The sequence below is a fragment of the Chelonia mydas genome, chromosome 22 (genome assembly GCF_015237465.2).
Source record: "Chelonia mydas isolate rCheMyd1 chromosome 22, rCheMyd1.pri.v2, whole genome shotgun sequence".
NCBI classification, from domain to species: Eukaryota; Metazoa; Chordata; order Testudines; family Cheloniidae; genus Chelonia; species Chelonia mydas.
Genome location: NC_051262.2, coordinates 12,938,191 through 13,060,086, shown reverse-complemented (window position 1 = coordinate 13,060,086; position 121,896 = coordinate 12,938,191). Strand labels below are relative to the sequence as shown.

Below are 121,896 nucleotides of genomic sequence, written 5' to 3'. Positions count from 1 at the left end.
GCGCAGCCCTCCCCGACCAGAAGTCTGCTGGAGTGATAGCTAAGACGAGAATGCACTCAGAATGTGACAGACCTACAGACAGAGGGGTAGCCAGGGCGGCACAGAAGACCCATAGACAGAGAGGTGGGGCAGGGCAGCACGGACAGACCTACAGACAGAGGGGTAGCCAGGGCAGCACAGAAGAAAGCTCATGCTCAAATAAATTGGTTAGTCTCTAAGGTGCCACAAGTACTCCTTTTCTTTTTGAGAAGACTCATAGACAGAGAGGTGGGGCAGGGCGGCACGGACAGACCTACAGACAGAGGGGTGGGGCAGGGCGACGCAGACAGACAGACATTCTAGGAGACCAGTTCAGCTCGAACGCCCCAAATCCCTTGCCCTAACAGAGACCCTACCAGACAGATGCCCCCATCACAACACCCCCTCCCGTGCCCCCATGCTGGCAGGCTCAGCAGAGGCAGGTGAACAAGCAGGCTGGGGAGTCAGACCCCCCTCTCAGCCCTTCCATGTCTCAGTGGAGGTATGTACGGGGTAGGGCAGAGAGCTCACGCTGCCCACGGGAGACCTGCTCTGTGGACAGAAGAATTCCCGTGCCAGGATGCCCTGTTGGGCTCCTTTCCCAGCAGTCGATTCCCTGGAGATAAACTCAAAGCAAGAGCATGAAGTGGCACTGAGCCCCCAGCCCCTGGGGAGCCCCCTGCCCAGCACGGCTGTTGCGGTGGCAAGAATGGTGTGGCTGCATTGCAGTGCTGTGGGAAAGGGAGGGCTCAGGCATTGCCCCGTCAGCTGGGGCTATGGAGCAAGGAGCCAGGCCTGCCCAAGCCACAGCATCCACCTCGGCATCTTACCTAAGCCAGCTGCCCGCTTTGCTCCCCGCACTGCTCCCCCGCCCTTGCTGCACCCCGGGCCCGCCCCGAGCTGCTGCACTCGGGCGCTCTAATGAAGCTAAAGCTAATGGAAACCCTTGGCATCCTCTCCGCTCAGCATGCAGCCATAACCCGCCACAGCCTTCCCGTCACAGGCAGCCAAGTAGTTACCGGACCAAGGTGCTGAGCTCCTCAGGGACTGAGCAAAGAGGCTGGTTCGAGTATCAGGTAACGGAGCCAGAGATTGCAGCTCGTACCCATGCCAGTAAAAATCCCCATCCCCCACTCAGCACTGCAGCCTCCTCCACCAGTCCCTGGGCTCTCCGTGGGAGTCTCCCTTGGCCCCCAGAGCAGCGATGGGTGGGGTTCAGATGTGCTGGGTTTCTGGATTCCGTGTGCGGTGCTAGCCTGCATCCAGGAGCCTTCCTGCCCATCGAAAACAAAGCTGCTTAGCTGTGGGGAAGCCATGCTCTCAACTGGGGATATAAATACCAGCCAGGAGACTGGCTTGGCCCTATAGACACTATACAGACCTCGGCCCACATTCTGCAATGAAATGCAGTCCCTTGACATTGCAGCACCCCTCCCCCTGGTTCTCACTCCAGTTCTTCCAGATTTTCAGCATGTTTCTTGCTGGACACATCAAATTTAAAACCAGTGAGAGGTGCCAGCGCCTGGGGGCCGCACTGTGTACTCTTGGCCCCTGTGGTCGTGCTGGCCTGTAACCATCTCACTTCAAAGGGAACAGAGCTAGGAAGATTGTTGGGTCTCTCACCTCCATAAAGACTATCAGTTCCCACGGGCAACAGGACTCTTTCTTTCTTTGTGCTGTGCTGCCATGTTCCACCCCAGAGCTGGCTGCATCTCGATGCTGGGGAGAGAGCCACAGAAACAAAAGATTATAAACATTTGCTGAGTAACCCTTCCAGCACAAGGGCAGGAGGAGGTAGGCAGGCTGGGGATAATGCAGAAGGAATGGATGAGGGAGAGTAGAGGACGAAGAACGGACAGACAGGAGGAAAGAGAGGAATGGCAGGGGATGAAAAGTCCATGGAGCACTCTCTCTGGAGCGGCACTGGAAGGGCCCCGTGATGAGCTGCAGTCACTGGAGCACACACAGTGGTTCCCTTTAGAAGCCAGACAACTGCTCCTCACACTTGGGTTTGCATCATCACCACCTCCCGGGTTTGCTCATCTCGACAATTGTGAGCAGAGACAAAGGCGGCATTTTACTGGGGAGAGAGATTCCCCCTGTTCCATGCCTTCCACTTGGCCAATCACCCACCCATGCCTTGGCTCAGTCCCCTGACGCCTGCCTCACGAGAGGCAGCCTGGGCCTCCCCTCCCAATCCCCTGCTCTGCCCCACAGATGTCCCCTCCTCCCAAGGGCACATTGGGCTGTGCTGGGAGGGAGAGGGATATTCCTTCCTGCCCTATGCAACAATCCACATGCCCTGAAGCATGAGATCTGATTACCTGGATAGTCTGGAGCGCCTCAGAGGTTAGTGAACATAATTACTTGTAGCCTGAACAATTATTACACTTAAAAGATTCTGTATTCAGATGAAACATGCACTTGTCACAGCTAAAAGGTTCTTTTTCTAGGTGGTTACTTCAAGTTAATTGAGAAGATGAAATGGGGTGAAACACACCCAGAAACTGTATTTAATACAGACAACTACAGTTGAAATCATAGGCAAGGCTCAATAGCCATGCCAATGAGAATAGGATAAGCACAGTGTAGCGGTTTCTTGAATTGTTCATACTTACCGTCTTGCACTGTGCATACTTACAACTTATGGAGACAGCTGGAAACAGAGATGGAAGGGAAAGTAAGTGGAGCCCATCAGAAAGGAGGTCCTGATTCAGTTTAAACCATCTGGGAAACCAGATGAATCCAAAGAAATGGGAACCATATTTAATTCTTTACCGTGATTATAGTTGTTGGGATTTCCCCCCACCGCTTTCCACTCCACTTCCCAAGAACTCAGCTTGACTCCAGACTGTCACTCAGGGTATCTTTTTTTGACATACAGCAACACTGCGCTGAATTGATCAGACTCAAACGCAGGGGGTGGATGCAAGGTACATCACAGCTCCAAGGAAACCCAGATACCCTCTTCCTTTATGTACTTTTACACACCTCATTGCATTTACTAGCCATCGCATCATACCTTTTAGGATTGGCTTGGGTATGTAGCAGGGACCAAGGCCTGTACCGCTAGCTCTGTCCACGGACTGTCTGTGATGGTCTCCCTTGTTATCTAGTTCCTAGTCAACCATTCCCTGGGTGGTTTCCTTCTTACACCTGCCTCAGATGTTGTCTTTCAAGCCTACTGACCTATTTACATAATTTGTTTAGCACAAAAGTCCAGTTTCCAATCTGCTGATTCATTGACCTCCCTAATCCTATTGTCCAAAGGATGAGGCTTCCACCCCCACGTGTTAATGACTCCCGTCAAGCCAGGCCTCAGCTACAAAAAGGCCATTAGTTGCCCTGATCCATATATGGCCTTTCGGGTTTCCATGACTAAGCATCAAGCGTTGATATTCATGATTTACATCACTTCTTTCTTAACCATCCCTACACGTAAGCACAGCCTAACCACACAGAGACAGCATAGCAACCTCGTTGCAAAAGCCCCCCCCCCCGCCGCCCCAGCCCCCGCTTTGCAGAATCCTGCCGTGTACTATTCCCGTTTGTCTCTCAAATGAAAATGCAAAATAGCTGATCTGTGGTTATCGCCTTAGGCCAACGGTGCTCAGCTAAATCCCAGCCTTTAGCCTAACTACGCCCATAAAGCCTTCACCGAATAGAACAGGCCCTTACCCACAGCAAGCTGAATAATCCTTTGACTTGTGTTCGCCTGCTTGCCCCCCATTCATGTGCCAAGCTCATTAGCAACACGCCCTTCAGTCTTATGCTCTGATAACGGCATCTGACCTCTAGCAAGCATACAATTACCCAGGAGACAGGGTCATAAAATCAGGTGGGGAACGGCGGGGGGGGGGGGAGGGGGTCAACATACTTGTCTAGCTGCCCCTGCTGTGCGGTTCTGAATCCCACCAGCCAGCCACGCACGCCATCACCTCCCTCGCCACTTTGCCGGACACCCCCTTTGCTGCAGTGGGACTTAGAAGCTACTTATTCCCTTGGTGATTCTTCCTGCTAAATAACCACAGGTGTCTAGGCCCTAAGGGAGTCTTTCAAAGTGATTGCCGGTCAGGTTTCCCCACCCACTGTGGTTTGCTCCTATAGGAGGAAGCTCTACTTGTAAGACAGGACAACTGGCCTTGTGGCTAATTACTAGGACTCCGGAAACCTGGTTTCAAACTCGAGCTCTGCCACAGATCCCCTCTGTGACTTTGTCAAGTCACATAATCCATCTGGGCATCAGTTTTCCCATCTGTAAAATGGAGAGAATCCTTCCCTACCTGCACCTCTTCTTGTCTATTTGGACTTTTTGCTCCCCAGGGCAGGGACTGTCTTTTATCATGTGTTTGTACAGCACCTGGTGCAGTTAGGCCCTGATCGTGGGTTGGTATTTCTAAATGGCACCATAATACAGAAAATCAACAAAGTTTCTTCATAGACACTTTGTCCAATCCGCTCTTGCCGTGCGCTGCCAGACTGCCATAGGTTTAACAAATAAACACAGGATTTTAACTGTTAGATGTTATTGCGGGGGCCCATTTTCTGCCTTTATGCCCGCACAAATCTGGAGTAACTGCAGGTGCTGGGCCAGAGTCCTCAGCCAGTGGTGCTATGCTGATGTGCAGCCGATGAGGATCTAGCCCAGGGGAGTAACTGCATTTACACTGGGGTAACGGAGAGCAGACTCTGGCGCCTGACTCCTGCCCCTTGCTAAGAAGCCCATTCCCCGTGGTCACTAGCCTTTCCTTAAAATCCTTCTAAGGCAGCTTCTCTTTGCATTTTAAACCTATGCCCCCTAGTTCTGCCCACGGCAATAAACCCGACCAGTGGAGAGCTGGGAGTACAACCCTGGTCTCCTGACTCCCACCCCAGTGCCTATCCAATAGGCCACACTGCCTCTCTGCAAACAGCTCAGCATGTGCATTTGCTTGTACACCTAGTTCAAACAGGCTGCAGTTGGGGAACGTTAAGAGCCATCACAGCACATCACCAGCCCCTGGCATCAGACCACATCCTGCGCTGGTGTAAATGACGTCAGTGGGGTCACACCAATTTACACCAGCTGAAGATCTGACCCCACATGCGGCTCCTGATTCTGCTCATGTCAGCCTTACCCGGGGGTAACTCCAGGAGCCTGAACAGAGCTGGAATGGCTCTCCCAGCCGCAGGGTAGAGCCTTCGATCAGGGCCTGGATCTCTGTGCGGGAAGACCCTGATGCCCCAAGTCCTTGCCTGACACTGCAGTCCTTCTGCAGCCCATGAATGTGGCTGTTCTGCAGAGTGCTCCAATGAATGAGCCTGCTCGGCACATGTCTCATTAACAGGCAGCTAATAAAATTTTCTGCGTGGCACCACAATGAAAGCTAAGTGCCAGGCAGATTCTGCTCAGGCAGGCAGTAACCACAGATTCATTATTTTAATGTATTCACTTGCAGCACTAGGACAGATAAATACCTGGCTAGGGCTTGCGGGGAGCGGAGGAAACACTCCCTCAAAGGCCCAATCCTTCTCCAGCTGGCATTGGTGAGGCCCGATTGCCCAACGCCTCACACCTTGGGGAGTTCATCCCACCATTTCTGGGCTCGCTGAGGGAATCACTGGGTGAAGTCCTCCAGCCTGTGTTATGCAGGCCAGACTAGCTGACCCGGGTGGTCCCTTCTGGCCTTAAAAATCTATGAAGCCTTTCCATCTCTGCAAAGTGAGTAGAGAACAAGACCAGGTGGTATTCACCCAAGAGTTCTGAAGGAACTCAAACATGCAATTGCAGAATTATTGACTGCTGTATGTAACCTATTGCTTAATCAGCTTCTGTACCAGATGACTGGAGGATAGCTAACGTGATGCCAATTTTTGAAAAAGGTTCCAGAGGTTATCCTGGCAATTACAGGCCAATAAGCCTAACTTCAGTACCAGGCAAACAGGTTGAAACTATAGTAAAGAACAGAATTACCTGACACATAGATGAACACAATTTGTTGGGGAAGAGTCAACAGGCCTTTTGTAAATGGAAATCATGCTTCACCAATCTATTAGAATTCTTTGAGGGGGTCAACAAACATGTGGACAAGGGAGGTCCAGTGGACATAGTGTACTCGGACTTTCAGAAAGCCCTTGACAAGGTTACACATTCAAGGCTCTTAACAAAATAAGCAGTCATGGATAAGAGGGAAGGTTCTTTCATGGGTTCTGGTCTCCCATGTTTAAGAAGGATGAATTCAAACTGGAACGGGTATGGAGAAGGGCTACTAGGATGATCTGAGGAATGGAAAACCTGTCTTATGAAAGGAGACTCAAAGACCTTAGCTTGTTTAGCCTAACCAAAAGAAGGCTGAGGGGAGATATGATTGCTCTCTATAAGTAATCAGAGGGATAAATACCAGGGAGGGAGTGGAATTATTTAAGCTCAGTACCAATATGGACACAAGTACAAATGGATATAAACTGGCCATCAGGAAGTTTAGACTTGAAATTAGACGAAGGTTTCTAACCATCAGAGAAGTGAAGTTCTGGAACAGCCTTCCAAGGGGAGCAGTGGGGGCAAAAGACATATCTGGCTCCAAGACTAAGCTTGATAAGTTTATGGAGGGGATGATATGATGGGATAGCCTAATTTTGGCAATTAATTGATCTTTGACTATTAGCGATAAATATGCCCAATGGCCTGTGATGGGATGTTAGATGGGGGGGGCGGGATCTGAGTTACTACAGAGAATTCTTTCCTGCGTGTCTGGCTGGTGAGTCTTGCCCACATGCTCAGCGTCTAGCTGATCGCCATATTTGGGGTCTGGAAGGAATTTCCCTCCAGGGCAGATTGGCAGAGGCCCTGGGGGTTCTTCATCTTCCTCTGCAGCGTGGGGCACGGGTCACTTGCTGGAGGATTCTCTGCTCCTTGAAGTCTTTAAACCACAATTTGAGGACTTCAGTAGCTCAGACAGAGGTTAGGGGTTTGTTACAGGAGTGGGTGGGTGAGATTCTGTGGCCTGTGTCGTGCAGGAGGTCAGACTAGACGACCATAGTGGTCCCTTCTGACCTTAAAGTCTATGATTCTATGGGTCAGTAACTGGTTAAAAGATAGGAAACAAAGGGTAGGAATAAATTGTCAGTTTTCACAGTGGAAAGAGGTAAATAGCGGGGTCCTCCAAGGATCTGCACTGGGACCTGTGCTATTCAACATATTCATGAATGATCTGGGAAAAGGGGTAAACAGTGAGGTGGCAAAGTTTGCAGATTATATAAAATTAGTCAAGATAATTAAGTCCAAAGCAGACTGCAAAGAGTTACAAAGGGAGCTCACAAAACTGGATGACCGGGCAACAAAATGGCAGCTGAAATTCAATGCTGAATTGTAAATGCAAAGTCATGCACATTGGAAAACACAGTCCCAACCATGCATACAAAATGATGGGGTTTAAATTAGCTGTTACCATTCAAGAAAAATCTTGGAGTCCTTGTGGAGAGTTCTCTGAAAACAGCTGCTCAATGTGCAGCAGCAGGCAAAAAAGCAAACAGAATGTTAGGAACCATTTGGAAAGGGATAGACAAAAAACCAGAAAATATCGTAATACCACTATATAAATCCTTGGTACGCCTACACCTCGAATACCGTGTGCAGTTCTGGTCACTCTACCTCAAAAAAGATATTTGAGAATTGGAGAAAATGCAGAGAAGGGCAACAAAAATGATTAAGGATACGGAACAGCTTCATCTGAGGAGAGACTAAAAAGAGTGGGACTGGTCAGCTTGGAAGAGACAGGACTGGGGGCAGGGCATATGACAGAGGTCTGTGAAATCGTGACGGGTGTGGAGCAAGTGAATAGGGAAGGGTTATTTACTCCGTCACATAACACACGAACCACGGGTCACTCCATAAAATTAATAGGCACCAGGTTTAAAACAAACCGAAGGAAGTATTTTGTCACACAGCGCACAGTCAACCTGTGGAACTCATTGCCAAGGGATGTTGTGAATGGCAGAAGTATAACTGGGCTCAAAAAGGAATTAGATAAGTTAATGGTGGATAGGTCCATCAATGGCTATTAGCTAAGACAGTCAGGGAAGCAACCCTATGCTCTGGGTGTCCCTAAACCTCTGACTAACAGAAGCTGGAACTGGATGACTCAATAATTGTTGTGTTCTGTTCCCTCCCCCTGAAGCATCTGGCATCGGCAACTGTTGGAAGACAGGATACTGGGCAAGAGGGACCACTAGTCTGACTCACCATGGCCATTCGTATGTTCTTATGTTAATACCCAAAGAATCCCACTCATTAATATAACCATACATCATAAAAGCTACCCACAAAATAATTGCTCTTACACTAAAAGGTAACATAATTAAGGCTGTGAGTTTGTTATGGAGGTCATGGATTCTGTAACTTTCCGTGACGTCTGTGACTTCTACAGTGGCTGGTGCGGCTGGCCCGGGGGCAGCTCAAGCAGCCCCTGGGCCAGCTGCACCGGCCGCTGCTGGGGAAGTCTCGGGCCACCGTGCTCCCCTCCCACAGCAGCAGCAGGAGTTTAGGTGTGGGAGGGGGCTCAGGGCTGGGGGTTGGGGCACGGGAGTGGGTGAGAGTTGGTTCTGGGCAGCGCTTACTGGTGACACTCCCTCCCTCGGCTCCTAGTGGAGGTGTGGCCAGGCGGCACTGCACGCTGCCTTTGCTCACAGGCGCTCCCCCCACAGCTCCCACTGGCCGCGATTCCTGGCCAATCGGAGCTTCAGAGTCAGCCCTTGGGGCAGAGGCAGCGTGCGGAGTCGTGTCTGGCCGTGCCTCCTCCTAGGAGCTGAGGGAGGGAGGGACATGTCGCTGCTTCCGGGAGCTGCGCGGAGCCAGGTAGGGAGCCTGCCAGCCCCGCCTACCCCAAGCACCCTCAGTGCCCCCCTCCAAGATTTAGTCAGGGGTATATAGTACAAGTCAGGAAAGGGCACAGGCCATGAATTTTTGTTTACTGCCTGTGATCTGTCCATTACTTTTACTAAAAATACCCATGACTAAAACGTAGCCTTAATCATAGAATATCAGGGTTGGAAGGGACCTCAGGAGGTCATCTAGTCCAACCCCCTGCTCAAAGCAGGACCAACCCCAACTAAATCATCCCAGCCAGTGCTTTGTCAAGCCTGACCTTAAAAACTTCTAAGGAAGGGGATTCCACCACCTCCCTAGGTAATGCATTCCAGTGTTTCACCACCCTCTTAGTGAAAAAGTTTTTCCTAATATCCAATCTAAACCTCCCCCACTGCAACTTGAGACCATTACTCCTTGTTCTGTCATCAGCTACCACTGAGAACAGTCTAGATCCATCCTCTCTGGAACCCCCTTTCGGGTAGTTGAAAGCAGCTATCAAATCCCCCCTCATTCTTCTCTTCCGCAGGCTAAACAATCCCAGTTCCCTCAGCCTCTCCCCATAAGTCATGTATTCCAGTCCCCTAATCATTTTTGTTGCCCTCCGCTGGACTCTTTCCAATTTTTCCACATCCTTCTTGTAGTGTGGGGCCCAAAACTGGACACAGTACTTCAGATAAGGCCTCACCAATGTCGAATAGAGGGGAACGATCATGTCCCTCGATCTGCTGGCAATGCCCCTATTTATACATCCCAAAATGCCATTGGCCTTCTTGGCAACAAGGGCACACTGTTGACTCATATCCAGCTTATCGTCCACTGTCACCCCTGGGTCCTTTTCTGCAGAACTGCTGCCGAGCCATTCGGTCCCTAGTCTGTAGCGTTGCATGGGGTTCTTCCGTCCTAAGTGCATCATAATAACTTACAGCCTCTATTAAGCCATGGAAAACAAAACCAGAAGAAAACAGTGTGATGAAATGGGACTGTTCTTAATGGTTCCTCTGAATAGTGTGGGTGTGCCTCAGTTTCCCCTATGCAGTTCTTAAGTATCTAGGTGGTGGGGTAAGGGTGTGTGATCATTGCAGAGCCCTAGAGGGCAGGTGTGTGCAGGGGTCTGGACACAGAGAATGGCTGACACCCTGTTTCCTGGCAACTGATGGCCTGGGCCCTTCCCCCCTGCAAGGTGAGAGCTAAAGGGTTGGAGAACAAAGGGATCAGGTGACCTCCTGGCCCGGGAAAGGGACAAAGCCCAGAGCAGGGCGAGGATGGAGGGAGTTTCAGTTTGGGGCTGGCTAGGACATGGAGTGAAGTACAGACGTGGTTGTCTGGCTCACTGCCCCTCAAAATGGACCCAGCTGAGGGGTGCCGTTCTCTGCACCTACAAGCTCTGTTTTAGACCATGTTCCTGTCGTTTAATAAACCTCTGTTTTACTGGCTGGCTGAGAGTCCCGTCTGACTGCGAAGTTGGGGGGCAGGACCCTCTGGCTTCCCCAGGACCCCGCCTGGGCGGACTCGCTGTGGGAAGCGCACGGAGGGGCAGAGGAGGCTGACTGCTCCGAGGTCAGACCCAGGAAGGTGGGAGCTGTGTGAGCTGTGTGTCCTGCAGACAGCCTGCTCACAGAAAGGAGACTGCCCCAGAGTCCTGCCTGGCTTCATGGGGAGCAGTTCCAGAGCATCGCCCGGGGACTCCATGACAGACAGTCAGTGGAGCACATCAGGAGATTGGCCCCAGTCCCGGCAAAATGTTATTCTAGACCTAGATGCACACAAGGAAGCAAGGAAATTCCAAATCTTTTCTACCCTTGGGCTGTCTGGCCGACCCAGACATAGGCAACGCCCGCCTGTCTTTTTCACTACGGATCATCCTGGCTAACTATATTTATGCTTCTAATACCTAAGCAGTTTGTCTGCAGTGTTGTTGCAGCAGCGTGGGTCCCAGGATATTCGAGAGATAAGATGGGGGAGAGAATATCTTTTCCGGACCCTGTACGGTGTGAGGCTTTTTGATTTAGTAAGCAGCAGCAGCAGCCATGAGCTAAGAAGCAGAACGTCACAGCCTCACATTCCATCTACATTGTATAAAAAACACTGGCATATCAGGCTGTTAAGAAGGCGCTCCTGTCCTAATAGGACCCACCATCACCAGATAAGTAAGGCATCTCTTTAAGACGTTTAAAGAAAACTTTGCTTGATAGCATTCTCTCTGCCAAGGGACCACTTCACAGTTGTGATTGTGAAATCTATATATCTATTGTTTTGCCTTTACGGTCCCGCACTTTTCCACTGTTTATCCGCATGGTTCCTGTCTGCTTCTTTAATTGTTTCTGCTTGTTGCATAACTATTTTTTCCCAGATTTAAATAAACTAAAGGGTGGGATATGATTGGTTAAAGAATTGTTTCGTTGTGGACTAGGATGGGTGAAAAATACTGGTGTGTAGGACTTTAGTTTAAAATGACTGGTGAAGGTACAGCTAAGCAGGACTCAAGTTTCACTATACAAACTGGGGTTCAAAAGGAATCTAACCCCAGGACGCAGCCCAAGATCGGAGCTGTCAGACCTCAACACCCTGCCAATCACACCGTGCAGGAAACTGGAGCCTTGGAGCACCTGATCCTGACTGACCACCAGGAAAAGTTCGTCTGCCTTGTTGGGAGTGGTGAGCATTGTATGCTTAGCGTATGTGTTCTGTTTTGGTGACTGTTAATAAATAGAGGTTAAGGATATAACTGTGTAAGGCTCTTTCAGTGGTAAAAGGCCCTAGAAAACCTCAGAAGATTATGCCCTGAGCCCTAGGAACTGGGTATGGGTAGGTGCCGTTTGCCTGGAGCCCTAGGAACTTGGAAAGGGTAGGGGTGCCTAAATTAACCAGGTTAAGCCTTGAGCCCATTGAAGGATAAAGGTGTCATGCCCTAGCATGTGTGGGTAACAGACCAACTTCTCTTGGTGAGAGAGAAAGCTTCCGAGCTTACATGGAGCTCTTCTTCAGGTCTGATCAGCCACCCAACACAAAAACAAAAAGTGGAACCAACTCCAACTATGCCACAACCCACAGAACACCACGCCCGGAAAAAACCATGGCACCAGTGCTTACCACATGGACGCTGCACGACACCTGGACACCAGCAACCAAACCTGAAGCAGAGTTCTGCGTACCTCAAAAGCATGTCTCTCTCACCGGCAGAAGTTGATCCAATAAAAGAGATTACCTCCCTCGCCTTGTCTAAGTAATTTGTGGCAACCCATTGTTTTTATAATTTTAAATTAATGCTTTCAAATACAGCAACGATCCCAGATCCCTCACAATTTCGTAGTTAATCGTATGTGTCCATGGGGTCTAACTGCCTAGTAACAAGACTGCAAAAAGGCGTCAGCTGCTTGCATCAAAAGAAATGTTAAAAGCCCGTGGTGTCCCTGTTAACAGCACAAATAACTGTACAAATAAATAGTACAAGCTATCACGGGAAGGCAAAAAAAAAAAAAAAAAAAAGTGACCCAGAAGCACACCTACTTTTCATCAGATATGCTAAGCACAAACAACTGTCTGTTAGGATAATATGAAGTTCGCTGAGAGAGAGAGAGAGAGAGAGAGTGTGTGTGTGTGTTTGCCTCACTTGCCCCGTGCATGTTCTGAAGCTATAATACCTTCTAGAAGTATTACCCTTTGGCAGTGTTATTACCCACCAAAGGGGGCCTAGCTATGCTGGCGGTTTAGGAAAGGGTCAGCAAGGTGTAAGATACAGCAGTCAAGCACCATTCGGGCCCAGTGTGACCGTGGAACGGGGTCATGGGATTCCTAGAGCACCTATCCCATAGCCCTCAGCTCTGGTGCAGGGAGCACTGACTTGGGAACCTGGATCCACAAGGCACGGGGGGCAGCAGAATAGCCCTTGGGGGGACTCTAGTAACTGCAGTGGAGCGAGGCTGATTTACACCAGCTGCTGGCGGGAAGGATCTGTGGGGTGGAGATGACCTGCTATTGCTCAGGGCTGCGGGGCCAGGGAGGATGTGCTGTGTCAGGGCTGGCAAAGCTGCAGGCTGCCTCGCTCAGCTGTTATTTTTCTAGGCTCTGGCTGGCATCTGGTGGCGACCAAGGAGCCCGCAGCACTGCGTCTCAGGCAGCCAAAGGACTCCCTGATTTCCTGCGGTGTGCCCTGGAAAGGTCCCAGCCTCCGCTTGGGAGGGAACGGGTCCAGAGACCACAGCCTATGCTGGAGCTTTGGGACGTGGCTCTGAATTGAAAAGCTTCTCGCCCTCCATGTAGGGGCTGAAGGGTTTAGCTCACCCTGGCCTGGGCATGAGGCAGTGGCTGGCAGGGCCTGGGAAGGAGAGAACTGCTGCCAGCAGGAAGGGGCTCCTCAGCGAGGCCAGGCTGACACCCAGTGCTCAGCTCTTGGAAGAGCAGGACTGCTCTGCTGACGGGGGCTATGATCAACCATGCAACAGCACTGAGGCCAGCATGCCCCCATGGCCTACCCAGAGTCACCTCGGTTTAACGAAGGGAGCTATTATAAACCAGCCAGGCTAAACCAGAGCAAAAGGCCATGTGGACACTCCAATTTCAGTTTAAACCAGGCATATTTCAATGCAGCCTAAATTAATTAGAAATCACTAGCCCGACTCTCCAAGCCTCCACATAGGTTTAAAAACAAAGTCAAACATTTGGTTTAAAAACAAACAGAAGTCACAACCAGTGCGACTCCCTCCTGTAGGCAAGGGCACAGAGAGAGTCCAGCGAGGGAGTGGAGGGCGGGGAGTCCGGCTGCCCCAGACACAGGCAGATGGCTCCCTCCTTATCCCACGCACCCCCTAAATGAATTGGAGGAGGGCATTTCACTCATGCTTTCACTGCTACCCCACACCCGCCTGCACAGGATCAATTTTCCCAACCTGAGGCCACTATTAGTCATAGTATTACTGCAGGAGCCCCAGTCACGGACCAGAGCCCCACGGTGCTAGGTGCTGTACAAACAAACAGAACAAAATACAGTCCCTGCCCCAAGGAGCTTAGAAGCTAAAGGAATATCCATACTGGAGCCGGGAGGGGCAATTGCAACTCAACAAGACATACCCATGCCAACTTGAGCTCAACTCCCCCCAGATCATGACAGTGGCCTAAATACCATGAGATTATTATTATTTTTATTTATTGTTATTTTTTTTTTCTTTTCTTTGCTTCTGGCTTTGGAGCCTTTAAGGGGGGTGGTGTCACATTTTTCAGCTTTTCTCTGCAACCACAAGGGCAAGATCTATCTATTTGAAGTGAAAGCTGAAACTCACAGTCCCCTGACTCCTGGAGCTGGAAGAAAAAAATACCCACAAATATCATCAGACTCATGCTAAGAAGTTAACCACACTTCATCTGCCAGTGACAAACACCCTCCAAATTTCCAAAACATCTCCCACCTCATGCTTTAGAATTATGTCTTCTCCTCCAACTCCATCATAAATCCTCTGCCCTGACAGGGCGACCCCTCCCCCCGAATGAACACACCCCAACATATCTCTTGCAGATTCTCCAAGCGTGCAGCCACTTGGCTTTGAACATGACAGACACATCCAGATGTTCAGCCTTCTTTTGCCGCCATCTGGGCTGAGGTCTATCGCTTGGGTCCAGGCGAAGAGAAGCCATCTACAGCCAAGAAGCTTTGTAGCTGCCCCACCTCAGGAAGCCCTGTGAGCTCCATCCCACAATGCAGCACCCAAATGGTTCTGCCAGGAACACAGCCCCTGTCATGGCTTCCTGCAGCTGCCTCCCCAGCTGGGACCCACACAGAACCTCCCCATGCCCAGAGACCACAGAGTGCCAAGGGGGGCAACTCATGGGGGCTGTGGGCAGGCACGAAAGAGCAGAAGGTGGAAGGACTCCTCACAGTCTTTCTCCCCATCTGTGCAGACACACATAGACTCATAGGACTGGAAGGGACCTCGAGAGGTTGTCTAGTCCAGTCCCCTGCACTCATGGCAGGGCCAAGTCTTATCTAGATCATCCCTGACAGGTGTTTGTTCAACCTGCTCTTAAAAATTTCAAATGGTGGAGATTCCACAACTTCCCTGGGCGATTTATTCCAGTGCTTAACCACCCTGACAGTTAGGAAGTTTTTCCCTAATGTCCAACCTAAACCTCCTTTCCTGCAATTTAAGCCCATTGCTTCTTGTTCTATCATCAGAGGTTAAAAAGAACAATTTTTCTCCCTTCTCCTTGTAACAACCTTTTATGTACTTGAAAACTGTTACGTCCCCTCTCAAGTCTTCTCTTCTCCAGACTAAACACACCCCTTTTTTTCTAATCTTTCCTCATAGGTCACGTTTTCTAGACCTTTCATCATTTTTGTTGCTCTTCTCTGGGCTTTCTCCAATTTGTCCACATCTTTCCTGAAATGTGGCGCCCAGAACTGGACACAATACTCCAGCTGAGGCCTAATCAGCACGGAGTAGAGCGGAAGAATTACTTCTCGTGTTTTGCTTACAGTATTCCTGCTAATACATCCCAGAAGGATGTTCGCTTGTTTTGCAACACTGGTACATTGTTAACTCATATTTAGCTTGTGATCTTTGATCAACATGTTCCTCAACGCCCTCAGCAGCAGCGGGGTAAATTCAGTCTGGCTGGGGCTTTTCCCTGTTGTGCCCTGCATCCACCCGTGCTCCTGTGGGGCGCGAGGCAAGCTGCCATTACCAGCACCGTGCCCCGTTCATGCCTGCACATGGCTTCTGAGGGCGCAGCCCAATCAGACCCTGCTAGCAATAGGGAGTGTGCGTGGGCCATACCAAAAGCAAAACCATCTGCAAAACCAGACTGGAAATAAATCAGGAAAAGCTTCATTTCACTAACCCAAGGTTTGCAAACGGGAACTAACTGAAAGTCCAGTAATTACTGCAAACTGCCTGTAATATCCTCCCCCCACATCACGTGGTGGCTGCGGGATCGCTCCTTTCATTCTCCTTAATGCTTAACTGATTTGGCTGCTGAGCCACAGAGGGAGAATTGAAACCAGCCTTGTCCAAGAGGAGTTGGAGGCAGGAGCTCTGCAAATGAGACGGGACTTTATCAGAAGGAGCCCAGCTTCCTGGAGAGCTCCCCACGCCTGCCCAGCTGGTGCAGGGACAGCCCCTCTGCTGTTTGCCAGATTTCAGCGCTAGGTCTTGCTCATGGTGACCTTGCTTTGTGGGGTGCAGTGGAGAGCCCCAGGACTGGACTCTGCTTCCAAATCCGAGCCCTGCTGATGCAATCCATAGGTGTGTTTTGCTCTATCAGGGACAGTTGGGGTCATGGGTGGGACTAGAGGCCCTGGCTCCCATCGGGGGTCCTGCCTGCCCCAGAGCAGCCATTGCACCCGCTCAGCTCCCCCCACCCAAGGTGCAGAGGCTGAGGCCAGCTGCTTCCAATGCAGTCACGGATGTTGGGGGCTTGACTTTCAGTGCCATGGGCCTGATTCCCATCCAGGCCAACCCCCACCCCCCCAGCCTCCCACTGACATCAGATGGCTCAAACTGGGCTGCCCCAAGCCACCTGCTGGGTCACACTGGCCCAGCGTCTTGCTGGATGGTAAATATGGTGCAGAGGGGAAACAAAACAAACCTGTCACCCCTTGCAGAAATTCTCCCACCTGCCCTGCCTGGCTGTTGTGGAGCCAGCCTCTCCTTCCCCAACACCCAGTTTATCTGCAGGGATCCCAAGGCACTCCGATAGCGTCCCCATTCAGGCCAGGACCCTTGTCTGACGCCCTCCCCTCCTCTCTCTCCCTCCTATCCTGTTCATTCCACTCCCTTCTGATCCCACGTCCCAATCTGGCTGCTGGTGAGAGCCCCTTCTCCTCCGCAGGGCCGGACGAGCGCAGAGCAGCTCCCCAGCATCTCTGTGCTTGCCGACTCTCCCTCCGCTCAGATCTTGTCTCTCCCTGCCCTAGCTTCTGCCTCTCACCTGCTCTCCCCCTCTGCCCTTGTGCTGCTGAGCAAAGCGCTGAGAGATAGGAGCGAGGAGCCAGCTGCATTGCCTGGCCCCAGCTGGGCCATCCAGTGGGCCCCTCTGCTAGATCTGGGGTGCCCCACAAGACCCTTCTTTTCCAGATTGGCCTCCTATTGCGAGTGCCTCATGCTTTGCCATGTCCAGCGTATGGCACCCAAAATCAGAGGCCGTCTTGGAAGAGGTGGCTGGGCATGGCTCAGGGATCCAGGCCCCTTTGCTATTCAACCTCCGCTCTCCAGAGCTTTGGGGCTCACACTCTGGTTCCTGCCATTGGTACAGATAGGCAAAGCTGCTATTTGCACCGGCGCAGTTCACCCCGGTTTCAAACAGGGCTAAGCTACTCCAGTGCAGACAGCGGATTACAGCAGACTGCCCTGTTCATACCAGGGCTTTGGCACAGTCGTGCTAGTGACCCCAGGGGCTGGAATCCGGAGCGGAGACACGGCCAGAGGCTTGCAGAGAAGAGTCTGAGACCCTGAAGACATTCCCCCCACCCCTGAATGTTTATCATTCTTTCACTGAGCCACAAGGCCAAGATGAGAGAGGGGGGTTGCATACAGGAAGAGCAGCTGGTTGAACCCACACCCCCACACACTCCCCCGCAGCATGTGGAAAGTATTAGCTAAGAACAATGAACTGCCACTGCATGCAGACACCATAATCACCAGCAAAGACTGAGACTGGATCCCTTCATTGCAGAAACAAAGGCCTCCTTTGCCGAAGTCCAAGGTAAGCTGCTGGAGTTGTTTGGGTGAGGCCAGACACTAGAAGGAACCACGACCACATGCACTGAGCCAATGTATCACACCCAAACCACTGCTCTCTCGTGCCTGGAATGGCCGACTTGCTCGAGGACCTAACGCAAACGCTGGGGCTGGGGATAGAGCTGGTCACCGCCAGGCTTTGGAAGCAGAGGGTCCGAGGTAGAGCTGAGCTACTCATTGATTTTTCAGCTGAGTGGCTGAACCAAAAACATTCAAATTCAATGAATTGGTTTTGTTTTGTTGTGGGTGTTTTTACCCTTTGATGGTTTGTTTCTTTTTTCAAACCAATCTAGCTAAGTTTTGAAACAAAAGATCGTTTCAGAACAAAGGAAAACACAACAATTTAAAAATGGCCAAAGGAAACATTTCAACGTTTTCAGAAGTTATTCTTGGTTTTTTTCCCCCAGCTCAGCACATTCCACACTGGTTCACAAACCCTTTTGATCAATTTGAAAGTGCATTTTCTGGTGAATAAACGACTTGTCTGAAAAATGCCGGCTGCTCTAGTCTGGAGTTCTTTGCTGGCATGATGCTGGCCGGGTTTAGTGCATCATAAATGACCCCAGCAAAGCATGCACAGCCAGTGAACGCCCACGAACACCAAAAGGTCACGCCTCCAAGGCAGACCTCGGGGGCTTTATAAGCTCATGTCAAGATCTAGCATGCAAGGAAGTTCTCAGCTCGACCCCATTTAACTCAAAGAGCTCCCCTGTTTCTGCTGCCTCTTCCACCTTCCCATGGAGGAGAGACCCCCACAAACACCTTGGGAAAGACACCTCAGTGCAGCTATAGTAAGGCAGCCCCTTCTGGGGCATTTTCCTGCGGCAGGCCACAGCACAGCAGATGCATCTGCCTCAGTTTCCCTTCTTCCACCCAGGAAAGGAACAGAGTCTCTCAGTGTCTGATACACAGCCCTCCTCTGGGTGTAATTTATTCCTGCACACCAGTGCAGTCGCTCCCCCAAACCCTTGTGGAAAAGCCATTCTCGACAATGCCCCAGTCAACACATAAAAGGCAAAACAGTTTTTCCATTTCCCTCTTCAGGGCAACACCTCTAGCTCACCCACCTGGGAGTCAATAGCAGCGATTCATTCCCAGTTTCTTCAGCCCTGAATCCAGGATCCTGCTCTCCAGACCTTCCTGAAAGTGACCCACCTTCTCCTGACTCCTACCACGGCCTCAACTCCCGTCTCCTGCCAGAGGGCTTCCCAGCATCTTACCCAAGCTCAGGGCACATCCCTCCACAGGCCACCCTCTTGCTTCCAGGCTCAGCGTCCCCAGACCAAGCTGCATCTTCCTCTTTTGGCTAAGGACCACTGCCCGAGCCTTCCCCACGTTGGGGTCCAGCTTCGGTCAGTTCTCACCAGGGTCCGTTCCAGCTCTTCTCAGAACTCAGCTGCCCCCCACCGGGTCTCCTGGAGCTCTCTCCCATGCCGCTGCTAAGGTGCATACCCATAGTTAGCCAGCTGTTCAGCCAGCAACCTGCAGAGGGTAGCATTGCCTTGCACTGAAACGCACTCAGAGCCGGGCTGGTGCTGCAGTCAATGTGAGCTTGGGAAAAGCAGTGGGACAGGCAGGGCTGTCCGGGTCCTTACAGGGCCCTTGTCGGGGAGGGCGGGCCCCAAAATTTAGGGCTTGGCACAGCTGTGTTGTGCTTTTACATTCAATGCAAACTCGGCTCTCTTTGGAACGGTCCCCTGCACCCGCGCTGGTTGATACCCATCTCCTCTCCAGGACCCTGCTGTTCCCAGGACACAGAGCTGCCTTGTGTAGCATGAGGGTCTGTCTACACCGCACACTAAACCCAGACTCTGACTCAGGTCTGAGCCCAAGCCCCCCTTCTATCCGCGCACTAATCAGTCTGACTCAGGTCAGCAAGCACTCAGGACCTGGATCCTAGTGTAACCCGCACACCTTCTGGGTGTGGTGTTCTGTCCCCTCTAGTGGCACCCAGACCACTGAGAGAGCGATTAATGAGTCTACTCTATAGCCTTAGCTCATGCACTAAACTCTAGAGGTCCCAGGTTCGATCCTGATGACCGGGGTCTGTCAGTGTTATACTAGGACCCTGCTAGGGGGGTGGGTCAGAGTCTGAGTCCCGCAGTGACTCAGGTCCAAACCCTCATTTTGCAATGTGGACACGGCTCGAGCTGCAGAGCTGAGGTTGAAGGTCTCCGTAGTGCAGCCTGGCGGTGTTAGCACAGCTGTGAGACCCAGGTTCAGCAACTGGAAGGCCAGGTTTACAAAGCAGGGTGGATGCTCAAGCACAAGGCTTGGAAACAGAGAGTCCACAAGTCCTGGTCCCGAAGACCTGGGTTTACAGTACAGTGGAGCCATGCCCAGCCTGGTCCCCAGACCAAACCTGACCCCAGCCCTGAGCTATGGGAGGGATGTGGATCGGAACGAAGGGAGGCTGGAACCCCCACCTCCAGCCACCAGCCCCAGACACCACCTCCCCAGCCAGCTGGCTCCACACTGGGGGCTCAGTCCCAGCTTAGCTCCTACCGAGCGGCTTCTGCAGAAACGTCTTGCAGCCACATGGCTGGAGACCGATGGGCTGCATTAAATTGCTGCAAGAGCTGCATGCACAGATCAACGAGACATGTCACATCCCCACCTGCTGCCGACTACGAGGGGCTGCTTGACACGGTGCTGCTGGTTTTCAACTGCCTGTGAGGTGCTGTGGTCCCTTCTTTGCCCCTGGCTGCTTGGGACCCAGGGAGCTGCTTATCTCAACACACCCCAGAGGCTAGAGGAATAACCTGCTAAAGGGAACAGAGGAAAGAGAATGGGTAGGGTGGGACTTGCCACTGGAATGAGACACCCGTGTCCCCGCCCCGGGGAATTATAGACCAGTCAGCCTAACATTGATACCTGGGAAGATACTGGAATAAATTATTAAACAATCAGTTTCCCAGCACCTGGAGGATAATAGTTTTATAAGGTATAGCCAGTATGGATTTTTCAAGAATAAATCACGCCAAACTGCCCTAATTTCCTTCTTTGATAGGCTAACTGTCTTAGTGGATATGAGGAAAGCAAGAAACGTGATATATATTTATATTAATAAGGCTTTTGACACAGTCTCACATGACATTCTCCTAGGCAAACTAGGGAAATGGGGTCTAGATGAAATTATTATAAGCTAGGTGCACAACTGGTTTAAAGACCGTATTCAAAGAGTAGTTATCAATGGTTCACTGTTAAACCGGGAGGGCGTATCTAGTGGGTTCCACAGGGCTAGGTCCTGGTTGTGGTACTAGTCAATATTTCCACTAATGCTTGAATAATGGAGTGGAGAGTATGCTTATAAAATGTGCCGATCACACCATGCAGGGAAAGGCAAGCACTTTGGAGGATGGGATTAGAATTCAAAATGACTTTGATAAATTGGAGAATGGCTTTGAAATCAACAAGATGAAATTTCAATAAAGACAAGCGCAAAGTACTTCATTTAGGAAGTTAAAAATCAAATGCACAATAACTGGCTCGGTGGCTGTACTGCTGAAAAGGATCTAGCGGTTAGTGGATCACAAATTGAAAATGAGTCAACAATGTGATGCAGTTGCAAAAAAGGCCAGCATCATTCTGGAGTGTGTTAACAGGAGTGTCGTGTGTAAGACACTGGAGGTCACTGTCCCACTCTGCTCAGCACTGGTGAGGCCTCAGCGGGCGTGCCGGGTCCAGCTGTGAGCCCCACACTTTAGGAAAGATGTGGACAAATTGGAGAGAGTCCAGAGGAAAGTAACAAAGAGGATAAAAGGTTTAGAAAACCTGACTCATGAGGAAAGGTTTAACTGAGCACGTTTAGTCTTGAGACTAGAAGACTGAGGAGGGACCTGATAACAGTCTTCCAATATGTTAAGGGCTGTTACAAAGAGGACAGTGATCAATTGTCCTCCAGTGTCCACTGAAGGTAGGACAAGAAATAATGGGCTTAATCTGCATCAAGGGAAATTTAGGTTAGATATTAGGGGGGAAAGACTTTATAATGATAGTTAAGCTCTGGAATAGGCTTCCAAGAGAGGCTGTGGAGTCCCCATCAGGGGAGCTTTTTAAGAACAGGTTAGACAATCACCTGTCAGGGATAGTCTAAGGTTTGGCCCTGGCTCAGCACAGGGGGCTGGACTTGATGACCTCTGGAAGTCCCTTCCAGCCTGACATTTCTATGAATCTACGATCCCAGCCAGGGTAGGGACAGGCCAGAGAGTGGAGAGGGATGTGGAGGGTGAGGGAAATGCTCACAGAGGGGTGGGGAGAATCTGGGTGTCAAGATGCAGGGCGGGTGTGTGGGATGAGGAGATGCAGGGTGTATGTGACAATGTGAGGGAAAGAGAGGGGTGGGAAGGTATGGGGTGCAGAGAGAGTGGGTAGGAGGTGGTGCGGGTGCATGAGACTGTGCACACATGCACAGCTGCCAATTCTCAAGATTCTACCATGAGTCTCACAATATTTGGTGCTTTTCTTAAAGCCCCAGCTCCTGAGTCAGGTTTTTGAGAGAACTGCAGATTTAACGCAGAGAAAAAGAGCAAGCGTCTTGCGCTCCTGGTTGCAGAGACGAAGCTGGAAAATATGACCCCCAATGGCTGAAAAACCAGTGAGCAAGTCAGAAGACCCCAGTTCAAAAAAAATCTCCTGCTTTTGAAGCCAAGCTCCTGATTTGTTGTGAAGTAGGGACTGGCAGCAGCAGCAATGAGAGAGCTGGGTCTGGGCCCACTTGGTTGGGGGGCACGCAGGCGCGACAGCACAGAGCTGAGGAGTCATGGGTGCGGAACAGTAGCCAGGGCAATTGGGGCAGGAGCAGGAGGGAAAAAGGGAACAGTGCTGCAGGTCCTGGAGAGCTGGACCATGAAGATAACAGGTGTCTGGCCTACACACCAACCAGCCTACACTTTTTCTTCTCCTCTATTCTGTTCCTCCCCCCCATGGCTCTCTCACTCCCTGGCTGCAGGGCTGCGTATGGCACATGCCCAGCCCAGTAGGGCACAGGAACAGCCCAAGCCCCTGGCCATTAGCTACTCAGTGCCTGGCCCGGGTTGTTGCTGAGCCTCTGTGCAGCCTGAGGGTGGGAGCCATGTGAAGAGAGAGCCAGGGTGCAGCGAATTTGCTCAGGGGGCTCAGAAAGCTTCACAGAGCAGAGGCGAGGGCCTCCTCCTCCTCTTGGAGCACCAGTGTCAGACTCCCCGGGACCCGCATCTACTCCTGGGGGAATTCTGCGCCACTGCGCATGTGCAGAATTTATCTCCCCTACAGATTCCTTTGCTTCCCCGCAGAAAAATGACTTTCTGATGGGGAAGCAAAGGGGAAGCCACGAGAGCGGTCATGCGACCCTCCCCAGCAGTATGTTTCGTGTGTCCAGGGCAGCTGGCAGAGAGGTAAATCACTATGGGGAAGAGGGCTGGTGGCTCCTACCCTGCACCAGGCTCAGCTGCTAGTCCCAACTGGGATGGGGAGGATGGGACTTCCTCTTCCCCTGCCTGGCATTCAGGGCCATGTCAGACCCACCCCCAGATTTCTCCCCCGGCTGTAGAGAAGCTCTTCAAAGTCCCTCCTCCCCACTCCTGCTTCTTGCACCCATCACTCCTCAGCTGCAAGGGGAGGGATCCCCCATCTGCCAAACCCCTGTGCATCCAGACCCCCTCATCAAACCTCCCCCACACCCAGAACCCGCCCCCCCGATGAGCCCCACTACCCCTGCACCTGGATCACCCCAATAAGATACCCACACCCAGATCCCTACCCTACTGAAGCCCAACCCAATGCACCTGGATCCCCACACCACTGAACACCACTCCCTCAGCATCTGGACCCCCCACTGAGCCACCCAGACCCCCCTTACAAGCTCTGTACCCCCCACACCCAGACATCCCCTGCTGAGCCCCAATCACCCTCACCTGGACCCCCCTGCAGATTACTGTTGCAGCCAGAACCATGCAACAAGCCTCTGTGCATCCAGATCCCCTTGCATCCGGATACCCCACTGAGCTGCCCGCACCCAGATTGATCAACACAGAACTCTCTCAACCCACACCTGGATCCCCCCACACACTAAGCCCCTCCACCCTTGGATCCTGCCCTGCTGAGCCTGCCTGCCCACACCTGGTGCACCTGGCATGGAGGAGCAGGGCCCTGGGGCGTTTCTGGGGCAGGCCCGGTCCTTGTGCTGTGTCAGGGTTGGGTGCAGCCTCACCGCTGAGTCCGTGTCCCCCGGGAGGCAGGGGGAGCTGCACAGTGATCTCCCACCTCTGCACAGCCAGTGGCCTGTGCTCCCCAGTGCCATGCTAGAGCCTCCGCATTTATTCGACAAATAAAATGTGCAGAATTTTGAAATATTGTGTGCAGAATTTTTAATTTTTTGGCACAGAATGCCCTCAGGAGTACCGGCATCCCAGCGCTGGAGTGTCAGTGACCGGGGCCTTGTCGCTTTCCAGGCTGTGCCTTTCCTTCGGTCCCAGCAGGTGTCCTTGCTGCTGCAGGAATGAGTGAGCCTGGAGGCTCCTTGCCTAATGCTGCAGCTCTGCAGAGCCGCTCCACTTGCTCAGTGCCTAGGTGCAGCAGGGGTCTCCAGGTGTCTTGGGACCCCATCTCCCACCTCCATGCAGAATCAATTTTCGGAAGTGCTGAGCACCCGCAGCTTCCTCTGGAATTGGCGGAGTCCCCCCACCCCCGAAATAGAGCGGCGGACACGGGACTCGATTAATAAAGAACGAAAGGAGGGTAATGCAAATCAACATGGCTTGTGGAAAATAGATCCTGTCAACCTAATGATGTCTTTTTTTATGAGCTTACAAGTTTGGTCGATAAAGGTGACAGTGTTGAGGTGATATACCTAGACTTCAGTAAGGCGTTTGACTGACATTTTGATTAAAAAGCTAGAACGAACATGGCACACATTAAAGCAGACACCTGATCACTCTCAAAATGTAACTCTGCATGGGGAGCCATCAGCAAGCAGGTGTGTTTCCTGTGGGGTCCCGCAGGGATTAGTTCTTGGCCCTGTGCTATTAACACCTATCAATGACCTGGAAGAAAGCCTAAAATCATCAGTGATTAAGTTTGCAGAGGACACATACATTGGGGGAGTGGTAAATAATGAGGACAGGCCACTGATTCAGCGTGATCTGGATTGTTTGGTAAACAGAGTGCAAGCAAACAAAGTGTGTTTGAATACAGCTAAATGTAAACGTATGCATCTGTGGACAAATAATGCAGGCCGTACTTACAGGATTGGGGACTCTATCCTGGGAAGCAGGGACTCTGAGGAAGAGTTGGGGGTCATGGTGGATAATGACCTGAACATGAGCTTCCAATGTGAATCTGTGGCCAAAAGAACAAACATGATCCTGGACGTATAAAGAGGGGAACCTTGAGTAGGAGGAGAGAGGTTATTTTACCTCTATATTTGGCAATGGTGCGACTGCTGCTGGAATAGTTTGTCCAGTTTTGGTGCCCACAATTCAAGAAGGATGTAGATAAATTGGAGAGGGTTCAGAGAAGAACCACGAGAATGATTAAAAGATGAGAAAACCTGCCTTATCGTGATAGACTGAAAGAGCTCAATCTATGTATCTTACCAGAGAAGGTTAAGGGGTGACGTGATTACTGTCTAAGTATCCACATGGGAACAAATATTTAATAACAGACTCTTTAATCTAGTAGATAAAGGTAGAACATGATCCAATGGCACTAGACAACTTCAGCCTGGAAATAAAATGTAACTTTTTAACAGTGAGAATAATTAACCGTGGGAACAATTTACCAAGTGTCATGGTGGATTCTCCATCACTGACCATTTTTCAATCAGGATGGGACGTTTTTCTAAAAGATCTGACCTAGGAATGGTTTCGGGGGCCGGTCTCTGGCCTGTGTTACGTAGGAGGTCAGGTTAGATGACCACAGCAGTCCCTTCTGGCTTTGGAATCTCTGAAAGCCAGTTTTGGTGGTGGTGGGGAAATGGGAAAGATTGATGTTCCCGTCTGTTAGAGGACTCAGAAGGCTAGGACATTCTGGAGCCATGAGCCCATTGCATGAGACAGTGGGAATGGCTTAATGGGCTAATCACCAGGCATGCCATGCCTGAAGCCCCTGGAATCACAGATTCAAATCCTAATGCAACCCACCAAACCCTGCTTGCTTCCCAGTTAGATAAACCAAGCTCTGCCGTTAACTGTGTCTTTTACAGACACGGCCTTTCAAATCCAGTCTTCTCTGCGTGGGTATTAAAGACTGTCCAGGACTTTTCATCCAAGGTGGGTTTTGCCCCAGTAATCTCAACCTCTTGTGCATTCGATTGTCATGCCCCACCCCAGAGGTGGCTGCATTTCAGCAGCGCGGCCATCTGCCAAGCAGTTTCAGGCACCGTACAAACAGAGCTCAGTCTCATCCTTTGATCCTTTGGAAATTCACCCACCTCTCTCCTAGCCCCGTCATTTCTGCGCTGTTTAACAACTCAACAGCAGTGAAATAAATGGCTCTATTGTTTGTAAAACAAAAGGAAAATAAATAACTCCTCCTGCCCTTTGATGCACAGAACCTCCTTTGCCCTGCTGCAGCCCCGGGTGATTTTCTATGCCAGGTTATAAAGCCTTAGCGCAGAGCGAGCTTTGGAATGGTGACAGGTCTTTCAGCGTAGCTGCTTTAATACCGTGCATCTCAGGGGACGGGATCAGAGGCAGGTGGACGTTTCCAGCTTTTGCGAGGTTTGCCCAGGAGCCTTTATCCTTGGGCTTGTGCAGCATCTCCTACCTGCTGCCTTTCCTCATGCAGGGGGAGGGGGAGTGAACATTCGGAAATCAACACGTTCTCCACGTACAACAAGGCAACTCCTTGCCCAGCCAGCAAGCTCAGGCAGCCAGTCCTGGTGCTGTGTGCTGGTCAGCAGCGAGCGTCTCTCACCCCAGAGGGAGCTATGCCATTCTTTGTACACAGGCTTTGGGATCCTTCATGAGTAAAGCGGAAGCATAAGGGAATTGGGCACCCAAATCCCAATGCAATTTAATGGGATTCAGGTGTCCAACTCCCATAGGCGCTTGGGAAAATAGCAGCCAAAAAGAGCTCTTTGCATCTACTTGCAGGTGCGTTTTCCAACAACGATGACTACGCATGTAGACACAGCAGGCCAAATTCATTTCCCGCACATCGTGAGCCCAATGAGCTTCCGTTTGCATAGCAAGCTTCATACCAAAGCCCCTCCCGGCCCACACATGGCTCACTTCAGTCACCATGAAAATGCAGCCACCTCTGGGGTGGAACATACCAGCTGCTTAACAGCTCACAGCAACATTAGACACAAGTTCAGCTGCCCAATCCTGCAAAACGATCAACCGACCTGGAGACCTGCTGCAGTTAATTCAACTCCAGGTAGGCGAAAGGGTCCAGTGGGGTGGATCCCTTCTCCAGCAGATACTCCAGGGGAATTAAGGGTGGCTGTGACATTCAGAGTGGCTGCAGCATGCAGTGAGTCCCACCTAGCTAGGGATTTGTCACAGCAGAGAGAAGGAGATCCACAGACCTCCATCCTTAGCTGGCATAGGCATCTCACGGAGGAGCCCAAAGCCCTGTACAGACACTGATGCATTAACCCTCCCAGTCCCCCTTGGTATTACTGCCCCCATTTTATGGCCAGGAGAAATAGAGACCCAGAAGTTTCTGAGCGAGGTCACATGCAGCCTGCTGCGGAGCTGGGAGCGTCGACAGCATGGAAGATCTAGCTGGGGTCCTGCCCTGCATAGCCAGTGCAGCTGCAGGAGAGCCAACTTTCACCTTTCCCTCCACCCACCAGCAGTATCCCCGCTGGCAGGAGCCTGGTCTGCCCCGAGTTGCCATTTCCAGCCGCCGGCTGAGTTTGTGGCATTGGCAGTTAGGAAAACACAGCCTGCTGGAACCTCCTGCTGAGGGAACTCCAGGGAGCCTTGAGCTAGATTTGACCCACTTAAGCTTTGAGCGCCGAACTGAGCACAGGGCATCCGGGGAAGCAGCTGGGCAAGGATCGCACCCGGAGCCCCACCATGCTGCCATTAGAGACACCGCTCCCACTGCCCTCCACGGCTGGAGAAGGGGATTGGAGACCCGCACTGCTGCTGGCTCCATGGCAGAGGAGGAGGAGACAGAAGGGATTTGATGGATGGAGATTTCCTGGATCCCTCAGCTCCCTCAAACCCCTTGGCTGGCTTGTTTTCTTCTCCAGCCCTCAGATCTCTCTTACCGTAAATCCTTCAGGATTTAACTTCCAGCTACCGATCCTTCTGACAGTAATGGACCATTAACTAACTCGACATAAAACGGAAAGTGTAAATCCCTCTCCCACGGGGCACTGCAAAGCAGATTTAGGATGCAGGCCATGAAGCGCAAGAGTTCATTGTAATCACAAACGAGGCCTGATTAACTCTGCCTGCCCGGCCTCCCCCAGATCCATGCCAGTGGAGGAGCAAAGTGGGAAGGAGATGCAAAGGCTGCTGCGGGCATCTGTCCAGTGGTGAATGGCGTCGGTTTGGGCTCATCTCAGGTATGGAGGGAACGGCCACAAGCCAGGCGGTGGGAGAAATGGGTTCGCAGTGGGGTTCTGCTAACCGCGTGATGGGCACCGTAGAAGCACCGGAGTTAGACTCTGGGACAGACTGGCTGCAGGCTCTGGGGAAGGAACAGAAAGCGGGGGCTGGATTTCTGGGGCCCATGGGGAACGGATGCTGGGTGAAGCCTCTGGGAGAAGGGGAACCCGGGCTCTGCTAAAGGCCAGACAACCGCAGATCCTGCTGCAAAGTCCACTGGAGCGAATGGAAAGAGTAGACTGCGGAGCAGAGCGCTCCACGTAGAGTGGTTTGATTCAGTCTTCCTCTTCTATTCCTTGAGCCAGCCCTGTCGGCCTCTCTCCCCATTGCTCCAGCTTAGCCCTGCTCTGTTCCTGCAGCCCATGCCTCCTACAGTCACTCTCCCCAGCAAGGCATCTACCGCCGTCCCTCAGCAACCTAGGATATTGCAAACTAAGGGCCCAGTCTTGCTGCCCTTCGTCACCCAAGTAGATGCGTAGGGTCTATAGCCAGGCAGTACAAGGCCCGCCCTATGGGGCTAGCTGGAAGTCCAGCACGTGGGCTCAGAGCAGGCTCCGTTTGAACAGAGCACCCGGGGCCAATGGACTGCTCAGCCCGTCAATACTGCCATCTGTGGCAGTGGAAACTGGCCAGCACAGGGCCTTGTTCGCCTGTCTTCTGAAGAAGCAGAATCTCTCTCCGGCTGTTTGGGACTGAGCAGCGTTTCCAGACCACAAAGAGATGAAAGAGACCCCAATGCCTTTGAAAAGCATTTGAGAGGACTCCGCTTCTGTGCCTTGGGAGATTGGCATGCAAAGAGAGTCTGTGGTTCCTCCGACCTCCCAGGCTCTCCGTTTTGATTAGGACACTTGGAGCCACAGAGGATGGACAGGGCGGGCAGAGTTAAATGGTTGGGAAAATTGGCCAGATTCTGATCTTGACCCTTGGCTGCTCTGGGGAACTGCCCCGCTTCAAGCCTGCAGTGTAACTGCACCCCATAGATGCACAGAATAGGCGGGCAAAGCTGCTCATCACCAGGATTTGTACCAGTGAGACTTAACCTGGTTTCAAACTGGGGTGAGCTGCACGGGCGCAAATTGTGCTGCACTCGTGAGGGTCACGGCTACACAAGGGGCTTGCATGGGTGGCTGAAGTCCAGGCCTAGCAAGGCCCCAGGGACATGACTGCAGATCCAGAGCCATCCCTTGGACATCTCTCTGGATTCACACCAGCGTGGCAGAGATGAGCTTGGCCACATGGGTGTCATTGTGATAGGCGGGGGGAGCAGGAAAAGCCAGTCACAGTAAGGACGTGCACGCAGCCCCCCTAACTTCACCGTCTCACCCCTCCTGCCTGCTGCTATGCCCCTGCTGTGCGAGCCACCCCCAGCACTGGGACTGCCACTTCCACGGCAGCCTCTGAACCAGGCCCGTGCCCTTCCGCAGGCGGTGGCATCCCTGATTGCCGTGGAGATGACTGCGATGTCATCAGCAGCAGAGGATGGGCTCATGCGATGTGGGGTTGAGGCTGTTTTGGTGCCGACATCCCCAGTGACCGAGAATGGGGAGGAACCACACGCTTGTGCGGGGAGGGGAGTGGAGCAGCTCTGGGCACCCTGGCACGGAGGGATCCTTGCTGGGCCTCTGTGGGCTCTTTGACGGGAGCGCCTCGGAGACAGGCGGAGGTGCATGCCCTCACCCCCAAAACGTCTGCGCTTCCAGGCCTGTCCTGCTGCGGGACAGCAGGGCCAGAGACCTCCCTGCTGGCTCCTTCATAGCAGCAAGGGGGAAGGCAGCTTGGCCAGCCGCGCTGGAGCTGACTTATAGCAGAAAGCCGCAGCTCAGCAAGCGAAGCAGAAAGAATCAATAGAGCCACAGTGACTGGAGGATCAACTCACCTGATGGGGGGGCGGGGAGGGAGGGAAGAATGAAGTAGCTGAGACAGAGAGAGAGAGAGAGAACGAACATGCACGGGCACACCAAAGTGAAGGAAGAATGGAAGAGAGAGACAGGGAAAGAAAGAATGAGAGAGAAAGTAAATAGCTGGACAGATGGGAGGGAAAGGAGGTGAAAGAATGAAGCTCCGGAGGGCAAAGGAAATGGACAGAGGCAAAACTCCCACAGGTGAACTTTGCCTGTACAGTAAAACCTTCTTCCCCATCAAGGCTGCTGGCACATCTCGGCCGCGAACTCGTGCATGCTCTCCCACTCCTGCCCTGCTCCCCAGCTGCATGCTTGCAGCGCTCCCCCAGCAGAACCGAGCACTCTTGCTGGAACCATTCATCCTGAAAACAGCACAAAAGCAACTCGAAAAAAAAGCGTCTAGAGGGGTCTGGAATTTGTCATCCCTGGCAGGAGCTTTTGTGTATAATAAAACAAAGTCTTTTCTCCTGCCTCCACCCCTCCCCTTTGTTATGATGATGATTATTAAGAACCTTAATGCCATCTGTCTCGCTGTTTCATAAATAACCCCCTAATCGAACCGCGCCGGGTAAATGGGCAGCCGGGCCTGTGCAATTTGTTTGACAAAATGAATCCATGAGACTATGAGACTGCAGAGAAATAGAGCAGCTTGGATAACGTGTTAAACAAGAGACAAATGGCTTGGCAGGGCGGCTGGCGCTATATTTATCCACGCAAATGGAACGCGGGGCTCATTTATGAGAAATCAAAACAGCACCCACAGCTGTCGGTAACTTGAGGGGAGGGGCAAGGAAAGAGGCAGTGTGGTGTTCAGAGAAGGCATGCTGGGATTCCCCCCCTGTGTGCTGTTCTATTCAATCATGAATACTACCTCAATACAGGGATGGGGCAGGGGCTGTGCTTATCACGGGGCTTTCATAAACCTCCACACTTCTGTGAGGTAGGAAGGGTTTTTCTAGGGATGGTTTTAAAAATTAACAAAAAGAAAAGGAGTACTTGTGGCACCTTAGAGACTAACCAATTTATTTGAGCATTTATTTAGCTCACGAAAGCTCATGCTCAAATAAATTGGTTAGTCTCTAAGGTGCCACAAGTACTCCTTTTCTTTTTGCGAATACAGACTAACACGGCCGTTACTCTGAAACCTTTTAAAAATTAAGGGGCCCAGCTCCTCAGCTGGTTTCCCTGGGCAGAGCTCCACAGGAGCCAATACCAACATGGAGGGTTTGGATTAGTGGAGGATTTAGGAGCCCCAGTCCTGGACCCGGACACCATGGTGCTAGGTGCTGTACAAACAGAACAAAAAGATGGTCCCTGCCTCTGCTGCCAATCTAAACACTAGTGTTCAGCTGGTGTCAGCCTAGTCCGTGGTACTTAGCATCCTTCTGTTCGAGGATCTCCACGTGCTTGATAAATATTAATTCAGCCGCACCACCACCCCATTGTTGCAACTCTTTTTGAGGTAAGTAGTGACAGGGTCCAAGCTGGCGCAGGGAGCCGGGGCAGAGAACCCAGCAGTCCTGATTGGGCAGCCAGGGGCTGAGCCATGCTTAACTGGCCAAAGGGAAACCCAGCGACCAAGGCCCGCGTATGCTCCTGGGGAAGCAAATGACCCGTTTCCACTTGGGGACCCCAGGCTAGCAGCACGCGTAGGGCAGGCGGCTGGACCTGGGCTGCACTGCCCAGACAGGCCGCGCAAGGCTCCAGCCTCAGGAGCTGTAAAACGTCTAGGGTCCATGGAAGCACCTGCCTCACCAGAGAGCCCCTGGCTGGATCTGGCTAGTTTTGCTCAGCTGCTTCGTGCGAGCTCCAGGTGCCAGTTACAGACATGCCAGTGACTCGCAGAACCCAGGGGAGGGGATCCAGGGCGATGCTCAGGTTTAGGCACAGGGATCTTGAGGTTTAGGTGCAGGGATCGTAACACCTACTTTCCTTCTCTTTTCTCCCCCCCATCTCTCCCACTTTTCCCAGACTGGGATGCGCCTCATTCCTCCTCCCAGACAACACTGCCTCTCCTGCACGCACAGCCCCCGGCAGCGGCTGGCTTATCAGCATCATCAGCACCTTCCCAGAGAGGTGGCAGGCAGAAGCAAAGCTCTGCCCTTTCCCCAGACCAGTTACCTGTTGTGCAGTCTCTCCCCAGCCCCAGGCGTGATCCCAGCACACTCGGCTGTGTTTGACTTTCTTCCCCATTTCCAGCAGAGGAGACAGAGAGAAATCCTGCCTGTTTGCGGATGCCGGCCTCACTGGCTCCGCTCAGCCGCCTCCTCCCAGAGCCAGGCACTCTTCACCAGCTTTCTGGGGACCTGCCCTTCCAGGTTTCTGATGTTTGCACTTCTAGAGAAAAAGCCATCCCCAGAGAACACATCCCAGGTTATATATTGTGCCTAGTGCATGCCGGGACAGGCCTTTGGGAGCCCCATGGTGGGGGGTGTCACCCTGGCCTGGTACATGCCGGGACAGGCCCTTTGGGAGCCCCACGGGGGGGGTGGGGGTGGGGTCACCCCGGCCTGTTGCATGCTGGGACAGGCCTTTGGGAGCCCTGGGGTAGCAGAGCACAAGGATCCCCCCCAGTTCTGATGCAGACATGACCAACAGTGCTCCTAGCTCTGTACCTCGCTATTGAGGGTTGGTGCTTTGATTTGAAGGAACTGCACCACTCTGGTGGTGCTCACAGCAGTAATGGGATCCCAGAGGGGGAGCAGGGCGTGAGGCGCAACCCAGCGCGTGGGGAAGAAAGAGTGGCATCTCTATGGGATGTGGCTAACTGATTGCAGAGAACTGGACCCAGGATCCAGCTAATGTTCAGCTCAAAGTTCGGTCCATGATCCTGCGGAGCTTCGGGCTGGGGACTGAGGAGACCTGGGGTGAATTTCCAGCCCTATTCGAGGCTGTGTGCGTCCACTGGCATAGCTCCATTCCGGCAAATGGAGCTGAACCCATATACACGCTGATAATCTGGCTCTCAATCTCTCTGGGCCTCAACTCCCCAGCTGTGAAATGGGGGTAATAATCCTTTCGCCCACTTTGTCCGTTCCATGTATTTTGTCTGTGAACTCTTCTGTCCCTGACCACAGGGGTGTGCAGTGCTGGGCACAACGGGGGCCCCCTAGACACTGCTATAACCCACCCTCAGGAGCAGTTGTGTCGAGATACAGCATCTGGAGCTGCTGCTGGGAAGCCTCTGTTTCCTCACAATCACTCTGTTTCCCAGCAGAGACCATGAATAAATAGCAAGCGTTTAGCACACAAATGCAAGAGCTTTTCATCGCTCTGCAAATTGATGCCCTTCCACGCTGAGCGGAGCACACAGCGTGTACCCGCGTGCATGCGGCAGCTCCTGTAATAATCTCCCTGAGACACCACAGTGCGGCTGTGTTCAAGCCATGGGGCAGATGGGAAGGGGCTGAGGGTGTGCCCCATGTGGGAGCAGCTCAGCTCATTTCTTCTTTAGAACCTAGCTGCCACTGAATCACTGCTTAAAGTGGGTAATTATCACTCTGGGACGGAGCAGCCTTCCCATAGGCTGGAAAGTACCATGGGCCAGATACAATGCTAGCACCACTGGAGATAGCCTGGCCTCACAGCCGTGCAGTCCCTTCCAGGACTGTAAAATCCAGACCAGGACTTAGAGGACGGCGTGTTAGCCTGGGAGCTAGAGAACCACAGGATCTGGCTGCGTCCAGCAGTCGCAGGGCATGTCTACTCTAGAAAGGTAAGTTGACCTATGTTAGGTCAACTTATTACTGCAGTGGTTCATGTCCACACTATGCTTCTCCTGCTTGGGTGCATGTCCTCACCAGGAGCACTTCCACCTATTTAAGAGGGGCAGGGTGTGGGGGCTGAAAGACTGGGCTGCCCCCTGGGATCTTGGCTCCCTCCTGGATTCTCAACTCCCTGCTCCCTGCCACAGCTGGGTTCCCACTTCGGGGTGAAGGCAACACAAACTGGGTTTGTTGGATAAACAGCTTTTTTTTTTTTTTATTGGGGGTGTTTATTGGTTAAAACCTAAATCAGAAGCCCTATTTCCATTACAGCATTTCCATTAGACCTGTCCCTGGTCTACTCCTGGGGGGCAGTACAGATTCCAGGCTCAGGCTGTATTTTCTATACAGACAGTAAAGAGAACTCACGGAAACACTTGACAGAACTTCTCGCTGACAGCTCTCCCTGTGCCATGTCTTACAATCATGGCCAAGTCTCCTGGAAAGTTGATTATATTAAAAAAATTTTTTGCACGCTTTTTATTTTTTGTAATGGGCCAAAATAAAAATAAATATTCCCACTGCTTGGCCTTTATACTCGCAAATATCTGAAGTGTCTGTGCTCAGACTTTGCAAACCGATCTCCCTGCAGGCCACCACGCCTGGGAAAGATTAGCCCAAGGGGTAGACGTTTTGGAAAGAGAGGAAGTGAATCAAAACAGGGCTTAGAATCAAGGTGCTGCCTCTCTCTCCCACTACCCAATTGCTCGGTGGAGCTGTGCACCAGAGGGAACTGCAGGGTGTATTTTAAACGCTCATCAGGGGAAGGAAAGTTTGTTTGCTGTAAGGCAGTCCTCCCCATCCATCTTTGCCGAGCATTCCCCTGCCCCCCCAAGCAGCTGTGTAACACCTCCGCATATACCTCCTTCCCGGCTCCTTGTGCATACGCGGTTCCTTTTTCAAGCAGCAAACTGAATATTTTAAACAAACATGGCTTAAAATCTATAATTTATGGGCCAAGCTTCAGAAGAGAAGATCAGTCGCTGTCTCTTCCAGAGCCGATCCTATTTTACCGGCTGCATCGGACCGTGCTACGCCTTCTGCATTTCTGTCTGGCTGGGGTTGGGTAACCGAACAGCTCTGGGAAGGGCAGATGCCAGTTTTCAGCTGGTACCCCAAGAAGTTCCCAACTCCCAAGGCCACTTAGATCCATGAAGTTACACTAGGGTGAGCGAGGGGAGAATCAGATGCAAGCGTCTGCTTGGGGCCCGGCCCAAGCGCCCAGAGCAGTTTGGATTCTCTGATTGGCTGTAGGCCTGGATGGACAAAGAGCTGAGCACTAGAGTGGCTCAAAAACAAGAAGTGTTGTTACGGTTGGTGTCACCAGATGGTCCCATTACACACAGTCTTCCCTTGTTCTTTTTCTTCGGGTGCAAGCAAGTTTTTAGGCTTGGAAGAAACGCTAGTGTTGTTTGTATAATCAAAAACTAAGTTCTGGGCAAAGGCAGCTATGCAAGCCACAGGAGAGCTGATGCCCTGCCTTGTTGATTCAAGTCAATTCTTGGGGCAGAGTTGCATTGGTGTTGGGCTGCGATTCCAGAAATAAGGGTCTGCCCAGCAGGCTGTTTGATCCCCACTATTCCAGGACTGGGTATGTGTGTAAATAAAGCAAGTTTAGAGTGTACCTATATGCCATGCCATTGATTTTTCCTCTCTGGGGAAGCCAACCTGTAAGGCCCTGGCCACGTGATATTGTTCGGTGGAGAGGAGACACTAGTGTCGGAAAAAGGGGTGACAGTGTTTTTCATTTAAAAAATGCTTCATTTTGTTTGAAGTGCCAAGGAGTTTTTCCAACAGAACATGGGTTTTCCATTAGGTTTCAGTTTGAACAGAAAGAGTGCTTAGCATTGTAGGGTCCCCTGGGGGTGGGGGGAGAGGGAGAGAAGGGGAGAAAAGGGAAAACCTCCCCTTAAATCCAGAGATGAAACCAATATTTCCCTTTTGAGTCATTTCACCAAGTAAAAATTATAGAAGGAAACTTGTTTTTTGGGGAGAGTGGGGGTGAGACACAAATTTAGCATCCTCAGAAAAGTCATTTTTCCACCACAGTTTGACAAGTTCTGCGAGGCTTCCACTCCAGCCACAGGACCACAAAAAAGCCCTAATTTCACCTTGTCTCCCCTCTAGTGCTTTTGCCACGACTCTCCCCAGTCCTCTTCCCTCAGGCATTCAACAAGGGCAGCCCCACCAGCCCAACTAGAACTGGTTGAGGACCAGTTTGCTGGCTGGCCACAGGGATCAGTTATCAGGTGAGGCTCTGTCCAAGGTACCTGTCACCACTGAACCTAAGCAGTCGCTCACCGACTTACAGTGAGCTCCCACTTGATGCCGCATCAGTATGGATGGGGTGAGAAGACCCTCCATGCATACGCAGCACATGTGCCCAGCCTCGGAGGAAGCTGGTAAACTCAATGTCATTAGCCTTCACGAAGGCAGCAGGCCTTGTGCGCCAGCCAGAGCTATCACGGCGAGTTGGCTATGTCTCACCCACACCTTGCACGCCCCTGGGAACAGGGGTTGTGTAGAACATTGTGAGCAATCCAGTCCCAGAGAGACTTTACAGCTGTCAAAACGCCACAAACCCCAGCTGCTCAGAACTTCATGCCAAAGGCAAGAACAAAACTCAGACCTGCCTACTGTGAAAGATCAGGCTCCTTCAATGAGGGCTGAAGGAAGAGTCTCCGTTAACCGTGTGGGCCTTAGGACACATGGCTGAGTAGTCCAGCTTCCACATATGCGCACACGTGCCAGTTCAGGGCAATACGCTGATATCTATGTTGCGAGGCAGGAGAAATGGAGGGGAGGGGAAAAATAGGAGCATATTGTAAACTAATGCAGCATATGGCTTCCAAAAAAAAATCCCACAATTTGCTTCTAGCTCACACCTGAACCCAAAATCCACGACAGATCTTTAAATGGGCACGCTCAGAAAGCGGAGATATCCACTCCTTCCATCCCCGCTTCCCTCTTAGAGACCCCCCCAACACCCAGATCAGACTGCAGGGGGGCTCTGAAGGGCTAGCTCCAGCCAGACCTCCATACAGAGGTGAACTGAACAAGAATGCTGATGGGGAATGGGGCTGGTGGTGAGGAGGCGCTGCTGGGCATGAAGCTAGAGGGAGAGGGTTTTTGAGCCTGTTTGATAGCAGGCTCAGAAGCATGTGGGAACGGAGATGGAATAGCGACAAATCCCCAGCCCACGTGAAAACACAGCCGCCTAATACCTCCTGGATTAGGGGCTAATTTAGCTCCCTGGCAAACAGACACTTGTTGTGAGGGGCACCTCCCCCGCTCTTAATTAGGGACTGCAGGAGAAGAAGGGGGGGGGGTGGGAGGATGCCGGTAGGAAAGCAAAAACAGCCTTGGAAAGGCAGGTTTTGTTTGTTACCGATTCATTATCCTCAGTACACACAGGCAGCATGCGCTGCCAGGGACCAGCTGAGTGCCATGGGAGAAGCCCTGCATAGCCAGGGCCCCTGTTCCACTGCCTTGACGAGGGGGAATTGGGAGCTTCAATCTACCCGTTCAGTGGCTGGGGTAGACTGAGGCAGAAAGGGGAAGTTGCTCCCTCTGCCACCAATCCTGCACCCAGCCACCCCCCAGGAATGGGCTAGGTTTGGCTCCTCTCTCCAAATGGGCACCTGCCTTTGGTTTTGCAGGGAGATCAGTCCCTGCAAGCTCATCAATTCCTAGCTTCCAAGGCCAGAAGGGACCATTGTGATCAGACAGTCAGGCCTCCAGCAGAACACAGGCTGCAGGGCTTCCGAAATCATGAACCCTTTTCTGCCCTGCTCGGTCCAATCGCAGACACACAGCAGCCACTTACCCAGCGTGCACGAATCCCTTCGACGCAAGAGCGGGGCCTGAGCCGGAGCCCTGGGTACCCGAGCCCCAAAATTCTGGACCCAGCTCTGAACATGCTCAAAGTTTTAGAGGTGGCGGGAAGTGGAGACCAGTGTTTGGATCCAGCCACTAGCTAAAGGCTCCAGCTGCGAACACCAATCCTAGCCTAGATCCACTTCTAGGAGTCTGTGCCGGGCCCCTTCCAGCCAGGCCAGTGCCCTCCTGACTCTCTGGACAGCAGATCCAGCCAGCACCTTGAAAAGCCCAGGCCCCGAGCCCCCTGGCCCACTCCCCAGGCTGAGCTGTACCTGGGAGGGTTTGATGCTTGTTCTTTAATGGGAGCGAAGAGGCTTTTGCTTAGATTAATTAATTTGCTGCTCTTCCCCGTTTTCTGGCCCATCTTTTATTCATGCCCAAGTGGCGTAGATGCTGCTGCTTTCACAGGGTGTTGGCATTAATATTTAATCCCGCAGCCTGCTCATATCGAGCAGAGCTGGTGTCCCATGCAGCTGCCCCCTCTCCTGCCCTGCACCCCTCCTGCTCACAATTCTCCCCGCACCTTGTTTCCAAGCTGGCATCCACCTCTTCCTGCATTCTTTCCCTTCCCTCTGCACTCCTTACAGCTGCGTCCTGTTTCCTCTCTAACCGTCCAGCTGCATTTCCAGGTGTCGGGCTCTTCCAGCTCCGGAGAGCTGCCAGGCAGGGGTGAAAAGCCCCAAAAGCCCCAGGAGTCCTCTTGCTCAGTGCAATAGCACTGGGCTGGGGCGATGGATGGAGAGGCCAGGATCCAAAGAGGAAGCAGTGGCTTCATCAAAACCTGGGGGCATCGGCCCCAGCATTTGGGCCCCATCCCTGGGGTCACTGGCCTTTGGGCCGCAGCAGTAGGAGATGCTGATTTCCCAGGGGCAAGGCTCCCGTCAACTTGCATCTCCAGCAGGACCAGCAACCCCAGCTAAGGTTAATGCAAAGCATGGCACAACGTTGGGGCGCGAGGGGCTATGGGAAGCATTGCTGTGTGATGTATTCTCCTCCCGCCGCCTGCAGGCGGGCAGGATCTTGGCAAGCTCACTCGGCAGCGCTACCCAGACCACACCCACACTGGAGAGCTGCCACTGGGCCCAGCCCTCTTTCATGACGAGCAGCGTTTGGAGAGGCACTTTACACACTGAGTGGCAATGCCATAATCCCCTTCAAATCAGGGCCATTCAGCGTCGGCACCAGGAGCACACTAAAGCTTTCGCATGCAGGCCAGTGTGACAGAAAGAATGTTTCCTAGCAGGATTGTGGAGGCTTTGTTTGTCTTAATTCCAGGCCTTGAAGGATTATGCCGTCTTCAAAGGTGCTGCTGACTCATTCCCGGCCCACTCATTAGAGCCGCCGTTCCCGTACAGCATTGTGTGCCTCGCACTGCCGGCATTCTGATCAGCTGGCTCTGATGTGTAGTTAGCACTGCTAAAGAGGCAGATTAATTGAGTTCCCATTCGCTACAGGTTCTGCTCTGGATTCGAGTGCCGTCTCCTACTTGAGAGCTGGTGGATGGGTCGGAGGTGGGCTTCTGTTCTGGCCTTGCTCTGTTCCGGGGAAGGGGTGGGCAGGAAAGGATGGGCTGGGGGCAGGGGCAAACAAGAGTCCAGGGGGGAAAAATGGGGAGGGGGATTTCAGTGCTACAGCCTATCAAGGAAAGAGCGGGTGTGAAAGACGGCTGGACCCCAAAAGATTCTGAAGATGGACGCATAAGGGAAACAGGTGCCTGATTCCTTGAGACTCTAGGCACGTGGAAGCCAGAGACGAGCTCTCACCTGCTGCCTTGCTCCAGGCAGTGCAAAGTGAAACAGGCCAGCAGCTCAAAATGGGAGAGAAGGAGATGCACAGGGAGGTGTGTGCCCTGGAGTTTCAGGCCTTCCACCCAGATCTCAGAGCACCCACGCTCTGGGATGCTTACAACGTGCCGCTTGACACAGGGCATGCCTCCCCCCCATCGAAGCGGTGACTGCAGCTCGGCGAGGCACACTGGCGCGGGCGGTCGTCTCGCCACCCACGCTCCTGCTGTTACCTGCGGTTACGAAAGGAAAGCCAGTGTCAACCTGTGCTACAGTCACACCTTGTCTTGCAGTACAGGCATCCCCAAGAGGGGCTTGTTTCAGCATGGCTTAGACCCATTCCTAATCGCTGTCAGCTAGACTGAAATAAGGGCTGGGCTGCACAGTTTTTGGACCACTAACGATATTGGTTTCGACACGGATAAGAGTTGAAGTGATTCAAGCTCCTAGCCGGGACACACGTCTCTCAGCGTAAAGGCGCTTGTGAGTCCAGTGCAAGGCGCTGTACCAATCTAAAGCACGTCTATCTCGCGACATCCACACTGGTCCTCGCCCTACTGTCGCCACACGGGCACCATGTCACGCTCTGAACCCAAACGGCGGAATTGGAACAAGAGACTGTTTGGAACAGCCCTCGGAGAATGGCTGCACTTGTGCGGCCGCTTACTTCGTTCAAATCTGGGTCCGATCACGTCCATAGCCAAACAGGGGCCGTTTCCTCATGTGGACAAGGCCTGATTCAAACTAAGGGGGTGTCTACACTGCAAAAAAGGGGTGTTCTTAGCTCAGGTTAAAAGAGCAGCGAAGATGGTGGCCACTTGGCCTTTAGCTCAGGCTAAAGCCTGTTGAGTCGTCTGGGGTTGAATTCGAGCTGCTGACCGGAGCGAAAAGCCAAGTTGCCGTGTCTTCGCTGCTCTTTTAACCTGGGTAAAGAATACACCTTCTCCCCCTCCCCCTAGGGGTGTAAATTACCAGGGCCAACTCCGCCGGCTTGCTAGAGCAGTGCAGTGTGTGAGCTCACAGGGCTCCAAGGGCAAGGGCAGTTGAGCTCTGCCTGCCTCCTGAATTGCCCCCGGCAAAGCTAGAAGTGGTGCAGGAGAGGAGGAGGAAGAAGAGAAGAGTTCTTGGCTGGCAAAAGGCAACAGCGGTGGCCCCGGGTGGAGCCACGCAAGAAGTCAGCGCCATTTGCGGTTCCGGGAGCCAGCGTGCCCCCGCAGACCCTCCCAGAGAGCGCCATGGTCAACCGCATGGGCCACGGCCACCGGAGAGCTGTGGCCTACGTCACCTGGTGCCAGCCTGGCTCGCTTCCGTCAGGCTCCCCGCTGCTTCGTAACTGTGAGCAGTGGACTCTCCGCAGCCTCCTTAAGCCCTCCTGTCCAAATTAAATGTCAGATTTGCATATTAGTTCTGTGTTTTCGGCCCCTTTAGCCAGCAGTGGGGAGGAAACGTGCGGGGATCCAGTCGGGAGATGCAGGCTTGGATGGCGCACCCTGACGGGAGGGAAGGAAACACCCATTCAGTGGTCAGTGTGCTCGGCACGGAAGGGGTCAGCGGTTGAGCGTGTGTCTGCGTGGAAATTTTGAACATGCAAGGAGCTTGGATAGCTGCACTTTGCTAAGGAAGTGCTGCTGTCTTCAGAGACTTCAAAGTGCTTTACAAGGGAGGGCACTGTCCCCTCTCAGCTGGCACAGAGACACCAGTCCTTCAGAATACCCAAGAGATACCACAGACCCCCATATTACAGATGGGGAAACTGAGGCACACAGACAGGCAGGGACTCTATCCAAGGACATTTAGGGCTGTAGTATGGAAGCACCATGGGCATGAGAGTCAGAGGTGCTGAGCCCCTGCACCTCCCAGTGACTTCAGTGAGGAGTAATGGGTGCTCAGCATCTCTGCAAAACCAGGCCTGGTATCTGAGCCTCACACAGCTGCCTCCCCCTGAATCGTACCTTGCAGGCTGCAGAGCATCACCTGGATAGAAAGGGAGCCAGAGTGAGGCAGCTAGCCCATGCTTCCTGGGGTCGATTTCTGTTCCCATTTCTGTTCCTCCGCTGGGAAGAGTAAATCCCCCACCCCCCAGATTTAGGGATGCAGGAGTGATGCAGGGAATTCATCCCTGGAGCCCCTCTCCTCCAGTACCGGCTGGGTTTCCAAGCGGCGAGTTTCCTTTAATGAACAAACTGTGGCAAGGAAAGAATTGAAGCAATTACTTGTTTGACGAGTTCCTCATTACAGCCAGTTTCTGAAGGGATTAGAGTCATGTCTTCCCCAAAGCCAGCCCAAGCCCTGCATTCAGATGAGCAGGAGAGTGCCTTGCTGACCACGGATTCAGAGCGGGGAGGGTAAAAGGCATGCAGAGCCTTCCCCTTCCCCAGCACCCTGGGCGTTGGGGCAGATGAAGCGATTGCTATGTACCGGGGGTGTGTGAGATTTTATATATAGGGGTCTGCGTCAGGATATGCCTACACTGCACCGTAAGCCCGGGTCTGTAGGTCCAAATCCATGCCTGAGCATGCATTAGAAACCTGGACTTACGGCTGGCCCTGTGCTAACACAGGCCTTCTGACTCGGCTCTGCAGCTTGAGCGGCGTTCACGCTGCAAAACGGTGCATCCAGAGGGCTCAGCACAGCCTCTGCAGAAGGCACATCCCCCTTCCCGGGCAGCAGGCGGTTTAAGGGTAACCAGGTTCCCAGAAACCCATAGAACCCAGTGCCAAGAGCCCAAGCACCCCAGGGGTGCGGCACAGCAGAGCAGCCAAGGCCGATAATGGACCCTTCAAGCCCTGGAGGTAGCTGGAGGGAAGCCACAGCTGCCCCCTCCATTCACTGAGGCTCTGAAGCTCTGTGCTGGCCAAGAGCCAGCTTAGGGGCAACTGGGATATAGGGCTGTACGGAGACAGCCCTCAGGGTGGGACTCGCGGGAACTGAAACCGGAGGTTCCCACGTCAGACCTGTCTGAGCCCAACCGTCCCAGCTTTTAGGGGGCGCTGTAAGACCCCACCTCCATTTAGGCCTTTGCCCAACAGATACTGAGCATCTCCCCAGCAATATCCCCCTGGATTTGGCCCCTCTTGCTAAGGGAGGAGACCTGTCCCCCTTTCTGGGGAGATGGTGGCATTGCTGTATTATGCAAGATACCAAGGGGGGTGGGCACATCCCTCAGCAGGGCATGAATAATGCTTAATTCGGGGGGGAGGGTGCGTGGCTCTGGCTGGCCTGAACCCTGGCAATTCTGCACCCTTGCAATGCCCCACTGGGGGCCTCTGAGCTACTGGGCAATTGGGGCAGACCCACCTTGTGCCTCCAGCACCTTCCCGCCTTTGGTCCCTGTGCCAGAGCCGTCGAAGGGCTGACTGGCTCTAGCCCATGCGCAGGGGGATCTGGGCAATATTAAAAAAAAAAAAACCAGAGGGAAGGAGAATTGAAAAGATCATCCACCCTGGAAAGATAATAAAGGGACACAGTCCCTGGCTTTTTGCAGGAGCAGCTCCTCCAGCTCAGGGCAAGGACCTGCAGCCTGGATCGCTTTCAGAGGCCACTTGTCATGGACCTATCTTAATTGGGTCTCTCCATCCTGCCCTTCTGCTGGAGCGCTCCTGTTGTCATGCCGCTCTCATGCTCGAGGGAGGGCATGACAGCAGGGACAGAGGGCAAGCGGCTGGCAGAGAGCTCCTGGGGAAGGGCAAAGCTGGGCTGGCAGCGCTGGAGGCAACCAAGGTGGGGGCATTTGTTGTGAGAGGGGAGGGGGCAAGGGCAGAAGGGGAGGAAAGTGGGCCGGGGTCTGCGCAGTATATGGGCAATACGTGGGCCTGACTCTCAGATGTCAGAGGCACTTGGAACAGGACCACGCCAACCAAGGCATGCCTGGCACGGGGTCTCTGGCGTGGATACTGGAAGATTCAGGCATACTGAGAGCTTTTATTATTCCCAGGGCAAAAATCTTTGCTGTGCTAGAGTTTGAGGTGGTTTTTCTTCTCGAGAAGCCAGGAGCACTGAGTCTGGCCACGAGGCTCCGTGTCGCAGGGAGCTATTTCTCATCCGTGGATCCCTCCTGCAGCAAGCTGCTCCCAGAGTCACGTCTCCTGGAGGGGGCAGTGTGCTGTGCTGTCCGAACGCTCCATGGGGACAGGCGATGGAAGCTGCTGGGGAACCCAGGTCTCTCTTTCCCCTCTATCCTGGCCCTGACTGGGTGGGGCACATTGCAGCGTCTCATCTCCTGCAGCTGAAGAGCAGACACCCATCTGCTGTTTCCAGGCTCCCTCCACAGACGCACATCAGATGGACACCAGATTTTTAGCTGGTGCAAATCACACTGAAATAATTGACGACAGGTTTCAGGGTAGCAGCCGTGTTAGTCTGTATCCGCAAAAAGAAAAGGAGAACTTGTGGCACCTTAGAGACTAACAAATTCACTGAATGCATCCCATGAAGTGGGCTGTAGCTCACGAAAGCTTATGCTCAAATAAATTTGTTAGTCTCTAAGGTGCCACAAGTCCTCCTGTTCTTTTTATTGAAATCATTGGAGCTCTTCCAATTTGCACCCACTAGCCCACTACCTCTTCTCATCCCTACCCCAGCTGTCATGGCAGGGTTCACAGGGGAGGGAGAGTCACACAAGGATCAAGGGCCTTGCAATTAGGGGTCACAATTGTGGGGCTCTGCAGGGCCCCCCAAATTTGTTGAAACCAGGTCCAGGTAGGAGAATAGCAGCTGTTTTCTCCCTGTCCTACTGCAAGTCCCAAGTAGGAATAAAATTGGAGAGGATTCAGAGAAGAGCCAAGAGACGGATTAAAGGATTGGAAAACCTGCCTTACATGACGGAGCTCAATCTATTTAGCTTAACAAAGAGAAGGTTGTTGACATGAGAGATGATTTGATTACAAGGGGGAACAAATATTTGATAAAGGGCTCTTCCATCTAGCATACAAAGGTCTAACATGATCTAATGGCTGGAGATGGAAGCTAGACAAATTCAGACTGGAAATAAGGTGTAAGTTTATCAGCGAGGTTAATTAGCTTTGGAACGCGTTACCAAGGGTTGTGGGGGATTTTAAAATCACAGGCAATTTTAAATTCAGGACTGGATATTTGTCAAGAAGATCTGCTCTTGGACAAAGAGGAATTATTTCAGGGCAGTTCTCTGGCCTGTATTATACAGGAAGACAGACTAGATGATCACAGTGGTTCCATCTGGCCTTGGCATTATTTAATTAAGATCAGTAACGATGCCCCTGGCCAGAGGGGCTACCCAGCATGCAGGGTCTTGCAGGTTATTTTTGTTAGGAAAGGAAATTGATTACGTGACTCATACACTTCTTTGGTGCAATCCTGTTTATTTACAAGCACCACGCACAAGTTCCTGCTTCCCTAACACCTTAGGAACAAAGAGGAGCCGTTTCCTCACTTGCAGTTTCCAAGCCTGCCTTTCCAACCAGAACTCTGCCCAAGAGAAGCTCTCTTGGCTTCCTTCCAGGGCCATGCTTCCCCTACTTTGTTCCTGGTCTACTCTTTCTGGTTCCTTTCAAACACATTCAGACAGACACCGGAACCAATCAATGCTCCAGCCGCTACATTTGCAATCAGTCTCCAGGGAAGCCCTTCAGGCCATAGGACTCAGCTTCTATTCAAGCCTTGCCATGCTGGGGCCATGCCTTGCACAGTGGCTTCTGTTGTTTCAACTATCACTAAACAAAAAGGCATTTAATCACTCTTTCCTTGAGCCTGAACAAAAGGTGGCTAAGATCTCCCACCAGCTTCAGTGGGGTCTCTGATCGTCCATGGATCAAAGATGCCACCAGCACCCTCCAGCATAACAGTAACTTTGCTCCTGAAGATGGAGCCCAAGAAAAGGAAGGAGGAGGCCTTGAACAATCTGCCCAGGCAGAGCCTGCTGCTGCACATCTGGAAAGCATGACTCATCCTTAATGGGCCAGATGCCACAGAACTGAGAGATGCTAAACATCCTTAGAGGGTCAAACCGAGGCAAGCAGAAAACCCATCCAGCGAACGCTGCTACCCTGAAGTGAAAAGGCCCCGGGAGGCAGCGGGGCCAGGAGGCATCTGAGGCAGGTGTCTCCAGGGTGGGATTCTTCGACTGCTGGGCTGGATTTTGCCAGCAGCAGTCTCTGAGGCTGATGGAAGAGGAATCTCTCAGCTGACAGGCAGCTCCCTGGGGAGGAGCAGGTGGGATATGATTCCTCCTTAGTTACCGGCGCTGACCCCACCCAGCCAAAGCTCACATGAAATACCAGCTTCCTGGGTTGAGTCCAAGCCACAGCCAGGCCCCCAGCAAAGGGACTTAGTACCTGGGGGTGGTGGGACCTGTGGCTCAGCGGCACCCTGACCTCAATAGCCATCTCCTGTTTTACCCTGGAACTGGGCTGGGGGGGAAGGGTAGAGAAGAGGGAGCTAGGTAGACAGCACTGAGATCATGACTTTCCACTGGAGCCCGGCAGATATGCTGTTCACACACGCACCATTATAAATCGCATTCAGCTTGTGACGGCCGGAGCCCCCTGGGGCTACTGCCTTCCACTGGAGCTCCTCTGTGTCTGAGCTGCGGTGCCAAATGGGAGCAAGGATGCTCTCTTGTGGTTAGCCACCCAGCCCTGCCACAGAGTCCCTGTGAGGCCTTGGGCAAGTCCCGTAGCCACCCTAAGCCTCAGTTGGTCATTTGTAAAATGGGGATAATATTGGCCTTTTCCCATCCTCTGTCTGTCTCAGCATGCTCCTGTCCAGCACCCAGCACCGCCGCACCCTGATCTCAGGTGCGGCTTCAAGACACTACAGCAACACAAATACAAGCGTGACTGAGAGCAGCAGGCCCTTAGGGACTCAGTGATGCCAAGGAAACTGCCAGGGCCGGTGAGCGAGTATTCCCACATGACATGGTGGCCACCCCGTTTGTCCCTGCGGTGCCTTGGGCCACCCCTATGGAATCTGATCTAAAACCGACTCAGCCCCTTGACCTCCCCAGTCTGGTGGGGGTTACCCCAATCGTAGCCGTGCACTGCCCAGGGCCTCCCCTGAGCCGAACTGCGGCTCACTTCCCCATCCCCGCTGGGCCCGATGGCAGGGGCAGCCGCCATCTTAGGCTCTCACTAAGCAGGAGCTGAGGAGAGCATCATTCAGAGCGAGAATGGGAGCGGAGGTCAAGATCTCGGGGCTGCGAATGGGAACAGAGCGCCTGAGTGTTCACGCACCGGCCCTTTTGCGCTCTCCTCCGTGTGTGCTGTGGAGGAAGCCGGGTTCTCTGTATCCATCTTCCTGTCAGGAAGCCCGTAGGCCCCGACAAGCCGTACTCCCCGCTCTGCGAGCTCTCCAGCACAAAGCCCAGCTAATACAGGGAGAGGAAGGAGTCTGCAGGGCTCTATTGGCAGAATGCTGCTCTGCTGCAGAGACTGGCTCCCCCTTATCGATGGGGCTCCTCTGCGGAGCTAGCCTGGGGGAGATTGGGGGACACAGGCTGCGTGGGGACTCGGAGCTCCGGGTGGGATGCAGGGAAGCCTGCCCACTGAGGGAGAGGGGGAGATGGCTGCACAGGGCATGTGGCTGGCCAGCAAGGTGGGTCCACAGCTACCAGAAAGGCCTAGCTAGGAGGGTGCCCTGCCTGCGGAGGGGATTGTGGCCGTGGTGCTCCCTGAGCAGCAGAATGGTGCAGGGTGCCTGCCGGGGAGGTAGGAGCCAAGCAGTGGTGTTATGGGACATGAATGAGAGTTTCAGAGGAAGCGCGAGGACCAGAGCACTCAGTGACCCCTCACCGATGCAAGCAGGACCCCTCAGACATAAGCACAGCCCTTGTTCCCCTTGCCCCTGCCATTGCTACAGGCACCCAGAGGCAGAGTTGTGGGCGGTGGATCTGTCCAGTTCCTACAGGGAACTCCCATGCAGAATGGTGCCGCCCACCCCACTGGGTCCCCTCACATTCGATACAGATGCCCACCCTCCACCCGCCTCTCCGACAACCTGCTATCCTGGAGGATGCATTGGACAGGAGAGGGCAGGTGAGGCAAGGTGGATGCATCCCCTCTGGGTGGCAATGAGCCAGGCCACCAGCCCACTGGGAGAGCAGCGTGCAGCAGCAGGTCCTGCAACCAGCAGCAGCTACGACCGCGCTCCTCAGGAGGATGGCTGGAGCAGAGTATCAACCATTGCAGGGCCATATTCTGGGAAGAGGGGCTCCACCCTGTGGTGGTTCCTCAAACGGCAACCAGAGATGATAGCACATGCCTTGGATTGGCTGCAGGCCCATCAGACTCTCCAGTTACAGGACTCCAAGCAGGGATTTCCCCGGCCTGTATTGTGCAGGTCAGACTCCAGCTCCCTTCCGGCCTTAAAAATATACAAATGAAGCAGCCAGCAGAAATTCTGCCAGGAACAGCGATAGGGAAAGCCCTGTGGCCATTACACACCCGGCTAGAAGGATTTATGGCTTTGGTTAGCGCAGGGACTGGTGCTTCACGTCGAGAGCCGGCGTCACAGCAGCTTGGCACCATTTCTATCCTGTGCTTTGTAAAGGAGAACGCCCACCATGAATAACCCAAACCTTGCCCCCCAGGCTGCACGCCAGCCTGCCTTGGGGACATCCCCCCGTGCCAAACTCCTAGCCAGGGCCTCAAAACCAACCCGTGAAGAGAGCGAGAGAGCGCCAGTCAGACAAGCCCCGTCTGCCAGCGATCGGCACCACACATACCCCAGTAGCCAGAGAACTGCTATAGGAACGTAGGACTGGAAGGGAGATGCTGAGCCACCGAGTCCAGGCCCCGGCTCACGTAGGCAACCCCAGTTTCCAAGCACAGAGCAGAGGAATGCCCCTTACGTTACATCCCACCCCCTCTTTGCTCCAGCACATGAATACCCCATAGGGCCACCAGCATAAAGCCCCACTAAGCACGCCCTTGTCAAACCTACTCTCATTCCATGTCACACACCACCTAGTCTAGGTTGGGTCTCTCCTGGGATCGAATATGGACCTTAGCACTATGACCCACAGCTAGCTTCATGACCTCATTCTCCTCACCGATTCATCATCTTCTCCCAAAATGAGGTTACCCCTGCGCTTCCCCCCGCCCTCCTCCACACACACAATCCCAGCCTCTGCCCTAAGGGAATTACTGGCAGCAGATCAAGGCAGGAGGCAGATAAGCAGCACACAGACGAATACTGACGAGCAGGGCAGGGGTGAGCACCAAGAGCAGCCTACTGCTGATCGGGTGTAGGAAAGGCAAAGCGCTGCAGGCCAGCAGACAGTAGGTGAGAGGCAGCGTCCAGTGCTCAGTAAATGAAACGCAGGGTTTACTCACAGGGCCTCCCCCACCACGGTGTCCTCTGTCCGAGGGGTCATGGGAGCTGTGCAGCTGGCTGCGTCTCCACACAGCTGTTGTTGCAATGAAGTGAGCGTCCTGGGCCAGCTGAAGAAAGGGTGAGCTTGCCAGGCTTGTGTCTGCATTAGACAGGGCTGGAGCAGGGCCATCTGCTCCAGCATAAAGTTCCTTAAGACACAGAAGGACACAAACCCTCCCTGCCCTAAACGCACTCCCCTCCTAATGAGCCAGAGACAGAATCCATCATCCAGACCTGGCAGCTAAGGAAGCCTTTATAGTGGGTGGGGCAGGGCCTGGTCTCTCACCTTGGGGAAGGGAATTAACCCCTTCACTGCCTCAGTGTGTGTGTGTAATTACATATACCCTGCCACAAGGAAGCCCATATAGGGGTAAGCCCCACCTAAACCCGCATGAGGGGCAGGGGCTGACCTACCTTCAGGTCACCAGCAGGCTCTGGCTTGGCTGCAGACTGGCATCTTCCTTTGGGATGGCCCCGAGGGGCGGCAGAGAGGGTGTTGATCATGGTGATTCCATAAGGGACTCCCCCATCCCTGAGAGCCCAGGAGAGTGGCCATTGTTCCCTCCAGTGACCCCGAGAGCCCGTCTCACAGCACAGTTCAGGGAGCACTCCCTGGGCTCTGGGCTCTGCTGTTCAGAGGCGCGAGCGAGTGTGTGAGGGGCACTCAAGGAGACACGTGATGACCTCCCACTTGGCCCTGGACCACCCCCCGCTCCTCACTCTGGGCGGCTGTGATTCAGAGGAAGCAGTTTCACACCAGGCAAGGGTGTCTGGCAAGAGAAGCCAGATGATTCATCACTGGGGATAACAGCACCTGTATCCAGGGCTCGCAAAGCGGGGAGACGTTGGAGGCAATAGCAGGAGGGGTGATGGCAGCACCACCCGTCCCAGGGGTTTAAAAATCACAAGTCAGGCCCCCAAAATCACAAAATGGGCTTAAAAATCATGGCAGTAACAAAATAATTCTGGGTTCTTTTTCTTGGCCTTCTGCTCTCTGAGGGAATGTCCATGGTGCAAAAATACTCTGTGACAGTGAGTCTTGTCCCAGGTCAACTAAGCAGGGCTCACGCCAGGAGGTTTAAAATAGCAGCATGGATGTTGAGCTCCCAGGGTCTGAACATTTATGCTGCTGTTTCTAGCATGCTAGCTTGAGCCCCACTAACGTTGGGCCTGTCCTCCTGGCCAGGGAAGGCTCATCCCGCAGCTGCAGACGTAGCCTAGATCAGTGGTTCTCAGCCTGGGGTATGCGTACCGCCGGGCTATGCCGAGGTCTTCCAGGAGGTCCTCAGCTCATTTAGATCTGTGATCCTCAACGTGGGGGTTGCGACACTTAGGAGGGTCACAGGAAGGGTTTAGGGGGCTCACAAGGGCCTGGCCTTCACTGGGGTGGCAAGCAGGGCAATTGCCTGGGACCCCACGCCACAGGGGCCCTGTGAAGCTAAGTTACATGCTTCAGCCCTGCCGCCTGAGGCTCCGGCTTCAGACAAGGCTCACAAGTGAAATTCAAGTATCACACTGAAATGTAAGTACAATATTTATCGTCCAATTGATTTATTTTGTAATTATATGGTAAAAATTGGAAGGTCAGCAATTTTTCAGTCCTAGTGTGCAGTGACGCGTCTGTATTTTTATGTCTGATTTTGTAAGCAAGTAGTTTTTAAATGAGGTGAAACTTGGGGCACGCAAGACAAATCAGACTCCTGAGAGGGGTACAGTAGCCTGGAAAGGTTGAGAGCCACTGCCCTAAGGTCACATTTTCAGACAGGCCTAAGCCTCTATTAAAAAAAAAAATGAAAACTGAGATACTCTCATAATCATATGAGTCCAGGAGCTGGGGCTTTAAGAGACATTCCAAATATCATAGACATACAATACAATTATAATTTGCCCATGGTCGCCTAGCAGCAGCAGGGGCACTAGAACCCAGCTCCCCTGAGTCCCAGTCCAGTGCACCATCCTGTAAGCCATAGTGCCTGCCCACAGGAGGGCCCGTATAGTCTGAGCCCTGCAGTGGTGAGTTAAATATCTCCAAAGGCAAAAATGGCTTTTCTTAGACAGCACAAGCTGTCCAAGGTGAACTCTGGTGGGAGACTGACCCTCTGAGTCTCCAGCCTGTATTCTGACACTGCCCTAACCCACAGAGAGGGAAATATTTGCCCATTCCTAGAACAGCCCCCACCAGCCCGAGTGGCAACGGTTAGACTCATTTCCCAGCAAAGGGGCGAGTCTGCATGCCCTGAATTCCCCTGCCATCCAGGACCTACATGGCAGAGAGGCCGGGAAGAACACCCTGCAATGCAGACGCTGGGAGCGGGTAGGCCCAGAGTCTGCCAGGTAGGCGAGGGATGCCCCTGGAATCCCAATAGGGGAGTGGGTCTCTGGGGCCGTTGGCAACCCCCTTTCTAGGCGTGCTTTGTATTTGGCCATCCTTTCCACCTGAGCCTTCTATTCCACTGGGCATCAACCCCCAGAGAGTTTAAAGCACTTTAGCTGGCTTTATTTATCCTCTGTACAAATGTCTCCTGCTGCTTCTCCCGCTCCCTTCCTCCTCTCTTGTTTTCCTTTGCATCCCTCTCTTCGCAACACCCTCTGTCTGCACCTCCTCCTCCTCTCCCAACTCCGAGGCACCGCAGGCATCAGCTGCAGTGCCTGCCCTCTGCCAGCCTTCCCTATGAGGGTCGCTGTTTGCGAGCTTTTGCAAGGCCCTGAGCTCAACCAGCTGTGAGAGGGGTTAATGATGCCCAGTCAGAAAACTTCCTCCCGCTCAGCACAGCTGCAGAAGTTGCCTCTCAGGTTCATGACTCAGAGGTTTGGAGAGCAGGCCTGAGGGAAGCCAGGAGCTGGGCAGGACAATTTCTCCATGCGGGAGCCTTTCTAGCCAGTGCAGCTGCAGGTGGGCTCCTTAGCAACGCAGCGAGCACAAGGAAGGGATTGTCGTGTGGACACAAACCCCTGCCGAAACCTTCTCTGCTACATGGGCAGCAAGCAGGATGCAGGCGAGATCGTAAGCCTGTGTCCCTGGTTGGGGCGGCTCCAGGGAGGTGAGCCCTCCGGCCCAGACACTGCGGGGTTCAGCAAAAGCCACCGCCTGTGTGCTAACTAGAAGGTAGAATTTATGTTTAGGAAAATACAGCAAGTTGCTGAGATGTCTGGGGCTGCTACAGGCTGGGGATGGGTGTGTGGTGGTGAAGGGGGCTGGCATTCCTGTGTTCTGTTCCTGGCTTGCTAGGCTGCCCGCTTGGTGCCTCAGTTTCCTAATCTATAAAACAGGGTGACAGTCCCATGGGCTTAGGGGAGTCTGGAGGCTGCAGGAGTGTTTGTAAAGTGCTTTGAATGTCTTGGGGAGGAGTCAGCAGTAATCCACGATTCTGCAGGCAGCAGAAATAGAGGGGCTGTTATCCTTTGTTGGCTGATACCACTAGGGGGTGACGTTGATCACAGATGCTGGAACAGCTCCATCTAGTAGAGAGAGGGGGAAGTCACAAGCTCCCAGTTCAGCTTGTATGCCAAGACAGGGAAAGGGGAAGCCTGTTACTTTAACCCCAGAGGCCCTATTCTCATTGGAATCAGTGGAAGTTACTCCTATGCTGCGGGGAGAGAGACTGGGCCCTGTTACCCACCTGCCCCTAGCCACGGTGCTGTTCCTTCTCGGCCAGGGGAGATTGGCTGAGCCCAACCCAGCGATGCCCCGAGGGGCTCAGCAGTGTGAGGGGACATTGGCACAACAGAGTAGTGCCATCCAGGTCTAGTCTGCAACCTGCATCAGCCTGGTTCCATGTCTCCCCTCATTCCAATCCCAGAAACCCTGCTCCCTCCCCGCTCCCCGGGCTCCTCAACTCCCTTCCCAGCCTGCTTAGCAGCTGTGGCAAAGCCGGTCCTGTCTGGTGTCGGTGCCATTTGCTAGCTGAGGACTAACCAGATCCTCGCTGGCGCTGCCGGGACTGTCTGCATCGACATTCCGTTAATGCCTGGAGCGCAGCCCCCAGCCCCTGCCTGGGCAGACACTCAGTGTGAGAAATGGCCCTCCACAAGCTCTGGGGCCCCCCGGCACCGGTGCACAATGTGCAGATTAACTCAGAGGAGAGGTGGGTCTGAACTGCGAGTGGGGGTGGGGAGAGTGGGACTCAAGGGTAGCCTAGGTGAGATGAGAGAGATCTCTGCACTGCTCAGCCAGGCCGTATCCCCACCATGCAGGGCTACAGGCTCCTGAGGCCACCTGAACATCTGCCTTAAAGTCGGCCCTATTACATGTGGCCCTGTGCTTAAGGCTCTGGCTGGGACCCGGGAGAACCGGCTTCTGTCCCCAGCTTTTTATTTCTCTCTTTTGACTGCCAGATGAATAATCTTTCAGGTGCACGAGTTCAACAGTTCCCGCCAGAAAGAGAGGGTGGCGTCTTCTGGCCAAGAGCCGCTGATCCTGCCACAACTCAGAGTTAGCCTGGGAGCGGCAAACCTGGTTAAAAAACAACAATAAAAGATACCAACCCTCCCGCAGTCCTCAGACTACACAGAGCGGGCCTAATGCTGCAGCCAACGCAAAGGAATGCCTTGAGCTCAGGGAGAGCTAGAGCAGAGCCAGGGGAAGAACTCCGGACTCCAGGGAAATCAGTGGGACTTTTGTCGTGGACTACGGTGGGAACAATATTTCAGGTGATGCAGATGGGCCCCTTCCATTGGCTTCACTATTTTGGCTCCTGGTTTGCACCAGTGTAAGTCAGAGGAAAATCAAGCTCATTCTAGGGGACATTTGTGCCGGCATCCAATTTAAATGTCCTGAGCAAGCGTGGCTGGGGAGGTCCATCTAGATCCACAGAAGCTCCAGCTACCAGTAGGATATCAAGTGACATCACCGGAACAAACACCCATTTGGCCAATAATACGTTGAGGGCTGGATGCCACTCACCCAACACAAGGTCTCGGCCCCGCTTGAATCCCACCAACGTAGTGTTTTGAAGCATTAAGTTGCGCCTGAGGCTAGCCCTGTGAATCACGGGTAGGTATGGGCCGGAGGGGTGGGGTGGGTGCCAGAGCTGGGAATGGTGTAAATTGGCATTCAAATCAGAGAGCATGTCAGCACTAGGGCTCAGGTTCAGATTCCCTGGCACCAAAATGGGAGAAATCTGGCAAGATCAGAAGATTCCCCACCACCTCAGGCCAAAATAATTTTCAGCCACATCTTAGCTGGAACTGGGGTAGAGGCCCCTTCCTGGGTTGGTTCTGACCTGGAACCCGATAGAGGAACCCCCAGTCTTTGCCAGCCAGTAGGGCTTATGTGATACCATTTGTGGGTCCGCAGTGACTCGGGAAGCTGGGCATGCATTTAATTGCTACCTTACCATGAGGCCAGTGAAAACCAGAATGCAAGGGAATGCACTTACCCATATTTCAGCAACCCTGGGCCGTCTCTCTTGTGGACAAAGACTGTATCATGACTGTAAGTGGAAACCACATGGAATTTGTGATTTTTTTCTTACTTTGCATCGGAGATAGTTAAGTCCAGAGCACACTGCACAGAGCTACAGTGGGATCTCAAAACTGGGTGCCTGGGCAACAAAATGGCAGATGAAATTCAATGTTGATAAGTGGAAAGTAATGCACATTGGAAAAAAAATTTCAACTATATCTGTAGTTAATTAATTAATTAGGTAGTAGGTTTAATTCAAACAAGAGGAAGTTCATACAACACACAACTAACCTGTGGAACTCATTGCCATGGGATATTGTGAGGGCCAAAAGTATAACTGAGTTCAAAAAGGAAACTGGATAAGTTAACGGAGGATAGGTTCAGCAGTGAGTATTAGCCAAGAAGGTCAGGACACAATCTCATGCTCACCTAAAGCTCTGACCACCATAGACCAGGAATGGAAGACAGGGTGAATCACTTTGGAGGTTAGACCAGATGACCCTGGCAGTCCCATCTAACTCTATGGTTCTATAGTTGCCCTGTTCTGTACATTCCCCACGAAGCTCTGGTATGGGCCACTGTCAGAGACAGGATATTGGGCAAGGTAGACCATAGTCTGACGTAGTCTGGCAGCTCTGAGGGTCTTATGTTAGAGCCAGGCAAAGCTCCAAGTTCCTCCTGGATTTTCTCTTTCAGTTTCTAGGCTCCTTCAGACCCCAAACTCTAAGGAAGCACCTATGGGAGGGTGAAGCCATGAACCCAGAGGGATCAAAAAAGTCTCACACAGGCCCTCGTGACATGAAACAGGCAAAGGTCCCAGCGCTGCCAACAGACGAAAGAATCGGGATGGAAGTGGATGAATTTTGCATTTGGCCCCTGACTTTTCTGGGCTGCAGCTTAATGTCTCTCATTGCTCACTGACTTCGCCGACTCTTCTTGTCTGAGGGTGTGTTTAATACGGAAATCCAGGCCTTCTGCTTAGCCAGCTAGGGCAGTCATTCAGAAAAGCCCCTGGTCAGTAAAGAGGAAAGATGGGCCAGAACTAGAGCCAGTCAGAATTTTCCAACAAAATACAGGGGCTGATTTGTTGAAACTGTTCACAAGAAAGGGGCAGGACCCAGCTGAATCTCCCAATTCAAACGTTTTTTTGATTTTTTTTTTTTTGAAATTGTGGGAATGTCCCATTTCACATTTTTGAAACAAAAAGTTTCATTTTTCAGTTCAAAAGGACTTACTTTGAAATTTTAGTTAATGTACCCTTTGACTAGATTAATTTTTAACAGGTCTAAATTGAAGCAAAGGGGTTCAAAACTATTGCAACACAACGTTTTCATTGATCTGATGCAATTTTTTTTTGCATTATCGCTTTCTGAAAATTTTTGAGATTTCAACTTTTTGTCCTGTTTTGGGATGGGTAAAAATTCAAAAAATCTCAAAAACCCTCCTGAGGTGAGAAAACCCTTTCCCACCCAGCTCTAGCTGGACCCAGTGCCCCCAGTTGAGCACCCACAAACTATTGGGGCGGGGGGAGTTGGAAATCCAAACATAAATCCAGAGCCAAATGGGCTGAACCTCCCAACCACCTCCGTACAGACTATTATTTCCCTTAGCTCTGCTTTTCTCTTCTGAGAGTAGGGTACCTGAGCTCTAGTTTCTGTTGCCTTCTCCCCAGATCCCCAACTCATAGCGCGCTAAAAGGATTCCAATCTGCGTTACAAAGTTCAGGCAGCAAGGGCCTGACTGTGCTTGGGCCAGGCGTTCAAAAGAATCAGACCCCTGGAAAGAAGAAAGTCAAAAGGTACATCTGTCTGACTTTTGGTCTTTAAATTTCTTATTGCTTTTCAGTGGCTGGAATTAGCCTAGGGGGACAGAAGCACTTACCTTGACCATCTCCATTAGCTCTCAGACATACGATACTCTTCTGCAGTCCAAACCTCAGGGAGATGTTAGTGGCAGGAATCTGAGCAGCACCTTTCATCGTGACATCCAGAGCGGACCCACCCCATAATAAAAGAACGAGATGGGACGTCCTGCAATGACTAGGCAGTGCAGTTATAATGGAGCAAAAGAAAGAGATTATGCAGCACTCTGTGGAATTTGCTGTGTGGCAGAGGCAAATAATTTAGCCCAATGTAAAAAGGAGGAGGATGTCGCATCATTACACAATACAGCTTGTTCCCCAATATGCAAAATAAAACACAGTTCTTGTCCGCCTCGTGCTCTCAATCTGACACCCATGATGAAGTTAATTTTAATAACGGCTTCCATGCGCATAGCGTCCAGACCTCAAGGTGTAATTGCCCAAGGGGATGTTTGTTCTGATGATGTAACTTGATTCTGTGCTGGTGGGTGGAGCTTCAGTGGATCTAGATAGACCTGAAATCCTCCCCCTCCAGCCTGCTCAAGGAGTTTAAATTGAAGAACTCGGGTGAGTTAATCTCATATTCTTTTTTCCCCCCACTCTGTTATGTTCATGGCATACACACAGAGAAGTTAGATGAAAACATCAAATGCTCTTGCTGGAAGGTTGCAGTGTAACATGACTATTTCTTAAAATTCAAAACCCTACCACACAAGAACCCAAAACAGAGTGACAAAGAAGGCTGCTCCCTATGGCAGAGCAGCACAAGTCACCCAGTTCTAGGCTGGTTCTTTCCAGGCTGACTCTGATATTGCACTTTTCCCTACAGAGCCCTCCAGTCTGCAAGCAGGACTAGGAAACTCCCTCACTCTTGAAGTGATAACTTGCAGTTCCACCACTGTCCTCAGTACACCACACAATCCATCTCTGGGCTCGTAAATGCTGTTTATTCCAAACCCAATGCTATGAACAGGAATGGCATTATGCAAGTTACACTAGACAAGAGGTTAAAAAATGAGGGCTACCAAAAGTGGGTAGCAATCGGGCATGTCATAATCTGATCACCTGCTGGGGTTAGGAGAGACGATCCCCCTCCAACGACAAGTCACAGTGCAATTAGCCAGACATCTCTGCATGGGAAGCAGTGGATGCAAGACCCTGAGCTAGCTGGACTGGGACTCAGGATTCAGCGTTCAACTCCTGGCCCTGCCATGGACTTCCTGTGTGCCCTTGGTCAAGTCACCTAGCATCTCTGTGTCTCTGTCCCCACGCTGTCCAATGTAGCACTGCCCTACTGAGCAAGGGTAAATACATTAAGGGTTGTGACCCACTCAGATACTGAGGGAATGGGGGCCAGGTAAGGACCACACACGATCTGGGCTAGTAGGGCAGTTCTACTGATGCTGGGTTTCGGACGATACAAATAGCTCCCCCGCCAACCCGAGCATCCGCATGTGGTGGGCGACGGAACAGAAAGCAAAGAGCAATTATCTCGGCGGAGCACCTTCGGGGTGAGCTGAGTCTCCTCTCCCAGTGCAGCTAGGACTCCAGCTCCTCCACGTTGCCATAGAGAGAGGGGTCGTCAACAGAGCAATGGTACAAGAGCGATGGAAACAAACCCCAAAGTTGGCACTGGTTGCCGAGCGCGAGAGACAGCCTGGGAGGCAACGTTAGAACAATCGTGCTGTTTGTGCATATCTCTGTCCTCCCTCCCTCCTCTGCCTGCCGCTTGGCATCGCTGGGAAAGGCGCCTCCGAAGGCTAAGGTACAAATGGAAGTGCATGTCCCCAGCTGTGCTTTTCGGCGACAGCAGCCATTTGTATAATGTCCCATTGTTACAGCATTTAATTAGCTGTGGTTGGTTTGCTCGGCAGACACAAACGAGGTTTTAATTTTTTTGTGTATGCTTGCGAGACGGTTTTTATTCATTGCATTACGGTTCCTCCGAGGCTTCCCTTGTCAGGAGCAGCCTCCAATGAAGGGCAGATGGATAGGAATGGGCTAGCCAGAGCCTGGATGGCACTGCAGAGGTGCAGCTGCACTGGGAGGGCTGTACTGAGTGGGGGGGGGGGGGGGGGGGGAGGGAAGAGTATTATCTGTCCAGACATACGGTAAGGGGGCGTAACTCCATTGGCGGCTAGGAGATGCCACGGCCCCATCCTGGCTGCAGCACAAAGGCCAGTGAGGCCACCGATGGGGGAGGAAGGTTTTTTCTCTCAAGCTGCGTCAGGCCCAGTTGTATTCCAGTAGTTCCAGGATCCTGCCGTATGTGGTGCTGATGGGAGCCCACATAGACCCCAGTGTCCCTTTCCGGGCCAGCCACGGGTCCCGTCACACTGTGGGATGCTGGCTGGGGGAAGTTGTGCCAGCCTCCTCGTGTCACGTTGCAATGTGCTGAAATGAGGCTTGCTGGGAAATTTATGTCTGGTTAAGAGACGGACGGGTGACAGCAGAATCCCGCCTCGGATTTACCCACCAGAGCTAGGAGCTAAGGAAAGCTCCCCGCAGCCTGGGCACACAGCGGGAGAGCTGGGGTGGAGCGGGCCGAGTCTGTGAAGTAACTTGGGATGAAGAGCACATAAACCCATTCTGTCTGTGTCCTCCAGGTCTGGACCCCACATAAGGTGGTCAACTGCAAAGCCATCCCTTGCTCTGCCGTCACCATTCTATCGGACAGCGATGCCGGCCTGAGTCAGTGCTCGGATGGGAATACAATGGAAGTGACCTGAGTGATACATGGCATGATGCACTTCCCCTGGTGTCCGTACCGACCCCAGGGCCACAGCGCAGTGCTGGGGGGCAGGGGGAGAGTGCTGTGCTGCAGTCAGTGGGGCAGGGGTCTCCAAGAGGGGCCCCCTTTTCTTCTGAGCCCATCCTGACCCAACGCTCCTGAGTGGTGCTGGGTTGCTGTGCGGCTGGACGAGATACTCAACCAAAGTCCTGACTCCATGTGCCCTGCCAGTTTTAGTGCGAGTGAGGGGAGGCTCACCCTGAGGGTCCTGGTGGTGGGGGGTGGCTTTCCCTGCATTGAACGGTGGTGCGTCCATCAGTCACAGCCTATCCGGACAGAGAGGCGCTCGGCCATGTGAGGTTGCAGCAATGGGGCAATAAGGGAGCGAGCTGGGCATCATTTGGCCAAGGGCTTTTCAGCTGGAGACACAGGAAAACAGAGAGAGGAAACTTACACACTGAAGCTGAACAAAAGCGGAGACAGTGGCTGAGCAACCGATCCCTGCAAGCCAGGCTGCTGCAAAATCCCACCTTCCACATCAAAGCCCTGTCCCCGGGGCCAGCTCAGAAGACTCCAACTCTGCTGCCCCTCTTTGCCAGCCCATACAGCTTTCCTGCCAGAGAGGCCCAGGCCCACATTTACCACCACCCCTGCCTCCAGGCCTTGCTAGCTAGACCTGGACCTGCCCTGGGGGCACCAAACCTTTGGGGGCTGAATTACAGTGTGAGCAAGGCAGCAGAGGGGAGAGAGAGGGTGTGGGACTCGGAGGAGCAAATGTCAGCTGATAGCCTGAGGACATGGTGCTGGGCCAGGAGGCTATAGCCCTGGCAGTGGGAAAGGGGATGTTAAAATACGCCCTATCTTTGCCTGTTATTGCGAGGCTGATGGCATAAATCACCTCCTACATGCCTGGGCTAACCTTTCCTCTTATGTCCCTGCATTGCTTTGCTTTGCAGAAGGGAGCCGGGCTGAGTGTTGGTCTCCGGCAGCAGATGCAGGGCCCCTGACAGACGAAGAGGAATGCAGAAACACGGATGCCAGAGACTGTGCTCCGGCCTCCTTAGAATATGCAAGACCCTCGGACTCGGGTTGGGTCTGGTTTGGGCCGACAAATAAGGCCCGAGCAGGCATGTCCTGGGGAGATGAGGGTGCTCATTCCCCAGCAGGAGGGAGCCAGCACCTGGCAGGAGCAGGCAGAGCCCAGAAGAGTGGGTCTGACTGGCTCGCCCATGGGAGTGACTCCCCTGATCTCAGAAGTGACCGCAGGGCATGTGTGGGGAGAGCACACCCATAAGCTGACTCCCCCATGGGCTGGTTTTGGCTGCTTATTTCTGCACTTTCAGAGATTTTAACTCCTACTGAGCAGTTGCCAATGCGCCCAAGGAGGCTGCACCCTTGGCAATGGGCAGATGCCGAGTGAGCACCAGATGATTATTTATCTGCATTCCAGAAGCACCAGCTGTGAGCAGAGTCCCATTGTGCCAACCACGGTGTGGACCCAGCGTAAGAGCCATGCCCTGCCTTGAACAACTTGCAATCTAAAGGACAAGACAGGGATGATTATCCCTCTTTCCCTCTATCCCGCACAGACCATGTTGCAGGGACAGCTGCTGCTCGCTGAGCACTTTTGAAAACCTGGCCCCAGCTGCGGGTGCTGAGCACTTGAAAAAATCTGGCCCTGAGCGACTCCCCGTGGCCACACAGGGCATCTGAGACTGTGCTCAGGAGTCCCACTGCAGTGCCATAACCACACAACCAGCTGAGATGCAAGCAGCTGGGGTCTGCCCAGAGGCACCTTCCCTGTGATGTGTTTGGCTGTAAAAGGTGCCAACCCAGCCAGGTCTCCTCCTGCCTCTTTCCCCTTGCTCTGGGACGACTCGGTGGCCACGGAACACGCAGCTGGAGAGGGAGATGTAATTTTTCTTGGCTTGCCAGCCATCAATCTCCAGAACAGAGCTCTTCTAATGAAATGGCAATATTATCACAGGCTGTAATGGGATGAGTGGTAGCGGCTGAGGCCAGAAAGGGGAAGAGAGAGAGCGCGCATGAGAGAGAGCATGCAGTATTTAGGATGCACATTCTGCTTCCCCAGGCCAGTGAGCAAGTTCCTCTGCCATCTCCTTTTAAAAGCAAACGGCCTAGAAACCGACATGAGTGTCTGGGACCCTTTGTGGTTCCTCCTGATGGTTCTTTAACCATTCACCCCTCCAAAGTCGTTACCGTGCTTGTACTGTACAGAGATCAGATCTTGGCACACCCTCTTTGGTGGCCTCTGGAGGCCCCGGAATGTGATGTCACAACAGATTGATGGAGGGGACCGCGCCTGGTGGTTGAAACTGCCCCCGGCTCCAGTTAGGGGTGGGAAGGGTTGAGGAGATTTAGGGTGGGGAAGTGACAGCTCAGTCTGCATTCCTGAGGTCCCAACCCAAGCCCTCTGCAGGGGCAGGGAAGGGGAATCCTGATAGTGCTAACCAAAGAACAAGTAAAGGAACTCTCACCCTGATTATTCTGGAGCTGGGGCCCCTTTCAGACTTGTTTCCATTTCAGAGCTGTTTGATTTTGGAGTGACATCTCACAAAATGCCGTGGGGGTTTTTTTTGGGAGGGTGTAAAATCGGACTATTTTGGAAAATTCTAATTGAAACACACACACCTGGGTATTTACAGGGTTTGCACACTGCTTGGTGTTTTGCACACTCACTTGGGCCCAGCTTTTCAGAGCTGTGCATGCATTGCACACCCGACTTGTGCTTTTGCATGCCTAACATGTGCAGTCTCACCCCCTGCACCACAGCTGGCCACCTGATCAGATCTGAGCAAACATACAGGCAGTGGCCCAGGGAGTGAATTTCCCTGCTCTGCAGGGGGCTAGCACAAGGCTATTCGTGACTAAATCCCACTGACCCCCTAGGCTATCCTCCCATTGTGTTAGGTGCTGTACAGAGGCAGAAACGGTCCCTGTCCCAAAGGGCTTGCAGCCTGTCTGCTCGCAGTGCAAACAGCTCACCTGTGGCACAGAGGGCCAGGCTCTGAGGTTTGAAGTGGTGCACAGGTCTCTGCACAAAGCTCAATTTCACCCTTTGCCTGCAGAAATAAGCGTGTACTTTTTCCACGCTTCATTGCACAAGAGCAGTTGTGAAAATCTGAGTCCTGGTAATTGTGTCCTTTACGTTAAGGAGCAGAGAGCCCATTGCATGCCGCATTTCACACGGAGCTCCTTTCCCCCTCCTTCCCGGCGGCTCCCATCATACAGACCAGCCCAAGAAGCCCAAGGAGACATCGCTCCTCTTTGCCTCACCCCCGAGTGGCTCTTGGCCTCCCGATGAGCTCAGCCACTTTGTGTGGTTTGTTTTTGCTCCAATTGATTAGATGCAGATTGTTGAGGCATCTTCTTTGTGAGGAGACAGGGCTGACGCCAGAGGGAACGTGCCCAGAGAACACAGGAGGTGGTAATCAAGCGGAGGTGGGGCCCCTGCTGCTCGGGCCAGTCTGTTGAGTGCGTGTCATACTCTTCTGCTTGAAAAGCAGATAGATTCCAATTAAAATCCAACCCAGATGGATGCAGCAGTGACTGTGCAGCGGGGCAGGGTGGGGAGCTAAGGGAAAGAATTTATTTTTCTTTCCAGCTCCCTTCTTCCTTGCTCGGTGCTTTGGGCTGCCCCACATGCTTGAGGCAGGGGAGCTGCGCTTTAGGGTGCATCCCACTGGGCTCGTTGCCTTGGATTGCTCTAAGAAACTAGTGAGATGCAGCCCATGGGGGATTAGAGGGGGAGACAAGGGCCGAAACCCATAACACACTGCGAAGAATGCTTGGCTAGCCAGGAGCTCACAAGCTGTAACTTAACACGAACAGCAGCCATAGACTCCAGATCCTCTAGCTGTGAAAGCTCAGGCCCCTGCCACTTAAACCCCTAGCAGTACAGGGCTTCTGACACAGTGGAGCAGTTTCGATTTCCTCCAGCAGGAGGCAGCAGAACACAGGCCTGCTAACCAGCAAGCTGGCAGCAGCTTGCATGAATATGTGGCTGAAGAGTCAGGGTGGAATTACAAACCCTAAATGGACAGGGGCCCTCCCTGGAAGACCCAGCCGTGCTAAGAAGTGCAATACTAATAATATGGAGCCGACAAGTACTCCTGTTCCCCCCTTAAAAACCCTTGTTCACACACGTGTACGAGTACCAAAAAGACAAGCCACCTCTCAAACATTTGTGCAAAAAAAACCCCTAAACCTTTGCACAGGTATTCATGAATAGTGATTAGATGTGATTGAACTGAACAGCTGTTTAGAATTGGAAGGGACACTGGTCTGCAGTTCTGGTAATCACATTCTGCCCTTCTCAATTCAATCCAGGGTTTATTGTTCTACATCCCGTGGTGGGTTATCGGTGAGGGCTGTTGTACACTGTTCACCAGTAATAACGTTCCTCCCCAGAGCTGGCGGCAGCCATTCCTCAGCAGAACAATTTGAAGTTTGGGAAGCACGCGCAGTGCTTTGGGATGAAAGGTGCTACACTGCAGAAAGGGGCAGAATTGGGCCTGAGCCGCAACTGGTGTAAATCAGCATAGTTTTATCAAGGTCAGCGGAGTGCTGCCAGTTTATACCAGCTGGCCAGTTTGTCTTAGTCTTTTGCAAATGAACTTTCCATTACCTCTTCCCCTCAGCATGCTAGAAAACTCTTTTTTTTCCCCCTCCAGTTGAACATCAAAAAAGTGCATGAAGAATGATCAGGGTATAATCTCCTGTGGTTGTTGCCGGAAGGTTTTAAATGCTCTTTTGACCAAAAAAAAAAAAAAAAAAAAAAAAGAGGACACCCAAAAACCAAGAACAAAGAAGCAATAAGGCTGGGAACCTGGAGACAGGAGAGAAAAAGCAATTTTCTCTTTAAAGTTCTTTCTGATTCTAAACTGATCCATCAGGCAGGAAATAATAATAAAAAAAAAAATAGAAGAACAATTGTGGGGAACTTCACTAAAAAAAAAAAAAAAAAGAAGAAGAAATGCAATAAAGCATAGTATATCGTGACCATATCTGCCTTCATCTCCTGTAAAACAATGTTTGTTCCAGTTAAGGAATGAAGATCACCCACTATTTATCACAGTGTCTGCTATATATATATATATATATATATATTTATATTTTCTATTTTATAGAATAGAATCTGCCCTGGATGCATTTCAGCAGCACTGAGAGCAAGACGAGCCGGGATCCTGGAGCCCTGCGTCTGGATGCATGGGAGTGGGGATGGTGGGGGGACAAGCCAAGGAGGGATGGTCAGTGCTACAAGGTGCTTGTGAGTGTCAGGGGGTGAAGTAGATTGAGCCAGGAGTGGGAGCTTTCCCCACACCTGCCAAAGAGGAGAAGGGGGATCTGGGGGAGAGCAGGCCCTGCACTGGCCAATGAGGAGAGGGGGAGCTGGGTGGGTGGGGAGAATTCTCTGCGCACCAGCCAGTGAGGAGGGGGAGCGGCGTGTGTGTGGGGGGGCATGCTGCTTACCCAAGCCAGGCAGGGAGAGAAGGTGGAGTCCCTGCTCTGCTTTGAGCTCAGGAAGGGAGCTGTGTTTCCCCTTGGACCTGTTGAGCATCTCCAGCTCCCAGTAAGGCTACTGGGAATTAAGGGTGCATGGCAGCTTGCAGGCTCAGGCCCAGTATAAGGGATAGAGGCGGGAGAGAGAGTGGAGGAAGAACAAGGCATCACTGGACAGGGGGCAGAAGAGAGGAACGTGTAAAAGAAAGTGGGGAGGGAACTGGACGAGGGGGAAAATAAGGGGGGCAGTTCTGGGTGCCTGCACCACGGCCTCCATCCCTCCCAGCACTGCTCACCCCATGTCCAACCCATAGACCATGAGATATTGGCAGAGAGCCCAACCAAGCAGCCTGGGCAAGCACAGGGGCAGCTTCCCGCAAAAGAGTCTTGGAAGTGGGGGCCCTGGCACCTCCCCTCCCTCTGGAGCTGGCGCACAGAGTGTAAGAGGCTGCCGGTGCCAAATTAGGAAGCTTAATTATTGAGAAAATGAAAGTGAAATGGTTTGGTTCACTCAGGCTCTTTGTTAATTGCTTCTGCTTGCCTTCCCCACGTGCAGACACCCATGTGCTCCAAAACGTGGCATTCCCGTGCAAATAATTGGGGCCTTTTGTTCTGTATCACAGAGCAACAAGCAGCAGCAGCTGCTGCAGCGGAGACATGCACAAAATGACTGCAGTCTGCCCACTGCGAACAGTATTGTGCAAAGATCAGCCATGCATCCCCTGCAAAAAGCAGCCGTGCAAAGTGTAGCTAATGCTGCATCCCAAGCACGGGGAGCAGCTCCAGTTCTGCACCATGCACTTGGCTTTGTAAAGTGCAGCTGGGAAGCTGCTGAATTGGAACAAGGCGGTGACATTCACTCCCCCCCGCCCCTCCCTCTGGCTGGGCTTAGGCCCAGGGTTTGTTCATGAGCTTGTTCCCACTTAGCCAGCTTTGGAAAGGATTAGCTGTGATGCTCTCTCACCCCTCTGGGCCTTGCAGCCCTCCACCAGCAGGGGAACAAGGGCCCAAGAGCAAGCTGGAGCAAATAGGAAAGGGACTCCTTGGAAGGAGAGGGAGCTGTCTGCCTGTTGGCTCTGTAGAACTAGGATTCTCCTCCAGCTGTCACAGCAGCAGCCACAGGGCTTGGTTTGGTTAGCTGAGCTCAGCTCTTCCTTCAGGGGCTGAACTGAGGGTGTGTGTCTCTGAACTGCTTGGCAAGATGCCAACTAAGAAGCTGGGAGGAGCATCTAGTTCGCAGGGGCCAGCGTCATGATGTGAAGAACAGGGTCCCTCTGGCCTGGAAGGAAGTTCTGGTGAACACAGGTCTTCACCAGTGGTTCATTTCAGCACCTCGGAGAGCTCCCAAAGTCAGCCACTACCAATGCGGATTCAGCAAAACCCTTAAGCATGGGTTTCCATGAGTCCGAGTAGATGGCCTACAATTAAGCATGAGTTTACATTCTTTGCTGAACCTGGGCAGCCAGGGGACACTGATGAATTCCCAGGATGGCAGAGCCAAGTTTTCCCAAACACCTCCATTGGACCGGATATTCACCCAACTGTCCCACCTTTAGACACCTGCTACCCTATTTGAGATGAAAGCTGCAGCTAGAGACCAGAGGGGGCTGATTTTGGCAGAGTTGGGAGTATGGCAGCCCCAGCCCTTTGACCTGTCTAGGGAACCCCACTGAAGCTCTTAGGGTTGCATGAGAGCAAAGGAAGGCAAGACTGCTCTGTATTGCTGGTGTGATGGCCAATATGTTGGTTGACACACAAGAGATCGAACTGGGGTCCTCCGAAGCTAAACAGGATTCTGTAATAAGAGCTATAAGAGATTTTCATCCTCTGTAGATCAGTCACAGAAAAGGACACACAACCAGTAGGTTATGCTCTCACTGTTAATGTCCCCTTTCTTAATACATTTCCCTTTATGTTTCAGTACATCTGGGCTCTTTACATTTCTTTGGCCATATGTATTATCCTGTCCTCTTCAGCCTGCTTTTCCCAGTCACTCACAATCATTCCTTGTTGTTAATGATCCTGCCTAGGTTTGGGGGTTTTAAATGGTTAATAAAAAAGTTTGAACACACACTGAGCAGAGGAATAATACGTTCGTTAAACATACTCTTCTCCCCAAGTCTTTGTGTGGAAATTAATTACTCTCCAGGAACCTCGACCTTCCTGTGCAGCTTTGACTGACAGCTGGAGGTTTTTTTATATAACTAGATTTGTGTGTTAATACAGTGCTGGCTTGACAGCACAAGAGAGTGAAACCCTTACTTAGCCACAGGGAATGCATTCTCACTGTCACACGGCTGGCAGTGCCCCCCATGCTGACTACCCCCATGCCTCAATCCGAAGGAGCATGCTAAGACAGGAGAGGGGATTGCTGTCTCCATGGCCTGTTCAGTCCTGCTGAGGCTGCCAGTTAATTGTGCTGGTGTTTTCTGGGACATGGACACCAGGCTATTGGGAACTGTGCTGAGGGCCACTAAACTCATTTCACCAACTATCTGTTTTAGTCACTTTCAACTCCTGTCAATGGAATGAGATACAGACACTGGCCCAAAGGAGAGCGTTCCCATAGCCCATGCTCTAAGCCCCCCAGTCCCTTTGAGCGCTGGAGAGGGAGAGATCTGACTGCAGGGGGTGGTGCTGTAGGAGATAAAACTCCTTCCCAGTGACCACTGCTGGCTCCTACTGCAACATGTGCTGTAGCCTCACCCAGCCCCAGGTGACGAGGGAGAGCATTCAGCTGCTGCCTGCTAAACTGTGGTTCCATGTATTTGTCAGCAGGCCACAGCAAAGCCTGGTGCAATCTCTGCCCATCCTCGGGTCACAGCCAGGCCATAGCTGCATAGAGGGGTGAGACAGAAAACAGGAACACGTGGGAATGGGGATCAGAAGAGGATTAGACTCTGTAACAGAAGGGCTCACCTGTCTGGAACTGATCACAGATCCGTGCCTCAGTATCCCCAGTGCTTCCACATACTCAGAGTCCACAGTGGTGCTTGGGATCCTCCAATCGACAGCCCACACCTTCCAGAGGGAAAACAAGGGGCCAGCAAAACACACACCACTGGTATCACTGAGGCAGGGTGCACCCTCCCTGGGCTAGACAGCATTTACCTCCTTTAAGTGCTGTAGCTTCTCTTAGTGCCCTTCCCAGGCTCCCCTGCTCTGCTCAGCAAGTCATTGGCCCATTGGAGAGGGGTGGGGTCCTTTGGAGCCCAAATAAGGGCAGGTGCCCATCACAGACCTCCCCCCTGCACTGCCCAGGCCTCTTCCTTCCTTCTTTCCTCACCCCTCCTCCAGGCAGCTCTGTATCCCAAACCTAGGCCTCTGGGCATCTACCAGCCACTGGGGAGAACCCCACATTTCCCCTCCACCTCAGCTCACTGCAGACTGAGCCACTGGCTCGGCTTATGTCTGGGCCCAGCACAGTCACATGACTCTCCTCTGGGACTCCAGCTCCTCTGCAGCATAAGGCTCAGATCCCCAGCTACACCTGGGCTTGCACTGGCTCTTAAAGGGCCCAGCACGCTCTGGTCCAGGCACTAAGATGAACAAGGGAGTCATCTGCAGGGCCACGAGTGACAGTAGAAATGACAAGGGCTTTCAATCCTCATCTTTCAGGGCATAGGCTGATCACCAGCCAGGGTAAGGGAGAGACTAGGGTTAAGGTGGGTTTGGGTACTACCAGAAACAGGGCACTGAACTAGATGGACCAGTAGTTAGTTCTGGTTTGATCCTGTAAACCAGTGGTGGGCAACCTGCAGCCCATCAGGGTAATCTGATTGCGGGCCCCAAGACATTTTGCTGACATTGACCATCCGCAGGCACAGGACCCCGCAGCTGTCAGTGGCCGCGGTTTGCTGTTCCTGGCCAATGGGAGCTGTGGGAAGCAGGAGGCCAGCACATCCCTGTGGCCCGCAGGTTGTCTATAACCCTGGGGTCAGAATGAGATTTTGGCACAGAATTTCACAGGTCTTGCTGTCATTTTGCACATTCTTCACCCAATTAATTCTGACAATTTTCCATTTTCGGCATGATACCCTTAGTGGTGGAGCCAGTTAAAGTTAGGGCCTGTCAAGCCTCATGCTCCAGGGCATCAGCCAATTGCTGCTGGAGTCAGGAAGGAATCTTCTCCTCATCTCAATGAACAGCACTGTGCAACTGAGCTCCGATCCAGAAAAGCAACTGCAGTTAAGCACATGCTTAACTTTAAGCACATGGCTAGTCCCACTGACTTCCATGGGACCACTCATGCTTAAGTACGTTGATGGATCAGGGTCCATGCCAGTGGGGGGTGGTCCCAAAACATCAGGCGTTGGTCATTACCGGAGACAAGCTTTCAGATTTGATGCACTAATAAGCTATACACACCTCTCAGTGTTTGCATGGGGCAGAACATTTGTAACCAGAAAAACATGGTTTGTTTGCATTTTCTGTTCATCCCTCCTTTGCCCAAGCACAAGGAGCAAAGATTCCTGGGCTTACCTGTCCCCTAGGAATCCGACCCAGGGCTTGCTCTCAGGCTGGCTGTGTGGATGAAGGTGGTACTGGCTGGTGCTCTGTAAAGGGGTTAACCCAGCTAACGGCTCCTCCTGCCTGGGCCCTACTGATGCAATTGCAGGAGAGGGCACTGCTGTGGGGGGAGACGAGGGAACGGTCCTGGGGGAGGAAGCCTCTGCTGCAATGAATTAGAACAGCATATAATGGATTGCTTTAATAAGGCCTCCTTTCCACACCCCATAGGTCGGTCTCATGTTTGCCAGCTGTTTCACTGCCCCATCCCACAGGCTGCCCTTGGTGTGCCAGCTAGCTGAACCCCACCTTCAAGGGGCCCAGAGTAAAGGTCCCCCCTGAGGCTGGGATCAAGGGTGTTGAGAAGGGATGGGATAGGAATCTTATTGAGTTGTGTGTGGGTCAGCTGGGGCGGCGAGGAAAGAGTTACAGGGAACAAATAAAGGAAGAGAGAAGGGTCTGGATGGGGAAAGATTGCTGTAGCCCCAGGTAAAGGACCGCGCAGCCAGGGCTACGTACTGAGCCCTCTGCAAAGGGGAGAGGATGGGGCACTCTGAAAACTGTGAAGTTCCAAACCAGATCTGGGTTCAGATTCTTAGCCTCCACCAGAGTTAGGGGGAGTTGGGGTGATGGCTCAGGCCCGTCTGTGCTCAGCACCCTCCGGCTTCAAGGAAGGGACAGCGGAGAGGTTTGATTTGGGCTGTAAAATCCCTCTGGCTGGGGGCAGTGCTGATTTCTGGGTCCGTACCTTTAATCTGTGGGTCCTTCTCTTGCCTGGACCAGGGCAAAGGCTAGGAGAGCAGGGCTGGGCACTCAGCGTCAGAATGCATGCTCCTCAGTGGCTATGTATAATGGCTACTGGGGTGGCCTGGTCCAAGGATGCTGTGTCTGGAGTCTTGTGAGCAGCTGGGCATCTTGACTCAGACTGGAACAGGCAGCCCTGAGATCCCACAGGGAACCCTGGCTCCTGCTGAGGGAGGGATGTTTTCTGCCACAGCTAAGCACCGAACCAAGATCTTGTTCTGGTCCACAGGCCTGTGTGGAACCTGCCCCTGGTCATGGCTGAGATGCAGCCCAGGAGCCATAGTCGCCTCCAGGCAGCTGAAGGGAAAGTCCCCTTCCCCGTGTGTTAGGCTCTTCTCAGGAGTTAGCCTCTCCTTGCACAGGCCCCGTGCTCCAGGGTCTGTGAGAGCATGGGGTGGGGGGCGGGGACTAGCCCTGCAGGCCACGAGCTTGTCCCTTGCCTCCTGGCGTGTCTGGTTCCCCCTGCTTGCCTCCATCTGACGGGTACTTCTGGGACATAAAATGCCATAGAGTCCTGTCTCCATGATCATAACACCCAGGCTGCTTCCCCTTCGAGCTGGGAAAGCGGCCAGCAGGTTGGATGGGACTCTGGGGGGAGTGCAGGGAGTGCCGAGTGACATCCTGTGTCAGCAGGGCTCCTTCCATTCAGGGAGAGCCAGAGGGGAAAGGGACTTTGTCACAGCTGGGCTGAGGCAGGTAATAGGCAACGCTCCATCAGAACCAAAGGGAGATACTCCTCATTTCCAGGCAGCTCAGACCTCTGGATTGCCAAGCGCTCAAGCGAGAACCCAGGTGCCTAAAAAGCTGGCCCAGGCCTATTTACAGAACTGCCCCCATAACCAATACCACCCAGACCAGTGCCACCCACACTGTCCCAGACCCAGTAGTATGCACACTGCCTTGCTAGACCCAGCTCTGTTTACAGAACTCTCACGGGCCTGGTCTTATTAATGTATTTATTATTATTCTGGGTGTTGAAGTAGCACCTCGAATGCCCAGTCAGAGCTGCCACTGACCAAGCACAGAGAAGAACCCAGCCCTGGAATAATTTACAAGCCATCTCAGACCCAGTATTGCTGGCAGCACCATCCCAGACCCATATCACTTACATTACCATGGTAGGATGCTTAAACACCAGTCCCAGGTCCAGAGCTGCGTGTTGCCAACTAGAGCCTAGTGCTAATGACATTTTCAGCCCAGATGCTCAGCCCCTCCTTTAAGACCTCCTGAGATCTGGGCCCTTGTCTGTGCCACTGGGTGAGAATAATGAACCTTGCAGCGGGGGAGTGCGGAGAGAAAGAAGGGAAGAAAGAGAATGAACGAGGGAGAAAAGAGAGAATGACTGCGGTTCCGGTTAATTAATAAAGGAAATGCAGAAGGCAAGGTGAAGAGACAATGGTAATTTTATGCACTGCCAGTCAGGCCCATTCATCCTGGGAGCAGCTCCACTTTCTCTCTGTACCGTTTCTTTTCTTTGGAAATGGAGCTGTGAAAGAGAAAAAAAACTGATTAAAATCAGCACCCAGACTGACAAGGAAAAAAACGTTTTAATCTCTGCAGCCGCAGATTTATTTTTTTCCAAATAAATGAAACAAGAAAGCTTTTAAAATATTAGCCAGTAATGCAGGGCAGAGCCTGGGTTCATCTTAACTTTGATGCCAATCCTATCATCTGACAACCTCAACCAAGGCCAAATTCTATCTAATCTATTTATCCCCATTCACACCCATCCATCTACCTATCCACCTATCAATCTACCTCTGAGTATATTGTCTCTCTCCCCGTACATTCTGTCTATTGGGCATACTATTTTCCTATCTGTTGGTTCATCTATCCATCCGCCTATTTCCCTACAGTTCTAAAGGGTCTGTCACTGTGTTATCATCCCTACCTTGGGTTAATGGTAAACACAATGCTAATATTGTCTCCCAACTCAAAGCTTGTTGCTAGCACTAACCTCAGCACTAACCTTACTATTACATATTAATTAAACCTGAACTATATCATCATCATGAAAGCCTAATTTTACCCTAGCCACAGCACTAACTAGAGTCTAACCTTCAATCCTAATCCTAACCTGCTGCCACTCCTGCTCTGTCTCTGTCTCACCCAGTTCTACCCCTGACCAACATAAGCAAGCCTTCTTAACTGGCCTACTGGTTTTTGATTGGTCAGTATTTCCTCCTGTCCCTTCTATACCTCTGGAGGACTGTCTTGTTGGTCGCCAGGTCTGAGTGGGTTTTCCTTGGGCTGGGAGTGTCGGGGTGCTGATGCCTCCAGGAGGGGGCAGAGAAGGCCCAATAGTCCCCATCATGTCCCCACACTAATCTTAACCCTATCCTTAATGCTTAACCATAACTTATCTATGTGGACTCATAATGCTTATCCCTAACCCTAGTTGTAGCCCTGTTGGAGAATATTACACCCTTTCTTATCAGAATCAAAAGCACAGTGTTTGGATGCCAGCACACTAGTCTCTCAGCATGTGAGAGGCCCAAGGAAAGAGAGATCAGTGTTTTAGAATACTGCTTCGGGCATTAAATCCCGGTCTAGAATTGAGGAGAGGAAAGCTATCCATTGAATATATCTGGGGAGAGGGTTTCCAAGTTAAATCCTGAGCGAAGCTAATGCAGGGGTTTTATATGGCAAGCAATGCAAGTTCATTATGAAAAGAGCAGTTTCCTCTGAAAGGCGCCAGAATGGGAACATAACTGAACAGTCCAAGTATAGCATTTCTATTGTAAAATTATTGGAAGGGGATTAGGCTGTTTAGCCACAGTCCTCTGGGCAGATGGACACATTTTCCAATCAATCCCATTTGCTTACAAATCATTCCTTGCAACTGAGTAGGTAACTGCATGCCAGATCCTCAGCCCATGCAAATCGGTGTAACCCCATCGACACAGGATGTTGTGAAGGCCAACACCATAACAGGGTTCAAAAAAAGAACTAGGTAAATTCATGGAGGAAAGGTCCATCAATGGTTATTAGCTAGGATGGGCAGGGATGGTGTCTCTAGCCTCTGTTTGCCAGAAGTTGGTAATGAGCGACAGAAGATGGATCACTTGATGATTACTGATCTGTTCATTCCCTCTGGTGCACCTGGCACTGGCCACTGTTGGAAGACAGGATACTGGGCTAGATGGACCTTTGGTCTGACCCAGTATGGCCATTCCTATGTTCTTATGTTTGATGGAGAGACTTGTACCCACATCAGCTGATGGTCTGGCCTGTGTGTGCAAATACTTCAGGGCAGGAGCTGACCTCTAACAAATGGGGTCAAGAAGAAACTTCCCCTGGGGTCAGGTTATCTCATAGTGACAGGGTTTCTTGCACGTCCCCATGAAACAGCTGGTGCTGGCCTCTGTTGGCTGGAGACAGGCTAGTAGCAGGAGGCCTGGTTTAATGCAGTATGGCTGTTCCTGTGCTTTTAGAAGAGCTTCGAGACTAGCTGTAGGCCTTGTCTTCACTGCTAAAAAAGGTGCATCTGTCAGCTCAGGGTCACCAATGCATGAGCTATCCTGAGGCAAAAAACACAGCAGAAACAAGGCACTGTAGTTATACCATGAGGTTGTGACGGGATCCCCGGGGTGTGGCCTGGGATTGTGGGACCGCTGTGCCCCCTTAACTCTCCAGCCTGGGTTGTCTCTCACAATGCTTTGCTAGTGACAAGCAGCAAACCCCTCCAGGTGCTGTGATCACTCAGCACAACCGCATGTGGAGCCTCACTCCCAACTAGGTTGCAGGTATGCTCCCAGAGCCACTCATGAATCACACAGAGAAAGGCACCAGCCCAATTCCCCCCCAGCTCCCAGCCTCGTACCTCAGGAATATACCTCAAGATGAGCAGTGCAAGTTTATTAATTGGTTCACCACTTCATCAATGGAAAGTGGATGTACACCAGCCTTTGTAAGCCTGAGCAGATTTACCACATACTTCAGGCAAACTCACTGGTAAAGACAAACAGTTAAACAAATGTATTGACTACAAAAGATAGATTTTAAGTGACTATAAGTGACAGGCAAAAAGTCAGAGTTAGTTACCAAAAGAAAAGAAAATATAAGCCCACAGTCTAAACTCTCAACCCTATTACACTGGGCAACGTCTAGATTAAGCAGTTTTTCTCACCCCACTGGACATTGCAGTTCATAGTACACAGGTTTCACCCATGAAACCTGGGCCATTCCCCTCTGTTGGAATCTTCAGTCTTCTTCTGAGTGTCTTTGTTCCTTGCAGCATAGGTGGGGCCAGGAGAAACGCCAAGCATGGGGCCTCTTTGTTCTGTTTTATACCCTTAGTCCATGTGCTTGGAGAACACAAGTCCAGGCATATCTGGTGGGCATTGCTGAGTCCCCAGGCAAGGTTAAGCAGTTCCCCTGGTGTGGCCTTATGCAGGTGAGTCATTGAATTGTAATTCCCTTGCTGGTCAATGGCTGTTGATGTCTCTTCAGCACCCACCCAGGTATTGGTTACTTCCTTTGTCATTGTCTCTGCAGAGCTAGTATCTGGGCACCTCCCAAATCCACAGCATATTTTAGTGACAACCATACAACACATTCTCATAGCTTCATATGCATTAATGATTTACATAGTTAGATAGAAAAATGACTTTCAGTCGATCATAACCTTTCCCCTGACACTTTATATGCAATATCACAACTATATATACATGAGGAATATGGGGCTTGCAGGATGCTCCCCCAAGGTATAGAGGTAAACTAGGTATGGGTACAGTGCTCACCTGCTCTAGCTACCTCACAGTAAAACTAGTGTGCCTGTCCTTCACTGGGTTTTCCCTCAGGATAGCTCACCTGTACGGGTTGCCCTGAGGCACCTATTTCAGCAGTGAAGGCAAGGCCCAGGCTGGGGACTTTCCAGCTGTGCTTTAGCTGGTTGTGTTACTAGGGAGGGTTTTGTGCAATATGCATCCCTGAAGGACCACACAGCTAATAAAGTCCGAGGCTGAGGCAATGCAGACTCCAGGGGCCTCCACCTCCAACTGGCCCCTGGTCAGGCTGTGGCTAAGTCCGGTGCACACTCCTGTTTTCTCACCTTCCTATTCTGGGTCCCCTGCTCCAGCAGCCAAGATACAATTACACGCAATTATTGAACTGTTGCGCCCAGCTTAGGGAACTTCAAGGAAACAGGAGGATGCAGCCGGGAAGGCAAAGCACTGGTGGTTTATGAAATTAGAAAGCTCAAAGGCAGTGAGTCCACATGCCAGAGAGGAGCTGAGAGAAGGGAGAAGCTTCAGCAACGCTTTATCAGCAGGTTCAGTGAGGAGATTGGAGTTGAAAGTACCGCGGTGCCTGATTTGATATCTCCTCCCCGCACCTTGGCTGCAATTTCTGCCTGTAGGGTTTCGTTAGGCGTCTTTGGTGATATTTCTGTACGCTCAGTGGTTCCTGTCTGCAGAGATCTTAGCAGGATTAGGCAAAACACACGGCTTGATAAAGCAGTTCAAGTGCCCCTACCGCAGACTCATGGCCACTGCTGGAGGGGGCGGGGCTCCTAGAACAGACTCACTAGCTCAAAGCCCCTCCCATAGACTCTCAGACTGACGGACAATGCCTGGGGGAGCGAGTGTCCCTACCACAGAACCCTCCAGCACAGACATTCCCAGAGGGTCAGGCTTGGTATCCCTAAAGCAGAACGTCATGCTATAGCTTGAGGGTATTAATGCAAGCGATGCAGACTACAGGGGCCATTGCATCTGGGCCTGAGCTGCTAAGAGAACCACTGCTGTGTCTCTAGGAGATCTGGCAACACACAGTAATGAAGCCAGAGCCAGCAGGGGTGATAGCTTGTGATCACATGGAGAAGGAACAACAATGCATTGCTCTTCTCTGGTGCATTTCATCCAAAGATCTCAGAGCACTTTCCCAGTATTAATCATGACTCAGAGCAGGCCTGGGAGGTGGGTAAAATATTATCCCCGTTATACAGAGTGCACAGAGTGACTCTAACTGGAACCATGGGACAATAAGGTCCAGGAGTCCTGGTTCTAGAGAGAGCACTCTGCAGCCCTTGCTCACATGCTCTGAAGCTGGAATACCAAAGTGTCACTGACCATCCCTCTCCCAGGGTGTTTTCTGTCTCTGTGGTTGAACCCCAAGGCCATACACTTCCGTGTGTTAGCACATCTCTTATGGAGAAGCACTGAGGATGTCTTCACAGGCCTGGGCTCCCCATAAAGGTTTTGGAGCATGGCTATTTCAGTTCGGAGTGTGAAAAAAGTCACCCCCGATCAACACAGCTGTGCTGGCAAAAGCCCGAGTGTAGCTGCAGTTAGAGCAGCAAAAATGTCCTTTTGTTTGAGGAGCTGGTATGAGTGCTGGCAAGCTGTCCTGCATGGCTCAAAAGCATGAGTACCAACCACAGAGCAGACTGTTAAGAAGCAGGGCACAACCCCCAAACAGGCTGTGAGCTCTATGCTTAGATTTCACCAACCAGTTATCAAGTGTGAACTCCTCAGGCAGCATAACAGCCAGAATACGGAGTCACAGACAATTCCCTGGGATACTCTGATCTATCTCGCCACACAGTGAGCCTATCTTTGTGGTAAATGTCTCCCTTACACCACAGCTCACGGCAGTATTCAGGTGACTCCCAGTCCCAAAGGATCAGTCACTTACCCCAGGTCAGTTGCAATTTAGATCTCACATGAAAGACAACACTTGTAGCCAATCCTATAACAAACTATTATCTAGGAAAAAGAAACCAGAGAGTTACATATGCACACAGATGAGTTACAATCTTAAATTTCAAAATGTAATAGATGCTTCTATAACAGGTAATCTCTAGATGTCCTTTAGGACTAACAGGGCAAGCACTGGGGTTCTCTTGCTTATGCCTAGAAAACCTTGCCTCTCAGACCCCAGTTCCTTCTTGTCAGGGGTTTTTATTCCTTTCCCCTCCGGCCCCATGTGCTCTGAACTGCAAACTCAGCTGATGGGAGGAATTCACTGACATGACTCATTTTCACGGGGAGAGTAAACAACAAAGTCTTTTGTCCTCTTTAATGTTCCACACTCGTCCATCTGGTGTCGATGGGCCTTCCTTGTTGGGCAGGACGTAACGCCTTCTGCTGGAGATCAGCACGCACACTAGTTAATGTCTCTCTCCTGGCTGATGATTTGCACAGTTACAGAGGCTCAGAAGGCGAACCCTCAAACATGACCTTATAACACGGGGCACAGATGTTATAAGTGGATTAATACAGGCATCGCCTGACAAGCGTTCTGTAAAGTCCGAAAGCATTCCGATTCTAATACCCGTGTTAACAAGACGAACACACAGGAGAGCCAGGCCGATTGCAGCCGTGTGTTTCCCCGTGGGCAGTTGAGGCCTGGGGACCGTGGCAGGAGCTGGGCCCCTGGTGTGCCAGCATCACTAGCTACACCAGCAGGAGCACTCGTTTTTCTGGGGTCAGGTTGGGGCTCAGCTAGCAGGGCTTGCCCCCATCATTATGGCTATCCAGCCACACTGGGAAACCCTGTCTAGTGTGGACAAGGCCTCGGGCATCTCCGGGGGCTCTGATGTAGCACAGAACCCGGCACTCGTTGCCCTTCTTTACTGATTATTCCCTGGGGGCGACGGGGGAGGCCTGCTGAGCAGAAACTATATTTCATTGTCCTCCTGAGACTGTGGTCTAATGATCAGCAGTGGGGGATGAGAAGTCAGGACTCCTGGGTTCAATTCACTGGGTGAGCTGGAGGAAAGTCCCTCCTGGCTTGATTTTCAGGTATGCCAGGAAGTCAGTGGGAGCTCTGGGTGCTCAGCAGTGCTTAAAAGCAGGTGACCAATCTCTCTGTGTCTCAGTCAGTCTCGCTGTTAATGGTCCCAGTAATCATGACCTGCTTTGCAGGGGTGTCAGAAAGGTTAATTCATTGACAGGTGCAAAGTGCTTTGCTCTCCTCTGCCGATAGGCCCTGGAGCAGGGCAGAGGGGTGTTGGAATGCCTGTTTCTCCATTACCAACAAAATGCTGCTGAACAGACCCCCTACACCCATCGGCTAGCTTGGCTTTCTCTCCAGAACCCTCAGCGAGCTCCATATGGAGGATAACCAACCCCCTCAACCCCGCAAGCAAGCCTCCTCCTTCTGGCAAATCTCCCCTTCCAGCTTGGTATGCGGGCACAAAGAGCTGCTGTTTGCTTTGAAATGTACCCAGGCTAATCGGTTCCTATTTGAAGCAGGGGCCCAGCTTGAGTTGCTGTCTTGCCACTTCAGCGCTTTTCAGGGCAGTGGAACCTTGCTGGAGCAGAAGGAGGGAGGGATGCTGCAGGGTTTCGCTCAGGTTAAATGCTGGGGCGACGACGTGGGGGAAATTATTTCACCAAAAAAGGTGTAAAAGCCAAGCTCCATTTTGGCCAGGGTGGTTTGCACAGTTGTGTGTGTCTTTCGGAGCCTGGCTGGGGAGGGAGGCCGGAATTGCAGTGCTGGGGAGAGTGCTGGGCACATCTTCAAGGGAGCAGTTCAGTAGCCCACTCTTAGCGCTCCCAGCCATCCAGCTAACGTCCGGTGTCAACCTCCCGCTCCTTTCCTTTCCCCCACGGGCGGCAGTTTTCACAGGCCCTGAAACTGCTCCACTAGGTTGTGTCTCAGCTCCGGGGCTGGACTGAGCTGTGCCTTGTTCAAGTACACTGAGTTTGCCAGCTTCCTAAGCCAGCTGCTCTGATGCAGTGACCCTTAGGAGTCCAGATGCCCTCATCTGTGTCCACTGACCAGAGGTGCTCTGCTACATGGCAGAGCTGGAACCCGGCATCCAGATGTGCTGCTCTGGAGGCACAGCCTGAGCCGTACCCCCGGAATCCAGCTGTGCTCACCTGCACTTTGTAGTCAAAGCCCAGCACCCAGATGTTCAGCTGGGCACCACAGCCAGCTGCCAGCATCCAGCTCAGGCAGAGGCTACTTCTGGCCTGCAAGAATCCAGATCTGATCAGCGCCCTATCTTCATCTTCTTTCCCTGACCATGGGGACATCTAAAGCTGGCTTCTTTTTCTAAATGCAGGACAAGGGGAGCCACTGGGCCACACATGCCCTGTATTCTTTTCCCAGCTGCTAGGCTAACCAGAGTGGAGGACCTGAAAAGGCACAGCTGTGGGTGTCCTAGCTGAATGGGTCCAGAATATTAACAGTGTTTTCTACTAGGGAACCATTCAGAGTAAACTGCACTAGTTCCCCTCCCACTTCCATTTTCCTTATCCCCATCTGGGCTTCCGCAGTGACTCTATGGTCAGCTCCATGCAAAGGGCACTGAGGGTAAGCACCCAAGTGATTTAGAAGCTCGCATCCCCCTGAAGGGCCGAATTCTAGGTGCCCAAGTCACATGGGCACTTTTGAAAACATACCCCCAGCTGAGTGCATGCACACTCTTGGGAAATCCCCATCCCCGTGTGCAGCGGGAGAGGAGCTGCTGGAAGCAGATGGGGATTAGAGCAGACGTGAACATGCAAGAGGAACCGGGAAGATTGCTTAAGTGAGTGAGTCGAATCAATTAAAGAGGCAAAGATTGTTTCCTCTCAGACACTTCAGAGCTTAGTGACATGCATAATGACGCTTCCCCACTTGTCGGAGAGAAAGTTTCCTGTGCCAGAATACAGAACTATTAAAAAACAAAAACAAGGGGTCTGTGAATTTAAGATCCATGACTTGGACAGACAGTACTGGCCGATGATAGCCATGCAGCCCTCATACTTTCCCTCCCACCTCAGTCCTGACCTGCCACGTCCCCTGCTATCCTGGTCTTGGCCCCCATACAGCTGTGCTGACTTAGGGCACACCACCATTCCAGGCCTGTGCCCTGGAACCTGTCTTCCAGGGTACCTCGAACTGAGAAGACACTGACTGACTGATCAGTGCGGTGCTTTAGTAATGCAGTTGCGAGGGATACAACCCTTTATTCTGTACCCACCTGACCCATGCCAGCTCTGATCCCAGGTAACTTGCCATGAGCACGGTGCACGGGCCTTTGACTTGCGGAGCTCCTGTCTCTCAGAATGTAGCTCTCCAGACCCCACGAAACCCACATCCCAGGTGATGTGAATCCAGCACAAAAGGGCTCAGTGCCTTTTATCATCTCTTGCTCCCTTCCCGGCTCTCCCAGGCCGACAACGTGCAGAAGCATGAGTAGCATGTTGAGTCATAGTAAGAGCTTTATGCTGAAGATGCCCCAGGAAATCCTGGATCCTGAGCCTGCAGGAAAGGCACAGTCGGAGAGAACGCTTCCCTGGTTTGCAGCAGCCGTTGGGGAATGTCGCACATCTGGACTAGCCAACAGATGTTTTCCGAGGCTGTGTTTTCCAAATACATGACTCCCTCCCTTCACATTCTGCCCCCCTTGATTCATGTCACACACACAGAGTACAGCCATATGCCAGCCCGCGCCATCTGCTCTGCCCTTTACTCCTCTCCTGGGATGCACAGTACATGTTGGCTCTGGGAGAGGTTCTGAACATGCACTGCACGAGACCCAGGGAGAGTGATTCATACCCCAGGGTGGCTCAGAGGGAGCCCGCCCTCCCTGTGTGCAGCAGAGAGAGACGGGTGAGAGCAACAGAGACAGCTGGGGGCAGAGGGACTGAGACATCACCCTACCAGCTAAGACTGAGGGACAAAGGCATCCTTGCCCTACCTTGGGGCAGAGATAGCTGCAGTCTAGGGAATACACCCTCCAAAAGCTGGAGCCCAACTGCATGGGTAGATCCTGACACACACCCCCGCTCCGACTTCCATTTTGGGGGCCAATATCTTCCCTGAAAATGAAAGCCTCGCTTCTCAATCACGGGGCCAGAAGAGAATTGGGTAGAAGGGTGCAGGGAGCATCAGGGTGGTACAGGCCTTGTAATGCCAAGGCCGATCAAAGACACTTAGCAATACAATCACGCGTTGCTGGCTGCCGCACAAAGGAAATTGGCACAGTAAAATATTTCCCTCCTCGCTGCCTCCCATTTACATGTTTATAATGGAAGTTTTTAAGCCCCTAATGAGAAGGAAGCTCATTGTGGGGAGAGGATGATTAAAGCAGCAACAGACGCGATTGCAGGCAATAACAAAGGGATGTTAATTACATCAAAGGGAACCAGGAGGGCAGTGCAGACCGCTCGGCTGCTGTTTGTGGCCCTGTGGTTGTGGCTGACCTGCCTCCCTCCCCTTCTAGTGCTGATGTGTTCACCCGCAGATTCCTAGCCTCAGTGAAAAGCAGCTTGCAAACCAGCTGGGATGCAGCTAAGGGGAAAGTTTGGCGGGTTTTTTTTAATTATTCCTCCCAGCTGCAGCCTGCAAAAGCAGGAATGAGCTAGTTTAGTGCCCCTGCTTTGGGACACTGACGAACTGCTGCCTGTCTGCTGGGTTAGAGATAGCCAGCACTGGGAAGGGCGCTGGAGAGGCAAAGGGAGGTGAAGTGCCCTGCAGATCCAGCCATCATGGTCAAAATGCTCATTCAACTAGGAGAGGCAGATAAGGCGATGGGGAAAAGATTCAGGTGCCCAAGTGGATGTGCTTCCACGGAAGGGAAGAGGCCTCTTCAGGGTTATTGGTTAGATTAGAGTTAACGCCGCCCTTGCCAGCAGCACAGGGTGAGGGAGGGTGTCTCCTCCTGCCAGTCAGGGCTCATGAAGTGCCCACCAGGTGCTTCCCAGACACGGACTGATGCAACCACTCTGCTGCAGCCATACCTCCAGAGTCTGGGGAGAAGTGTCCCCAGCGAAGAAACTGTACTGTCCTTCCCTGATGGAGAGGGGATGTGAAAGGAGTCCATCTGAGGTACTGTGAAAGGATGAGCTCTTGCATAGCAGGAGATGGCGGAGAGCAAGAACAAAAGAAAGAGTAAATAATAGAAAGACCAAAAGAAGGAAAGGAAATAATAGAATGGTCACATAACTAATAGAAAACAAGAAAGAGTAAGTAATAGAAAGAATGGATGAAAGAAAGGGCAAATAATAACAGAAAGAGAGGGCGTTAGCAATTGGAAAGCCTAATTTAAACAGAATAACCGGGATATTTTCTCTTTAAATAAATAAGGCAGCTGAGCCCTAAGTATTTGAGTTAGTCCCAGCCAAAGCTGCGGTATCAAACTTTAATCTATTCTTGATGGAGCAATTAAAGGGAGAGATATGGGCCCTGAAATGCAGCCCAAAGGATCTGACTGAATATTTAATACGGTTTCAGGCTTTGAAAGTCCCAACAAACCAGCGGAATGGGGAAGCCGATGACAGCTTTGTCTTAATAAGGAGAAAGGGGGAAAAAGCCCAAGTTCTGCAAAGAGAGAGGGCCTCATTAAAAAGGGAGGAAATGTTGCATTGGAAGCATTATTGCACTGGGCTGCGGCTGAGCATGCAGGCATTCCAAGGCCAGGAACTCCCGGAGGGCAGGGGGTGCTGGCCGGTTGGTTGTGCATTGGTGCTGCTGATGCCCGGGCTGCAGGGCTGGAGCCATTCTGGCTGGGGAAGACTAAGCCCAGATGGTGAGAATGTACTCACCTGGAGTAACACCCTATTCCCTGAGTAATCAATGGGACTGAGTACAGTGTGAACAAACAAGAGTCGCGCAGGTAAGTTTCCCTTCCACATTTCGGCCAGTGGCAGCCCTGTGCAGCTATGAGGGCTGGGTGGAAAATTATTTCTTTGAGAAAGAGCTTGAATTCATAGATACCTAGGGTCTGATTCTCTGCCTGGCTCTTTTTGGAGTCAAGTACACCTGTGCAAAGGGGCTGTGAAAGTCAAAGCTCTTCCCAGCAAGTGGCTCATCGGGCTGATGTGGTTTCAAGCACGTTAGTTTCATAGCCAACGGTACAGCCAGCATCACCTCTGACTGCCCTAACCCAATGAATCCGGTACCCACTTTGCAGCTGGGTGAACTGGAAGGGGCCTTTCAGCCTGAGATAAAGAGAGATGCAACCCCACATCCATCAGGAGTGTAGTCAAGCACACTGCACCTCCACAGAGGGGCAGCCAGGTGCTCCCAAATCAGAATGGTCTTCTCCTGTCTGCCTGATTTGCCCCCTTTCCCCTGCCCTTTGCACCGGCGCGAATGGTGACGCAAGGTGCAAGGCAAGGACGAAGCAGGCCCATAGATGTGAAGGCCAGAAGGGATCATTAGGATCCTCTAGTCTTTCTTCCGGTATAGCATAGGCTGGAGACCCTTCCCCAGTGATTCCTGCAGTGGAGGAAACAATTCTTCTAAATAACCCTGACCAGCATGGGACACAGATGACTGTGTGAGAGGCATGCTGTAAGGCTGTGGGCTATTTCCTAGAGTACCCAATTAATATTCACCAGGGTTTCTCCCTGTGAGAGGAGAGTGAATACAGCCCAACCTGCAGCAATGGTGAGCTGGCTGTCCTGACACCACAGCCCTTGTGCCAGTTTAAAATGCTGGAGCTGGGGGGCTGGATTCGTCAGTCTTTGAGGCCTCAATTTTTGGGCAGCCTTGGGTGCGGATAACAGAGAATAATAATAGGACACAGCATGGGCTTCCACTCCCCTTTAGCTAAACCACAATTTCCTTTAGGAGAGCTCCAAATGAATTAATCACTCTGGTAAATTACCATAGGACCACAGCCCCACATCGACAAGGGGCCCATGGGGCTGTGTCGGTTGCACCGGGTGATCTGTGTACCCCCTAATAGCTGGTCCAACTAAGGGTCTTGCCCACTGGATCTAAATCAAGGGAAGGGAAGCACTGCCAATTCGGATAGGGTTTTGTGAGCCTACAAATTAGTGTGAGGGATTCACACAGCCCTGAGCTCTGTGGGGGTTGCTGATCCTAGTGATCATCCTTCTGCACTTGATAGGCCTAGTGTTGAGCTTCTTACTCATGTTCTGCTCAGGCAAACTCCCTCTGAAGTCAAGGGATCAAGCCCTGAGGGTCTTGCTCAGACTTTCCCAAGGCTACACTACTATTGATGTCAGTGGGAATTTTACTAAGAACATAAGAATGGCCAGACTGGGTCAGACCAATGGTTCATCTAGCCTAGTACCCTGTCTTCTGACAGTGGACAATGCCAGGTGCTTCAGAGGGGATGAATAGAACAGGGCATTTATCGCGTGATCCATCCCCAGTCATCCAGTCCCAGCTTCTGGCAATTAGAGGCTGAGGACACCCAGAGTATGGGGTTTCATCCCTGACCATCTTGGCTAACAGCCATTGCTGGACCTATCTGCCATGAACTCATCTCATTCCTTTGTGACGGGGACTAAAGCGAGTGAGGACCCAGCCAGCTGTAATGTGTAACAATAGAGAAATAGCAAAGCTCCCAATGCCCCCAACTCTCCCCCCGCCACGGGGCTGGCTGTCATGCCCCAGCCCATGGCAGGGCAGCATAGTATCAGACTCTCTGGGGGAGGCTGAGGAAATTGCTCACCTGGGCCAGGCAACACAGTGCCCCAAGAGAGCCCGTCTGTGCCGGTGAGTAAACAGGCAGGTTAAAGCTGCAGCCAGCTCTGAAGCAACTTATTAAAGGGATTAGCCATAGCCCCTGACTGCATTTACGATGGGGGCTGCTATCAACAGATAATCCTGTCTCAAATCCTCTCCAGTGGCTTGGGGAAGGCAGAGGGGAGAGCGGGAGGAGGGAGAGAAGGAAGGAGGGGGAGAAGGAAGATGAGTGAGGAATAAAGCAGCAGGAGGAGGGGGAGGAAGTAGTGGAAGAAAAGAGCAATGGGGGGAAGGCAGAGGAATCCCAGAGGAAGAGAGCAGAAGGAAGGAGTATGCAAGATTTTGCTATCTGAAGGGCAAACCCAGTCCCTAATGCTCAGTCCAAGTAACTGGGCTGGGCTTTGGAGATCTCAGTCACAGTGCTAGGAGGGGAGAAATGGTCCCCACTGACCACAGAGGAGCCCCAGATCCACTCTGCAGCCACGGCACCAAGCTCAGGGCTGGAGAAACTTCCATAGCCCTTGGGCCCCGCTCTAGGTATGTAGGGGCAAAGGCTTTGGACCTGCACAGTGGCGCAGCCCCCTGCCTGTTCCATGTTGCCCCCAAAGAGGTACAGTGCCATGTGGGGTGGCTCTGTGGAGCGGGTTTCAGCAGAGCACAGAGCAGTGGGAAACGCTCTGCCTGACTCTTCTCAGAGATGCTGCCATGCCAAAGCAAAGCAGAGCAGACCCCAGCAGTGGTCATGATGTGGGTAAGAGGCATCTGGCTGGCTGGCAGGAGAGGTGCAGCCTGGATGGCTCAGGAAGGCATGAGCTGGGATGCTGTGAGTTTTGGGGGAGGGTCCATGACAGCAGGGCCCACATATTGCAGACCCCGGAGAACTTCCTTCGGGCCCCAGTGTTTCCTTCAGGCCCTCTTGTGGCCTCCTCCATTCTGGTTCCACAATGCCTCGGGGTGTCTGCTCTGCTGAGGACTCCATGCACTGCCGCGGGGGCTGGGAATGGTGGCGGTGGGAGCATTGCAGAGGCAGGCAGCCGGAGGGGTGCATGGGAAATTTGAACTGCTGCATGCTCAGAACCACAGCTGGGGGCACTTGGGATGCTGCCAGCCTAGTGGATCAGGAAGACGGTAGCCCTCCTTAACACAGCGTGATCTCTGCACCGCTCTAGCAGCTAGTCTAGGTGAGACATTTATGTATCTGTTCTACCTACAGCTAATGGGTTTAGGGACCAATTTTTAAAGGTATTGAAATCAATGGGAGTGAGGAGCCTGAATCCTTTTGAAAATCCCATTAGGCACCTCTCTGCAAGTTTAGGCTCCTAAAAACCTTAACAAATCTGATGCTGAAACTTTTAGCTCAAGTGAAAGAGGCTCTGGCTTTTAGATCAAAATGTCCAAAGTTTGATCCCTGCTCACGACCCACGCAGGGGCCATATATGCGTGTTCGCCCTTGTAGGAGAGTAAACCTGGCTACCATCGCTGAGGGAGGTTTGGCAGCCAAGGCCTGGCTCTGCCCAAAGGCCCCTGTTTCAGCACCACGGACAAGGCTCCAATGGAGCCTGACAAACTGGTTTTGCCCATGTTCTGTAACAAGCCTGCACTTGAAGTGGCGTAGTCAATCCTGATTAGCTCTGACACACTCACCTGTAACCTTTTCATTAGGAAATTATGTTTAATAGAAATTGTTCTGACACTTCTCAGCGGCATTTCCCCGCAATTCATTAGGAGGCGGGGGCCGGGAGCAGGAGACATGAAATCAAATGGTAACGGTTCAGGAGTTTCTTTTCGGTGGCAATATTTGTGCTAATCAGGGCATGGTGTGGAGTGAATGGGGATCAGCAGGTGGCAGCGGGGGTGGGAGTGAATGGGAACACACAGAAGAAATGTCAAGGTGAATGGCTGCCTGGAGCCCATGGGGGAGGAGAGAAGGAGAAATCAGCCAAACACACTTGGCCAGAGGTCGGGAATGAAGCTGGTGGAGCCAAGATCAGTCAGGCAGGGAGCCTAGAGTTGCCCCTGCACAAGATTTTGAGCTGACTCCACTCCAGTGTTCAGAAGCAGCCTCATCTGTTGCTCTCTTAAAAGACACCTACAGCCTAAGCAGAAGGTTCACTAAGGAGCATCTATCTATCTGTCTGCAATGTTTCCTAGAGCTGTGGGGGACCAGAATTTCTGTTTCACAGGAAATTTTACAATTTGTTTCATTCTGAATCGTAGTTAAAACAAAGAGTTTTGTAATTTCCCACAAAATGACATTATTTGGGGGGAAAATTGTTTTTTTGGGTCCATCGAAACGTTTCATTGGATTTCAACTTTTTAAATGCAAAATACCATTTTAAAATGAAAAGTTATTTCAAAATGAAAAAAACAAATCAAGACAAGATGTTTCCTTCAGAACGAGTCAAAATGAATAATTCAGCCTGATCAAAATGCTTTTTTTTCTAACAAAATGTAATCCAAATGGACACATTTACTGCAATTAATAACCTTGCAATGAATAATGGCTGAAAATGTGAGAGGATCTTATGGGGGTTTGGCATCTAAGTCCATTTCAGGCATCTTTGAATGTCTCAGCCAATAATAATAAATATTAGCATCAGTTTAAACTAAGACAAAGTCTTGTTACTAAAAACATAGCTGATTGTTTGACTACATTTGTGGTTCACTATGAAAAATGGTCCAGAGACCAAAGAACCAAACATAGCCAGTTTTAAAGTTAAAGAGAAATTAGTACAATACAAAAGGGAGACATACATACCCCTCCTTTTGGGAAGCCGTTCTCATCTTGCTGTATGTCCACTTTACATAGCAGGTGTGCTTCAAAATATACCCCCCAAACCACTGATAGCACTGGTGCCTATAAGTTAGAAAAGGCTTTATATGGCACTAAGATCCAACCCACCAGTTCATACAAGCTCTTTAACTTGTTGTTCTGTACCTTGTCTTATCTCTGTTTTGGATACTACATTTTGAATGAGTTGCCAGTAAAGGTAGCTGTACTAGGACATAAAACAAAAGTAGCTTGCTTTGGCAATCTCTGTGTTTGCTAATACCAAAAGAGAAGTTTTGCTTTGCAGAGAATTGTGGGATCTCTCTCTCTCTCGACATACAAAATGCAAAATGGACAGAACTGTAGGAAAGACATAATATAAGGCGGTTAACATAACTGCTCACATGCTAGGTATAATACAATATTAATCAGATATGCCCTACATCTAACATATACGTATTGGCTAGCAGTCCAGTATTTATTATTGATTACAAGAGACAGTGCATGGTCTAGTGCAGGGGTTCTCAAACTGGGGGTCGGGACCGCTCAGGGGGTCGTGAGGTTATTACATGAGGGGGGGGTCACAAACTGTCAGAACTCCACTCCAAACCCTGCTTTGCCTCCAGCATTTATAATAGTGTTACATAGAAAGAAGTGTTTTTAATTTACAAGGGCGGGGGTCACACTCAGAGGCTTGCTATGTGAAAGAGGTCACCAGTACAAAAGTTTGAGAACCACTGGTCTAGTGGTTAGCGCTGAGATTGATAGTCCTTAAAGAAAAAATGACCCAGCAGCCTAGTCACGACTCCTGGGTTCTATTCCAACCCCTTTGTGACCTTGGGCAAATCCACTTCTCTTCTCATTGCCTCATCTGTAAGCTGGACAAGAATACTGTGTGAAGGTGTGCAGTTTAATTATCATTTGCTAGGCTCTTTGAGAAGGGAAGGCCCCAGAGAGAAGACACAGTATTATTATAAGGGCTCTAAGTTCTTTCCAGACAGTTAAGGGATGATAAATTCCCGAGCCCAGAAGAGATCTGGTCGTTTAAGTTGCATGCAGAATGTGGTGAAGAGGGGAGAACACCGGAGAACAGGAGCTCAAGAGCTACGTGGAGCAGCAGGGGAGGGAAGACGAGCATGCGGCTGCATCTAGGTTTCTGGTTAAACACTAAGTGCAGCAGGTAGGATTGGAGAAGAGACAAGAAGAGAGGGGGGCACATTGTGGGCAGCAGTTGGGACTGGGATTTCTGCAGGGAAGTGCACTGGCTCTGGGGGCTGACCCTGGCTTCATGGAGCCCCGGGATTTGCAACGTTTGGGACTGGCAGTGAGATCAGAGGCTGAAGAAGGGAGAGGCAGCGCAGTAAGGGTGGGGAGGAGACTGGAGAATGATCCTGGGTTTCTCCCCTAGTGTACGTTGTGGCTGAAGTCAGAACTGAGCTGGGTCATTCATCTGGTTTCCCATGGCTACTAGGAGAGGGAGGGAGCGGGGGAAGGGATGAGCAGCTTGTTCCAGCCCCACCCCTTCCTGATGGGAATGTCACAGATTTTAATGTGAGGCGGGATCATTAGGTCATCCAGTCTGACCTCCTATATCACACAGGCCACTCAATGCCACCCCGTTATCCCTGTGCTGAGCCCAGCAGCTTGTCTGTGGCTAAAGCAGATCTCCCAGAAAGGGATCCAGTCCTGACTTGAAGAGCACAAGAGATGAAGAATGCACCACTTCCTTTGGTGGTTTCTTCCAAGGGTTATCCACCCTCCCTGTTAAACATGTGGGCCTTATTTTGAATTTGAATGTGTCTGGCTTCAGCTTCCAGCCATTGCCTCTTGCTCAGCCTCTCTCTTCTAGATTAAAAAGAAAGAAAGCCCTTTAGTCCCCTGTCCTTTCTCCCCACAAAGGTACTTATTCCCTGTAGTTAAATCACCTTTCAGTCTTCTTCTGGAGACGCTAAACAGATGGAACTCCTGAAATCTCTCACTGTAAGGCACTTGCTCTGATGCACCAAAATACCCACACCACTTTTTCCCCAACATCTTTTTAAATATGTGGGCACCAGAAATGGACGAAGTATTCCAGGATCCGCCTCACCAATGGCATATACAGTGGCATTGGCACCGACCCCGTGGGTGCTTCGGGGCTGGAGCACCCATGGAAAAAAATTAGTGGGTGCTCAGCCAGCTGCCCCTTTCTCCCCCAGCGCCTCCTGGCTGCTGGCGGCCCTGCCAATCAACCCCTCCCTCCCAGTGCCTACCACCCATCGCGATCAGCTGTTTTGCGGTGTGCAGGAAGCTCTGGGAGGAAGGGGGAGGAGTGGGGATGGGGTGCACTGGGAGGAGGCGTCAGAACTGGGAGGGAAGAGGTGGGTGGGAGTGGAGGCTTGGGGGAAGGGATGGGGTGGGGGCAGGGCCTGGGCATATCAGGGGCGGGAAGAGGCTGGACAGGAGTGGAGGCTTGGGGGAAGGGATGGGGTGGGGTGGGGGCAGGGCCCATGGTGAAGCAGGTGAGGAAAGAGGCAGGATGGGGTGGGGCTTGGGGGAAATGAGCGGGGCCTGGGGTGAAGCGGGGGAGGGAAGAGATGGAAGGGGGTGGGGCTTGGGGGAAGGAGGAGGGGCCTGGGGCGGAGCAGGGGGTTGAGCACCTCCCGGGCCCAGAGGAAGTCAGCGCCTATGTACAGTGGCAACATTACTTCCCTGAGACCTACTCATGTGTTTACAGATCCAAGGATCACATTAACCCCTTTAGACAGAGCATCACACTGGGAGCTCATGTTCAGCACCTTATTCACTATGATCCCTAAATCCTTTCCACAGTCACTGCTTTCCAGGGTACAGTCCTCCAGTCTGTCAGTCCGGCCTGCATTCCTTGTTCCTACATGTATCACTTTTCATCTGACTGTATTAAAATATATTGTGTGTCAATGGGGCCTGTCTTCATGGCTATTTATCACTCTGCCAATCTTTGTGTCCTCTGCAAATTTTATCTGCAGGGATTTTATATTTACTTCCAGATCATTGTTGAAAATATTGAATCCTGATCCCTGCGGAGCCCAACCAGAAACACCCTCTTTCCATGATGCTTCCTCATTGACAACAACTTTTTGAGATCTGTCAGTTAGTCAATTCTTAGCCCGTTTAATGTGTGCTCTACTGATATTGCATGGTGCTAATTTTTTAATCAGCATGCCATGTGGTACTAAGGGAAATGCTTTACAAAAGGGAAAGTACATCGCATCTATGCAGTTACCTGTAGCAACCAAACTTGTCATCGCATCTAAGAATGAAATCAGATTTGTTTGACGAAGCCTATTTTCCATAAAACCACGCGGACTGGCACAAATTATATTCCTATCCTTTAATGCTTGAGCGATTTAATCCCGTATTAGCTTTCCCATTATTTTGCCCAGGACTGAAGTCAGGCTAACTGGCCTGTAGTCTCCCAGTTTGCTTTTTCAAACGCTGGCCCGGCATTAGCACCCTTCCAGTTTTCTGGAGTTTCCCCAGTATTCCAAGACGTATCGATAATTAACTCTAGCACCGGAGAGCATAATGCCAGAGCAGAAGAGATGGAAACACGCCTGCCTGGATGTGTGGGGATGGCTGCTCAGTTATCCCCCTGGTTTGGGATCTGTTGTTGATTTCTCCTCGCTGGAGCCTTCTGTTTATTAGGCTCCGATCTCTCCTCTGTGCCAGAATTGCCAACTAGTTGCCCTGCTACCCCCAGTTGACCCAAATTGGCACACTGAGACCCGCTTAGTGTGTGCCACTCGCTACCAGTTTGCAAATGAGTTTGCACAAAGGCTTTCTGACCTGAATGTACCTCCCTGCTATTATATCCCTTTTACCGCCTCTAACGCAATTACCACTCGCCCAATACTAACATGTAATGCAATTACACCCAGCGAGCCAACCAAACGCTCAAGTGACTTCAGCTCATCTGCACTCACTAGATCTTATGAGTTATGACCAGCTTGTGAGCTGCGCCAAGCTAGAGAGCAGCTGCCCCAGTGGCATGAGACGTGGCAGAAGAGATTCACGGCCGACCCCTGGACCTGGCAGAATGAATGAGACATAGAGACTGAATTCCTCTCTTACCTCTAGGTCCTGATTGTGGTGCACTGGCAGGGGGCCGTGTGTGTGGCACACGTACCCATGCTGCTGTCCGCTGGGAGCTGTATGAGATAGGGCATCAGGTGTTTGGGCTCTATTCCTGGCTCAGTGCTAGCGTGCTGTGTGACTTTGGGGAGGTCACATTCCCTCTCGATGCCTCAGCTTCACCCCTCCTATGGATGAAAGGTGTAAATGCCGAGTGATGAGCCTTTGTCCCTTGTTCCCCAGAGTTGGCATATTTCCCCAGCATTCTATTCAAACTGAATTCACATGCATGAGCCTTGTTGTTATTAACTGGCAGTGGAGCAAACATGATTCATGCTGGATCTGCATAAGTGAAACATCATCTCTGACAAGGGGCTTTCTGCTCGAGGGCGCTGTAAGAAGTGCTCAGAAGCTGGTTCTCTGGGGGTGCAAGATCCTCATCATGCATTAATATTACTATGGTTCATGCATTATTTACCTGTGGAATTCACTGCCACTAGGTATAACTGAGGCTAAGCACTAGGCAGGATTCCTAAAAGGACTGGACATTCAGGAGGATAAAGAGAATGTCCATCGTTAGATAGATAAGTAGCTAGATCAATCTATAACCCTCATGCTTCATGACACAATATGACCACTAACTGACAGGGGTCAGGAAGGATTGTTTCTTATGAGCAGGTTAGTCCATAATTCTTGATTATGTGGTTTCTTTCATCTTCCTCTGCAGAGCCTCTGTGGGAGACAGGACTTCCTCTGATACCAGTCCCTGTGGGAGACAGGACACTGGATTAGACAGACCAGATGTCTGAGCTGGTGTGGCAGTTGCCTTTGTAGCTTTGCTCCAGCCAATCCCCAGATGTTAGAGGCAGTCACATTATTCCCCTCGCCCATCTGACAAACAGCGTTAGATTTTACCTCTGCCGATAAGAGCTAACCTAGCATTTTACAACTATATATCTGAAATTAGTAGCAGCTTAATCTCCCTCTGCTGGATCACTCAGGGTGTAATTGTGCAGAAAAAAAAGAGTATTAAAATGCAAAACACTCCATTGTACTTTTTTATGTTAAATCCGTTCCTCATTCTGTCTTTCTTTTAATTTTACAAGGGGTTTTTATTTTATTTTTTTTCCTGTGGGTACTTGCATTCGTCTATCATAAAGAGAATGAGCGGGGCATGCAGAGAGAATAATTTCAATTTTGACATGAATCTTAAAAATGAATACTTAAATACAAGCAAAAAATACATTCTTACACCTTTAATTTCCTCTCTATGAAGTCTAATGAAAAAGCCTGATTATTTTTAATTCTTCCCTTTAATAATTCAGTGGCAGAGTGATTTAAGGCTGGGGACGATAATTACCTTTTCACTTCCCTGGTAAATGGAGTTTTAATAGAAATGGGAGCTCAAATGCTGGAATTAATTCAAACAGGTCAGCGTCAGGTCATCCATAGCTTCTTCTGTATAAATCATTTATCTGTAAAACGGTCTGCTTCTCAATTTCACAGGGAACCCTACCCAGGAGCTCCATTTGAAAGGAAGACACAATGTTTATATCTTGTAAGGCAAAGGGGAAAAAAGTGCAATGCACATCATTGTGGGATTTTTTTAAAAAAATGTCAATTACCTGCAGGCTGAAGGAGATGACTATGCACTTGGGTAGATGAAGACAGTTCACACCGGTGTAACTACAATGGTAAACTACCGGGGTGGCTTTCTAAATTACTTATATTGGGCCCTGTTCTCTGAGCACCTCACAGTCTTAAATGTGTTTCTTCTCACACACCCTCTGCGAGGCAGGGCAGGGGTATTATCCCCGGGGAACTCAAGCACAGAGAAACTATGTGACTTGCCCAAGACCACAAAGGAAGTCTGTGGCAGAGAAGGGCATCGAATGTAGGTCTTGTAAGAGCTATACTACTGCCCGAACACCTGGACCATCCTTTGTCTCTAATCCCCACTTCTGCAAGCCCCTTTTTGCACTATCACCGTGTGTCTACGTTAGGTGTTTGCCTTAGTGTAGCTACACTGATGTATTCAAATTAAAATTTTAGACGACTCCCGGAGAGAATCCAGGAGGTAGGTTTCTCCTCGTGGAGATCTAGAAGTGTCACTAGGAATCATTAATTAGGATGGTTTTGTGAGTAAGGCACCGGATTGGACCTCAGGGAGGTTCAGTTCTTGCCTCTGACACAGATTTCCTCTGTGACCTTGAGCAAATCACATAATCTCCCAGTGTCTCAGTCCTCCATTTATGAGATGGGGATAATAATAATTCCCTACCCAGGAGCGGTGTGAGGATACATTTGGGGATGTATGTGTGGTGTTCAGACAGGACACTGATGGGGGACAGAGAAGTATGTTGATAGATGGGCACTTTGTACTTACATAGCACTTTTCATCCCAGAATTTCAAATGGTTCCAACCATTAACCTTTCCAGTTCTCCAGGGTGGTATTTATTTTTGTCCATCTTTGACAGATGGGGAAACCAAGGCACAGAAAAGTTAACATGATTTGTCCAAAGCCAATGGCAGAGGTGGACAAAGAACCTAGGAGTCCTGATGACTACTCCACTGCGCTCATCAATAGATTACAGCCCCTCCCTGCTTGAACTGGGGGTTGCTCATCCCAGATGAGCCGGCAGCCGTTGGGGATGGGAGGGATGAGGGTGTCACTGCATCCCCAGCATGGGCTCCTGGTGCCAGGGTGAGTGACTGCAGGGTCCCCATCACAGCAGTGATGTGTCATCTTATCCTACCTATCCCTAGCATCGGGTGATTTAAATAATTGCCCCAGCTCAGCAATAACAGAGGGCGACAAAGCAGGGACAAGTGAGATCCCAGGAGTTTCCATCAGCTGCTACCAGACCATAGGACAGCATAGGGGGTGGCCGGCAGATTCACTGCTACGTGAATGCATGTGAAAACGGATGAGAGAAGCAGGGAGAGCCCATGGGAGCTGGATGGTCACAAAGCTCACATTCTAAACGTCCAAGGCAAGTCCTGACACTTTGCAACATACCACGGGCACCAACGCCCATCCATCAACCCTTAAAGACAGACCACCTAAGCGGGAACCATTCCAGCCCCTTGGCATGGTTCCCATCAGCTCCTCATATCCCTGCTTCCCAGCAAATGGCTTGGAGAGCAGGTGCAGCATGCCCAGAAAGTCAGAAGATCAGGGCTGTGATGAGACAAGGCACAGCAAGCAAGTTCCAATGCCCAGGACCCTCCGAACGGAACCAGGGGCTGTTTGCTGAGGCTCTGTTATGACGTCACTTGGGCAGAGAGGGTGCCTCCCCAGTAGATAATCCCAGACCTTTTAATTTAATAACAGTTAGCACTTGTTTAGCTCATTCCAGCTATAGCTCTCAGAGCCCTTTGCAAAGGTGAGTCAATTGCATTGTCCCCATTCTACAGCCAGGGAAACGGAGGCACAGAGTGGGGCTATGACTTGCCCAAGGTCATCCAGGGAGTCAGTCATAGAGCGGAGAACAAAACATAGGAGTCTGGATGTCTAAGCCTGTGCTCTGCCGGCTGGATCATGGGATCCAGCGAAGAACCAATGCCTTGAGCTGTGCCATGCCTAGGGTTGCTTTGTAAAACACGGGGTCTTCCCTCTGGAAAGCATGACAGGATAAATATCATATGACATAGTAGGGCCCAAAGCATTAAGAGAGATATATTAAACTTCCTGGAAAATGAGCTCCAGAGGAACCCCATCAACTCTAATCTCTCCAATAAACCTGCCCCAGGGAAACCCCCACAGCTCCAAACTCTCTGATGAATCCAGCCCTGGAGAAACACCCTTGTGCTAACTTCATCCACTCTGTGCTACCAAGTCCAGTGCAAGGCTATTAGGTTTGTGCTGTGCAGTCAACCCCCTGACCTAGCCCTCGCCGCCTCCCCTGATTGAAAGGCTCCAGCGGGGGTGGGGGAGATTGGAAACCAGAAGAGTGTTGAAACTCAAAGGAGAGGTGGAAATTGGCGAGGCTGTGCTGGAATCGGGGAAAGCAGTTGGGGGTTACATTTGTCATGAACATTAAACACAGGCAGCCGGGTTTCTAATTAAGTGCTGGGACGGCAGAACTTTAAAGCACTCCAGATCTGATTCGCGCTGAGTGCATGTTAATGATTTCTTTTCAAATGTCAAGCAGTCCTGTTTCTATTTCCTTTCATAAATAATTTCTACCAAGCCGGCGGTGGTGACAGCGCCCATCTGACAGCAGGAGCCCCCTCAGCGTCCAGCCACACACCGGTGCCGTTAGGATGTAGTGTTTGCACTGCAGGCTGGGGCTCTGGTGGGGCAGGGGCAGGTAGCAACACGTGGGCCCTGGCCCAAAGAGGAATAAGGAGCCCACTGTACAGTGGAAGAGAAGCTGCTGGCTAGTAGGTGTAGATGAGTAGCTGGATAGCAGGTGCGCGGGGAGTGGGTAGGCCGTTGGCCGTGCTGCCCAACACACTGGTGAGCCGATGCCGGCCGGGGAGTGATCACAGCTTACATCCCCACCTGTAGCAAGGGGAAACTGAGGCCAGAGCCACAATTTGGTCCTTGGGGCAGTGCTGCTCTGGGCTGCCCCTTACTGAGGCTGGACTTCAGGGTTGTAATCCAGGCCTAAGAAGACAAGCAACATCCCAGGGGTGAGGGGCAGGGTTACACTCAGAGGGTACGCAGCCTACAGAGCAGTACACTATGCATCAGCTGTTCCCAGCAGACCCTCAAGCCAGCTGTCATTCGAGGGTGGATTTCTTATGAGTGGCATGGGGTAGAACACCCCCCACCCCCACGGGCTTAATGCAGGAATCCTGAGGTGAAGTTAACTGGCCTGGGCTATGTAGGAAGTTAGATTAGATAATCAGGTCCCTGCCTCCTGGCCTTAGACTTCCTGAGCTGTGGGATGGAGGGGAGAAAAGGCAAATGAGTGGTGGGTACATGCACGCATTTCTCTTACATGCTTATCCAGCCTCCAAAGGGAAACAGTGGAAGCCTCTGTCCTTGGGACATTGAAAATTGGAGAGAACCAGCCGTGTAGAATGTAATCTAGGGCTGCGGCTTTCAGCCTTTCCCCCTTGCGACCCCATGTTACCACAGAACAAAGCTCTGGGAATCCTCTCCCTCCCATCTTGGCATAAAGAAATGGAGGGTGGTTGTGACCCCCTGGAACCTGCATGGGACCCCCAGGCTGAGAATCTAGGCTGCAGGGGGGCAATCCTCCACTGGCTGGTTGGACAGACTGGGTCATCCAAGAGACCTTTTCTAGCTGGTCCTGAGACTTTTTGGGGGGCATGAAAAAAACTCGTCTCAGGTTGGAACCAACTGCTGAGTGGAACATCCACCCCAGGTGCTCCTCCAAACCTGGTTGTGAGTGATTAGGGCCAGCCACTAGGATGCGTTTTGCCCTTCTTAGAGCAAGTCGTTCCTCATTGTAGCTGATTGGAACCTCTGCAAGTTTACGACACACTAATATTCCTTTGCCCATTACCATTTAAGGGCAGCTATTATACACTGCTTCCTGGGGAACTCAAGCAAATGATTGCATTGCCCAAGTCACAGACTCATTTGGAAAATACAAATACGACTTCCAGACTCAGGCAATGAACCGATCATTCATCAAACTGTGGAGCTTAAAACTGATGTCTCTCTTTTGGGGACTGCAGAAATACTACATGGTCTAGGATTTGGCCTGTACTGTGTGCCATAGGTCACTATTTAGACTGATAAATACTCTGTGTCAAAGGCCCAATTTCCTCCTTCCTTTCCAGCCATCCATAGGATTTTCTATAGCATCACTGTATCCAAAAAGCACACTAACCTTTTCTAAAATATTGGTTCACCCAGAGGCGTGGAATGTGGCCAGAAGCCAAACCTGCATGCTGACTGTAAACTCAACGGAGACGCAAGTCCTGCACTTGCTGTCTCCGGAGCTGAATTTGGTTTTGGCTTTTTGAGTATTGGGGTTAGAGCTAACGACACCCCCAGCAAATGCAAAGGGAAGCCAATTAATTTCACGTGGGTGGGGCTAAAACCCCATAACCTCTCCATGGCTTCAGTGGGGCAGGGAGAGCAGTCCTGCAAAGCCCAGGTTTGCTCCAAACTCGGCCTAGGTCCAGCTCAAAGGAGCTCAGTGAAAATGGCCTGAGCTTTGGGCTCGCAATGGAATGAGGAACCAGCTGAGTTGGATCTGGGTTTGGTTTTGGTTAGAAAAGTTTTGTGCAGCTCTGGCTTGAACCTGGCGGATTCCTGACACCTGGTCTCCACTCTCCTTCCTCTTGGAGTCATTGGTATATTTAGTCAGATGAAAAAAATGAGTCTACAACAACTGTCCATATGTGCCTGCCCAGTGTTACATAGCACAGGACAGAGACCTTCACTCAGTCCTTAGCCAGGCACCTCTCCCTTGAAGAGCTTAAGCAGCAGTGCTGCCTAGTGGAATGAGTACTATGCTGGGAGCCGCGCAGGCTTGAGTTCTAATCCCAAATTGCTCGGACTCTGATCCTGATGTCACATGACACTGGGGCGAATGGAGAAACAGGCCCATGCCTCAGTTTCCCCAGCAGCAGATAAGGCACTAAGACTGGGAATCAGGAGACCTGGGTTCTATTCCCAGCTCTGACACTGACTTGCTGTGTGACCTTTGATAAGTCACTCGCCCTTCGCTGTGCCTTTTTCTCTCCCACCTCTTGTCTGTTTAGACTGTGAGCCCTTTGGAGCAGGGACTGTATCCTTACTCTTTGCCTGTACAGTGTCTGTCACAGTGGGTCCCTGATCTTGACTGGGGCATGTATGCACTATTGTAATACAAACTACTAGTAATAATGTACAAAGATAACAGCATCATCCTCTTCTGCCTCCCGGGGAAGCGGTAAGGATGAACTAGTTAATATCTGCACCATTCTTTGACTGCACAATAGTGCTATATAAATGCTAAAGACCCTGGGTCCCCTTAGACTCTATTAGATATCAGCTCTAAGACACTTGATGAGACATCGGTTGCTTTTTGTGCTGCAATATGCTGTCATTTTATTTGTAAATACATTTAATTTCCTGGTTACTAATTGTTGATAATCAGTTATGAATTATTATATCTGTATTGTTCTTTGTCAGGTTTTCATCCTTATGAGTACTGTTTTCTATTTATACATGAGCATGTTTTATCAGGGTTTTTTGTATTTAAGAAAATAAATACAAATAGTTAGCAATAATAAAAATCAATAAATGGGCTTTCCCTTGTAGCAGCCGGCAAGATAAGGGCCACTTTCCCCTCTATTAGCCTGTCTGCTAGAGAATAGCAATCTACTACTGCAGGAAGCTGATGGAGTTACTGCTTTGGGTCACGTGGCAGCGGTTTGTGCAGGCAACTCATATAGGGGGGTTGTTACCAGAACTATTTTTTTTCCAGTGGAAAATTTCTAAAAAAAAAAAAAAAAAAGAATTTGGGACAGCAAGGGACCTGCAGAAGACAGAGCCTGCATTTGCACTGCCAGATTCTATCCCCCCCGGTTGCTGTGTATGGGTCTGCCGTTGTCCTCTGTTAGGGTTGTGACCCCATCACTTGTGCCTGGAGAGAAGTGAGTCCTGGATTCTGAGCAGCAGAAGACAAGTTCTTGAGATGGGGGTGAAGAACAGGCCAATGAGACGGACTCATGCGGGACTATGTCTAAAAGGGCGAAGACGCTGATAGCCCCTGAGATGCTGGCCGGGGCGGCGGATGGGAGCTGTGTGCCCCAAGAAGGAAGCACTGGGTGGGAGCTCCCAGCACAGAACTGTCTTCCTCTGGCATGGTGAGTCCATAAGCCCCCAATCCTGCATACTCCAGAGGAGGATGTTAGGTCCCAGCCTGGGGCTGCGCTACCTGGTGCTTTGGGGAAAATCGATACGGCAGCGGCTCCCACTAAACCTCTTTCCTTCAGGAATGGGAAGAATGTTACAAAAGCAGCCGAAAGTGGCACCAGGCCATGAAATCTCACTGGGATGAGGAGAGAAGATGGAGATGGGGGAAGCTGCGTGTAGAGTTTCTGGGGTTGTATAAAATCCACATTTTATATTTGAGTACTATGAAGGCCTCCTCAGAACCACACAGCCACTGAGCCACCTTTAAGTGGAGGCTGGGGGAGAGATGCTAGATAACCCTTAGGGAACCTGGCCCTGATGATACCCCTTTGCACACACTCAGTCAGAAGGCTAGGGGACAGATGCCTTGGGATTACTGTTGTACCCTAAGCACTGACCATGTGGACTTTGCTGCTCAAGACACCAATAAAAAGCTAGTCCATGGCCCCGGGAGCTTACCATCTAAAGGAGAGACCCAGAGAAGGAATGATGGACCAGGACTGGGCTACCTAGAGCAGGCACCCTGCTACAGCTGGCTGAATGATGCCCATCAGTGTGGGTGAAGCCCTGTTGAAATTCCGGCCTGTTGCTCCTTGCCCTGCTCCCTTGTTCATGCATGTTCAGGCAAGCGGGTTTTTCGAAGTGGCCACTGATGTGTGAGACGGGGGCCTCTGTTTGCAGAGGCACCTACGAGCAGGGACACTCATATCCAAACAGCGAAGAGTTCGTGAGCATCCCACAGGCTGGGACACGTGCAGCCCACGCCACCCTGCCAGTCATTCCTGAATGACACAAACTCCTGGGACTCGGGCTTACTCCCCAGAAAACCACAAGCAGAGCAACGGCAAGAAATGCTAATTCATTTGCTGTAAATAATTCAGCCAACTCCAGTGCAGACGCTGACACTTTTAGTTGTTGTCCCTAGGGAACATCCAGGTAGTACACACGCAGTCACCGCTGTACGCTCGTTTCAGTGGGAAACTGGGGCTGGGGGGGAGATTCCTCTAGGAGATCATGTGGGGATACAGAGACCTCATCAGCCCCAGTTCTTCCCTTTAAATCTATCTAGCCATCTTTCTTTCTTACACACTGCTTTCTGTTTGGTCCTCATCACCCTAGTATTCCAGGGTTTCAGATTGAAGTCCACCCTTTATGAACTCTCTCTTTAAATGGGAAACAGAGACTGGGAATTTTGCTTTAATAAGCCTCATTCGGAAATGTAAAGCGTATTTACGTTGTTTGCATCCTATGGAGGGGAAACAAATGGCTCTGATTTGTGAGTGGCTCCCAATGTGCTGCCCATTTTCCCAGGGCGGTGCATAAATAACAGGATTTATTCAAAGGAACCCTTTCTCCTATTTACATTTATATTGAATAATTTAAAACACCTTCCCCATTTCCATAAATTATTCCCCCTAGGATGGGGAACCTGCCTGTGTCAAAGGGATCTGCTTCTGGGGGGAATGTCTAATTACCTTAACACATGCAACTACATTAAAGTGAGGGCTGACCCCAGGGAGGGGGCAGCTGTGCTGACAGGGGGAGAGGGGGATGCAGGGTTTGGGGATGCTGCGTGGCAGCTGTGAGTGGTGGGACCTGGGAGGTGTGGCAGGTGGAGCCCGAGTGTAAGGTGAAAAAAAGGGCAGAGCAGGACGGGATGTGCGGGGGGCTCAGTCCTGCATCAAAGGGAGACCACAGGGGACCTGATCCTGCATTGCTGAGGAGGATGCGAGAGCCTGATCCTGCACCAAGAGAGCACAAAACACATTAATGAGAGCGCCGCTGCACAGCTGCCCCAGTGCTCATGTCCAGGGTGAGGCCAGAGAAGGGAACGCAGAGCTGAGCATCTCCCTAAAGTGAAGAGGAACCTGTATAAGACCACGTCTCGTCAGCCCTGCTCCTGGTCCCTCTTTTACCCAGGGCTCTTGTCAGCAAGGGACTGGGTGCACAAGGGGTTTGGGACTTGCTCCCGCTCGGTGCACCGCTCAGTCCACTCATGCTCACGCCGAGACTCAACTCACAGTGCCGCTGCAGTGTCTCAACCTGTGCTTCCCGCTGGGCCCCCGGCCAGGGCATCCCGGTTCCAGGGCTAAGAGGGTTGCCCAAGGCCAGGCAGTGAGCTAGGGACAGAACTGGGTGGTACCGCGGAGCTCACTCCTGTGCCCGGGGAGCTCCATTGCTCCTGAACTTGAAAAGGGCCTTGGCAAGTGGGCATTCCTGCTCTGAGTGCCAAGGGAAGGCGCCAAGCACATTTTCAACCCCAGCAGGAAGAGAAGAAAATAATCAGCCCATCTTGGGGCTTTCCATCAGGAACTGAACTCCTCCTCCATCCCTTCCTCTGCTCTAGGCTCCATCCGCAGGACACATCACAAACACACTGGAGTAGCCTGGACGTCTCCCGCTGGGTGGCTCCATCCCTTACTGGAGGTTGCAGCAGTTTGGAGTAATTAGCAAAGGGGAATAACAGCCCTTTGTAAACAGATGTCTGCCACCGTGGCTTCCCCTGACATCAGCGGCTTCTTGCTTGGAGAGTCATTCTGGGATGGTAGCCTGGATTTTAATTTTCTTAGAAGCTGGCTTGCTGAAAGAAGGCAGGAGGGCTGTGGGTCCATCCCCACAGACAGCAGAGGATGCGAACCAACTGCGAAGGGAAGGAGGAAAACTGCAGGGTTGTGGTTCTTGGGAGTTGAATTATGACCTGATGGGGGCCCGGACCCTCCAGCACTGAAAGCAGCTGACTTATGGGTCACTGTCTGCTGGGAGAAATTTAGCAGAAGGGAAAAAGAATCACAGGGAATTTGCAAGCTAGTGTCCCTCCTCCTCTCAATGGTTTTCTCTTCTATTTTCATACTTTCCCACATAGGTCTGAGTGACTCCTGATGGCTCTCACAGAGGTGGTTCCCTAGGGAATGGCAAAGACATGGGGGAATTATAAGAGGCAAAGAGGATACAGAAGTGATGGGGCCTGGGTGGAAGGTGATGGGTTTATAGCACTTGAGACTGAAGCCCTCTGTTCATCTACAGAGTAGGTAAAGCACCAGCCGATTACGCCCATGCATCACTCCATTGTGCCATGTCCTTGACCCTTATGGAAGTTTAGTCACCATGGCCCACTGAGTCCTTGACTGCTCTGGTGAGACTGCCAAGGAAGTTGCCAGTTCATGCCAGCTGTCATGGAGGGTTCTGAGCTGTGGATCCTAGTCCACTAGGAACTGCATGAGACCCACCACACTCATTTCACACAGGACCCCAAATAGCCACCAGCTGGTTACAACCCTCAGTTGCTACCAGCCTGAGTTAGGTTTGGAACACTGACATGGCAGTGAAAGACTTTTTCTGCCTCATTACTGATCCCTGGAGTCACCCAATCCCCAGATCTCAGGAACGTTAACCTCTCGCCGGCTTTTAAGGGGTACCCAATGGACTCTTCAGCCCAAACCCTCTGTTTCAGCACATGTAGCCCCTGGAATACAGAGAACGATGCACCAGCAGAGAGATCTCATGCATTTGGGACTACCGGCCAGGGCAATGATTAACTGATCAGCTAAGGGATAGCAGCACAGACTCTTCTTGATCACATGGCCTTCTTTAAGTCCACTGAAGTCCAAGTTGCTCTCCGGGGGCCCAATTCAGACTGCCTGGTGCTCCTGGCCACCACCCAGGAAAACTTGAGGGCAAAAGTGGAGAAGAAATTATTTCCTCTGATTCTGGATCCCCACTCCCCACAAACCTTCAGATGCTACTTGGCAGGCAGAGGAGCGTCATGCAGTGGGGCATCCCAGCCCAGCCACTTGCATGCTGTATGCTAGTGACAGCAATGTGTGACTCCTCCTCTGGGGTGGGTGATCTGCATGGGGAGGAGGTGTGGGCCCCGGGAGGCCAGAATAGAGGGGCGCCCAGTCACTTTGCTTTGACAGCATTGTTATTTGTTATTGGTAGTAGCGGAGTGCCTAGGAGCCATGGTCATGGCCCAGGACCCCATAGTGCTGGGTGCCATACAACCCAGAACAAAAAAGACAGTCCCTGCCCCAGAGAGCTCACAACCTAAGTAGGAGACAAGAGACAGCATATGGCTACAGACAGACGGATGTGGGAGCACAAGGAATCATGATAGGCAGTGGTCACAACACACCAGTGGCCTAACCATGGTCAAGTCTTTTGTTGGCATCTTGGCAAAAGAGAGGATAAGGACTCAAGAAATGGCAGCTAGGGGGTGAATGAGGACCTATAAGTGTTATCTTGGTGTTATAGACACTTATGCTTGGGGGCATTTACCTGCAGAGATCCCGTACATAAACATACATGTCCAGCTCTTCAGCTGATGTAAATTGGTTTTGCTGATTGGTATCAACCGAGGATCTGGCCCTCTGGGCTGGTTCTGCTTTCACACTTGTGTAAATTAGGAGTAATTTCAGGTGAAGTCAAAGGGCCTAGCTGACTCCTGAGTAAGTCCAGTTTTAAGGCTGTGTAACTCCACTGGGCACTGGAGTAGCCCAGCACAAACCTGGAGCAGAACTGGAGTAAGCTCATGGTAATTCAGGCCCAGTGGAATAAGCCTTTAATTGAGAGTGAAATAAAGCCACCTGCATATAATACCTCCCTAGAAAATTCCTCTTTAAAGTAATCTCCCTTTTCCTGGCCACTACTAAAATTTCAGGCTTAGAAATTAATTATCATTTTAATGTTGCCATTTATTTTACTGCTGGCTGTACAGGGAGACTAAATCCAGCTTGAAAATAAATTGTGATTACGGTGTCCACACTTCAAAAGCTTGTGATGTTGCCTCTGTATTCATGAAATATTATTGACTACTTCTATTGAATTTGGCAAAAGCCACCTCCCCTCAGTGTGCTGAAGCAGAGCTCTTCGAAATTAAACAGGAGTTCAACTCCTGGCATTTTGCAAATGGCTACATCAGAAAGAGAATGATGAACGTCCTTTCATTACTTACCTAGAATAGCTATTTGCCATTCCCCCAGCTTAGTGTCATTTATTTCTCTGGGATCTAATTCTCAGCAGATGCCTCTGGTAGCGTTTTATGTTTGAGGGTCCAGATACCCATTTAATTAACTCCATAATTGTATGGTAACTGCTGGTCCTCTGATTGCACAGTAAGCATCGGATAGATTAAGACAGTAATTTCTTGGTTATTTCTGTCTTCCCAACTAGTGGTCTCTTAGGGCCAGATCTCGAGGTCCTGTATTCAGTTTCTACTCAGGCAAAGCTCCCACTCAAGTCAATAAGAGCTTGGTGCATGAGGACAGTCAGAAATACCTGAGTAAGGGCCTTAGGATTTGACCCACTGACTTTATTAGTAGTAAAGTTGCAATGGGGGAGGTTTAGATTGGATATTAGGAAAAACTTTTTCACTAGGAGGGTGGTGAAACACTGGAATGCGTTACCTAGGGAGGTGGTAGAATCTCCTTCCTTAGAGGTTTTTAAGGTCAGGCTTGACAAAGCCCTGGCTGGGATGATTTAACTGGGAATTGGTCCTGCTTCGAGCAGGGGGTTGGACTAGATGACCTTCTGGGGTCCCTTCCAACCCTGATATTCTATGATTCTATGATTCTAATAGAGTCCCCATTGTGCTGTGTGCTGTGGAAACACAAAGACAAAGGATGAGAGGGGAAACCGAGGGGAAGTGCCTCACCCAAGGGCACACAGCAGGTAAGTAGAGAGCTGGGAATAGAACACAGATCTCCTTAGAGCTCCTCTCTATTGTTGTGTCTCACTTAAACCTTGGGGCTCAACTGACACCTAGACTTTATGCTGTCCCTCTGCACGGGAGTGTAGTTTAACCCTGAGGAGTTTGTGGTGATGCTGAATTTCCCAGACTGTTACTTCGTACAGGGGTTTGCCATGTCGCTATGGGGCTGTTCTGTGTTGATACCTATGTCTCCTTAGTCTCCCTTGCACCACGTGGGAGGAGACAGTGTGGAATTTATAGAGAAAAGGGTGGTGGACCAGACAGAGGAAAAGGCAGCTATGTAGCAACATCCCTCCCCCTCACAGCTGCAGCTCCATGGGGACAGCACGTGAGCTCAGTTCCATCTGTCTGAATGGGGCCATGGGGTCAGGAAGCAGCTGCTCAACTCCCCATGTTCCCCTGACTGATCTGCACGATACACAGATCTAGGGGCCTGATGTCCAGGCAGCTCTTTGCTGTCCAATTCCTTATTGAAGGTGGCAGCATCTCTGGAGGATGCAGAGCAGAGTTCAGAGTGCAGCTCCTGCCTTCATCTTTCATGCTCTTGCCCCTTAGTCACTCTCAGTGATGGAGGTGGGTGTACCGGCCACACTGGGAAAGAGAGATGGATATTGCTTGGAGCTGCCTTAGGGAATTGTGTTAATAGGACTGGAGGGAGAGAACTTGGCAGAAGTTGGGAGAAAACCCTGCAGCAAAATTAGGATGAGAGAAACAACTCTCCTGGCCCCAGTTTCACCACTTTCTTTGCCTCTCAATCTCTCTCCTCCTCCTGTAACTCAGTGCTCACTAGTATCCTGGATGAGATTAGCTCTCTTTGAAGCCATTCTTCTATCTGTGCAAGCAGCTTTCCCAGGAGTATTTGAAGCACAGGTCCATAGGCAAGATCAGCAGTGAAGGATCTCTGGTTGCAACTGCACCATACAATGGATAAGACCCCATATAGCCATGGAGTGTGATGATTTCAGGTTTATTAACTCAAGCTTTCTTAGACATATTAAAGCTCGTGGCACAGATGCAACAGCCATTCCATTACTCAGGGTGGATTCTATAATATTAGCTCTGAAGCAACTTAATAGCATTTTCAGAGGAGCAAGAATTTACAGTGGGTCATGCTCCCCCCCTTCATTTGGACTGATGTGTCATGACTTTGTAGTCTCCCCTTCCCTGTATGGATGCATATGTGACCTAAACTGCCTACTGTCCCTGCAGAAGGTATGAATCTGAAATTCTCAAAGCCTTAGTGACAATGCAACACAACAAGGCCCATTGAAGTCAATGGGAGTCTTCCCACTGAGTGAATGGGCATTGGATCAGGCCTTAAACAAGAAGACATTCTAAGTGACTTTAAAAAGTCCAAACAGGTAGTAGACAATCAGTGATCCAGAAAGTAGAGTGAATCAGTGACAACTGGTCTTGGCAGGGATCAACTGAACCTAGAACAAACATGCAAGTGTGAAAATGCCTCAGTGCATGACTCAAAGCTGAGATCATCTTGCATCTTTCCATTGGTTCTTCAGCTGCTAGAACATCTGGGGAACATATGGCGCTGAAGGCACTTGTCACGATGCTTCTTGCATTGGAAATTTGATTTGGGTACCCAGAACAAGTCTTCATTCCAGATACATTTTCTGAAGACCCAAATTGTGATATCCCTCAAAGCACTGCATAGGGGCCCATTAGGGAGTTTGTGTTTGAACATTTGAAGCAATTATTCATGTTCATCTAGCTCCAAATAGCTACCAAACACCATGTGTTTTTCCTCAGTGTTAATAAAAGCCTAAATGATTCTTCATTAAGAAGCCCATTAAGAAGCCTGCAGTTTCCTCAAAGCTCATTAGAGGATATTCTCACCATTAAATTATCACACTGGAGTTTTACAGAAGATGGAGGAAAGATGCCCTATTGTGATTAATTCATGATAGATTTTCTCTCCCTTCCATACAGTCTGTTCCCCAGACTCAGTTTTGCTAATTTCCCAACCTCTACATTCCTTTAAGTGCAGCTCTGATCCTTCAACTTCTCTCTGCAGGGAGGGCTTTCCCAGAGCGGTGACACAGTGAGTCTGCAATGTCTTTGCAGTGGTTCCCACCAGTTTTTGACGTGCAGCTGGACCGCCGCGCATCTTTCTCGGAGGGAGATCATTGCTCCATTTAAAGTTTCCAAGCCTTCAGTGCAGGGCACATTTCTGACGAGGACAATGAGAAGGCTAGCAAATCTGGAACCGAGCCCATTTGATGGCACCCATCTTATGAAGAAGGCGGCCCAGCTTCAGTAGTGCATCCCTTCACTAGAGCTGTCCCTGGTGCTGAATCATGGAGTTGATGCTGAATGGAGGAGCTGTCCTTTGAGATGAATGGTGTCTCTCTCCCAAGACAAGAGCTGTAGCTCACGAAAGCTTATGCTCAAATAAATTGGTTAGTCTCTAAGGTGCCACAAGTACTTCTTTTCTTTTTCCATAAACAATGTTATTTACACTACCCACAAAACAGCAACCTCCTCTAAACCAGTATCCAGGCTCTGCTAGCAAGCCCTGGGGTTTTTTTCCTCTGTAATTCCCTACATACCAAAGGCTTAGGAAAGGGAGCAGCCTCACCAGGTAAAAACCTGAAGCAGAAAGGGCAAAGCAGGCCAGAGGGCAGAATCTCCTAAATGAGGAGGTCATTTTGTGTCATCCTCCTGATCCCAGGAACAAATCACATGATCGGGGGATTACGGTCATGTGGGAAAACTGGCTGTTTTAAAACAACAGAGCTGCTCTAATCTCCCACCAAGTATTAAAATCTCATTTTATGGTACATTATACAATTGGCCTTTTGAACAGTCAAAGGCCATAAATGAAGTTTATGGCATCCTGAAGTCAAATCTGGGGAAAGAACGAGAGATAATCTGTTTGGCTGGAGAGGATGGAGCAGGAAGGGCCAGCGCAGCACAATTATTTACATCCATTCAGAGTCACAGGGAAATTAAATGCATTAACTGAGCTGCCAGGCCCTCCTCAGAATGGGGCTTTAAATGATATTGATGCGGTGCTAATAGGTGTGTCGTTTGTCTTGTGCATATTGCCGTTCAGCACTCGGGAAGCAGCCCATGGGCAGGAGCTTTAGAAATATTTTGTCTCTTCAGTAAGATCCATTTCTGTGGATTTGGAGCATCAAACCCTGCAAAACAAATTCCAGTCCCATGAGCCACCCAGTTGGGTTAGGGCCCCCAGGGCCCCAAAGTCCATTTAACCGAGGTACCCAGTTCTTGGGAGCCTAGTCAAAAAAACCCCAAAACTTCCCAGGAAGGATTTATTATTATTCTTGTTATTAGGGTAGGATCTAGTGGCTCAAACTGAGATCAGGGCCCCCTCGGTGCTAGCACATACTAAGAGACAACCCCTGCCATAAAGTGCTTGCAGTCTATGTAGACAAGGCAGACAAAGGGCAGGAAGTGAAATGGAGACACAGGGAAAGGAAGTGACTAGCAGCAGGGCAGCCGCAGAACTGGGAATAGAACGCAGATCTCCTGAGTCCAAATCCGATGCCTTTCGCACTTGATCATGTTGCTTTGTTTGAAACTAAGAAGACACAGAGGCTCCCATTAGCCTGGTTTCGTAGCCTTGGGAAAGTCAACTAGCCAGGCCAGATCCCCAGCTAGCGTAAATCGATGTAACTCCACTGATACCTGTGAGCTCTCAGGGGTGGTCTAGGCATACTTAATGTAGCCTCAGCATGGGAACTGTGGGGCTGGACTAGCTGACCTCTTGAGGTCTCTTCTAGCCCTAACTTTCCATGATTTCTATAGTAATAGAGTTACCCTGATTTACACCAGCTGAAGATCTGGCTCACCATATCCCCTATGGAGGGCCAAGTTTTTCCTCAGATTTTACTCACAGCCTGGCCCAGCTTTCATGAAATCAGTGGGAGTTTCAGCAGGGTGAGGAGCAAGTGAAATCTGAGGAATGACTACAAGGTCTGGCCCATGGTCAGTTTTTAAACAGAGTCTGAAAATTGCCCCGCTTCAAGTAGGAGAGAAAGAAATTCTCCCCTCCCCCCGAGATAACAGTTCACTCCTTCCAGGTCTCCTCCCACCAAAGGCCTGCCATCTCAGCACTCCAGGGCACCTCCTTGTTGGACCAAGACTTGAAATCTATAGAGATAGTAGCTGCCTTACTCAGGAAAAACTCCCAGTGGGACAGATCTCAAGATGAGCTGATCCCTTCCAGTCCTATTGACTTTGGTGGGCTTGGAGGTGCTTAAAACCTCTCAGGAATTGGCCCATTGTCTTCAACGAAGGCTTTGCCCAAGCAAGAACTGAGAAAGGGTTTGATTCCTAGTGTCCACCCAGGCCCAGTGCTGCTCTCCTGCCAGTCCCTGTGCTGAGGGCACGCGGCTGTGTTCTTCCCGCTGCTCAGAAAGAGGAAGTTCACCCTGCTCTTGCCAATCCCCAGACAGGGTCGAAACACCGAACCTCACACCTTTTACCACGCTGCCTGGTGCTTGCATGCACACCGAGCTGTAACTAGGGACAGACAGTGGATTGAAACTAACCCACAAAGCATTCAGCGATCAAAGACATGTAACCATATCTCCAAGGATCATGTGTCTCATTTCTAAAGCACAAGCAGGGTCCAGGCCAGCCAAAAAACTTCTGTAAACATTTAGAGAGTTATTATAAGCAAGGCCAGCCTTTGGGTTTCAGGAGCCCCAAAGTGAGGCTGGATTAGCATCCCCTTTGGGGCCAGGCATGAGAGTGTATAGCAGGGATTTGGACTAACCAAATGAGAGCTGTAAGATTTCGCTTCAGAAGAAAGAGGCCAACACAAGGGCCTCTCTCCTTACCAGAGGCTTAATTAATTATTGTTTGCAAGGCACATAGAGAACCGCAGAAGAAAAGGGCTACATACTTGCAGAGCATCATCCTCATTGTTATTAGCAAGCCGGGATGTGAAAACACACTTACTTTTGTGAGTGTCCATTGGGGCTGATGTTCCCAGACTCATTGGGGCCACTTGTCTATCTGAAGTGCCCTCAAAGCTGACTCTGAGCAGGTCCTTTGCCTCCTCGCTTTCTTCTCTTGTTTGCCAAACCTGATTGTCTGAGTTTCTCACAAATAATACTAGCAATAAAAAAAGCTCCTGCCACATATGTGATTGAAGCCCACGTCCAATCCACAAATGAAAATGACACGGGCCCTTATAGATTTCCGATTCTGGGTAGCAGAGTGTGATGCAGCTATATGAAGAGCAGCTGATGCATCATGCCTGAATGCAGAGAATCTAATCTATCATCTAATTTTAGTATCTCCAAGGTGCCTGTCATTTCAGTGTCCATCCACCTCTTCCTTTCCAAAGGCCAGATTCCATTCTCAGTTATAGTGGTACAGTCCCATTGATGGCCAGGGAGTTGTTCTGGTGGAACCCGGCGAAGAATTTACCCTGAAGTGAATGAGTGTCTCTTCCATTTCATTTCCTCCTTCTATATTGAGCTCTAGCCCACAACAATCAGGGGGAGGGCCCCTTTCCTCAGGGAAAGGTGACATGTATGCTGGGACGCAAGGAAATACACCGTGAATGGGGAAGTGCCTCCGGGATGCTGATCAAGGGGGAAATGAAGGAGAGAGACCTGCTTTCAGGTTGGGATTCTGAGTCAAAAAAACCCAAACTCCTTCCCCAGCTGCTGTTTCTCAGGGGCTGGAGATAACTTTCAGAGGAAGAACTAATGAGGAGTCCTAGCCAGGGATCACTGCTTTCCAGTCAGACAGAGAGTGCCACCTTTCCAAAATTGGGTGCCTAGCTTTAGACAGTCAAGGCTGAATTTTTTGGCCATAACGTTTAATGTAGAGGGTGTCAGGGGCCCCTGCGCCAGAGAAAATGCACCTCTGAGGCTGGATGGATCAGCGAGTGAAGGCATCTCTTAGATGTTGCACCTGGAGACTCAACATCAAGGAGTTTTGGTGCATCTTCTTTGAAGGATGGGCAGGATCTTACTTTGCTGTGACTCGACGAGCACTGGCCCTGTTGGTCTGTGGCAACCTGTCTTTTAACACTGCTGTTGCATTTCTAATGATGCCTGGTCTTGGGAAGGGCTTGATGATTGGTGGATGTGATTGATGGGATCAGATGTCATGAGCAAACTGTTACTGTGATGGATATTTGAATGCTGGGACCCTGCATATGGGGGTTTGTGTAAAGAGGAACTTCAGTGAATCAGCCAGCAACCAGGGTGGATTTGCAGCTTAATTAACTGACTCTGCTCAGCTGGTGCCCTGTTGCCCCCTTGCAGATTTAAAGAGGTGAGTCACCAGCTGAAGCAGAGTTTAGGGTGGCATTGAGTACAGGGACAGACTGCCAGGATGGGCGAGTGAGCTTCAGCTCATCTGTGCACCCCAAGCCTGCTCTGTAAGAGCTCCCTGCTACATTCAAACAAGCACGCACGCACACGTGTGAACACAGGCTCACATGCACACACATGTGCATGCACACATGTATCTCTATACATACGTGTGCACATATGTGTCCCTGCACATTTTGCTCAGAGTCAATCTTCATGATCATTCCTCTCCTCACCAAAGGATCCCATTTATCACTAGAAGGCAAGTGGGGAGTTTGGTCGCTTTGTCCATTCAGTTCTAAAGCCAAGGCAGCCCCTAACCTAGAACCATAGGATCCCCCCTTACTGAGCTGACAGGGGAACCCAGTCTTTCTTCATTCACTTTTAGGCTTCCTCTATGCCAGGGCACCCCCTCATCTACCCACAATGTATCCCCGTTCATTGGGCGAGAAGATAATTCCTCTCCGTTCATTCAGTGCTGTACTGTTCCCGGTCTGATGCACTCCAGCCCTGCCCTGAAAAAACCCTTTCACTCACGGATAACAGTTCCCTTTTATGGGCAGTGCATTATGTTTTAATCTCCATCATAATCAGACATTTAAATCAAGAGCGCCTGGGATTATCTGCTGCCATTTTTGGAGGAAAATGTGCCGAGTTTAAAGGCATTAAATGATCTTTATTCATTCCGTTCAGGGATGATGATCTTAGCACAGGCTTAGAAGAGGAACGGTCCTTCTTATATCTGTTGCCTTGATCTGGCAGGCCATTTTTGGGTCTAGCTCAGAACATTTCCAGAGTTTTGGGGGAGTTTGTATCTGAGGTGTAGCTTGGGGGCCATTTCTACCTTATTTCAAATGGGTGACACCCTGGCAACGTGAATGGAGTTACACCAGGCCTGGATTTGGCCCTACAGAAGCTGAGAACACCTACCACAGTCTTCCTCCCTATTGTTCCCTTTCTCTGTCACTGTTAGCAACCCCCTTGCTCCTGGCCTCGCAGGCCTGTAACGTGGGCATCGCCTTTGACTGCTTCTTCTCTCTAGATCAGTGGTTCTATACCTATTTGCCCTGTGGGCTGCACATGCAGCTTTCTCTGTGTTATGTGGGCCGCATCCACACAATGTATATACAACCTGTAGGGCCTGGTGGCCGCAGCTGTGTGCCAATTGGGCCGCAAGTGACCCGTGCGTTGAGAACCCCTGCTCTAGATCCTCACACTCCAGTCATGTACTAATCCTACAGCTGCTGCTTCCTCCGTAACATTTCCAAGCCCTGGCTTCTTCTCTCTGTCCGCACCACTCATACCTCTCATCCGCACTCTTCTCATTCCCTGCCTTGTCTAACGTGCCGGGCACAATGGAGCTCTGATCCTGATTGGGGTCACTGAGTGCCATTGCCATACAAATGGTAATACATGAAAATAATAATAATTAACCAGGGCTCAAAGGCTCAGGTTTATGCCTGCTCTGAAATATCATCTCCCTCTTAGTCCCTTATTGCATTCCCCCAAAGAAATCTCCTTTCAGAGCCAAGGCTGCAGGGGCAGATTCTCGGTTGATCCATTTCCACTGAAATCAGTGGGTCACATCCTCACCTGGTGTCAATCAACATAGCTCCATTGAACTCAGTGGTGTAAATCAGCCCAGACGCCAGCCGACCTAGGCTGATTCGCACCAGCTGACGATCTGTCCTTGGAGGAACAGCTTTCTCTGGCTGTCTTGGGAAACACTCAAGCAGTTAATACAAGAGGAACGCAGGTCTGGAGAGCAGACAGGAGCCAGCGGAGCGATGTGGGCATGTGCTGTGTGTTTTCTCTCCTTCCCCTTGCCAAGATTACTGTTTCTGTGCTCTGTGGTTTGAAAGCGGACATTGCTGATACCAGCGCTGTCTCTTATCATGAAGCTGAAGCAAAAATTGCTTTCAAATTGTTTTACAATTGGGTTTTGCTCGCAAGCCTCCTGATTGAGCAAGACAAACTCAAGATGGAAAAGGAGTTTGGAGTGGGAACGGGAGAGGGAGCCTGGAGGACAAGAGACTTGCTGGGGGGGGGGGGAGGTGGAGGGAGAATGCGGGACTGTTCACAACACAAGCCCACGTGAATTGAAATAGAAGAAGTTGGTTCCATAGCCTTATCAGGGGTGAAAATCACCAGGTTGCGGAGGGCTAGCATGTGGCCTGTGCAGCACTTGTGAGCTTTCTGGGGCAGGGAGCATCTTTTTATACAGCGCCTAGCACCATGGGGTCCTGGGCCATGGCTGGGGCTCCTAAGTGCTACTGCAATATAACTAATAATGAATAATCGTTCCTTAAGCCCTCTGGTTGAAATTCTGGCCCCATTGTAGTCAACAGGAGTTCTATCCTTGATTCCACTGGAGCCAGGATTTCTCCCTACGGAATCAAAGGGAGAATTGCCAGACACTGTAAAAGGAGCCATCTTAGACACTAGGGACACTAGGGCTAGTGTGGCTTCCTTCTCAGGGCTTTTTACTTGCAAGGCTACACAAATAAAATAATCCCCACGCCAACAACTCTGACAGCAGCCACTTTGTTGAAGTAACTTTGTAATGAATCCCAGCCCTTCTCCCAACAGCTGCCCTTGCGGTAATATCTTGAAGTAGGAGCAGAATACAATAAATCAGCTTTTAACAAACTCATAAACTCATCTTGGGGGAGGTAAACCAATTTCTGAGCCAGTTGAGGCGCTGAGATTTCGCAGAGTGGCACAAAGCTTGAGTGGATTGCGAGATTGCTCTTGAGCTGGTGAATTAGTCCCCTTTTTCTCTGCTGCTGATAGGGACAATACTATTAACTCGTTGGCGGCTATGGGCTCTCTCTCTGTCTCTTTCTCTCTCACACACTTTCCGGCTCACACAAACAAGCTGATGCATGCACATGCCCCCCTCCAGCCTGCCCCTCCGCTTCTCCCCCAACACGGCCGTCGGTCTGAATACCCAGGTGCCCTGGGACTGTAGGTCTGAATCCCAGTAGCTTTAGCTCGGCCTCCCTTCCACCTGAGGTAGGGCAATGCCCTGAGGCCAGACTGCAGCCGCACTGCTACAATGCTGTAGCGATGCCAGCATAAACCCATGGAGTAGAGGCAGCCTACAGAGACGGACGGATTTTTTTCCATAGCTGTAGGAACTCCACCTCCCCGAGCAACGGTAGCTAGGTTGATGGAAGCATTCCTCCACCAGCCTGGCTGTGTTTACACCAGGGGGGTTGGTCAGCATAGCTACGGTGCTCACAGCTGTGGATTTTTCACACCTCTAAGTGCCATAGAGTAGAACCTCAGAGCTATGAACACCTCGGGAATGGAGTTTGTTCATTACTCAGAATAAAACATTATGGTTCTTTCAAAAGTTTACCACTGAACAGTGACTTAATACAGCTTTGAAACTTTGCTATGCAGAAGAAAAATGCTGCTTTCCCTTTATTTTTTTAGTAGTTGACGTTTAACACAGCACTGTACTGTATTTGCTTTTTGGGTTTTTTTCTGGTCTCTGCTGCTGCCTGGTTGCATACTTCTGGTTCCACATGAGGTGCGTGGTTGACCGGTCAGTTTGTGACTCTGGTGTTCATAACTCTAGGGTTCTACTGTAGCTCTGTCAACCTAGGTTTTAAATGTGGACCAAGCCTGAGTCCCACGTACGTCATTTACTTTACATGTGGCTTTTTTTGGAAAGGCCTTAAAACACAAGGTCCTGTCTGCTTTGTGAAAATAGTAAAGAACCCAAGGCATGGTTTATGAGCCAGGGCCAAATTCAACCTTGACTTATGCCCCCTGCAACCACATTGCTTTCAACTGATTAGCAGTAGAATATGGCCCTGAATATTTGTGCTTAGCCAAAATTTCCCCGTCCCTCCTGTTGCACTGTCTGCTGTATGCATGGCTGCTGCCTTCCACCCCAGAGGTTGCTGCATTTCCATGAGGCTGTACATGTACAAAGTGTAAAGTACTTTGCCAGATAAATACCAGCTGTTGTTATGCTCACACACCTCCTCGGCATTCACTCACAGGCAGCCTGGGAAATACCAGCCTCAGGAAGCAATTCATTTCCTTTAGCTTGTTATTTTTGGGAAGCTCACTCTGAAAACCTTTACTGCAGCATTTAATGAGAGCAGTAAGGTGGGGCAAGCCAATGGGGTGAGAGGCTGACCACTTGTTGTGGTGTATCGAAGACAGTGTTGGAATTGCAAGCTGTCACTTTAAAAGCAAGGGGATCTGTAGCAAAGCACGGGGTTGGAGTCTGTTTGAAAAGAGCCATAAGGCAAGATGGGGTGAGTTCTGCCTCCCTGCCTTTGGGAACAGCCTGTTTTGCTTGTCTCTTGTGTGTTTCGACTTCCAAGAAATAAAGTCATGTTATTTTGCAACCTTCCAGCACGAGTACTTCTGGTTTTCTCTAATTTCTCCATGGCTATGCTCTGAAACGTAAAACTTGCAACTCCACAGAGCTCTGATGCTAAGCAGCCCACAGGAAGGAGAAAGGCCCTTGTTGTGTCAGAGGGTTGGGTATGGCTACAAAGACCTAAGGCCACCTTCACCTGTAGCGAAGAGGGGATCTGGGGACTGCTTCCTGTGTGTCTGTCTGCGGGAAGGTAGTTTAATTGTTAAATACAAGCTCTCTGGGCCTGAACAAGGAGAACCCAGAAAGGAAACAAGTCAGGGCTCTCCAGGGGATTGGGGCCATCTCTTGCATTGCTCCAGGACAGACACCTATCTGCTACCTGGAAATGAAGAGAATGGCCAGCTCCTGGTCACTTTTAGTTCCGTGCCGCCACGGCCTGGGAGGAAAATAGCTTCCTAGTTTATCAAGCCCAAACCTGAGCTATAAGTAAAGGTTTTGATGCCCAGAGGTAGGTGCCAAGCTTTCCTACATATGCTGAAACGTGGGTTAGCCAGCTGGGGCATCCAGGAACAGGGCCAGGTGCTCAGCTGACATGAACTGCAGTCTCTTCACTGACTTCACTAGAGCTCAGCTGACCTAACCAGCTGAGGCTGCGTCCGTCAGCAGCCCCCATCCCTTAGAGGATTCCAGAGGCTGCCTCTGAGGAGCTGAGAGAGGATTTTCATGCACAGATTATTATCCATGTGTCTTCTCAGACAGGAAAAAGCCACCCTTCCACCCCCCTTGCTGTCAGAGAGGTGATCACTGTAACCATTCCCTATCACCCCGATGGGAAAAAACTGCCCAAGCAAGTCACATAGGCACCGCAACCCCCCCCCCCCCCAAGCCAGCTGAGTGGGAACTAGGTTGCTATAGCAACATCATGGTATAAGTGACCCCCCCCCGCTTCTGCAACTACACACCACCGCAGAAAAGAAACATGTGGCGTCTTCACAACGGCGCTGGGCTCACTCGGTTTATCCAGTTGTCAAAGATAATAGGAAACAGGAGACACAGCACTGAATGCTAAAGCGCTACGAGGGGCAGGCTGGCTGCTAACTCTCCAAACTGCCTGTGATGCCAGCAGGGATCTGACTCAGGGGAACACGTCGCAGGTTGCAGCCAGGTCTAGAGCTCCACGGACCACACAGCTCCTGCCCCTCCAGACAGAATCCCCTTTGGCGCTCCAAGGCAGGACTGGTGGGGTGGCCCTGATGCTGGCCCAGGCATGATGGCCACGTTCAGCACATGCCATCCCAGGGGCACCAGCAGTGTTCCTTGCTCCCATCGTTGAGGGTTACCCAGGTCCTGCCCACCGTGGGGGGCTGTGAGACCAAAGGCTGGCTCATTCACAGAGAAGAGTCTCTCCTGAGGGTGGCACAGCAGCAGCATGCCCTGCCCACTGACTGGGGAGCTGGCACCCCGTGTAATGCATTCAGCATGACCAGGGCCCTGAATGGGATTGTGATCCCGAGCAGAATTGTGCACCAGCAACCACCAGGCCATCGATCTTCAGGCCCAGCCAACAGTATGAAAGAGATTAGCAGAGGGTGCCCTTTTCTCTCCCTTATCTAATCCGTCCTGCCCTGCAGCTGGGGATGGGACAGAGCTATCCTGCTGTAGCTTCTTGTCTTCCTGTAGCATCGCTCCATTCACTGCAATGGCAATAGCTTGACCAAGATCACTCAGCTAACAGGGCAAGGACTACAATGCGGCGACTGCGTTTGGCTCCTTGGCTGCAGTTTGGGAGCAACAAGATGCTCGGACCTTTCTTATTTATTGTTCGTAGTATGACACCAACTAGGTGCCCCAACTGAGGTCAGGGCGCCACTGCACAAGGTGTGGTGCGGAGACATAGCAAGAGACGATCCTTGTCCCAGAGAGCTCACAAATAGACAAGCTCAGTAAAGGGCAGGAGGGGAAACAGAGGCACAGAGAGATACAGTCAAGCAGCTGGTTAGTGGCAGAGCTGGGATCAGTACCCAGGTCTCCTGACTCCCAGTCCAGTGCCATGCCCTATCTATCTGCACGGACTTAAAGAAAACCTGACGCCATTGATGCTTTATGCCCACTCTAAAATCATATTGCAGACATAGAGGAATCTCTCATTTTGAATGACACATGGTCAATGGTTTTCTTTATTAACAGCCTAGCAGGAGCCCAGGGCTGACCTTTCACACTGACAATAATACCTAAATTATACATCCAATTATATTACTCGCTTTCATCCAAGGACCTCAAAACATGTTACAAAAGTGAGTCAAGTTTTATTATCATCATTCAATGGATGGGGAAAAATAAGGCACCAAGAAGTGAAATGATTTTGCCCAAGGTCACCCAGTGAATCAGAGACAGAGCCTAGACCAGAGGGGCAGGACAAAGTTGATGGGAAACCAGAACTCCGTCTAGGGTTTGCTACCTCCGGGATGGACGTTGCATTAAACGCTGATAGATAGATTGGATTAGACCTCCCAGGTCCCTTTGACAGCAGCTTCTCCAAAACAGCTGAGCCGCATTCCATCTCCCAAATTGTGCATGATTCCCTTAAAAAAGAAAAGGGCCCGCATCCCCCCACAAGCAAGAGCTATTCTAGCTGCTTCTGCTACTTCCTCAAGTACTGCAGAGACTGCTGGGTACGCCCAGCTGCATTCTCACTGGCAGTTTGTCTTTACAGAAACAAATGCCCATCCACTGTGTAATTAACCCAGTTAACTGAGACACTGATCCATGCTAACTCCGTGAAACCAGCTTATTATCTGCGGCGCTAATTAGCCAGGGAAAAACAGACGCTGGTTTTGCAGACTATCCGTGTAAAGGGGGAGTGAGAGGAAACCCTTCAAAGCTGATTGCTTTTTTTTTTTTGCCTTTTTTCCCTTTTCACTCTAAAATGAGAGATGAAAAAAGTGAGATGCGGATGCAAAAAAATAAAAGCTCTTTTTGAAGGACTCAGTCAGAGCAGGGCAGGTCTGGAAGCAGACGCAACGCACAGCCATGGGAGACCGTGGCAGAAGCAGGTTGCCCCTCGTAAATTGTCTTTAGAGTGCAATTGAAATACTGCACATCAGAGGGGAAGGAATGCTGGATTTGCACTGGAAATAAGGAGAGGAAAAGCTTACCAAAGAATGACAAGTGACTCTGTGTGTGTGTCTGTGTGTCGAAAGTAAAGCCTGTTACTACTGGAGGAAACTCAATCTGTAGTTTTACTGTGGCATTTAGTATTCGGAGCGAAGTCCAATTTGTTCATTGTGCTGATGGCATATGAAAGGCAGGATGGAGTTTTACTGCAGAGCAGTTGACCTAGCTCCCGAGATATTACTGATACACAGCTGTTTTTCAGCGTTTCAAAACACTGGAGTCATTATGTGGAGCTGTCTGCTAAGAGAAGCAATTAGGCTTCAGAGCATTATGAATGCCAGTTCCAAAACGTAGACACAGGGGACAGATCCATCTCAGTCCCAGCCAGAAGGGAGCGCTACAGGGAATATAAATTACTTAGGACACACTAGTTCCCATCCCAGCCAGCAAGGAGCACAGCCGGGAATGTAATGGGGACCATAATATGTCCCAACCAGAAGGGGTCCTGGTGACCAACTGAACCCAAAGGGACATACACAGGAGTGAGGAATAGCAGGAGGAATACAAAAAAAACCATCTTCTATCCATCACTAGGTCACTGCAGAGAATGGGACAGAGGTGGAGTGAAGAGGATCGAGAGCAGTCCCTGTCCCAGCCCACGGGGTGCAATTGAAGAAGGTTGCACAGGGAAGGGGATATCCAGGGAATCTGTTTTTTTATTCCAGCCAGAAGGAGGCACTGCAGAACTCGCCCCAGTGGGAACAAACAGGAGACAGGCGAGCCTCTGTCCTGGACGGTAGGGATTGGAGACAAGGAAGAGGGGCAGGACAATCTGAGGCTACGTCTACACTATGAGTTGGGATGTGATGCCCAGCCTGCATAGAGCACCTCAAAAAGGGGGGGATGGGCTTCAGAGCCCAAGCGCAAGCCTGAGCCTGAACAGCTCGGCAGCTCTTTGTAGCACCATAGCGTGAGCCCTGTGAGCCTGCGGACTCAGGCTCGGAGACTTGCTGACGCTGGATCCTCCTTGCCGTGTAGACGCACCCCTTCGCTCTCATCCGAGCTAGCACGGTAGCGTAGCCAGAGTAGCGTGGGCAGCCGCGAGGCACCCGGCGCAGCGAGCCCCCGCCGCCACCCACTGCTCCCTGCACTACTGTGACCACATCGCTGGTTTTAGCGCGCTGTCTCGACGAGTGGTTCTACACAAGCTGGGAACCACTTCCCTAGCTCACAGGGTAGACATAGCCTGAGTGGGAGAGCAGCTTTCCACTGGAAGAATGGAAGAAGAGACAGATGATGGTGTGGCTGGCTGGATCTTGGTAAAAGCAGGGACAGCATGGGGCATCAGCAGTGCAGATATGCCCCGTGAGTGCCCACTGCTGACAGTGAGAGAGGGAGTCAGTCTCCATGACCCCATTCAGTCCTCAGCCTCTCTGCAGCTGAGACCAGGGTATCAAAAGCGGTGGAAGCTTTTGTGATCCTGCCTAGAGGGATCGAGAGTGGAGCAGCCGTGCTTATTTTATGTGACTCACCCAACAGCCATCAGATGGTAACAACTCTTTGGACATGGGCTTGATCTACTGGTGAAAGGCGCCCGGCCAAGTACTGACCACAGCTGACCATCAGGGGTGCTGGAACAATTTGTAGAGTGGGGGTGCTGATTGTGCTCTCATCCAGGTCGGCAGATGGAGGAAACATGTGGACGGTTTGACTCTGATGTGGTATCAAAGACTCACACAGTGCAGCAAAGGGTGAGATTCAGCTCTGTGCAAAGGCTTATGCACCCCTTAAGCCCTCAAAGTAGCACGTAAGTGGTGCATCCACCTCATGGTGGCTCTTTTGCACTTAGGGCGTTTCACCCCAAATGTCTTCCTGCTTTGTGCGTACTGGCCTTGTCACACTCCAGAGAGATAAATGCCATGGAGGAATTTCTCTCCGGTCAGGACTGGCTTAAAGTAACTGGAACTTCTTCTGCAACAGCAGACGCCAGGGAAGGGGGGATGCCTCTGTGCTGGCAGCTGTACTGTAATTATGCGGAGAGTCCATATCACCGATTACGCTTGTTCTGCTTGCATGGCACAAGGCTGGTGGCTTGTTTAACAATTCACATAGCATTGTTCTCACCGCAGCCAGAACACCACAAAATTGATATTGTTCTTACATGGGCGGCAGAGATAAGATGCGTGTTTAGTACAATGTCGGGGCCATGATACCATCACTGAATGGGGAAATTAAAAAACCTTGATGTGGAAGCAAAGTCCCGGCCCTCCCCAACACAGCATGGATGTTCCCCATGGGGCCAGGGGGGAGGACAGCAATTGATGAGGTTGCACGCTTCGCTTCTAGCAAGCCAGACCCTTGGGACTCAGCTGGGAGGTGACAGCTTTTAGAACAGAGGTGGCACTGAACAAAAACACTGGCATGGAATCCCTCCAAACTTTGTGGAAGTTTAGGTCTGTATCTAGGCCTGTCTCTGGTCTATTATCAGTTCAGCCCCAATGCATCCAGAGCCCCAGACCATTCCCTTTCTTCAAGGTGAGAAGAAAATCCTTTCTGGCTCTTTGCATCCCAGATCCTTGAGATACACCATCTTGGGGATGATGGGGGAAAACATGAATGGCTTAAGCTGGGAACTGCATGGTGTGTGTGTGTGTGTGTGTGTGTGTGTGTGAGAGAGAGAGAGAGAGATGGAGTGTGTGGGAAGCGTGTATGTGAGTATATATTGTGTGATGTGTCTATAACAGCTGTCTATGGAGGTCACAGTTGTGTGTCTCTCTATGGGGGATGGCTGTGTGTGTCCCTCATGGGGGATGTGTAATCTGTATCATGCTCTCCCTATACACTTGACCACTAACTCCCTTTCTGATGGCTGGGGCTGCTTTTCCTTTCCAGCAGAGAGAGGGGGTCCATTTTGTGCATCAGCATCTCATTGTCAGGAGGAACAGAAGGGCTGCCACTTTATACACATGTATCCATCAGAGACAGATGGTCCCAAGAGACCCATAGGCTCAATGTGGGAAGTATTAATGCAGATTTAATTAAACTTACTTTCCTGGCTATGTGGGCCTTGGGGAGACAGAATGTTGAGAAGCAAAACAACATTTTTGGAACCTGTATTTTCCCCTTTTCTTTCTTTTTTTTTTTTTACTTTTATGGCTGTGGCCATGGGTAGAGCTGGGTGGTAGAGATTTTTACATCCTAGGAACATTTCTGAGATTTCAAAAATAAAAACTCTCCATCCCAAGTCAGGACAAAAAGTCCAAATCTCAAATTTTTTTGCAAACTGAAAATTGTAAAAACCAAAAAATTCGGTTTAGGTCAATCTAAATGTTTTGCTTCAATTATTTTCGAATGTTTCGGTTTTGTCTTTTTTATTAGTCGTCGTATTACTATAATTAGCTTTCATTTCTAAACATAAATGTATTTCAAACCAGAAAACTGGAATTTTTCATTTCGAAAATGTTGCAAGGACATCTTTCAATAATTCCTAAATTCCCCCTCGCCAAAAAAAAGTGTGTGGTGAGTTGAGGCATTCGTCGAAGGCAGGGACTGAGAGAGGTGAGAGCAGGAGCCACGTGAGCCAAGGACCATGGGAGGTGGGAATGGGACCATGTAAGGAAGGAGCCGGAGCCACATGTGGTGGGAGCCTTGAGGGGCAGGGGCCACGTGAGGTGGGGGCGGAAGCTGCATGAGATAGGAGGG

The 121,896-nt window shown here is 51.1% G+C and overlaps 1 long non-coding RNA gene across 2 annotated transcripts; it reads right to left on the bottom strand.

The window, feature by feature from the left end:
• Positions 1–386: 386 nt before the first annotated feature.
• On the bottom strand, positions 387–49,014 carry LOC122463546. Of its 2 annotated transcripts, none has more exons than XR_006287013.1 (3): positions 48,773–49,014; positions 1,642–1,737; positions 387–1,292 (listed from the first exon to the last, which is right to left on the bottom strand). It is a non-coding gene; the product is annotated as an uncharacterized LOC122463546 (long non-coding RNA). The 2 variants fall into 2 exon arrangements; XR_006287014.1 differs by lacking the exon at positions 48,773–49,014 and adding an exon at positions 18,957–19,137.
• Between the last annotated feature and the right edge of the window lie 72,882 nt (positions 49,015–121,896).